The sequence below is a fragment of the Aulonocara stuartgranti genome (assembly GCF_965226115.1).
Source record: "Aulonocara stuartgranti genome assembly, chromosome: 9".
NCBI classification, from domain to species: domain Eukaryota; kingdom Metazoa; phylum Chordata; class Actinopteri; order Cichliformes; family Cichlidae; genus Aulonocara; species Aulonocara stuartgranti.
Genome location: NC_138960.1, coordinates 24,883,347 through 25,027,525, shown reverse-complemented (window position 1 = coordinate 25,027,525; position 144,179 = coordinate 24,883,347). Strand labels below are relative to the sequence as shown.

The 144,179-nt window shown below is 40.1% G+C and overlaps 7 protein-coding genes and 1 long non-coding RNA gene across 13 annotated transcripts in view; 7 read left to right on the top strand and 1 right to left on the bottom strand.

The window, feature by feature from the left end:
• Positions 1-1,630, top strand: part of fam162a (family with sequence similarity 162 member A) — a 3,520-nt gene extending 1,890 nt beyond the window's left edge. Inside the window, exons 4-5 of the mRNA XM_082545506.1 lie at positions 430-538; positions 969-1,630. Coding sequence (XP_082401632.1) covers positions 430-538; positions 969-1,085 — 226 coding nt within the window. The 3' untranslated portion in view covers positions 1,086-1,630. The remainder of the gene's footprint in view (positions 1-429; positions 539-968) is intronic.
• Positions 1,631-3,662: 2,032 nt separating this feature from the next.
• kpna1 (karyopherin alpha 1 (importin alpha 5)) lies at positions 3,663-10,689 on the bottom strand. The gene is made up of 14 exons (XM_082546471.1): positions 10,588-10,689; positions 9,834-9,967; positions 9,572-9,685; positions 8,848-8,947; positions 8,470-8,564; positions 8,156-8,287; positions 7,929-8,017; positions 7,729-7,828; positions 7,400-7,563; positions 6,945-7,023; positions 6,726-6,851; positions 6,482-6,609; positions 5,880-6,055; positions 3,663-5,743 (listed from the first exon to the last, which is right to left on the bottom strand). The coding sequence occupies exons 2-14, from the start codon at positions 9,957-9,959 to the stop codon at positions 5,556-5,558; spliced, it is 1,617 nt and encodes a 538-aa protein (XP_082402597.1). The 5' UTR covers positions 9,960-9,967; positions 10,588-10,689; the 3' UTR covers positions 3,663-5,555.
• A 1,237-nt stretch (positions 10,690-11,926) lies between these two features.
• On the top strand, positions 11,927-12,960 carry LOC309713692 (nanos homolog 2-like; the record flags this gene model as incomplete). Its single annotated transcript, XM_082545496.1, has 1 exon — positions 11,927-12,960. One exon carries the CDS (start codon positions 11,927-11,929, stop codon positions 12,530-12,532), a length of 606 nt encoding a protein of 201 aa, XP_082401622.1. The 3' UTR covers positions 12,533-12,960.
• A 2,768-nt stretch (positions 12,961-15,728) lies between these two features.
• Positions 15,729-17,402, top strand: LOC309714603 (uncharacterized protein; the record flags this gene model as incomplete). The annotated part of the gene is made up of 6 exons (XM_082547150.1): positions 15,729-16,017; positions 16,131-16,247; positions 16,337-16,481; positions 16,562-16,675; positions 17,012-17,156; positions 17,250-17,402. The coding sequence occupies exons 2-6, from the start codon at positions 16,148-16,150 to the stop codon at positions 17,400-17,402; spliced, it is 657 nt and encodes a 218-aa protein (XP_082403276.1). The 5' UTR covers positions 15,729-16,017; positions 16,131-16,147.
• A 1,943-nt stretch (positions 17,403-19,345) lies between these two features.
• Positions 19,346-20,089, top strand: LOC309714856. Its single transcript, XR_014279057.1, has 3 exons — positions 19,346-19,370; positions 19,691-19,805; positions 20,046-20,089. It is a non-coding gene; the product is annotated as an uncharacterized lncRNA (long non-coding RNA).
• A 4,331-nt stretch (positions 20,090-24,420) lies between these two features.
• Positions 24,421-36,196, top strand: LOC309714947 (uncharacterized protein). 5 transcript variants are annotated; one of them, XM_082547689.1, is made up of 16 exons: positions 24,421-24,937; positions 25,862-25,905; positions 26,147-26,166; positions 26,372-26,467; positions 26,673-26,721; positions 26,920-27,130; positions 27,237-27,323; positions 27,708-27,851; positions 28,857-29,554; positions 29,774-30,298; positions 30,946-31,510; positions 31,615-31,685; positions 32,764-32,904; positions 34,659-34,819; positions 34,925-35,015; positions 35,158-36,196. In XM_082547689.1, exons 2-16 carry the CDS (start codon positions 25,899-25,901, stop codon positions 35,238-35,240), a joined length of 2,949 nt encoding a protein of 982 aa, XP_082403815.1. In that variant the 5' UTR covers positions 24,421-24,937; positions 25,862-25,898; the 3' UTR covers positions 35,241-36,196. The 5 variants fall into 5 exon arrangements, with proteins under 5 accessions (XP_082403815.1, XP_082403814.1, XP_082403812.1 ...); XM_082547688.1 differs by having other exon boundaries at positions 24,422-24,937; positions 25,865-25,905; positions 26,325-26,467; positions 35,158-36,195; XM_082547686.1 differs by having other exon boundaries at positions 24,422-24,937; positions 25,865-25,905; positions 26,147-26,211; positions 26,325-26,467; positions 35,158-36,193.
• Positions 36,197-75,880: 39,684 nt separating this feature from the next.
• On the top strand, positions 75,881-128,504 carry vipr1b (vasoactive intestinal peptide receptor 1b). Of its 2 annotated transcripts, XM_082546076.1 has the most exons (14): positions 75,881-76,148; positions 86,241-86,331; positions 88,668-88,778; positions 92,132-92,182; positions 108,795-108,895; positions 111,192-111,289; positions 113,369-113,501; positions 116,460-116,613; positions 116,745-116,805; positions 116,953-117,025; positions 120,689-120,780; positions 121,409-121,538; positions 123,399-123,440; positions 125,304-128,504. In XM_082546076.1, exons 1-14 carry the CDS (start codon positions 76,098-76,100, stop codon positions 125,493-125,495), a joined length of 1,380 nt encoding a protein of 459 aa, XP_082402202.1. In that variant the 5' UTR covers positions 75,881-76,097; the 3' UTR covers positions 125,496-128,504. The 2 variants fall into 2 exon arrangements, with proteins under 2 accessions (XP_082402202.1, XP_082402203.1); XM_082546077.1 differs by lacking the exon at positions 92,132-92,182 and having other exon boundaries at positions 75,882-76,148.
• On the top strand, positions 96,755-102,429 carry LOC309714024 (uncharacterized protein). Its single transcript, XM_082546078.1, has 2 exons — positions 96,755-97,548; positions 98,116-102,429. The coding sequence occupies exon 2, from the start codon at positions 101,852-101,854 to the stop codon at positions 102,260-102,262; it is 411 nt and encodes a 136-aa protein (XP_082402204.1). The 5' UTR covers positions 96,755-97,548; positions 98,116-101,851; the 3' UTR covers positions 102,263-102,429.
• Positions 128,505-144,179: the final 15,675 nt, after the last annotated feature.

Sequence of the window (144,179 nt, the reverse complement as noted above, 5' to 3'; positions counted from 1 at the left end):
GGCTAATTAACAGGATGAGCAGCGGCACAGCGTGTAGCTGGTCCTCAGACAGCTGCAGTTCAAACAAGCCTTCTATTGGTGACTGGAGAGGATTATCTTGGCATCGGGGTGGAGATCACATCTGATCTGCTGCTGCGATGTAAAAACCTGCATGGCAAGCTTATAAACAGAAGCCCTCCTATGTCATGTACTCAAAAGCCCCAGTATCCAAAACAAAGCAAAATGTGTGAAGGACCCAAGAGACTATCTGCTGACAGTCACCAATGCTGCTATAACTGGAACAAAAGGCCCCGTAAATATCATGCTGCTGCGCTGATCTTCAATAACAATAACAAGATTAAATGCTGAAGTCTTATGTTTCAAGCCTTCTTTTGAGCCAAGAAAACATTTCCTAATGAGTGTTCATGTGTACATGTGCTTCTTCTACAGGTTTGAGATGATTGATGCTGCCAGAAACAAAATCCGAGTAAAGGCTGCCTACGTGATGATGGCTGCCACGATAGGAGCCTGTATGATTATGGTGTTTCTGGGCAAAAGGGTAAGAATAATGAATGAGTCTTGCATGAAACTTTTTTTTTTTTTTTCTCTTTTCAACGCCAGTAACTGTCAACAAGGACAGACATGTCATCACTGCTATCCAGTAATGTAAAAGAGCAGGTTTAAACCTGCCTGTTCACATAAACTCATCTACGTCATGTTATGAATAAACAGAGCAATGACTTGCAATTAAAAGTTTGGTCACAAAATGTCCCAAAGTTCCCAATGTGACATTTCAACCTATGTTTAAAAAAAAAAAAAAAAAAAAAAAAAAAGGATATCGAAGCGGAAAATGTATCACAATTAAGTCCCCTGCAAGAATTTTAATAATTAGTGAGTAATTCAATTCTCACTGCTTTGATTCATGCATTGCCTCTGCATTTTCATTCACATTTAAATAATGCCACATGTATTCTCCTGTTTTTCTGCAGGCTCTTGCCAGGAATGAGACCCTGACGGCACTAAACATTGAGAAGAAAGCCAGATGGAGAGAAGAACACCAGAAACTACGCGAAAGTGCCATTGCCCTGTCTGACAAGGCTCAGTGATGGAAGATGACTCATTCAGACACGCTCATTCTCGAAACCAAGTCAATAGCATCCCACTTTCTGTGTATACCACAACTTCTCCAGTCCCAACCTTTGGAGGTGTAGTGCAACCAAAAAAAAATCAGCAGTAAATTCTGAGTAGTGCCTTTGCAACAAGGAAATTGGCCTTAACAATAGTTTTGCAATAATTGAGTACCTGATGCAAAATGTATCTACTTAGTGAATGTATATAAATAACAGGGTTACAAAGTGGCACTTGATTAATGGCACAAGCCATTATTTTGGTAGTGGCATTTCATTGTCTCAGACCAGTGGAGGGTTTATTGCAGGAATGTGCAATTATGCCTTGTAAAAACATTGTCTTTCCCCTTTTTGTGGAACATTAAGTAGCTGATTGGATGTGACTTGTTCACCTGTGCAGTGGGCTGTCTGTCCTGATACCCCTCTAACTGGGCTTCTTATTTCACGGCCACTATGATGTGCTATCTGTGTTTGTATGTGGTGAGCACCAAAACTAGTTCAATAAAGCAGTGCTTCTATAAAAATGTGCAGTGTAATTTAATGACCCCTGGTTTGGGCACATGTGGGCACCTTCCAAGGCTTTTGGAAGGCTTATTTCAGGAAATATTCACCATTTGTGACCAATACCGCTTTTAATTTTCTTTTTCTTTTCTTTTTTTTTCTTTTTTTTTTTTTTTTTTGCAGCTATCTTTACTAAAGTTTTGGAGGGTAATTTGGATACTATGGTATATTTTCCCTGCAATATCGTCACGAACTATACTGCTCAAAACTTAAAGGACCACTTTTTAATCAGCGTATCGCTTGGTGAGAAAGATTTGATTGATCTCTCCTGGCTTACCTCTCATTATATCGGCTGGGTGGTAAAAGGTCTTATCTATCATCATGGGTGAAATGATACAGAGTCCTATAATATAGTTTAGCTGTATGTGCTTTTGCCAATAGTAAATCTTTGATTAACAAAAGTTGGAGCAATGAAATTATTCTACCACCTGCCTTTATCTTTTACTGCTGTGTGTGTGTGTGCGTGCTGTGGTGGTTCTTACACATGCAGGGTATGTAAACGTGGCACACGGCTAGGATGACTAAGCACTGAGTGAGGTTAAGTGTTTTGTTTTTGTTGTTTTGGTTTTTTTTTGATAATTTTTGACTGTTTCTCTGCTTATTTTCCTGTGTTAGATCATAAATTCAACAGGATTTTGGCCTCTGCTTCTCTCCCATTGGGTTACATATCTACACAGAAGAGAAGTGCGTCAGTGGCCAAGGTGTGGTCATTCTCTCCAATCTCGGTCAAAGATTAGAACTAGATCAACATTAGCTCAGAATAGGTCATTAAGATAGGTCGTGCTTGGCTTTGCTTCTGCTAAATTGCTTTAATAAAATATCCTACATTCAAAAACCCTAAATTGTGGACATTCCCTTTTTAATAATTGTGAGTAAAGGTAAAAACCCGAGTTTTAATGTTCATTGTCAGTACTGTTAGCATGAGGTGATACCTGGACCTTAGAGGGGCTGCACAGGTAGTCCAACTCCAGGATGCTGTCAGCGCCTACACTGGTACCGTGGATCCTGGTTTCACCCTGGTGCATAACAACACCTGGATTCATGAGGCGAGAGCATACAGGCAGTTCCTAGTGGATGAACGTTCAACCTTAAGAGTATTTAAAACAGATTTACAACCAAAAACTACTGTCACTCAGCACAAATTAGGAAATGTCTGTGATGCACCCATCCAGTGTAAAGTCCTTAAACAACTTTGTACTCCACTTGCATCCAAACGTAATCCTTCCTGGCTCTGAAAACACATGGAAGCAGCCAAAATATTAATAAAAGTAAAGCTTTACAAAATAGCTGCTTTCCGAAGCTGCATCCTTTAGGGGTTACCACAGCAGATCATCTGCCTACATCTCACCCCATCGATTAGCATCCTTTTTGGTCCTCCTTCATTACAACCATAAATCTTTCTATGGTCTTCCTCTTTTGCCTGTCAGCTCCATATCCATTCACCATCCCTGCTCTGCACATGTCCAAACCATCTCAGCCTTGCCTCCAAAACCCTTGACCCTTCTGATGTACTAATTTTTAATTTTGTCTATTCTGGTCCTAGCATCCTCAGCTCAACCACCTCCAGCTCAGTCTTCTGTCTATTGTCAGTACTACCATTTTCAAACCATACACAAGAGCAGGGTCTACTATTATCTTGTAGATCTTCTTTTTTACTCTCATCAAACGCTCATCTCCACCCACTCAACCCCGCCTGCACTGTCTTCTGTTTTGAATGGTTGAATCCACCTTCACTACCTTTCCACCCATCGCCCTCTCACAGCCACAGATGCATGGATTCTGTGTGGCTCCTACTGACTTTAACCGTGCAATCAGAGTGATGTCACGGTGGCTTCAGCTATCTTTTAGCAGTTATGATTCTAACATGCTTTGATATAATGACACGGAAAATAATTAGTTGCTACCTTAAACTGAAGGAAGCAAGTTAATAAAAATCTAATGAAAAAAAAAACAAAAAGACTCAGTGACTATAATGAAACCGATTAAACGTTGTAGTTCATGAAACGACTTTTATGCAAATGGCATAACAGGGGACAGATGCACAAACCCAGTACAACAAACAATAATGAACACGTAGAGCTGGTCATCTTTTGCTAAGATTTTGACAAAAATAAGCAATGTAAAGAGGACTTGGTAAACAAACATTCAGTTTTGCTAACTAAGGTGATCACCGGGGTTTTCAAGTTTTAATCTGGATTTTTCTTGAAATTATGTGGAAGGATTTCTGTAGAATAAGGATTATGGCACCATCAGCTACATGGCAGATGCTAAACCCCAAATTAAAAAAAACAAAATAAAACACTTTATTGAAAATAAGACCAACTGTGGGCCTAATAGCTGGCATACTGTATGTTTCTGATTTGGCATGATCAAATTAAAAAAAATACTACCTGAACACGTATTTGAACGTTATGTTTTACACAGCTAACAGCTAAACGGCCAATTTTCAAAATGCTGTCTGATTGGTAGAGGTTGCTTTGTTAGAATAAAAGTTCTTCTAGCTTTGCTGAGGCACCATGATCCTCGAAAGTGTGTGCTAACATTTTCAGTCCACAAACTGCTCGAGTCTCTCTGGTTAAGGGCAAAACAGTGTAAATCCTTGTCATACCAGGAGGGTGGGGGGGACAATGATAAAGACCACCTCTTTGCACCTCGCATTTTTAGGAGGGAAGAGCCGTGTCATTAACCAATTACATAGCTAATGTATAAACGGTGGTCTATTGTCAATGAGCAGGCATCAGTCCTGAACTAAAGTGCTGCAAAAGAAATGAAATTATGGTAATTAAAAAAAAAAAAATCCCCACTGGTCTGCTGCTGGACAGAAACCAGGGTTAAATAGTCTTTTTTGTCTTGTCCAAGTCTGTCCAGTTGTCTCAGTGCGTGGGAAGACTCAGATTCCCATGATTCCATGGGGTTAATTCACGTCACACCAGAAGGCAGCAGGCAGTCTAAACTCTTCGGGATGGAGCCTGTGCAGGTGGAATAGTCCCATTACTGGAAAGAGGAATGCGTGATATGAGATCCAGGTGGGAATGCAAGCAGCCTGATTTGTCACCGAGGAGCTCCAACCTTCAGCAATTTCTAAAATTGTCCATCTGCGATCGGAGAGCAACCTTCACTCTTGAGTCGTGCCTTTCGTAGTGGTCAGATCAGTCTTTATTTTGGAACTAGCCATGTGGCCCAGTGTGGGCATTTCAGTCCAGTGACCACAGTCGAGTGTGCGGTCAACGTCTCATGGTCAGTCCAGTGTTTAGGTTCATTATTCTCAATGTGGATTGGGGGGGGGGGGGGGGGGGGGGGTTGGTTGTATGTGTGTGTGTGTGTGTATATATATATAAAGAAATTGAAATCATGTCCATGTTTGTCTGTCTCGAGACTCATTAATGCTTCAATCAGACAAGCAGTGCAGCCCAAATACTACCACTGACTCAAGAGCTAGCAAAAGCCAATCCTACAGGACCACAAAGAGGTTCTTTTATTGGGGATAAGCTGAGGAAGAATTCTCCCCCCCCCCCCAAAAAAAAAGCAATAATGTGGGGATGGAGTTATAGGAAAAGTTTATAGCTGGAAATGTTGGGGCTTAACCACACAGGAGAGGTCCAGGTGCTGAGGGAAAAAATTAATTCAGCAAAAGACAGAATGAGTGAAACCTTGAACTGGCTGACAAGACTGCAGAATTCACCCGTGCTGGATGCATGAACAGAGTGTGCCCCTTTAATGGTATGCTTTTAATAATCATGATGATGATTAAACCTCTCAGACAATGAGAAGGGGAACGGGAGGGGGAGGCCGAGGTATGTCACCCTGGATCATGGCTGTAGGGATAGAGTGAGACGGGAGCAAAGGTGAGGATGAACGTGGAGCTCTGGGAAAAGGGAGGAATTAGCATTATAGCTGGAAGCCCTCCATCGGGGCCTCGCACTGCTGGAAGAGGAACTGCTGCTGCTGCAGGTCGACGGCTGGAGCCAAAGATGGATCCTCATCTTCAGTGTTGAAGTAGCGCTCAATCAGGTCAAAGGCTTTCTGGTAGATTTCCTGGTTCTCATGGCTCTGCAGGAACTCCAGTTTGTCCAGACCTGTAAAGATAAAAGGTGGAGAGTAGTGCTAAAATAGAGGAGGCACACTCCAGAAAATAAAAGATTAGCCAGTGACCAGGGTTGCTGACTAGTACCGTTACTTTCCTATTTCCTTCGTCCGGATTTAATTACTTACCATAGGCTTCCTCAATGAGTGCACAGTAGGGGTTGATGCCTCCTCCCCTCTTGGCCTCCAATTCTCCCAGTCGCAGGATGTTCTCCAGGCCATTTAGAGCCACCTGAACTATTTTGGAGTCCATGAGTGTGAGCAAGTCACACAGAGGTTTTATACACCCAAGTTCCACTAAGTGCCTGCAGATGGAAGCACACACACAGAGTAGACATTAATAGTCATCGAAGAAAAATACCTTTTTAAGACGCAACATATTAATCAGTGAACAACACAGTGCACTGAAAGAAATGCAGACATGCAAGGCTACAAGCTGAATGGCAACTTCCCTAATCCCTCTCCAAGTCACTGTCTTGAAAAATGATTCAAATAAACCTGTTTGAAGTCACATTTGCTACATATAATATTTAGATTTTATGCACTTTAAAGTATGAAAACAAAATAATAGTTTCGAGTCTTGAATGATACAACAATGAAAAACAGAAGTAGGTTTGTTTATAATAGAAGAGTCTGTATAATTTAAAATCAGTGGCATCAGTTGACTTCTTCACTCAAGACAAGTGTGACTATTATGGGTACACTGGCTGTATACTGTGCACAGTTTGTACCTGATTTGCTCTGCAGAACCCCCTGAGGTGGCATTGGTAATGGCCCACGCTGCCTCCTTCCTTGTGCGAAACTCTGCTACTTGCAGGATATTGATGAGCGGAGGCAGCAGACCTGCATCTATCACCATCTACAAGAAGTGGGAAACAATTTGTTAGCAGCTCCAATAGTTAGCTTTTCAATCTCAGGGAACAAAAAAAAGGAAGCTTTTTTTTCTAGCTTAGTCTGTAAGAATGCGCAGCACACCTGTATTTGTGCTCTGTTCCCTGCGGTGATGTTGGAGATTGTCCAACACGCTTCCTTCTTGATAGACTCCTTGGGACTGCTCAGAAGCTGAAGTAGAGACTGCAGTGCTGAACAGTTCAGAATCACCTAGAAAAATACCAAATGTTCACAGAGTCACAAAGAGCCATTGCCTTCTGCATAAACTTTTATCACATCTGTCTGTTGTGATGCAGCTACCACCTGTGTCTGTAAATCATCTCCAGTGACTATGTTTCCAACAGCCCGCAGTGCAGGAGAGACCACCTTATAATCCACGTGTCTGGAACAAAAAGCAAAGTCTTAGTGTGAGATGATACAGTTTTTTCATCAAGTTTTAGAAATGTTAACCCTCCAGTTTTAGGATGGTAGCAATAATGTTAAACCACTATTTGTTGTTACTAGGTGACAAATTAAAAGGGAAAAAAAATGCAGTCTTACTAAGGTCAACATGTGCTGTCAGACCCGCTTAAATGCACCTTTGCACCCTTCCTCTACAACATAACCTAATTCTTCCAGATGTTTCAGTCCTGTTAATTTATAGCACCCATGTGTTACTTGTCACTTTATAGGTATTTAACTAGAGTCCCAAGTGTTTCGCATACACTTTGTAGAACGCCTCTGAAAATATCTGTGTGTGTGTTTGTTTTGGCTCTCACATCAGCAGTTCGACGAGCCTGCGACAGACTCCCGAGTCAATAACAGCCTGAATTTTGTCATTTGGGCCATCTGATAGGTAGGAGAGCGCCCAGCATGCGTCAGCTAGGATGTCCGTATCGTTTACAAACAGCAGCCAAGACAGCACGCTGAGACACGGAGACACCTGCAAGAAACAAAGGGACACATTCAGCAGGTGTAACTGTTATCCAGTTTAGCATATTAGTATCTTCATATAGCCTGTGACCTTGAAATCTGAGATACGATGTGCCTTTAAGCAGTCTAAGAGGTGTGCAGTTACCATAGTGATGTGTTTATCTTGGCAAATTACCTTAGTGAAATCTGGAGGTGGGTTCTTTCCTCTGCACAGGTTTGAGAGCGCCCACACTGCGTTCCTCATCATTGTTAGACGATTCTGTTTGGCCAATAACCTGCAAGAGGAAAATTTGACGATCGCAATCAAAGTTGCTCTTTGTTTCCCCGTAGAGGAAACTTCAAAAGCAGAGAATGTAAGACTGAAGGGATACTTACTGCACCAGTGAGGGCAGTATGTTGCAGTCTATGACAAAGTCTCTGCATTCTGTGCTGTCTCCTGCTATGTTTCCCAAGGCCCACACCGCCTGAGGGGTGAAGGAATTATTCAAGTCAAACAATAAAAACAACATGAAAAACTACAATTTTAATCAGTTTAAATTTGACCTCAACAAGCTGCCAGAGGTCAGTAGACACCAGGAAAGGTAAAAATGAAGCCTCCTCACCTGTTCCTGTACGTCCTCAAAATCCGAGCTGAGCATCTCTATGAATATAGGCACAGCTCCTGCCTGGATGACCACCCGTGTCTGGTGAGACGTACCTGAAGCAATGTTGGTCAATACCCACGCAGCCTCAAACTACAATCATATTCAAAATATATGAAGAAAGTTAGTGCACTGAACTCACAACACATGCAACTTTTTAGATACGATGGTGAAACAGGAAGAGAGCACATTACAAACAAACATGAGGGGGGAAAAAAAACAAAAATCTACAAGCTTCAAATATAATCTAAAATTAGTTTTCTAGGAAAACGTACCTGCAATGTGCAGTTTTCTCTTCTTTTCAGGAACTCAACAAAGCGCTCCACCACCCCTTGAGTGGCAATGACTTCATCAATAGGTGGGTTGGGTTCTGCGTGTGAGGGAGGGTGAGGTGACGTAGAAACAATTAATACAGGCACACTTAACAGCATTACACCCCATGTAACATTCACTCCAGCCACACTGATATTGTGTAGTTCTGAATTTTAGGCAGTAGTTAACTGTGAGACAGAGTGGCAGATTATGCAGCTCAAAACAATGCTTTTGTCCTTGCACTGGGCCTCAACCAGTCATTATCCTTCCCTTGTAAGACATACTGAAACAAATGCAAAGACAGGAGTGGCTGTAATGGGCAAAGTTAGAGTCCTGCTTACCTTTAGAAAGTAGTTTCCTAAAGCGCTGAGTACCTATTAGCTGCTGCTCAGGAGAGCTGGAGAAAATCATTTGAATCATGTCTTCAGAGATCACCCCACCCTGTGTGCACAACAATGGGGATTTTTTTAAAAACACATGAATTGCTGTCACAGCCGACTTGATGTGTGCAGTGAGTGATGACATCTCATACACCTGGATATCAGGAATCTTTTTGGTACAATGAATTTTGTCAGTTGACAAGAGGGAAGCGTATCTACACTTTTGAATGTTTCACTTTTATTTTTGCCACTTGGAGCAGGGAGTCTGCTCAGTGGTGCTGAGAAAGCTGTAACTCACTCCTCTTAAACATGCTTAGAAACAGTGCTCTTACTGATTAGAACTAAATGCATCACATAGGAATTTATGCAAATTACAGTTTGTGTGATAAAATGTAACTTTGCACACATCATTGTGGTCTGGTGAGGCGACAAACACACTGCACGGTGTGTGAAAGATTCAACATGCTATTTGTGTGGCTCACTACGTGTCAATGTCACTGCATGCATCAAAACTTGTGCAGTTTAGAACATGATACAGAAAAGCTCCTCTACAGCCTCCAGCCTGAGTTTTACAGAAGAATGACCCAAATATTAATTTAAACATAAAGCCAAGATTTTTAGATGCCATCTGATTACCAGAAATGAGTGTATGTGTGACAGAGCAGACATATGAATGCCTTCTCACCATGAGTGGGTCCATGTTGTTGGCCTGGGACTCCAGATAGCCGCTATCAGCCATCCCATCCTCATCCAGGATGCCATCATCCTCCACAGTGGCAACATTTCTTCTCTTAAAAAGCTGCAACAGAAGGACAAATATGCATTTCCCTTCCAAAACTAAATTGCTACAAACAAAGCATGGCCTCAAGTTTACTCCAAACACTGTCAGCATGTAATTTCAGGATCATTACGACGGTTTTAGTTGTACAGTATAACACATTGCTTACTTGCTCATCCTTCTTCTGTTTACGGAGCTGCAGGCCTTCCTCTTCCCTCCTCCTTCTCATCTCATCTGTGTTGAGAGACTTATTCTTGTAGCTTTTGAGGCGTGCATTGTCCTTACCCTGACTCATTGTGCAGCCTGAGAAGAGTAGGAAGTCTATTATTTGGATATGCTTTGGAGCAAATCTTTCAAAGTTCCCAACTGAGAAACAAACCCTCTGTTTTTTTCTTTTTTATTAAAACACCTCCAACTGTACTGCAAAGACTAGCAAGACAGACACCAACTAACGTAGCCAACGCTGGCATAGCTACCGGTGTGTATCATTCCTCTCAAAAAAGATTGTTCAACAAACAGGGTCATGTAAGGATAGCAGCTAGCCTATTAGCTTCCCGTGGCTTGATGCTGCGTGGAAAGAAAGCATCATTTTACCATCTACTGATCGGGGTCCAGTATTTCCGTTGTCAACTCACAACTCGGACAAGCACAAGGAAAACCTAAAAGCACAAGTCCCCCGGGAGGGTACACTTGATCAGCTGGCTAATGTCAACGCCGCTCTTAGCCTCCTCTACTATCGAAAGCTAGCTGGCAGCCAGCGGCTAACTGCTGTAGCTAACGTTAGCTTAGTACCAAAATCCAACATTAACGTTAGCGCAAACGACAGACCACCGTCTCAGACAGTAAGAATTCATTTAACTTTTCATTATGAATCGCTGCCACACGTACACAGCTAAAAATGTAAACGTTTTTCGTTATCTAACCTGTCAGATTGGGCTCCGTAATCCCCTTATTCGCTAGGCCACCGTTTGAACAGCCGTCGCCGGTATGCTAGTGCGCACGCGTCCAACTAAACGCAAATGACCCACAACTCCCCCGCACGTATCTAAGCTCCGCCCCCTCCTACGCCTCTTTTTCCCCCTTCTTTTTGCTTTGTCAATAAACAGAAATGTGACTTTTGCTTCATAAACAGTTTGACAAACAAGCGGTGCCTGCAGGGTTTATATTCATGGTATAACCGGCATACACACAGCCTCACTTCGTGTGTGATTGTGCAGGAAATACAACTGTGCGCTCAGCTTCGAAAAAGGACCGCATCTATCCATTTATCCTCATACCTCACCTCTATGTATGCGCTCTCTATAAGCGCAGGTGCGGCTCTTGGATGTGACACATCTCTAATGTAGTCTAGACGCTCCGGCGCCAGGGGTCATCGGGGGGACACACACACAAACAACAAGTAACACAACATGGACCATCATCATCCTCAGACACACACGCACACACATACACGGCCCATTGTCAGACACAAGCACATTAGAAGTACGAATAATAATAAAACTGTAAACAAGTGACAAAATAAGAAAAGACAAAGAAAAAAAAACGCAAACACATGCAAAACTAAGGGAAAGAATTGAGATTTGAACTTAACAGATTAAATCACATAATTCACTTTGAATTTAGTCTATCTATCTATCTATCTATCTATCTATCTATTAAACACTGTGTGTGTGTGTGTGTGTGTGTGTGTGTGTGTGTGTGTGTGTGTGTGTGTGTGTGTGTGAGAGAGAGAGAGAGAGAGAGAGAGAGAGATCGAGAGGGGATGAGAGGATAAAGGCCAACGCACTACGATAGAAAAAAAATGCATGAACTCTGCGTGACCCAACTATACCAAGACAGTTCACCTATTACGAGCCTTTAAAGTAAGCTTATTGCTAAATAGTCTTGATATTTAATCAACAGGTAAGGTAACCCCTGATTCTGTTCACATGGACGGAGTTTTTTCAGTGCTACATAGTCTCCACATCCCGGCTCTTATTATTTATTTTGCTGCGTTATTTTGCAAAATTATCTAATCTAAACATAAACTACATAAATGAGTGCGATGCAATATTTTGCTCTTGGTGTTTTCAGTCCTTTATGTCCATCTTATGTGTCATTTTTTTCTGTTATCAATCAACCAACCGATCATTCGATTAAAGGCCTGTCAACGGGCTTCGTAAAGGTTCTTATAAGGTCACCAGAAAGCTACATAAAAGACTGCACCTGCACCAAAGTTCTTTTTTTCTCTCTCTCTGCCTCCAAAAAACGTCGCCAGGCTGCATGCAATCTATAGGCTCCAAACATTGTTGCATTTTAAAACCATCTTCAGTGAGCTATAAATATGAGGCGCTCCAAACACACCCTCAGTTTTACTTCTGCCAAAAAATGACCACAATGCCGAGACGACTGGAGGTCCAGAGCTCGATCCTCACTGGTGGGGGCAGCTTTAACATGTGGCACGACTACATGAATCTGAGCCAAGTGTTCGAGAAACTGTGCAGCAACCGTGAGGTTGATAACCGAGACACCGAGCGTCCAAAGAAGGGACAAGCGCCCCCCTGGAGTAAGGTCCACACTTCCACTCGGGGGAAGAAATCCTCCAAAAACTCATCGCAGTTCAGTCCGACCAGCAGCGCGTCGGACACCAGCAGCAGCGCGTCATCCTCGGACTACTGCCGCTTCTGCAAGCAAAACGGGGAGACTCCGAGGGTGTACCGATCTCACAAGCTCAAATCAGACGACGGGAAAGTTTTCTGCCCCATCCTCCGGAACTACACTTGCCCGATCTGCGAAGCCACCGGTGACAGCGCTCACACACGCAGGTACTGCCCGCAGATGAAGTGGGAGGCGGCTGGGAGGATGCAGACAGGAGTCAAGTTCTGGTAGCTGCTGAAAACTGAAGCTGCGAGAAACTGTACATATTTACCGAACTGTTTGGGGTATGTGTTCGTGTTGGCAGAGACCGTTTCAGTTCCAAAGACTGTTTCAAGTTTGACTGTCAAACACTCCGCTGCAGTCTGCAGCAAGGAGCCCTCATCCATCACATCTGCGCTCGCCAGTACGCGCAGGCTCAACGGGAGAAATCTGCGCCAGCTTTGAGGGTGTCCCAAGTTCTGCCAGCAACTGAAAACTGAAGCTGCGAGAAACTGTACATATTTACCGAACTGTTTGGGGTATGTGTTCGTGTTGGCAGAGACCGTTTCAGTTCCAAAGACTGTTTCAAGTTTGACTGTCAAACACTCCGCTGCAGTCTGCAGCAAGGAGCCCTCATCCATCACATCTGTGGAGCCCCGAGCCGGGGTGAGCGCTCTCAAGTTTTGGAATAAAATTTAACTCTTTAAAGTCCTCGAGTGTTTATTGTTGTTGTTATTGTTGTTGTTGTTTAATATGATACAATTTCGGGGGTACTTCATAGGTCACAAGTGAAACTCTAAAGTGGCTAACCTTTCTGCGGAATTAAAAAGATTTCTAAAAATGTGCCCATAGTGTCAGTGCGCGAGTCTTTTAGTTAAAATGCAAATGCTATATTATCCCTCATGTCAAACAGATTATTCGACAAAAACATCAGTATTTTGTCTTTTTTTTGGTATTATAGAAAATTTTAACTCACATGTTACAGATGTACCTGAACTCACCAGAGAACTTGCGTCATAAAAAATAATTAAATTAAATTAAAAGTAACACTTCAAGGCAAAAGTGAAACGATTATGTGAAGTGAGAAATTGAATTAAGGTTCAATAGTTTTAGTTTCAAAATAGAGGAGCTGGGGAAATACAGTATACAAGGTCAAAACAGAGTTTGTACAATTCTAATGAGCGTCAAAGTTATAATTTAGTATGACCACCTTCATTCTTGAGTTTTCTTTGAAGAATAGGCGGTCATTCTTCTAGGGTTTTGCTGTTATGTGTGGACACAACACTGGTTCAGCACTTGTGTTTCGTACTTTCAAAACATGCGTAAATGATTCATAGGTCAGAGTTAAGTGGCTTAATAAAAAACAAAAGAGTCCTTTGAAAATGTTCAGGTACAAGAACTGGACTGAAAATGAATGAAAGAGCAGCAAATGTCCAAAGAAAAACTTACCTTTAGAAAGTAGTTTCCTAAAGCGCTGAGTACCTATTAGCTGCTGCTCAGGAGAGCTGGAGAAAATCATTTGAATCATGTCTTCAGAGATCACCCCACCCTGTGTGCACAACAATGGGGATTTTTTAAAAACATATGAATTGCTGTCACAGCCGACTTGATGTGTGCAGTGAGTGATGACATCTCATACGCCTGGATATCAGGAATCTTTTTGGTACAATGAATTTTGTCAGTTGACAAGAGGGAAGCGTATCTACACTTTTGAATGTTTCACTTTTATTTTTGCCACTTGGAGCAGGGAGTCTGCTCAGTGGTGCTGAGAAAGCTGTAGCTCACTCCTCTTAAACATGCTTAGAGACAGTGCTCTTACTGATTAGAACTAAATGCCTCACATAGGAATTTATGCAAATTACAGTTTGTGTGATAAAATGTAACTTTGCACACATCATTGTGGTCTGGTGAGGCGACAAACACACTGCACGGTGTGTGAAAGATTCAACATGCTATTTGTGTGGCTCACTACGTGTCAATGTCACTGCATGCATCAAAACTTGTGCTGTTTAGAACATGATACAGAAAAGCTCCTCTACAGCCTCCAGCCTGAGTTTTACAGAAGAATGACCCAAATATTCATTCAGACATAAAACCAAGATTTTTAGATGCCATCTGATTACCAGAAATGAGTGTATGTGTGACAGAGCAGACATATGAATATATATTAAGTTGATAAAATACAACAAAATCTGGCTCCTTGGAAGCGAAATATTAAGAAATGAGTCACTCAAGATGCTTGCACAGTGTTGTATATCAAGACAATTTAATTTCCTAATACAAGTTCTTAAAAATGTACATTTAAATACTTTTGCATACATTTAAAAATGCATTATAAAGCCTACATTTCTAAATATAAGCTTATCTGAATACAAATCCAGCACATAAATCTGAACATTATCGCAGGTTTTGAATCGATAACATGCAAACAAGCTTTTTTGTAAAAACTGTAAAACCCCCTGTTACGACCCGGCTCAAAAGCCGCAACATAAAAAAAGGAGATGAATAACAGAGTGTGGGTGAGAAGAGGTTTCATCCTAAAATGGAAAACCAGGTTGGCTAAAATGGCTGGTGCCACCAAGGCAAAGACTAGTGCACTGCCGGAAAGCTTGCCTCAGGTATGCTTTTATCCACACCTGACTAGGTGTGGCCAATTAGCACCAGCTGAAAACACTGAGACGATTAGAAGCTGCAGAGGGACGTAACACCCCCACAACAAACTGCCTTTAAATACGACATTACATACTTATTGAAATGTTAACATCATCAGAATCAGAATACTTTATTGATCCCTAACGGAAATTATTTCCTGTGTCGTTCAGTGGTGCTTTTTAGTAAGCTCAGTCTCAGTCTCGTCTGTTTTTTTCCCCTTAAGAATCCTCCAAAAAACAATGTTGGATATTCATTTCCAGATGGAAATGTATGAAAAAAGTGCAGTTAACCTACTTCCACTATCTTTAAATGCTCCACAGATGTATAAAAATATGTCCTAAAGACCAGAACTTTATATATTACAGATATCTTTTGTTGGATCACGTGATTCAAATAAGAAACAAAACAGCTGAAAGAAACGAAAATTGACCAAACAGGTGATCATAAACTTTTAACTCAGTGCAGCATTTTACATGTGTTTCTAGTAAAGTCTTGCTCTGATGTGGAGTGTGTGTGGCCTTCTGTGTATGTGCGTGATCATACATGACCTTCTGTTTTCATGTGCACTCCAGCTCTATATAATCCTAGCTGATTTATTTAGCCTGTCATTAGCAAACATATCATTGGCTCTTCTCATTTACCCGTAGAAGTTTTAGAATTGGGATACATAGATCTCCAGCTGGCAGCTACCCAACATTTCATAACTGTGAGGGTTAAGTTGCTTAAAGCTGATATAATCCTTTGGCTCTTCATTCCCTGGTCTCACCTGCTGCTGATACGAGTCTGCGATAAAAACTTGTTACTAAACACGACTGCTGGGGCAAAGTCCAGCTCTTATGTATGTTTAAAGTTATGGAAGATGGTTATAAAGCTGAGTGAGTTCGGCAACAGGATTGTTTTACCCCTTTTTTGTTCAGTTAATCAGCCGAAAACAGAGGACACGTGGAGGATGTCAAACGTGTACACGTGCTACAGGGCTATAAAAGCTCCACTGTTACAAAACCAGCTTCGTTTTATGTAAAAAAGAAAAGCCCACCCCACACAGCAGTCTTCCAGTGCTTTCAGTCAAGAAAAGACATTAAACGGTACGTCATGGCTTCTTCTGATTAGTGACATGTAATACTGATGGCAACTTGTTAATATGAAATTTAGAAACTTGTTATAATTTGTCTTCAATTATAATTCTTCTGTTTTATAGAAACTGGCTTACTAAAAATGGCAAAACACCACATCACTCTTGCCATTGCCATAGTGCTGGCAGTGATTTTCTACATCGTCACCATTGTGTTGTCTGCTCTGGCAGCGTTAGGAAAACGTAAGTCTGGCTTTTAATACTTTTAGAATTACGTTGTAACCTTTGAGCACTCTGTCTCTCTCTCTGATTTCTGTGTTTCTGCGCCACAGATCCATTTTTATCCACCACCGCAAACATTTCAGATGAGTTTGTGACCCAGATCACACCTTCAGGGTGGACTTTTACCATCTGGTCCATCATTTACATCTTTATGGGTTCAGGGGTGCTCTATGTCTTTGCAGGCATCTTTAGGAAGTAAGTTTTTTATTCTTGAGACAAATTTTTTCTTCTCCTATATGATGTTTGTTGAAGTCTACATTTACCTCTTTCTGCAGGAATGCCTATGGTTATGTCTACTGCAGCCCTGCAGTTTTGCCACACGGATTTTTTGTAACTTTTTGCTTAAATCTGGGCGTCAATATTGGATGGTTGCTCCTGTGGGACAGAAAGTGAGTGTGATGAGAGTTTTAAATGATATCATTAAAAAGCCATAGTATTGATTAATGTTTTTCCTTGCTGCATTAGAAAAGGGGGCGTATAAATGAGGGCTGGATATAGTGCTGATTAGTTAGGTTAGTCCACCTAAGCTGAGTAACCAAATGAAGCTGTGTTGAATCACATTGTCAGGCCCTCTTGGCCTAAATATGCAGATAAGATTGACCTGAAATCATGCAATAAATGGGAAAAATAAGTATGTCCATGCAAGAAGCATGTAAACACAGCTTCTAACATGCAGGTTAATTGTTTTCATTGTGGTCAAATTCTGTTTTTCATCCCTGCTCAAGGTACACACCTGCTGCGCTGGCTTTCCTCATCCTAATCGCTTTGACTAACTACGCTGTAATATACTTCTCCTGCCACGGTCTGCATAACTATGGAGCTTGGCTCAACAAATACCACAGAACAGACCTGTTGCTCCATCATCTGCTGGTTAGTATGGCACCTGATGTTTGCGTTTCTTTTTTTTTCATGTACATGGTTATAATCTCAGCATCTCTGTCTTTTGCTTTGTCTTCATTGCAGATTCAGAACGGCATTGCCATCTATGCAACGTGGACAACTATTGCCTCCCTGCTTAACCTGACCATTGTGCTGACGTATGATGCAAGCATGTCCCACGCTGACGGCGCCACTCTTGCTCTTTCTGTTTTGTCCATTGTGCTGATAGCGTGGTAAGTTGACAAACAGAGGAAACAACAAGGGCGACTTCTTTAGAAAAAATGGATCAATAAAAGGTGCCGTCTCTCTCACAGGTTCATCCTGGAAAACTCCATTCTTGAAAAATATGTGAGATTCATCTTCAGCATTTACCCCACTGTGATTTGGGCGCTGGCAGGGGTGTTCACCAAAAACTACAACACCGCAGCTCCTACCCGCAACAACATCTTTATCGGTGAGGATAAACCATCAACCGGTCTCAATGACACTATAGCACTGACTATAAATGATAACTTCATATGTGGATGCACACTGATGCCACGCTCTGATATTTTCTTTCCACTATAGCTGCCCTGCTGGGTGTAGCCTGTGCCCTGTGTGCCACTCGGATATGTTTGGTCATTTGGAGGCAAATGAAAAAGCCGCTTTACGAAGACGTAAACCCTGACAAAATGTCTCCGATGGAGATTTTAGAGAAGCAGAAAAAGATATTTAAGTGAGAGAGCGAGGAAAAGATTTGCAGTATGATTTCTGTATGATACCAGGGCTGTATTGTAAATGACTCCAGCCTCAGCTGAATATCATCAAGCCTCATAAAGTGATATATAAAGCTGAAGGTTCACACCTGTCAAAAAGTATAAACTGCAATAAAGTGTGTATTTCTGATTTCACCACATAAACATGAAAAATGTAGTTATGCTTTCATTTACTTTTCTTTCATAAGCTGTAAAAATAAACGTTAACACTGACTTTAATGGTGTCTTTTTTGAGTTATTTAACAGACAGCACATCTGTTCAATAAGAGAGAAGACAAAGCAATTCAGATTCATTAATAATGACAAGGATGGATGATAAGATTTAAAAAATGTCATTTTAACACATATGGTTATGTTTAATAAACACACACACACACACGCACACACACACACACACACACACACAATGGAGCTCTCGAGCTGATTGTTGATCAGCCTCATAAAAAAATCATCTTTATTGCATAAACTAAGAGCACACTGCACTTGTAAGTAAATGCATTACTATTTAGAGCGCTGTGGGAATAAAACCATTTAAGCGAATAAAAACGTGAACGGAGTCAACAAATGCACAAAGGTAACAAATCTCAGTTGTGTTCAAAGTTTACGATTATGTGTGTTTTCTGCTCCAGTCTGAGTCCGCTGGTTTTGTCACGTCAGTCTTAAGTCTTCAGAGCCAGCCTCTGTTGGTTGTACACCTTAATAATCTTTTAATGTATATTTTTAAACAAATTCCACTAAACAGCACAAGTTGCTGGTGGCAGACTGCATCTATATCTAGTTGCTGGGTGGATTTGTGTGGCTGCCTCCAAGATCTGTTGTTGTCTACTTACACAGATATGTGGATTATGCTCTTTACTTAGATTTAAAAAGCTGTACAATTTCATCAAATCTATCTTTTTATCTTGGCTTTGCTCTTTTTTTTGTTTTTGCAGATCAATAAAAAGCTTTGATTAAAAAAAACCACAGACCTCCACCCACTGATTTCCTTATGCAAGCAATTACCTGTATATTCCACAAACCCTGTTTTCAAGAGTGTGTTCATCATCAGATATGACCTTATACATAACCAGGGATTACTATCATGCCACGCCACCCGATGAAGGACCTTCAAACTCCGAGTTATACAGTATAAAAGTAATTTTTGTAATGAAGGAGGGCTGAGACAAATAGGAAGTAATAACATAATAAAATCATGCTGTAAACTGTAATTCATTAAACACATACTTGTATATAAGTGCTTTCAAAATTATTTAATATATGAGTAGATATATTTATCAGCGTTTTATGATTGATTGTTTCAGAAATGTAAAGAGGATAAGAGATGCACGTGATGTCTTGAAGAGTCATAAACCTTCTTGCACAACTAGTCGCTCTATATAAAAGTTGGTCCCGTGTCCTCTGCATTTACTCTTGATCTTCACACGGCTTACACAACATGGAGCAAAGCCAGGTAAGTCTTATTAATCTCATCATGTGGACGCTGTTTTAGTAGACCGGACTAAACATGTATGTCGTGTGGATAATGCACACAGGAATTAAAAAAATTAATTTAAAAATTACTATCTGGCCCTCTCTTAAGAAGAGTCAATTTTCTTGGTGTAGTTTTGTTTTTTATGGTGGCAAACTTTGATAAAAGTTGTAAAAAGAGCTTCTGATAAATGTCTAAAGATATATTAAGTGGCTTCTGTGTTAACTGTGTGAAAGTGATCGATTGCCACTTCTTCCTGTTCCTGCTTTTGTTTTATAAAATGTTTTTTCTTCCCATCTTAGAATAAGAGGACCGTGATGGGAAAACACAACCCAGGACGTATCGCTGCAGTACTCATGTCTTTAGCTGCCTTTGTAGTGAGCTTGGTGTTTAATGGGCTGGCTGTAGTTGGAGTTAGTAAGTTGAAACTTTGTTAGCCGTTTGTCAGTTGTGTTCAGCATCTTTGATATTCGTGTAGAGGATGGTAAATGGCCTGTATTTGTATAGCGCTTTACTAGTCCCTAAGGACCCCAAAGCACTTTACACATCCAGTCATCCACCCATTCACACACACATTCACACACTGGATGTGAAGGATGTGAAAACACACCGCGAACAGTCAACTTTCCCTAAAATCGAACCTTTTTCTCCACAAAGGTCCTTTTCACACCACCCAAGCCAATGTCTCAGCTTTGTTTGACACCCAGCTTACGCCTTCAGGATGGACATTTTTCATCTGGACCCTCATCTACATCTGGCTGATCTTCATGATCATCTACATTGTTGCGGGTCTTTTCAGAAAGTTGTGTCCACTTCTTTTTATTTTCTTCTTTAAAACTACAGTGTTATTTTTAAAGCACAGATATAAGATATAATCCAGGTCTCTTCAGTCTATTTTTAAAACCCACTGAAAAACTGTTCCCACAGATTTGTTGATCAACTTTTTATCTTCTAGGAATGGATATGGATATGTTTACTGCACTCCTGCAGTACTGCCTTATGGATTCTTTATTAGCTGGTGTCTCAACATGGGCGTCAATATTGGTTGGCTGCTGGTTTGGGACAGAGAGTAAGAGTCTTTGAGTGTCGTGTGTGAGTTAAGCCTGCAGTGATGCATGGCTGTGAAAGATGTAAATGAAAGCTGTTCAACAGATTCATTAAATGTGTTTTTCTGCTGTATCTATCCTTAAAAAAGACTGATGATTCCTGCACTGGTGTTTCTCATCCTCATCATCTGCACTAACTACTCCATGATATGCTTCATCTGCCATGGGATTCACGTTTATGGAGCTTGGCTCAACAAATACCACAAAGCAGACCTGTGGCTCCTCCGGGTGTTGGTAAGTGTGCATTATTAACTGTAAGCTAAGCTTTTAATCTTGCATGTAGATCAAGTTACATTAGCCTGTTGTGGTCAGACATTATTAATATAATGTTTGCTTGGACTCCATGAAAAAATCTGTTTGCAGGTCCAGAATGGTGTCATGATATACACGACTTGGACAACTGTTGCAACCCTCCTCAACCTGACCATTGTACTGGCTTATGAAACAGACATGTCCCAAGACGATGCTGCCACACTCTCATACTCTCTTTTGACTATTTTGTTGCTTGGATGGTGAGTGTGCTTCTTAAAAACCCCAAAAAACCCAAACGAGAGCATTGAGAGAGCTCAGTTCCCTCCAATTCCCTTTGAAGGGCAACGGCTACACTAAAACTCAGATGCTTTATGCATCAGTATGGAAAGCTAATGTAGTATATTAATCTTTTTGTAATATTTGTCAAATAATGTTTGTTTAAAACAATAATGTTTGAAAGAGTTCAAATAAAGACCGCGCTTATTTCCCCCAATGATTAGTATATTTAAAATTTGGAGATGATCCAATGAAAGCTAAAACTTATGGCCTTTGACCTTGTATGATCTTTATCCATATGACTGGAGTAGAATTGGCTGAACTCTTAGGCTTCTAACATATTAATATATGTTAGAATCTAACATATTAAAATTGAGATGCTAAAGCGACGCGTTTTGTGTTTCATAGGTTTGTTTTAGAGAATCTTGTCCTCGACAAGCATGTGCGGTACGTCTGCATTACCTACCCCGTTGTGATCTGGGCGCTGTCTGGAAACCTTGACAAAAACTATGATGCTGAATCACCCAGTCGCAATGGCGTCTTCATTGGTAAGACTTCACATAAATCCCTGCATCCACACTAAACTTTTTAGATAAATACACCCACAAAATGAGCTCTGTGTCACCGTGTGTCACGTGCAAAAGCTGTACTGATTTGATTTTCTTCTCTCAGCTGTGCTGCTGGCTGCAGCCTGTGTGCTGTTTGTGATTCGGGTTAGTTTGGTGGTCTGGAGACACATCAAACAGCCACTCTATGAAGGTGTCGATCCTGAAGCCATGGAACCGATGGAGATCGCTAAGAAGCAGAAAAAGATATTTCGCTGAGCAGCATAAGACTATTATGTATAACAAATGACTGAATATATATTTATGTTTGTTTTGTATTAGTGCAAACTTACACTCCAAAGCCAAATGTAGTTTTCTTAATATTGACATATTTATTGTGAAATAGACCATACATGATCACAGCTGTTTGTTCAGTGTTAACACCATATAAATGTTGCTACTCCAAAATCAAGGTTTTATAAAATATTATTTCTGATTTAAGATATGAGCTAAAAATTCGTTTATTTTTATTTTAAGCATCCTTTTTTTTTTACATTTAAAAAATACAAGGCTTGTAACGTTAGAGAACATACTTTTACTATATCACTATATCATTTACATTTCTATCAGTGTAAAGAAATGTAAATACACACAAAATCCCTGAGATATGTTAATAAAAGAAAAGAAGGAAAATATCAGCTGTAGATCTCAGTTTTTCTACATGATAAATAAATGTTCCTGAAAGCAAATGAAAAAAATCTGTCAGCATGACTCTTTTGGGCTTAAATTGTAAAAATAAATGTGTAAAATTTGCAAAAAGGTTCTGGCTGCAGATTGCCCAGACTGCCCTGCAATTATAAAACATAAAAAAGTTTTTGTTACTTAACAAAAACTGTGGACCCATTGTAAAAAAACAAACTTCTATAGCAGAAAGTGAAAAAACTGTTATCTTTATGCCGTGTAATTGTTTATCTATTATTTAAATACCTTAGTGTATGGCCATGGGAGAGGCCTTTATCAGTAGGAAATGCTGTAAAATTTATGAAAATACAGTTAAAAGTCCAGACTTTACACCCTCTTTTATCTTTTCCAAAGCCATTCAGTGGGCTGCATTTGAAATTTGGCCCACGGGCCTTATGTTTGACACCCCTGATTTAGAGCATATACTCTATACAGTGCATACTTTACAGCACTTAATTATTTTTAACTTCTTTATATCCCATGCAGATCATATATGGGTGTGTTATGTTACTGCTCTAGGGATGAGTTCTGTGCAGGCTGTGGTTTCATAGCAAATGACATACACCATAGAGCTTATATGCAACACATTAATATGCATGAAGGAGAAACATTTTCATATGTTTTAATCAGTTATATGTCATATTTAAAAAGTAAAAATAAACTTTAAGTTTCATATATCAGTGTGCACTTGTTTTCAGTGAAATGTTACACATTTGAACATGACGATCATTTCCATTTTCTCAAGATAGCGTCCAAATTTTTGCCGTTACTTAACATTTATCTGTATATATGAAAACGAAGATATTTACCCAGTTTACCAAAAGAAAAGACGTTTGTAGGAGTAAACGGCAACAGCTGGTAATTGTAACAACCATTTAACTCTTTCATGCATGAATTATGACAACCTCAGTATTTTTATTCATCTTTAGGCATGAAAAAAAGATTTTTTTTAACTTCTTTCTCAGTTAGAGAAATTTCAATTTTAATTAAATAAGAAATGGTTTGTGCACTTACACTGCCTGAAAAGTGGGTGGCAGGGTATGGAGTGGCACATGAGTGTCCAACGTAGTAGTTTATGTGCAAGTACACCATCAACACTGACACAAATACAAGAAAACAGCCTTTGAATAGCTGTCCACTGTAGTAACCACTATGCTTGAAAGGGTTAAAGGCCTCATTCAAAGCTGTGTAGCTTGTTAATTAACAAATCACAAAATAATACAACGTATTTCACCAGATAAATACATTGAGGAAACAGCTATTATAAACAGCAGCTAACAGCCATATTTTTTTTTGCCATTAATGCACAGCTTTTGGCTGTTTGACTGCGGCTGATCCATTAAGCCTAGAAATTAAGTCAGTTAAGTCATGTTCATGGTTCTGTTGTGAAATAGTGAGACAGCTACACCCTTTTGCACAACCTCTACAATGACCTACAATGACCAACCTAACAAATAACAAAGTTTTAAATTTTAGACTACTATGTCAATATGTGTATTTCACCTCTGTAATATGCTATTTATAATTAAGTAATAATAATGGATACTTTATTGATCCCCATGGGGAAATTACTTGTTTTTTCTCTGCATTTGACCCATTCACTCAGTGAAGCAGTGGGCAGCCCACTAAGCAGGTGCCCGGGGAGCAGTGTGTAGGGACGGTACCTTGCTCAGGGGTACCTCAGGGTAGCCGTTAAGTGGATTCGAACCGCCGACCTTCCGATCATGGGGCGACCACTTTACCTACTGAGCTATCCCTGCCCCCCAAAATATAAGTATTTGTATATATTAAGATAAGATAGCTCTTTATTGTCATTGCACAGTCATACTTACCATATGAAATTGGAAAGCTATTTATTAGAGCTATTTCCTATATTTTGTAAACTTAGTAATAAATTGTAATATTGTAATAGTATTTAGTTCAGTCTTTTACTGTTATTTTCTTGGAGCAACTGTAACCACATAATTTCCTTAGGAAAGTACTGTATTCTGATTTTGATTTTGTTATCCAGTATATGGTGCAGGATGCTGGTTCCGACTTTAAACTGTAGAGGGCAGTAAGCAAAGCGCCAACTTTAATCTGCCGGAAACTAATATGTAGAAGAAGGAAAGAGTGAACACTGATTCCCTGTGCGTTGTTCTTCAGGCAGCAAGTCCGCTGCCAGCCAAAACTTTGTTAAAAATCAGTAGGCCCTACCAATTAGACAGTTATGTTCAAGTCATTACTTAATTAACACACTCACAGCGATGTTATAGAAGACATGGACTGTGAATTACAGCGTGCCAATTTCGCGACACTCCCGCCTTTGAGTCAGTACTCGGGGCATAATGTCGCTTTAGTTTTCTAGAGTGCGCGGGTGAAGTACAAACTGTAAACAGCGCCATTGTTGTGCTAACGGAGGATATTGGCTAGAAGAAAACGTTATATTTGGTCTTTGTATGGCTAAATAGTTATTTTTTACATGATTTTTTAAGGTGTTCACGTGAGGGCTAACAAACTAGAGAGTAAACGAACACGAAATGATTATTACCTGTTAACTCGGGTCTCGCGGTCGGAAACAGTCGGCTAACCATACTGTTGAAAGAACGACAGCCAGCTAACACAAATGGAGATGGAGTACCCAGTCCTAGTAAGTTCTATTCGTGCTTTTGCACAAACTTATTACAAACATTACCCTAGCCCAGGACATTTTCCCGGTGACAAGTTTTTAAACTTCCGAGTCTGGCTGCAGACTACCGTCTTTATTTACACACACCGATCGCCTTTTGTATCCATTTGAACATGACTTGTCATTTAACTCGTCCTCTAAACTTAATATTAGGACTGCATTCTTTAATCTCTGCAGCACCTGTGTGCATGCAAGGTGGAGTGGATGGAGACAAATGTTAGGGGTGATTTGTGACAGAAGGATAGCAACAACAGTGAAAAAATGTTGATGGTAGTAATACCTGCTATGATGCATGGCTTGGAGAAGGTGGCACTAAAAACAAAACAAAACAAAAAAAAAACAGGAGGCAGGCCTAGATGCTAAGATTTTCACTGGAGAGACCAAAATGCACAGGATTAGAAATGAGTACATGTGAGGGACAGCTCAGGTTAAGTGTTTTGGAAACTGAGTTAGAGAGGCAAGGCTGGGATGGTTTGGAAATGTGCAGAACCTCAAAAATGGGTTAACTGAAAAGATCAATCCTTTCTCATTTAAACCAGGGTCAAACAAATGTGGGATTGCCAGTTACCAAGCATTTGCTCTGTTTGTTTAAGTTCTCTTTAATATTGTAGGATTTATTTTTACCATCTGGACAGAGACTCTTATGAGATACTTGTTGTTATTGTAATTGGGAAGTCACAGTATATATAAACAAAACTGAAGTGAACTTGACTACATCCATGAATGTTATGATTCTTGTAAAGTTTTAGAGAGTTGATCATTTAGCCTTACATCTGTTGTCTCTTTAGACCCTTTGTATCTATTAGAACAGGGGCTGTGTTTGCTAAGTCAACATAGTTATTCATTTAATCCTGGAGTGGTTTCTAAGCTGGTTTCTCTTCACAGAAGAGACCCAAGAGGAAGCTCTGTTACATTACTGACAATGAAAGGTAAGTTTAAACACGTTTCTAAAATGTAGCTGTTTTATTTTAGTTAAACGTTTGTGTGTTTGTGTGTGTGTGTGTGTGTGTGTGTGTGTGTGTGTGGTGTGTGTGTTTTAATATCTATGAGCTTCATAAATTCATTTTCTGGATTTATTCATGCTATTGCAGATTTATTTGTATTTGATATCACAGAACCGAAATTACAAAAGTTTGGAATTACCCTTTAATTCTTACCTTTGTTTTTCAGCCCAGCTAAGCACTGGGAAGGTACGTTGACACTGCAAGATATTGATAAGATCTTTGATGACATGGGTGAGTGATATTCATCCGATTGGTGTAATTCTTTGTTATAAATTAGGTATTTCCATTTTATTAACCTCTTCTCGACTGTTGTTTTTTTTTTTTGTTGTTGTTGTTTTTTCCAGATTCAGCCTCACATGCAAATCTACAGCCCCCCTCTCCTCTGCTCCAGACTTCTGATTCAGAAATACACCAGAATAAGAGTGAGGACTCGGTCCCCCCAGAGCGACAGCTGATAAAAAAACCTCCAGGACACCAATTAGTAATGGTACAGTCAGTTGATACTTCTGCTTATATTGCATGCATGTCCTAAGCTCTAGTGTTAAACATCTGTTGCAGTCCAGCTATTAAAACAAACACACTTTCTAATGAATTCTTGTTTACTGGCTCAGCCGTGAGTCCTTTTTTGAACAAGACAATATTTTTGGTAATTTGTGTTCATTATTTTAATTCACAATTTTGAATTTCTTCAGGGAGATGATGGAGATGTCTTGCATCCTGCAAGTACTGAACTGGATATCGGTAAGACACTCAAATTTGTGTTCATAATGAAAATATATGCCTTGTGTGTGTGTTTTTTTTTGTTGTTGTTTGTTTCTTTGTTTGTTTGTGTTTTTTTTTTTTTTTTTAATTAAGATAAGATAAGGTAAGATGACCTTTATTAGTCCCACAGGTGGGAAATAAATGAATTGTTTAGGACTGGGCTTTTTCTTGTTGCAGATTTGGACATCCCCTTTAAAGGACATCACCCAGTAAAGACTTCCAGTCCAGCAGAACAAAGTTTGGCTGCTGAAGAAGAAAAGCAGGACGATGAAAAAGCACAAGTTGTGTCCCCAATTCTTTTTATGTGTGAATATGAAGGAATAGAAGAGGTGAAGAAAGACTCTCTACGCACCCAGAATCCCCAGTGTAATGGACAAGTCACAGAGGAGTACGGAAATTCATACTTAGTTCCTAGCAGGAAATGTTGCCTCTACAATTTTTCATGTTTTTATTTTTTTATTTTCCACAAATCTTTCACTAATCCTGTTCTCTAGGAACGGCGAGTCTGGATTGGAGTCTCCCCCAAGCAAGATTGATTTAACAAAGATATCTGGCCACAAGAAGGAGATTGAATTACAAGGGTAAGGTTGCTTTTCATTTAAATACCTCGTTGGGTGTTTTTTCAGGAGGAAGAGACTTTGATGCTATAAATGTGACCATATGAGACCATTAATTGTACAAGATATTTTAGTTTTTTGCCATCTGCCATTTGCCCTTTTCTACTTAAAAAAAATTCCCCAATTAAACGAACATACACAGCAATACTGCACAACAGTAATCAAAGATGAACAATATTTATAGGCTACGGGATTATATAGCACATCAAACATACTGTATTGGTGATACGCTTCATTTTGATCAGTGGAGGCAGGAACAACGATTCAAAAAGATAGGGAAGTGTTTCTGGTCGCTCTTGAAAACGTTTTGATTATTTCAGTCACATTTTATGTCTTCTTTGTTTACAGGAGTCAAGAAAGCACACAGCCAGCTGTTCAAACAGTGAGCCGGAAGCCTGAAGTCGCAGCTCCTGTGGCATCCACACGAGCGGGAAAAGATATGACAGCTTTTCTGCAGAAACTGAAACATGCAGCACAGTCAAAACCTTTCAGGTGAGTTGAGATCAGAGGACACCTTTATAACTTGTCTACGTAAACATGTCTGCATGACATACAGTGCTGGGAACGTTGCTTTTAAAATGTATTCCACTACAGATTACATGCCCCAAAATGTATTTTGTAACGTTTTCCGTTATGTCTCTCAATGACAGTAACGTATTCTGAATACTTTGGAATACTTAATATATTATCATGCTTTTTGCAACTACATGAATGTACTATTGCTGTGGGATTTGTTACTTTTACTGAAGGTTATTCATCATACTAATACCAACTAGATTTTTAAATCTTAATATAAATAAGTAACAGTAGGTGGACATTAGGTAAGGCTGCACTTTTTGCAGTGATCTCGTATTAAAACTGTTTCACGCGTATAGAAAACAGGTCTGCGGCTCCAAACCATAGTAAAGGGACCTCTGGTTAATACGTCGGGTTCTGTGTCGGGCTCGTAACTGAAAACTAGCTTTACTTTGTTGTCTGGGTCAACTTTGCTAGCGAGAGACAGAGAGAGGCATTGAAAGCCTGCTCCAACGGAACTTATTGTTTCAGAGGAAAACACGAACACGGTGTACAGTCGAGTCTTAATAGCTTACTCACAGCTGGGCTCGTCAGGCACTCTTTGGCTGCAGTGGTTATTATTATATTTACATGCTTCCAGCTCCCGTTTCTGCTCGGTGACACAGAGCCTCTTAATGCGTGTTTTGTTTGGGTTTCCACTGGCGTGGAATTACCAAAAATAGAGAGGGCATAGCCTAACATATGAAACAGGAAAAGACTGCCATGTAATCCATTTATTTCAACAAAGTAACTGTATTCTGAATACCACCTTTTTAAACAGTAACTGTAACGGAATACAGTTACTCATATTTTGTATTTTAAATATGTAACATTGTTAAATGTATTCCATTACTCCCCAACACTGATCACATAATACCACGTGGCCTCAGTCACATTCTTTCCTAAAAAAATTAATTATATGTATTTATCTTTTTTTTTAAGTTCTGGGAAGAAACAAGTCAAAGTACCCACTCCTCCCCCTGAACCAGAGGATGATTTTATGATCCTAGAAGATGATACACCTCTGTGGTTTTCCATCCCAAGTAAAAGTGCTGCCAGTAAGAAACAAAGTCACAGCAGAATTCCCAGCACAGACAAAGACAGCTCAGATAAGAGGACAAAGGATAGATCACTGGAGATGCCAGAGCCACAGCAGGAAAAAGAAAAGTCAAAAAGTAAATTGGAAGATCAGCCTGTTGATCAGAAAATTAAGAAGAAAACGAAGAAAGAGAAGAACAGTGAGGAGACTGGGCCTAGAAATGAGGAAAATAAGCTTCCTGCTCCTCAAGATGCTCCTGCGGGTGACTTATTGGTTCAAGAAGAGCCAGTAAAAAAGAAGAAGCAGCTCAAGAAAACTTTGTCAAAGGAGAGTGATGAAGCAGAAGATCAGCCTGAAGACACAACGAGTCGCAAAACAGAAAAAGCGAAACCCTCTAAGAAAACAGAAAGGAAAGCAAGTAAGTCTGCTGAAACAAAGAAACAAAAGTCTTCAAAAGATGGTAAAGAAAATACCAAGACACAGAAGGCTGACTCGTTAAAGGCGAGCAGGAAAGAGCTGCAGGGAGAACCTACTGTTAAGGATGTTGATGAGCAGACCAGTGACAAGCACAGAGATACTGAAGACATAGTTTCTACTGTTGGTGAGTCCTTTGTACTTCCTAAAAACTCTTCTATAATTGGTTGTTGAATATTTGTGCTAGCTATTGTCATCTTATGTGATCTTAACCTTTGAAGTTTGATTAAAGTTTTGATCTTTATCATCAAAACATGTAAATTTTTGGAATTGCAACAATTTTTTCCTTCATTCACTTAAAATTACTTTGCTTACTTTATATATGTTTTTCCTTTGATCCCTTTAGACAAAGAAGCTATGAATTGTGAAACAGACGGACAGGTGAAACAAAACAACCAGTCAGTTGTTTCTAAAGGGACTTCATCTGAAGACTGTCAGGTTCTCGGGAAAAGGAAAAGGAAATCAACAGGAGAGTGGTGGTTGAGTTGCCCTCAGAGCACAGAGGAAGCGGACAGCAGCCAGCAGGCCACGCAAAAGAAGTCCAAACAGAAACCTAAAGACTCCAGCGAAGCAGTTCCTTCACCTGCAAAAGCAAAGAAAGACAAAGCCTCAAAGAAAAGAAATCAGAAACGGCTTAAAGTGTTGCCCAGTCAGGAGACGAGTGAGTTTAAAAAAAGGAAAACAAAACAGAGCGAAAAAGGAAATAAACAAGGAGAAAAGTTAGACAAGATGAAAGCAATTGATAAAGATTTAGTAACGGCTGAGCCGGAGCTTGCCGACGAGCCGGAGCAGCAGGAGGTCCCGGATCAAGAATTGGACCAGGAGTCTAGCCCTTTGGTCTTTACTCAGAGGGACCACAGCCTTAACTCAGGTAAGGTCAAGGTAAAAGTGCCAGTACTACAGAGGAGTTTCTGTGACTGATGTTTTATATATTGTGCTATTGGACTCTTAGTACTGATGCATGTGTAGATAAAGAGAATTTGGCCTTTTGTGTTGGATCGACTTTTAACAGATGTCTTGACAGGTAGTAAAATAGGTAAATCTTGTTGGCTATGAGTTAATACTGTGATAGTGTTAACAAGTCATTAAAATTTGGCTTAGATCCACCAAGCTCTTCAAGGTCAACTCAATGATTTATTTGTCTAGAATTGGCAAAATAAGGAGACACGATAAACTTGGGATCAGAAACTTTTCTTTTTATTGCTTAAAACTTAACACAAATGTAACTTACTAAACAGTGAAATGAATGCTACACATAAAGAAAAAAAAATTGTGTCCGGTATATTAAAATGAGGTTCACCAGGGCAAATGAAAAAAGGCTGTACTTTGCACTTGCTTTTATTGTACTCATAAAGCACAAACAAAATAAAAGTGCGATATATAAAACTGTTAACTTAAAAGTAAAACTAAAGTATTCTCTTAAATGTTTGCGCTCTCAGAGTGCTCCTTGTTTGCCTCCTAGTTGGTGTGAAATATTAAGTAGCAAAGAATGGAAAGGAAATGTGCTTTTTGTTACAGGAAATAAGATATTTCAGAAAGTATATCAGCACGATTCTACTGGAAAACTGTCAGCCACACCAAAAGCGCCCGTGTCGCAAAGTCGACCTAAGGAGCGGCTCACGGAAGCAGATTCAGCCAAACGGAGAAGGAGAGCCCCGGGCGATTGGTGGCTTGTCAACAACGTAGCTGAAGATTTGGAGAACGTGTCCTCAAAGCCTCAGCAGCTTCATCCCAAGAGGCCCGAACCTAAAAAAGAAAGGAAGAAACAGTCTAAACAGAGCAAATCTCCCAGACTCGGTGTTCCCAAAAATGGCAACACGGCAGTCTCATTAAAACCTCTAGGAGGAGCTCCAGTGCCTCCTTTGACAGCAAAGTCACCGATCACTCCTAAGACTGTCAAACGCTCTCTGGCAACATTTAGAGACATTTTTGCTTCAGTCATAGAGTCTTCGACTGTGGACAGACGTCAGACTAACAGATGTAATGTCAGATCACGTCCGTCTGAGGAAATCTGTGTAGCAGGCAGTAACACTCATGCAGCTGACAACAGCCCAGACAACCAGGAGACCACACGAGACAGCAGGTATCAGCTACATGACATGCAAGGAAAAGCCTGAATTACTCTTAACCTCTGTCTTTATTATATTTTCAGTATATTTCTGACTGTCGTTCATCTTTTATCGGCAGGTCACAAGTCCACAGGAGTGGACCGTCCTCCATGATTGAGCTGGAAGACTATGAAGACGCTGACAGCATAAGTGGGTTTTAAATTACATTAAAACATTTTCCAACAGTTTCATCTTTCAAAGAACATTTTACACAATTCTCTGAAAAGAAAGCTTCACTATAACATTTAATAAAGTGTAAAGAAAAGTATAAAGTGTCAAACACTGGCTGCTTCACTCGTAGTAAAAATGAGACGGGATGAGCTGAAGTCATTAAAATGCTTTTACTTTACATGAGAAAGAAATCTAATCAACAAGGATTTAATGTTATTGGCTTGTTTTGAAATCAAAACCCCTTTAAGTATTTTGCTAATTTAAAAAAAGGCAGTTTATTGTTTTTTATAAGTCTCAAGGCCCTGAAATTCTTTCCATTTTGGGTCAGACTTCAAGCTGGTGACATGCCCAGAACCATTAAGCTCTGTGATCATCTGATATTTCATTCATAATCTCTCCTAGCCTCTCAGTGTTTCTGATACTGCAGGCATCTGCAGACAGTCAGATAAACCACTATAAAGTGCAGTGTTTGTGGACGGTCCTTTTCTACAAATATTATAGTATCAGTAATTGAAGCGGGAACTTGGGGCACTGGCACGTTTTAAAACCTGGATGAATAAGTAAATAACTGAGAGCAGAATTGTTTTTCACAATGATTTTCAATGTCAGACCAACTAGGAAAAAAACTGTCAGTCCCACAAACTACCAAACAGATAAAGAGACTCAGAAATGGTTTTGAAAGGATTCAGAATCATTAGAGGAGGAATTTAAAAGTGCTGAAGCTTTTCCTTTGTTGTTAAATAGTAGTATAACCGGCTGAAGCCTAATCTAGTGTTTGTTGTGGATGAATCAGTGTGTGTCACTGTGAGTTCAGTCTTGAATTAATGAAATGAATCCGTCACATTTGACATTTTCGTCTGTCAGGCTGGCAATACGAGCATTCATACTGCAATATTTACAGCCCTAAAATGGTCGTCCTTGTTAACCTCAGTTGGCTTGAATATAAATGATAAATATCTGAAAGTGTGATCAATGTTTGGGTGCGTGCCCGAATGGTTTAAAAAAAACCTTATTTTTTCATTATAAATATCTGCGTTTTATTTTTATTATGTTCCAGTTTTGCCGTCATCCAGGAGCACAGTTCTGCTCTCTGCTTCAGATCTTTGTGCCCCTCCCCTCAAGCCGCTGATCTTACAGCGGAAGGATATGGCCAACCTGGCTGAGTGGTTTAGGAGCCTCTGGTTGGCTACACCAGAAGGTAAGAAAATTCTAAGAAAGAAAAGAGAAAAAATAAGAAAAAATAATTTCCAAATGTTGTTTTTGCACTGACTTCACAGATACAGGTGTTTAAATGTCTGTTGTCTTTTACACTGTTAAATAAAATAAACTGTTTGGTCATAAATGTGGTTTGTGCTGTTTGTAAAGCAGATTGGCTACAGTGTCTGCAGTCCATTCAGGTTGCACAGGTAGTCCAACTCCTCCAGGACAGCGTATCACAAGACGGTTTGCTAGGTTTCCCAGCACAGTCTCAAGACTGTGGAGAAGATGCCGTGACAGGGGTCATTAACCGAGGACTCCTGAACAAGCACGTAGAAGGGGATCAACAGAGCAGGAGCAGCATCTGCTCCTTTGTTTTAGGAAGAACATGAGGAGCGCTGCCAGAGGTCTACAAAATGGCCTTGAGTGGGCGATTCATGTGCATGTTTCTGACCAAGCTGTCAGCAGCAGACTGCATGAGCATGCCATGAGGGCCTAACTTCCTTTAGTGGGACTCCTGCTCACAGCTCAACACTGCGCAGCTCAATTGGCATTCGCCAGAGGACGCCAGAACAGGCAGAACCGCCACTGGCCTCTCTTTTCACAGATGAGCACATGAGCACAGGGCCACACTGAGTACATGTGACAGATGTGAAAGAGTCTCAAGACAACCGTTTGTAGCAAATGTTATGCTGCCTTCAAAATCACCCTGCATGACTGGTTTGACCGTGGGTCAGCGATGGTATGGGGAGATATATCACTGGCAAATGCCAGTTGAGCTGCACGGTGCAGAGCTATGAGCAAAGGTCCCACTAAAGGACCCTCAGCTATGCTCATGGAGTCTTTTTCTGACAGTTTGGTCATTTTGTGGGGACATTTGCAGCCATCCGTCTCCCTGCACAAAGGAGTCAATATCCGTTCTGCTGCAGGGCTGATGACCTTCTATGGCCCTATTCGGCTCTTCTCCTGTAACGGCCCATCTGTTATCTCGTCCACGCTCTTTAGACTCTGCTGGGAGACACGACAAGCCTTCTTGTAACGACACATATGAATGTGCCATCCTGGAGGAGCTGAACTACAGTACTTGTGCAAACAGAATGGGCTAGAGCAGGGGTGGGCAATCTCAGTCCACGAGGGCCGGTGTCCCTGCAGGTTTTAGATCTCACCTTGGGTCAACACACCTGAATCACATGATTAGTTCGTTACCAGGCCTCTGGAGAACTTCAGGACATGTTGAGGAGCTAATTTAGCCATTTAAATCAGCTGTATTGGTTCGAGAACACATCTAAGACCTGCAGGGACACCAGCCCTCGTGGACTGAGATTGCCCACCCCTGGGCTAGAGGCATCATCTCATGTTACCAGCAGGAACAAAAACACAAGCAAAAAGCCAAACTGAGAACAATCAGTCAGCAGGGATAAGGAGAAAGCAGTGGTCCATGGCAAACACCTGTTAAAACCATGTTGTGGCCGCTCCAGTGCACCTGTTGTCACTTTCACTTGCACCAAAACAGCTGAAAAGGATTCACAGTAGTTTATCCTTCCTAACTGGACAGATCGATCATCACGTCTTTTATTAATTTTCTCTTTATTGTCAGTTAGGATCAAAATAAAATACTTAAAATGCCTGCATCAAAAAACTCAAAGCATTTATGTGTCTAATTTGGTTTGCTTTCTTTTTAATGTAGACAAGACATTTTAAATAAATAAAGTTATGTCATCTAATGATCCTTATGTCTTCTTTGTATTACTGTAGGCGATCCTGGTGTCACTCCAGACCAGTTTGACTGGTACTTCTATCAAGACAGAGCTATGGGCCTCCAAGAGGACGTGAGCACCAACTCCTTCTGTAGTGGAAAGCTGCTGCTGGGATCCCTCATGAAGAAGCCTCTCTGGGTGGACCACAGTGCTACAACAGTGAGTACTACTTTATTCTGTTTCTTGCATATAATTATGCAGTAACTAGGCCTCTTATACAACAGTCCTAAAGTATTTCCATTATTTATTTCTGTCTTTTTAAAGGTTTTTAACTTACTAACCAGCTCAGTGGGTGTGACCATCGATGGCTGTGAGTCATGCTTCAGTCCTGGAAAATCTTTTGTGGTGGAGTCTGGTAAGAATATTTACATTTACTGTAAGATCTCATCATAAAAACGTTTGCAAATACATAATAGATCTTTAACATGGTTTAGTGATAAAGGCACATATTTTTGATGCTTTTTTTGTTTCTTACAGTTACTGTTCTCTTCTTACAGGACATGCATACGCCATCAAGAATCTGACTGCGCAGCCTGCGGTTCTGTACTTCACCAGAATGTTAGTTGAAACTGTAAACTGATGCATTGTGAAAATGTAAATAGAAAATTGGCTGTAATTTTTTTTTCCTAAGACTTACTTCAGTTTATGATTCTAGGAAATAAAACTGAAAGAAAATGTTGGTAAAAATGTAAAATATTTGAATAAAGTTTGCTTTTAAATACCGTATTTGCCATTTCCAAAGCCTGCGTTAAACTGCGTCTTTATCAGAGCGTGACTATCGAGAAATTCGGATATAATTTTAGTTCAAGATGTTTGGAGGTGGTTTTGTTTCCCCCTCTGAAGAAAAAGGTGTGTTTGTTAGCTGTCTGGCATTCACAGTTCTCAAGATATGTTGTTCAAATTTTGTGTTACGGTAGATGCCAATAACAGTTTGACCTGATTTCATTTTTGTGAAAATTGGGTCAAGGTCACAATAAATGTGAAAATCAGTAAAACTTTATATGATTCTCTTCAAACTTCTAAACAATATACCAGGCCTTGGAGGACGAGAGTACAAAGGCTGGCTAAGCATTTAACCTTGACCTTCATTTCTGGAGCCATATCTGGCTGTAATCTAAGTAGAAGAGGCCATTTATTTTTAATAATGTTGAAATTATGTTTTAGTTTCAGTCTCCAGCACTTGGATATATGCAGTGAAAGGTGGAGGTAGACATGTAAGCATCATTAAAACCTTTCTTGTCACATTCTCAGATTTTCACTGAAACACAGCATTCAGTGAAATCCTGACTTGTGAATGCACTCAGAGTTACGGGTCCACAGGTGTGCACAGACGGTTTGTCATTAGAGAAACTGCCCTTCAGAAGTCATGTCATGTTAGAGGCATTGCCAGAAATGTTTGCCTCTTCCTCTGTTCTGAGTTTCTTTTCACGTCAAGTTTGAAAGAATTGTGATCTTTCAAAAAGATAAAGAGATGAGAAATACCACACGTAAACACATTATACGTGCTACCAGTGATCTTTCACATCCTTAAAGACTACCTTTGAATATTACTATATTTAAAAGATGCAGTATTGTATCTTTTTGCAGAAAAAATTAAAATTACTTAGCACTGTGTGTGACTCATCTGACATGCGACACGAGCTTGGACTCCACTGGAAGCGTTTCTCTTCTCCCCACACTACTCCCCTCACCTGAACGCACCTTTCTGTCTTTCCTTTGGCAAGAATCCACAGAATAATGGATTATAGAAGTTTTGGTACACTCAAGGCTTTTGCTGTGAAATGCAATATAAAGGATGTGTAAGAAATAAAAAAGATTTAAACCAGCTGAAATTTCTGACCAAGTAACGATCACGTAACGCACGGAAGAAATAAAAAGCACATCACTGAGAGCAGTGCAGTAAAGTCATACCAAAAGTAACTGATGATAAACGGGCGTTTGTCATATGTTTGTTTTAAAGCAAAGCTCACACATCTGCTGGCAGGCACTAAGTCACACCCACAGCTCTGCTCTGTCATTAAATATTTACCGAACTACCTCAGGAGCCAAAATCATGTTTCCGTAAGTGAATATGGTATTTTCTCCCCCACTATACTGTTGAATAGTTCATGAGACAATGATACCAACATGTTTCTTAAACAAGAACTTTGGGGTTAAGCCTTGAAGCTTCTCCTTCATAATGTATCACACACAAGTGGCTTTGGAAATCTTTCGCTGTGCAGCGAAGCGACTTCCATTAAGACGTCTGTTTCTGCAGGCTACAAAACGTCCATCACTGGTGCAGGCATGCTGATAGTCGCTAATTAACTGATCACCACCCATGACTTGAATGTAAAATAAAGGAGAAATGAATCTTCTCCACGGTGAGGATCCAACCACCTGCCGGTTTGATAATTCATCACTTCTGAACGTCTGGTTTTTGCATAGTGCACCCACGGACTGACTCTCCTCGGGGCAGGAACTCTCACTCAGGATGTGTGTGGACCTCCAGAGTATTCACGGGAATAGCCTCCCAAGGTCTTTAATTATAAACTACTGTAATATGCCGCCTGTAACGCAACATCTGTGCAAGGAAGTGAGCGAAATACATCGAGCCTGATCTGGTGTTGTGAAGGAAAAGCAGGGCGCAGAGAATAACGTCAAAGTGAATTTTTGCTCACTAACCGTCTCCTCGTGTTTCTCACGTTTTAAAAAAGAGAATGCAGGTGAGGTTGGTGGAAATGCAAAGGATGCAAGGATCAGAGATAGTAAAGGTGGATGCCTTTAAATGGCTGGGTTCAACCATCCAAAGCAACGGACAGTTCATGAGAGAGGTGAAGAGGAGAGTGCGGGCAGGGTGGAGTGGGTGGAGACGACTGTCAGGGGCGATTTGTGACAGAAGGATAGCGGCAAGAGTGAAAAGGGAGGTTTACAAGATGATGGCAAGACCAGCTATGATGTATGGTTTGGAGACACTGGCACTGACAAAAAGACACGAGGCTGAATTGGAATCGAAGATGTTAAGATTTTTGATGCAAGTGACCAAAATTGTAGAATTAGAAATGAGAGAGGCAAGGCTGAGGTGGTTTGGATATGTGCAGAGGAGGGATAGTGGATATATTGGACAAAGGATGTTGAAGCTAAAGCTGCCCAGCAGCAGGAAAAGACCACAGCGGAGGTTTATGGATGCTGCAGGGAGAGCTGTTGTTACAGTTGACAGGGATAGGGTGAGATGGAGGCAGATCACCCGAAAGAGAAGCGGAAGACAATGTGAGAGGATGCAGTGTTTGATTTGAACTTTTAATCCTAATTTGAGCCTAAACGCTCAAATCACATGGATCCCTTAGGAACTTGTGGCTTGAGCTCTAACATAGACACTCAGAAATGATTAGGCCTCGGTCTTGCCGATTTTTCAAACGCACAGATTCATGTGCTAAATTTCCTTTAGAAGTCTAACGATATTTCAGTCACCAAAATTAAGAACAAAGCTGCAAGCCAGTTTGAAAAACCCTCGGCTAATGAGTGACAGAGTGAAAGAAGTGTGCTGTCTTAGTTTGCGCTAAAGTGCAAATGTGGACTCCCATTCTCAGATAAGTTGGTTTAAGTGGTGAGACTGAATAATGTATCCAGAGTCTGCCTAACACAGAGCTTAACCTCAGCCTCTGCCAACGAAATGCACTCTCTTACTCACAGTTCTACTCCTTAATGCATCTGACATAAGTGTATCTAAAACCGCATAATGACTCATTTAACAGCCACAGATACGGCGCTTAGTTCGCCGGTCTAATACCTCGTGGGGATCAGCATGTATTTTATTAAAGTTTCACCTAAGATGTCAACATGAGAAAATGAAAAGAAGTATTTTATGTTTTGCACCCAGGGCTTGCAATGTAATCAGATGCAAATAAATATATATTTAAAAGCTGATTTCAATCAAACTCCATGTGATTCAGCTCAAAGTGCAAAGCAGAGGTGTGTGGCTTCAGGCGTGCTCGGGAGAGATGAATGACCTTTTGTGTTTATCTCTTTCTGCCGAGAAACGTTTGATGCAGGAAGTTGTTGCTCAGATGTTTGATTTCTTTCGCAAAAACAGGTCCTTTGTGAGTAAAGTGCTTATTAGCAGACAACTTCTGGAGAGCCAGTGTTTACATTTCTGAGATAGTTTAAGCAGAGTTTAAGCTACGATGAGTCGGGATAGCAATCACAGCTTTCTAATCTTGAATTAAAGCAACTGGGATAAACCATGGACAGCATTTATAATGAGAAACCTGGCTGCCAGTGAGTATATTTAACAGTCTGAGCCTACAGACATCACACAGGGCTTGCATTCACTGAGCCTGCCATGAATTCATTTGTCCAAACAAAGCCTATTCAAGTTTTCAGTCATTAATCTTAGTCTCAGTTCTTGGACCCGACTTCAGGCACTGATCATTTTCCTTGCCTTTGTTCGAACTGGCTCCAAGTAACTGTTTGGGGCACTTGCTAATGGGCGCGTGAGTGTATGATAAACCAATTTGCAACAAAGCTGTTGTGTTGTTTCATGAATCACCCTTTATTAATCAGTGAGCGCTTTCATGTTCAGGCAAATAACAGGAAATCGTTTTTTTAATGCTCATTTGAAATTTTAACACAAAGACTCGTTGAGAGGGAAAATAAAGCCTTTTAATTAATCCTTAAACACATGTTTGTGTTCCTGATGTGTACCCTGAGTCGAACAGCTGAAAGAGCCAGTCTCCTACCCCTGTCTCCCATGTCACTGAACTCCAGTGTGTTGTTTTACATCCTGTTTACACCCCTGCTAACAGAGGATACTGACACTTTTGGCACAAACAGAATTTGAATATCTCTCATTGAAAAATTATCCACAGGAGTTGCACTGAGGAGTACGCCCCTGCAAACAGACGCAGTGTTTTAGTTATTAGAGAAGTAAATCATATGCACATCCATTATGCAGTGCGGGTGTACACAGAAGACATGCAGAGATGTCCAAACAGTTTAGTTTTATCACAGGATCGATATCCTGAAATAAAACCACTTCATTTTGACTTATTGATGTTCTCGGATTAAGAAATAGGGATTAGCAGACTTTCGTAAAACTCTAAACACTCACTGGCCACTTTTTACAGCTGTTCAGCTGTTTGTTCAGAAAATTATCCAATGAATCACCTGCTGAAGTTCAAACCGAGCATCAGAATGGGGAAGAAAGTTGATTTAAGTCGCTTTGAAATTGGCGTGGTTGTTGGTTCCAGGCGGGCTGGTTTGAGTATTTCAGAAACTGCTGATCTTCCCACACAACAATCTCTAGTGTTTACAAAGAACAGCCTGAAAACACGAAAATGTCCAGTGAGCACCAGGTCTCTGGATAAAAATGATCCTACAGGTCAGAGGAGAATAGTCAGACTGCTTTGAGCTGATAGCAAAGCAACATTAGCTCAAATGACCACTCATTACAACCAGTATATGCAGAAGAGCATCCCTGAATGCACCACAAATTGAATCCTGAAACAGATGAACTACAGCGGCAGAAGACCACACCAGGTGCCACTCCTGTCAGCTAAGTCAGGAAACTGAAGCTAGAGTTCACAGCCTCACCAACACTGGACAACGGAAGACTAGAAAATGTTGCCTCATTTGATCTGCCTCAATTTCTGCTGCAACATTCGCATGGTAGGGTCATTCGGCATAAACAACAAGCAAGGATTCATCCAGGCTGCTGGCGTTGCAGTGGTGTGATAGTTTCTTGTCACACTTGTCGGGTTCCTCTGTACCAACTGAGCATCATTTAATCACCATAGCTTACCTGAGTATTGTTGCTGACCACAGTGTTTCCATCTTCTGATGGCTTCTTCCAGCAGGATAACGCACCACGTCACAAAGCTCATGTAATCTCAGACTGTTTTATTTATCATGACTGTTTCCAACCTGGTACTAATAAAGTTGACCTAGCAAAGTGGCCGGTGAGTGTAAATTTTGATTAAAATTGTAATTTTAAAACGTTTGTCTTGCCCCTGCTACAGTCCTGTATGAGAGGGACAAATATAGTCGCTCAGGTTGGCGGACTTGGCTTTATAGACTGCGCACACTTTACTGGGCAAACAGACTGGAGTAAAAACTAACAGTGAAATAATTATCTTCAGCTGTGTAGGAGTCACTCTCAGCAGCAGCAGGAAGACATATTATTTGATTTCAATAACAACAACAACAAAGAAAAAGAAAAAGGGAGACTGGATTGAGTTTATTAATCCAAGCCTGTGTTAGGAAAAGAATACATTCTGAACACACACAAAAACCTTTTCAGTAAAACTCAAAGAGGTGGTTTGAACAGTCAGCCTTGTTCGTTTAGTCTAACTATGTTGTAAATAGTTTGCAGTGGAGCATTCATCAAAATGAACATTGATTAAGTAGATTTAATAAATCTGGTGATGCACTGCACCAGTGTTTTATTCAAGCTAATATAATATATAATAAAGCACTGATAAAGAATATTTTACGTGCCATGTGTTGTCAAAAGTCAGTAATCAAAAATTAGACGTAAATAAGAAAAGGTTTCCTCTGACGTCACTTCTTGTGACATTAACCTTTTCTACAAATATCATTATGATGCAATAATATGGAAGCAGTCTGAAAAATGTAAACATTTCACCCTGATGACCTGATTCACCTGCGGTTACAGAAAGAGGGGGCTCTCAGACCATGATGGACCAGCGTTTCTCTTTATAAAGAAGTACAGTAGAGAGATGTGTTCAGGGTTACTGTCTTGATGAGGGAGCCGAAGCAGCCTTTGAATCTAAAATTCCCAATTATCTTTTGTCAGCAGGTTTGGCTGCTTCAGCCAAGTATGTTCGCTTGTCAGCGTAATACATATATTGAGAGCTTCTTGTTTTTTCTTTTTTTTAAAGAAGAAATCAAGGGGCACAGTCATTATCTTCCCTGTGTTAAATGATAAAAGGTCATTTTAGTGGAAAATGGTTTTCCATCTGTGTGCTGTAATGACACACATACGCTTCAAGAATCCTCCCTGAACAGCTCGTTCAGGCCTCTCTAACCTTGGATTCAATCTGTTCCCGCTGAACTCTTCTACAGCTGCAGATGGATGCTGAGAGAAGCACCTTCAGCCAGGTACACTAGCTGTAACTGGCCAGATATAATTTAAAAGAGAACAAGACGAAAAGCAGACCTGCAAATTCCAGTGTTAGTGTTTAAAAAATGGCCACGTGTGTTTTGAGTATCAGATATATTCGGTTACTAAGCCCATTTAATTACATTTGTGAAAAACAAATAAATATACAGTCCAGTGAAAATTATTCAGCAGCTTGCAAGTTGAGGTAATCATCTTTTGTTTGCTTTCTCGGTGTCGCACATGGTTGTGGAGGATTTGTTTGGCCCACTCTTCTTTTAGGCGTTGCTTCAGTTCATTGAGGTTTGCGAGAATTGATTTATGCACAGCTCTTTAAGCCCCGTCACAGTATTTCAGTCAGGTTGAGGTCTGGACTGACTGGGCCATTGCAGCATGTCGATTCTTTCATTTTTGAGTCACTCCGTTGTAGATTTGCTGCTGTGCTTGGGATCATTGTCTTTAGGTGTCAGAGAGATGGACTCTAAAACAGAGTTCATGCTCGGCTCAATGACTGGAAGGCCGTCATGTCAAAACAAACCCCTCCACCACAATACTTGACCTTTGGTATGACGTGTTTGTGGTGATAAGCTGTGTTTGGTTTTCACCAAATATGGTGTTGAGCATCTCATCTGTCCAAAGGACATTGTTTCAGAAGTATCATGGTTTGTTCCTGGCAACAATCCTCCGTTCTTTTCTAATTGCACTCTAATGAACTTTAACATTTAACACACTAATGAGGCCTGTCGAGTCTCAGATGTAGTTCTTATGTCCTTTCCCTGCACAATCTAACCTTCGGCTAAACAGTTTACCCAAGTATCCTTGATCCCATTTCTTCGCTGTGAGAAACTTTTGGGATGGTTTGGAGGATGCTTTGGGTCATTAATTATCATTATCTGATCGGTTTTCTAGCATTTGGCTGAATTAGCTAAAAATTCAGCCAAATGAATTTTCTGCACCAGTCCGTCGTGGTGAAGAGGGAGCTGAGTGTAAAAGCGAAGCTCTCAATTTACCGGTTGATCTACGCCCCTACCCTCACCTATGGCCACGAGCTGTGGGTAGTGGCCGAAAGAACGAGATCGCGGATACAAGCGGCAGAAATGAGCTTCCTCCGAAGGGTGGCTGGCCTCTCCCTTAGAGATAGGGTGAGAAGTTCGGCCATCCGGGAGGGGCTCAGAGTAGAGCCGCTGCTCCTCCACATCGAAAGGAGCCAGCTGAGGTGGTTCGGGCATCTGACAAGGATGCCTCCTGGGTGAGGTGTTCCGGGCATGTCCCACCGGGAGGAGGCCCCGGGGCAGACCCAGGACACGCTGGAGAGATTATATCTCTCGGCTGACCTGGGAACTCCTTGGTGTTCCCCCGGATAAGCTGGAGGAGGTGGCTGGGTAGAGGGAGACTCAAAGATTGAAACAATTAAAAGAAACCTGTTTAATTAAGACTTCAATAATAAATCACATTTTATGGAAAATTGATTTAAAACAGATAAACACTGGAATAAAATTTGTGTGTCAAAATAAACTGCTTAATCAGTATGAATCACAACCCATCTGAGACATCTTTATTAAATTTCAATCAGTCCAATGTCGTCCCATCATCTTCATCAAATGTAATCCACACGGGCCTTTTACTTTCCCTGCGTCGTCTCAGATGGTTGAAAATCAGTTGCTGATTCCCATCAGAAGTGGCAGTTTACATTTTCCATTTTTCCACTTTACAACCTTGCAGTCAGATTCATAGCAGCTGAAATCCACAAACAAGCTTTTTCCGTCTGCACCTTTCGAGGCGTATCAAATGAAAGATTCTCTCAAAAAAGTGTCCCGGCTTTAGAAAAGCAGAGCGAGAGCTTTAGTCACAGATACAGGCACGAACGACTCACGGATTAATCAGTGTTTTTCTGCTACAGCTCTTCTCAACTGAAAGCTGCTGAGAAATAGATTTCAGGGAAAGTCTCTTTTATTTTTATATGATTACTTCTGCATTATTTTTAAAATATAGTTTATTGTTTTAACTGTTACGGTAATTGTTTTGCAATTACTATAACTAAATTGTTTCTAATGTTTTTTTTATTCAGGTGTGACATGCATCCAGGATTCACACAAGTCTTAGCACATCAGCTGCCTTATTTCAATTACAATAAACTTAAACCCTTTGAATGTTTAATAGTTATTTACAGCGTATCAGAGCTGTGAATTTTTGTGAGGCTGCGGTTTGTGGTGTTGTGATTAAGCTGTGTGGTATTTGTATTACGGACTGTATTACGGAGACTTTTTACAATACAGGTCACACCACATACATTAGCCACAAACGCCCCAAACACCCACCCAACCTTTCAGTTCTGAATTTAGCTTAGAATATGTACTTAAAATGTTCAGAGCATTAAAAAAAACACAGCGAGGCGAGAGATAACAGCTCATTTGTGTTTAGTTACAAAACAGAACAAAAAGACCATAAAAAAGGAGGATTTGGCGCATGATAGATTCAACATTTATTTGATAATGAATGCTGTGGAAACCCTTTTAAACTCTCCAGACTCACAATACAGCTTTCACATACTATACCCACCTGTCAATTTGTTGCTCAAACATGATGTCGGCTCATTAATCGCTTTTCCATTGCATTGAAAATCAGAAAGCTCTGATAAAGGGTATTTTAATAATTGTATCCTTGTTATGGCTTGGCCGTTCCATCTCCTTCCTCTGAGTCTCTTGTCTCTGCTGGGTGTGCCAGGCACCCCTCTCCAGGAAACTCCACCTGGAGACCTGGCATCAACACTCTACTTCCATTTTCTCATTACCTGCTGTGGATTTAAGAACCTTAGCAGCAACAATCGGGCTCTCTTTTCTTGTGTTTTACTTCCTGTGTACTAACCTTGCACTCTCATCCCCCTCCCTAGTTTGCTCCTGCAGGACCCCGGCTGTTTGACCCCCTGCTACATGAAGCTGCTGAAGTTTTGGATTGAGACTCTTCTGAAAAGAGGCTCTTACTTAAAAGTAACCACCTGTCCTGGAGTAGTTTTATCGCTCCCCTCCAAAGAAAATAGACTCTTGCCTTGAGTACCTGCCTATTTGCCCACTCTCCATGGCCCTCGCAGTAATACTTACCCATCAGGCCTTGCCCTCCTGCTTACCTGCTCATTCATTATTATACACCTATGTATGTGTTGGTATTAGAAGAGAAATACTGATTACTAATACACAATAAGAGCAAAATCTGCTTCCTTCCTGTTTGTTTGTCACAAGTTTACCAAGAGGCAGTTTATAAGATTGTCAGTGTCTGCTTTGCTCCGAGATGTGTGTCTATATCCAGGAAGTATTTGATAAAAGGAGGTGCTTGGGGTTTGGGTTTTTAAAAAAAACCAAAAAAAAAAAACCCCTCTTAACAGTCCTGACTTTAAACAGCTTCCCAAATGTTTTGATATCATTAGCACCTCAATTTTGTTATGTCCTCTCTGGGGCTTTAGCCAAGGAGGTGTTTATCTGAGTGGATTTGTCACATAGATTGAACACAACCTGGCCATGTCTTAGTGCGAGCAATGATTGAGTTAGTTTCCAGAACCAGAACAGATTTAAAAAGCCGATAGGAGGTAGCGATTCTAATTTCACATGTTTAGATTCATATCCATCATGCAGCACCAGCAGAGAGCTTTGTAACTCACTCCAAATTTAGTCTGCAGCATAAGAACATAAAGGAGAAGTCATCCAGCAGCAAGAAAACAATGGCTTAGTGTGCACACTGTTAAGATTCAAGAATTGAGAAAGGGTACAAGAGGTGATCGAAAAATAACCACACTGGTCCGGCCGGGTGAAGTCAAACGAAGATTTTAATTCACACGTGGGAAGATCACTGAAAACAGCAATTGATCTTCAACTTACTAAAGCACAAACAATTATTTTATAACATCAGGGTTTGTTTACTGACGCCCCTTCATGCGTCACAGATACATTTTATACATACGTCAAATCAACACCACAATGACCTTTTACACAGAACATCATCGTCTATTTTCATGGCTGGCACTTCCTGTGTACCTTTCAGTTCTTATCCTATTCCTCTTTCTTGCCGAGACACCAAGAAACGGTTCCTCTTTTACCAAGACAATTTTGCAGTTACAGCCAAACATCCTCTAAATAAATCTAATTTAAAGTGTGTGTGTCACGACCTCACTCAGCCTCGATGTCACCTCTCGCACTTCTGACCTTTTACCAGACCAGAGGCTCACTGAGACTATGTGTATGTCTTCTACTAAATAAATGTTTTAACCAAGAACCTCTACTAAAACCTTAATATAAAATGACCTGATATAAGTGTTTTGTAAGCATGTATTGCAATTCCTTCTATGTTCTAGTTTTCCCTCAGCATGTATCACCTGAACAGTCACGTCAGTGAGGCTTACGACCTTTAAAGAACCTGAACATCAACTCAAATAAGCACAGATATGCAATATGTATAAAATAGTTATAACTGCACCTGAAATACAAAGTTAACATCATCATAAACATCTTAAGGCCATCTTAAAGCTATCTGTTACATTGTTAAAGCAATGATCATACTGCAGATTATATTATGCTGGTAAAATACTTTTTGTTCATCCCCACAACACTTAATTGTAACAGTGGCATGACTGGCCTAAGAGCAATGGTCCTTTCTCAAAGTAGTTATCAGGTCTAGATTGTTTTTCGGTCTTTGAAAATAAATAAAATTTTTAGTCTGGAGAAAATGAATGTTGGGCAAATGTAAGCTGTAATATGTATAATTAAAATAAAGGATTACATTCACAACTTTTTCCATTAACTTGCGAATTTAAATAAAAATGATCTAAATCAGCCTGCCACTTACATTGTAATCAACCAACATAAAGCATGCAATTCTTCTGAATTTAGGTTGTAATTTTCAGTATCTGTAATTTTCATCATTGGTTTCAACTACTTCACATTTAGAATAGCGCAGTAACATTTTGCAGTTTTAAATGAAAGCACAAGCTGATTATACTGTTTTGTTTTGTTTTGTTTTTTTAATTAACGTGCAACTTTGGAAAAGTACTGAATGCATTTACTTTAAAAATCCACTTGTTAGCATCTTCTTCTGCTGTATCTATATATCATGTTTACATGGAAGGGTGATTATTCAATTTCTGATGGTTATTATTGCATTATTTAAATGTTATGACTTTATGAAAACTTTATTGATCACGTCTGCGGTCAGTATCTTGCTGTTTTTCACAGATCTCAAGTGAAAAGCGTAATATGCTGATAGCACAAGAAAGCATGCTGGACATTCAGACATCATACACCGTGGTCATAAAAGGATGGACATCATTAGCAACAATACTCAGGTAGGTAGGATACCAAGAAAATATCTGCCACACAGTAATGATTGATACCAGGATGGGTGGATCCATGCTTTCATGCTGTCAGAATGATCAGAACTCTGATCCTAACATCTGAATGGAGTAGCAGAAATCGAGACTCATTAGACCAGGTAACATTTTCCCAATCTTCCATTATTCAGTTTTGGTGAGTCTGTGTGAATTAGCTGACAGGGGTGACACTCAGCAGCCCCGTCTGCTGCTTCTACATGACGTGGTTGTAATGAGTGGTTATTTGAGTCACTGTTGCTGTCCTATCAACTCAAAGATGACCTCTGACATCAACAACATATTTTCAACCAGAGAGCTGACACTCACTGGATATTTTATTTTTTTTATTTTTGGCCGACTATCTCTGTAAACTTAGAGATAGTTATGTGGGAAAAATCCCAGAACATCAGTTTCTGATATACTCAGATCAGCCTGTTTGCTACCAACAACAATTCCGAAAGTCACTTAAATAACCTTTCTTCTCCATTCTCCTGTTCAGTTTGAACTTCAGCACATTGTGTTGAATATATGCGTGAATGCAGTTAGTTGCTGCCACGTGATTGGCTGATTAGATATTTGTAGATATATGTGAACACGTGTGCCTAACAAAGCGGCTGATGAGAGCAGAATCACAAACTGATATTCTCTGAAAATGTCAGAAAAAACGCATCTGAGAGTTGCGTTGCTTCTGTCATCCCAAAGCTCTGCTTAAAACCTTCCTACACTCAAGAACAGAATAAACTTCTATCAAGTTAGAAAAAACTTGGTAGATGCACCAATACAGGCTCTGACCCATCACTGCAAAACTGGATCCATACAAACACACTTCCTTCTTCTATTTCTGTGGGATGGCTTCCTCTAACCCTAACATCCACCTCTGTCACACCAACCATTCACCACATCCACATCTGTGGATATTTAACCATGTTTGTCCAGTATATCCATCACCCCTCCCCTGCATGCACGTGCCCAAACTATCTCAGCCTTGCCTCTAACTTTGCCTGTAAACAGCACAACCTGAGTTTTTAGCAATAAAGATGTCCTCTTGGGAATCTTGGGAAGAAAGGAGCCCGATTAAGCAGATTTCAAGCAGATCAAGATTGAGAAATCACAGTAAGGGATTCAGCAGGGTTTTATACACAATCTCCTCAAGCTATTAATAATGCTCTCCTAACCTCACAACTATCCACTCTTTCCTAGAAAACTCAAAGTTAGAGATAACGAGAATATTCTTTATTCCTAAAAAGATTCCCATTCCAACAGTAGGATCCAGTCCTTTATATAGCCTGTCTCTGATGCATATTAGGGGGAAAAAATCAGCTACTGGGGATCTTAAAGTGGGATTACATCATATTGATGTTCAGATTAACTAGTAATGAGAAATGAGGAGTCATTATTACATCATTACACGCTCTACTTATTGGACAGGCAACACTCATCATCTCGGTTCAACCTTCACTTTCACCTTTACAGTTTTGCGACTGTTGCTCAAAGATGTTGTTTTCGGCTTCTTGCTTTTTACTTCATCACATTAGGAACAGTGAGAAGGGCTTTGCATGTAACATGTCAAACTAAATCTAAAACTTTCATTCAGTTTATTTTCAGCTCCAGTGCTCCCAGTCGTTGCTCTCGTGTAGCCTCCAATCACTTAAAAACTGAAACTTTCATTGCACAGAGTTTTAGTGCGTGATCATGAGAGCAGTGTGGGTGACCCCCCTCCCCACGTGACTCCTTCCTGCGTCCCACTGTTCATTGTGAAGTGAGAGAGGCTTGAAATGTCACTGAGCTCACGGTTGGGGGGAAGCGGACGGATAAAGGATCCTGCCAGAGAATAGATCCCAGCAGGGCGACACACATGTGGCTATAAATTCAAAACTGCAATCTTTCATGCTGCAGAGCTCAACATTTTCCAAATATCCTGTTGTACGCTGCCAATAGAAATTTCTGTGTGAGAAACATGACACGTCAGTCATATCAACGGCACATAAAAGGACAAAAGCCGTAATTGAAAAGAGAAACAGATGTTTTGCTGCAAAATTCATCCACAGGGGGGAAAAAATGAATAAAAAGCTTTTTGTATTCATCTCCTATTTATAATAAAGATCCAAGGTTAGACTCAGTTCAGGTTTTTACAATCAGGTTCATAAGCTGAACGTCACAAACTTTTTCGCTTTAAATGATGCGGTTTGGATTATTTTTTATTTTTGTTATTATGGACAAATCTGAGGAAAAGAAAAACACACAAACAAACAATAATAATAATGATGATCAGCTGTGTACAGCTCACAAACACATGAGTGAGCCACACTCTCACATCTGCTCTACTATTCTTTGAGTACCTTTAACAGAAGGACTGTATTTTATTTTATTTTTTTATCATATAGTGTGAGATGTAACATCTGGCTACTGTTAAGCCACTCTAATAATTTTTAAGAAAACTGACACAATTGCATTCCCCATTTCCCATGAGAAATCTATATATAGTGTATTCATTTATCCTTATCTTCATCTTCTTCATGTAGTGATTTCCAACATGCCCCCGAAAATGATTTTTGCAGTCTGTGATAAAGGCTGTCGGCTTGTGTGCAATATGGATTTTAGCTCGGTGGACAGGAGCAGAAGAGAAAGATTTTCCGCCTCATAGCTGCAGTTCTCACTGGATGCACCGTGACTTCTGGCTCTGCTGCATTTAGTAGTCTGTTAATGGTGCTGCCACATAAGAGTTTTTAAAACGACGAAAATCAGATTGAAACTTTCTTTTTTTGTTGGATATTCATGAGAAGAACATAATTTCTTTTTTTCTGATTTATACCATTGAGATGTAGATTCTACAGTTTCAGATAATTGGGCAGGAATATAGTGTGAGATGTAACATCTGGCTACTGTTAAGCCACTCTAATAATTCATCTCGTCATTCTGCATTTAGTGCCAATAATCAGCACTATTATAAAGTGAATTCATTATAAAGAGAGCTGAATGCGAGACGTTGGCATTTGCCTTGATCGTTATCGGGCTCAAGAGGTGGAGGTGGAGGAAGGTTGTGATTCCTGCAGTCCGCATGCCGAAGTATGTCGAGTTACCCTCAGTGTATCTGAGTGTGAGTGTAAGGTACTTTTATGAATGAGTGCTTAGTTAGATCATAAAAGCACTAGTCCCATGTATTTAACATAATCTGTGATAATGCTTAATGGTAGAGACAGATTGTTTGCTATAACAATCATCTTTTTCTACATTTATCTACGCTCACTGGTCAGTTAATTAAGTACACCTTTTAAATCCTTGTTTACAGAGAAAAGGTCAAAAAAGAGACGCTCTCTGGACAAAAATGTGTTATTTATGTCAATGGTCATTGCTTTAAGCTGGTATAAATGAAACGGTTACTAAAATAACTGCTTTTAAAAAGAGCATCTCTGAATGCACAGCTTGTGCCCCGCGCTTCACTCGGACTTTCTGACCACGTCATGATCCACCTAATCCCCGCGTACAGACAGAGGCTGAAGCTCTCCAAACCTGTCGTGAGGACTAAAAAACTGTGGAGCAACGAGGCTGTGGAGGAGCTTCGCACGTGTTTGGAGTCTACAGACTGGGACACAATGAAGGCTGCTTCTAACAGCTTGGACGAGTTTACGGACACTGTCACCTCCTATATCCACTTCTGTGAGGACAGCATTGTGCCATCACGCACCAGGGTGAGTTATAACAATGACAAACCCTGGTTTACTCCTAAACTCAAAAAGCTGTGGCTGGAAAAGAGTAAGGCGTTCAGAAGCGGAGACAGGGACTGCTACAGAGAGGCCAAGTACAGGTTCACTAAGGAAGTGGACATTGCCAAACATCAGCACTCTGAGAAGATGCAGCAGCAGATCTCAGAGAATGACTCGGCCTCTGTGTGGAAAGGTTTTAGGAATATAACAAACTACAAGCCTAAAACCCCCCACTCCACTGATGACTTGCTCTTAGCCAACACCCTTAACAACTTCTACTGCCGTTTTGACGAGCCATCAGGCAGCCTTCACACCTCCAACGACCCCAACAATAGAGGCACTTTGGACACTCATTCCCCCACCTCTCCCCCCTCCATAGAGCCATCACCACCTTCAAACTGTTCACCTGCAACACCCGCCCCCTCACCCCACACAAAAGAGGATTTCACACCACCTCCTCCGACCACAACTCTTCATATTCATGAAGCAGATGTGAGGAAGCAGTTTAGGAGTCTGAATGCTCGGAAAGCTCCCGGCCCAGACGGTGTGTCTCCTGCCACCCTCAGACACTGTGCAAACGAGCTGGCCCCAGTGTTTTCTGGCATCTTCAACTCCTCACTGCAGGCATGTCATGTGTCTGCCTGCTTCAAGTCCTCTACCATAATCCCTGTCCCCAAGAAACCTAGGATCACTGGACTAAATGACTACAGACCCGTGGCTCTGACATCTGTGGTCATGAAGTCATTTGAGCGCCTAGTTCTCTCCCATCTCAGGACCCTCACGGCCCCCCTCCTGGACCCCCTGCAGTTTGCATATAGAGCCAACAGGTCTGTAGACGACGCCATCAACATGGCCCTACACTTCATCCTGCAGCATCTGGACTCCCCAGGAACCTACACCAGGATCCTGTTTGTGGACTTCAGCTCTGCCTTCAACACCATCCTTCCAGACCATCTCCGAGGCAAGCTTTCCCAGATGAATGTGCCTGACCCCATCTGCCGGTGGATCACTGACTTCCTGACGGACAGGAAGCAGCACGTGAGGCTGGGAAAGAATGTCTCGGACTCCCGGACCATCAGCACCGGCTCCCCTCAGGGCTGTGTTCTTTCTCCTCTGCTCTTCTCCCTGTACACCAACTGCTGCACCTCCACCCACCAGTCTGTCAAGCTAATCAAGTTCGCAGACGACACCACCGTCATTGGGCTCATCTCGGACGGGGACAAGTCTGCCTACAGGAGGGAGGTTGAACGTCTGGTGTCTTGGTGCAGCCACAACAACCTGGTGCTGAATGCCCAGAAGACAGTGGAGATTATTGTGGACTTCAGGAAGCACACAGCCCCACTCCCCCCCATCATCCTGACTGACACCCCCATCACCTCTGTGGACTCATTCCGCTTCCTGGGTACCACCATCACCCAGGACCTGAAGTGGGAGCCCACCATCACCTCCGTCATCAAGAAAGCCCAGCAGAGGATGTACTTCCTGAGGCAGCTGAAGAAATTCAACCTGCCAACACGGACGATGATGCAGTTCTACACTGCAATCATCGAGTCCATCCTCACCTCCTCCATCACCGTGTGGTACGCTGGAGCCACTATCAGGGACAAACAGAGACTGCAGCGTGTTGTGCGCTCTGCTGAGAAGGTGATTGGCTGCAGACTCCCATCTCTGCAGGACCTGTACACCTCCAGGACACTGCGGCGTGCAGCCCGGATCTCAGCTGACCCTTCTCACCCTGGACACAGTCTGTTTGACCTGCTCCCCTCAGGCAGGAGGCTCCGGTCCATTCGCACCAGAACCTCTCGCCATAAGAACAGTTTCTTCCCCTCTGCTGTTGGACACATGAACAATTACCACATGATTGTCCCCGCCACTAACACATGACCCTACGCTGTGTCACTGCATCATTTCATGTTTGGCACTGATCACCACCTGCACTCATGTATATATCTTTCTACGTAGCACTCATAATTCTTATTCTCATGTATATATCTCATGCACATATCTTTCTTTCTACATAGCACTTTAATTCTTATTGTCTGCACTGAAGCACCGCAGCAATTTCCTAATGTTGTAAACCTCAACATCTGGCAATAAACCCATTCTGATTCTGATTCTGATTCTGATTGTGAAACCATGAAGCAGATGCACTACAGCAGCAGAAGAGCACCCTGGGTGGTATTCAGTGTGAATTGGGAAAAGACACTGGGGCTGCAATTTGCAAGGGCTGACAAAAAGAAGCAAGAGAAGAAGAAGAGAACGCTTTAACAACATGGCAGCATTGATCTATTGAGGCTTCACACTGGTTGTGGTGTAATGTAATACTGGACTGCTCAGAAGGACTCGTGCATACGCACTCAAGCATTAAATATGTGTTATTAAATAAAAGTTTCAAAATCCTCATCACATGTGCTAATTGCTAATTGTGCTAAATGTTTTGTTTTTTTAAACGAATGAATACATCTGATCTCAAGTTGAAATTTATAGTTTCATGAGGGAATGAGGAGCTTGGTGCCACAGATCAGACAGAGAGAGATTAACTAAGAGTCTTCTTTGTTGAAAATTTTTTAATCATATATTCACATTTTCTTTGTGATTTCTGTATTTTTTTCAGCCCATCCCATTTGTACCTCTGGACAGGATGTTCAGTCGAAAACCGATGACACGAGCAGTCACGGCTAAGTTTATTTCTGGCCACAATCAAAGTTGGCCAGCTGGCTCCCTGCAGAGGGATGTTGTGTCAGGAGACTCGTCACAGGCTGTGCAAAGGAGGACTCCCCCCTCTGTCTGTTGCACTTATACAGCTACCAATTAGAGTAAAAGCTCTGTGGATCTTCCCTTTCTTCACCTTGTGAATGTGACATTTGGAGCCAGATATAATGGTGTTGAAAAGCAGCCAGTAACCTCTGAAATCCATCTGTGGTCTGACGGAGTAAATTAATCTCCAGCAGACGTTGAGTCAGCCTTCTCAGTTACCTTCTGCTTAGTGATTTAACAGCTCGAGACATCAACAATAAATTAAGGATGTGTAAGTGTTTCAAAGAAAGAAAGGAAAAGAAAAAAAGCACCGGCCGCTGCTTGACGATCGAGAAATTTTTAAGAAAACTGACACAATTGCATTCCCCATTTCCCATGAGAAATCTATATATAGTGTATTCATTTATCCTTATCTTCATCTTCTTCATGTAGTGATTTCCAACATGCCCCCGAAAATGATTTTTGCAGTCTGTGATAAAGGCTGTCGGCTTGTGTGCAATATGGATTTTAGCTCGGTGGACAGAAGCAGAAGAGAAAGATTTTCCGCCTCATAGCTGCAGTTCTCACTGGATGCGCCGTGACTTCTGGCTCTGCTGCATTTAGTAGTCTGTTAATGGTGCTGCCACATAAGAGTTTTTAAAACGACGAAAATCAGATTGAAACTTTCTTTTTTTGTTGGATATTCATGAGAAGAACATAATTTCTTTTTTTCTGATTTATACCATTGAGATGTAGATTCTACAGTTTCAGATAATTGGGCAGGAAATTGCACCAGTTGTGTGACGTTGCTCAAAATGAAACTTCAGTGATTGCATGATACTTTTCCAGCCACCTTTTTACCACTTTAGAGGTTTACTCATTTTCCCTCAGTGCAATTGTCTGACCCTCCCTGTTCGGTGGGCCTTTAATGACTCATGTGCAGTGTGAGTGTGTCAGCATAAAGGCTAATTGACACTCTTAGCAGTAATTCTATGGGAGGTTTCCTCTCGTGGGACCCTCCAAGATGAGTAATATAAGAGCTTGTGTTTGCATTACTTCAGTCTGCTGTGAAGCATGGCCAGACGTAAATGCACATACTTGTGGTTCTTAGTTTGTTGGAAATCACTGGTGTAATGGATGCTGTCAGTGGATGCTCTTTAAAAAATATCAGCTGGAATAAGACAATGCAGAGCAATATATTTGGATTTTACAAACATTTCTGGTTGCCAGTCTTTGTGCAGGACTTGTGCAGGACTTAATGGTTTTTGATCTCTCACCTCTGTGGTTGATATTAACTGACTTTCCTTTTATTTGAGAGCATTTACAGAGCATCTTGAAGGCAACAACACTCCACAACAATACAGTTCAGTGTGGGCTAGACTTTCCGCCGCTTGAGAATTTAAATGTAATATTCTCTCTCATTTGTTCTGTTTTCAATCAGCTCTCATGGGAAATATCTGGCTATTTAGCTGCTAAGCGCTCTACTTTAGGGACACGTAGAGAGGACAGGTATTAAATGGGCACCGCTTCCAGAGCAAAGTATTGATAAGTACCTAGACAAGCAGCGCCAAATTTAGCTGACGTTTTCAAACTGCCAGTAAGTAGCTGCATGAAAAATATGCAACACAAGCAAACTCAGGAACTTTACAAAAAACAAAAAATCCATCATGCATAATGACTGAAGCTGTGACACATCTCGGCCTCTTCAGTGCAGCTTCCTGCCTCGGATGCAAGTCAACATCACACTCAGTTATTTAACTGAGATTGATTTGTTTAAGACACACTTTTAAGACTGTTTTTGTTTGTTTGTTTGTTTTAAGAACTGCTTTAAATGTGCTGAAGTAGTGCTTAAATACAGAGGTGGAAAAACGTGGTTCCTCTTTTGGCCACTTGAGGCTGGTAATAAAAAGGGAGTCAATCCCTATAGACTCCTATCTTATGTATTTAAATTTAAAATATTCACAGATGAGGTTTGGGGCTCGATGGATAGTTTACTCCTTCATAGTTCTGAAGGGTGTGAATTGTTGGGCGATCGTAGCTCAAGAGTTGGCAGTTCGTCTTGTAATCGGAAGGTTGCCGGTTTAAGCCCCGGTTTGGACAGTCTCGGTCGTTGTGTCCTTGGGCAAGACACTTCACCTACTGGTGATGGCCAGAGAGGCCGATGGCGCGATATGGCAGCCTCGCTTCTGTCAGTCTGCCCCAGGGCAGCTGTGGCTACAACTGTAGCTTGCCTCCACCAGTGTGTGAATGTGAGAGTGAATGAATAGTGGAATTGTAAAGCGCTTTGAGGGTCTTGAAAAGCGCTATATAAGATGCAATCCATTATTATTATTATAATTCAGGGGAGTGGCCTCTTGATTGACATCGTCCTGTGACCAGCTAGGGCCAGGTAGTGCCTGCTACCCTTAATCCAGTATTTCAAGTGATCAAAGTGGCCTTTTAGAGCGTTTTTAATGTTATAGTGTTAATAATATTATGGCTGGCTCTGTGGTACAGATCATCATAGATTTTCAGTTAGCGAAGTTGGTGTTAGATTTACAAAATACTAATCAGTTAGCATACATGTCTGTACTTTGTACTCCTAGGGATTTGCATTTGTATTTGAAACAAAAATATGAATACATACCACACAATGCACCACACAAATACACTGTGGACAGCTTTTTAGGTTCACCTTTCTAGTATTGGGTTGGACCCTCTTTTGTCCTCAGATCTGCTTTAATTCTTCATGGCACAGATTCAATAAGTTGCTGGAAACATTTTTCAGAGATTTTGTTCAATTTTGGCATGATAGCATGACACAGTTGCTGCAGATACATGATGTGAATCTCCTGTCCACCACACACCAAAGATGCTTTATTTAATTGAGCTCACCATTACACCAGCAGCAGTCTGAACTGGTGGTGAACAGAAGACTGTAAAAACGTTTTTGTTTTTTGTTTAAAACACATAAATCTTCATAGCAAAAGATGAAATGAGGTGGACATCAAGTTTAATTAAGCCGTGTTAAAGATCAGATTTTCTAGAATTAACAAACTGGGGGAAGATGGACTGGTACTGATATAGCACATTTCTTCTCTATTTGAGCACTCAAAGGACTTTCTTACTACAAGCCTCATTCACACACAAAAAAAAATTTCTATGCACTTTTAACCAAACATTCATGCACACACTTTGACACATGCATCAGTGGCCACTCAGGGTTCAGTGTCGCCCAATAATGCTTCAACGTGCAGATTAGCAAGAGCCAGGAATCGAATCACTGACCTTTCTATTGACCTCTTGAACAAAGACTCTAACCCTTGAGTTTAGAGTCAAAGGTTGAAACTTAATGAGCTTAAACTTGTTGACAAAAAAATACTACCTCTTATTATCCATCTTTTACACACTCAAACAGACTGTATGGAGGAACTGAACAGTCAAAAAAACCCCAAACTAACGGTATTCACATTTGGCAGGTCCTTGCAGGTCCCCCAAGTTAGTTAATTAAAGAGCATAGCGGGAGATGTTCTGACAACCAGAGATAACCACACTTCCTTATTGCTCAGTGTTATTAATATTTTTTATCATACCACATTATCCCAGAGGCACATTGCTTGCCACCTGAAGTTGAGATGAACAAACACCATGGGGTATTTCTCAGCAGTAGTCATGGTATTTGCTTATTTTAAATCAAAATATAGAGAGCAGTATCAGTAATGATAAAAGTCTTACCATACCCATCTGTAGTGTTAATTGGCTAGTTGCCCCTCTAGCTGTTGGTAAACGATGAGCTACAGCAATTAAGTCTCAACATTTATACGATGTGTCCTTGTTGTGCACTTTTGCAAAGTCACATTACTCCTGCCTCTGCTCCTGACAACAGCCATTACTCAGACAATACTTCAGTAGAGGGACGCTTGGCAGAGAAATGTAATTATGTAAGTATGTTACTTAAAGCATTTGACCTTACCTCTACTGCTCTCATATTTTTGCTGAAAACAATGACGAATGAAACTGGGCATTTACCCCTCATCCACTCCCACAGAGGCATTAATCCCCCTTCAGATGGTAGATTATCGTGGGCATTTCCTTTCTTTTTGAACCCTTAAATTCTCACTGAATGCAAATCGCCATATAAATCTTGTAAAGAGGCCAATATACTATAGAGTACAGTGTTCCAACAACACCCACCTATAAATTCAGCAAGTGCAAATGTGTTTGTGCAACTACAATTAACTTGACAGGAAGCTGCAGCAGAGAAAAAGGGCCTTGAGATGGCTTACAGTGACGCATGAGGACTGGAAGGTTGTTGTGCCAATCCAGCAGCCAGGTCTACTCTTTTGCACATGCACAATGGGAAATGTCCACAATGTATTTGAATCCCTCATATTCTTAAGTAACCCCAACTTTGCTGGTCACTTATTGTCTAAGCAGGAGCTTCTGAAAAAATGTTAAGGCAGTTTGCTTCACAGTCTTAATGGAGTGGAGCAAAAGTGTGCATACATACTGTGTTATAAATTCTGCTGGCAGTGATAAAGGATTTCACAGGGATCTAGCATCAAAAGGTGCTCAAAGTTAATATTCTGTCCCTCTCTGTAAGCTCTGCTATGTAACGAGTTGATTTTGTACACTAACTAAATGGACAAGAAGAGAAATACATCTACATAATCTGACAGATCCCAGATTTCATGTCTGGTGTTGTAAAAGGCCTGCATTTGTATAGCTCTTTACTTAGTCCCTAATGACCCCAAAGCGCTTTACACTACATTCAGTCATCCACACACTGGTGATGGCAAGCTACATTGTAGCCACAGCTGCCCTGGGGCGCACTGACAGAGGCGAGGCTGCATGATACTGGCGCAACCGGGCCCCCTGACCACCACCAGTAGGCAACAGGTGAAGTGCCTTGCCCAAGGACACAACGACCGAGACTGTCGGAGCCAGGGCTCGAACCAGCAACCTTCCGATTACAAGATGAACTGCCAACTCTTGAACCACCCAATATGGAAAAGAAATAGTAAAAAATTATAAAAGACTTGCATAAGATGTGGCCTACTTCATATAGTGAATCATATAAGGCTCATATGATTTACTCATGAAAGTGGCCACTTTCTCATTACTTTCATATATTGTTTTAGTAAGTATCCAAAACATACAAGTTTCATTTAAATAATTTTTCAAGGGATCTTATATCTGTTTTCACTCTTGTATGCTTTTCAAACCAGTCTCGCACAAGACAGATACAAACTTTATAAGATTTATATATATCTTTTCCATATGGGACATCGCCCCACAAATATACGTTGGTGTTCTGCTTGGCTGTCAGTAAAGCAGCACCTCTGAATTAACTGAGCTCACAGAGGGTTTTGTTGTATTAAAATTCAGCTGAAATTGTCCTACCCTGGCATTTTTAGCCACGTTTAACACGTAATGATATGAAATTCAACATAATGAATGAGTATGACGCATGCAGGAGAAAGAAAATGAATGACCTAAAAGTAGCACACTAATTGTCCTAACGTGTGACAGAAGGACAACATTACTGTAGGGCTGTTTTCTGAGTTTTTTCAGGGCAATATTCAGCTGTGTCGTAATCAGGCTAATCAAATGGGTTGGAAGATGAACGAGCACTCTGCAGCTGCACTACACTATATGATGTCCTTCCATTAGTGAGGATATTGGTGGAGAGGCAGTGGATATCCTAATTCTTAGCTTTCTGCACAAACCTGCTCTCAAACTGTCTGGAAAGCACATAAATGTCAAAAAGTCGGTAAATTGAGCCAAGTGCTCTAATCATGTAATTGATTTTCTTTAAAAAAAAAAAACATTGATTTTCTCTTTTCAAATAAGGGCAGAGAGTGCAGTTTTTGGGTCTTCTTTTGTTCCTTTTTGGTTATTCTAGAGGAGTTCAGAGGTGAGTTTGTTCACTGGATCATTCAAATCCTTGAATCCAGTCTCTGTATGTAAGTTAACACTCTGTCAAGGAATCACCGAGTCATTAACACAATAAATGACCAACATATGTGAGATGAAAGCTTGACCAGTGCCAAGCATGAATGAGCTAAAAACAGCGATCCAGTTTCCCCCCCAAAAATTGAGTCTGCAGTTAAAGACTGAATTGGTGCAGTGAAGGTCGTGCACTGCATATGATGCACAGTAAACACCAAATACTGTAGCTCGCTGGCATGGACCATGGAGATGACCACAGTGCAGCTTCTGAAACACCTGCACTGCAGTTACAGAAATGTGAAGTGTTATGAGCGGATGATTATGGATTCAGACAAAAAAAATAAATGTAACATTTTAAAGAACAACACAAAATGTCATCGATGTCGGCGACAAATTTGAAACACCATATTGACTTGAGTCCTGGGAATATCTGATGAGAGAGCTTAACAAGAAATCGTTAATCATTAATATGAAGCAAAGGCCACAAAGTTCCAATAGAGATGAATTATATGCTTTCTTGCTTCATGACTCACTGAGTGATGAAACGCATACTTGTACTGCTTTTTCCTCCCCTTTAAAAGCAATCTGTCTGTGATTGTAATGTATTAATAATTGATTCATTTAGTCTGGGCAGTGGCAATGGCTGGGGACTGCATAGATTGTAGGAAGTATGTCGATCCATTTTCTTCCACTTAACTGAAGTTTGGGCACATCGACAGCAGGATAAGCCGGGTATTCCAGACATCTTTCTCCATTGCAGAGCTTTCCAGTTCCTCCTGGGGGATCCTGAGTTATTCGCTGGCTAGAGGGGATATCTAATCTCTCCAGTGGGTTCTGGGTGCATCCTAATTAGATGCACCAACCACCTCACCCGACTCCTTTTTAACAGGAATGAAAAGCAGTTCTTCTCAGAGTTCCCTCCAGGAGAAATGAACATGAACTCATTTATTCTCAGACTGTGAACTGTAACATTTTCCTCGTCAGACGAGGGAGGTTTACGTGCTCCAAACTCTATATTTTGGGAGTTTGAAGCAACACAAAACAAAAAATCAACACATGGGTCACACAGCTGTACTTCACATTTTCTCAATAGTTGTAAATCTTTTTCTAAACAATCAAGTGCCTGTGAACACCAAGCAAACACAGGCCAAGTTTATTTTTTGTTTCAGAGTATGATTGTGTGGTTGTTTGTGTCCTGGACTTTACATCCCTGCAGTCAAAACTGTTTCTCTGAACAGACAGCCTGCAATGCCCCCTGCTTCTAGCAGTGACATAATTACCTCAGACAAGTCTCAAAAGCAAGCTGTGAAATCTCTATTCATAACAAAAAACATTGGACTTCATATTTAGGGAATATCATGAGGTATGATGTAACATGTCATGCTATTCATGCTGCTCTCATGCAATCTCAGATACACAGCACTGGAGGTAGTATCTAACAGTAGATAGGCAGCAAGGCAGCAGCAAACTGAGTCACAAACATGTCCTGTGGTGCAAATTTAAGCTAACCACACACAAAAATAGAGGTTCTACTTCTGACCACCATACAGTACCTTCTGTTAGGACACCGGACTGTTATGATATCATCATTTCACGAAGAAAAACATGAGTCCGATTTGCTTCTGGAGGCTGTGCACGACCGATGAAAGGCCTATTGAGAGAAAGAGGAAAACACTTCTTTGGATATATTAGAATTCATTGCTTTTCATCACGTCTTGAAGCAAAATGTGATGCTGTATTGCTGCAGCAGGTAATTGGGTGAATCAAAGGCTGATTCTGTAGGTTATTAAAATGTAGGGGATCATCACAATAGAACAAAAGATGGGTAGGTGGATGAATTCGAAGATCCCATCTTTATCCCGCTGGGACCATAAAGACGTGCACCAAATTACATTGCAATCCATCACAGGTTCATTATATTGCCACCTCGTGATAACACTGAAGGTGATTGCCAGTCATGCATAGGAAGGGCAAGATTTGGCTTCTTTGCCCTGCTAGTGATGCAATAGGAAAATTCAGGATATTAAAGTCATAAGGATGAGACCATGAAATAAGTGGCCTGACTGAGACATCGAGAGAAACACTTTATCCAGCCTGGTGGTGGATCTTGTGGCGGTATGTATTCCAGGCAGCATGCTGAGCACACCCAATTAAGAGAGGAAAAGCTTGGGGGGGGGAACAACTTTGTGATTCTTCTGGAGTGGAGGAGGACGTGTTTTTCCATACACCCAACACAGCCGAACCAGAACACGACCAGAAAAGTTGGTGTGTAAAATATCACCACTGGATGTCAGTATCCCAGAAGGTTGATCCTTTTCATCTACATGTTGTGCAGAAAGTGGGAGGAATGTTATGTCACTCACTTTGCAAATTGTAACGCCCATCAATCAACAATGCTGTCATTTCGTTGTTTACCTCATGTGTCAACATCTGTTCACTCTGGAGGAGGCTAAAACTTTGTGACTTTGTGTGAGCTTCAACATGTTCTCCGACTTTCCTTTGGCCTCTCACTCCTACATTCATATGACTCCTGAGCAGGCTGAGTGGTTGCTGTTGTTTACCATTGTGAGACAACATTGTTTTTGCCTGAATCTCACTTGCTTTGTCTTGTTTGCCAGTTTTATTAAGTATGTTTAATTAGACGCTTTGTAGAGGTCAGATTCCTCTGATTCTGTGGCTCAATAAGAAGCTTATCATTTTTATTTTTAATTTCATGATTGATTCAGCTTTTAATTTCCAGGCAGTGTTGGGATCATTGTTTACAACTTGAAATCCATGATCCTTATCTGCTTCCTTTTCATTTTGTAAAATATTAATTGGTTCAAGTCTGTTAATTATTAGACTCCAAATAGAAGCCCCCCCCCCCATCATGTTTGTTTGGAGTCATTTTGCAAAGGGCTACAGTAAACTTGTTATGATGCTCCTTGTGTGGTATGAGAGGCCAATAAAAGTAAAAAAAAATACAGAATAGGTTCTGAGGTTTACTGCACTTTGTAGCCAGTTGTATTCAACAGCATATATGAAAATGTTACAGTAGCCATCATGGCTGTCCAAACCCTAGCCAATATGAAAATGTTACTTTAATTGGGAAAAACAAACAAACAAAAAAAAAACTTAAATTTAAGCAACCTGTTATTCAGCAGCCACACTAAAGTGCTTCAGTGGCCAAACAGGTACAAAAAGTACACAGGATATCAGATGAACGTTGATTTTTCTCTCTTCCAAAAAACAAAATAAAAAAAATCTTCCTGCCCTTCCATCTCTCCAAGTTTTCATTTCTGAAGTATTAAAAAAAAAAAAAGAAACTCGTGGGATTTTTTTCTTTCTGAAAAACACATAACAGTTCTTTAGTGCCAGTCTACAGAGAAACTGTGTGTTTGCTGATATTTGTTGAGCTTTTCCAAATACCTCCCACTGCTCTCCTCTTCTCTAGCACTAGCAAGACACTTAAATTGCAACCCCAACTTTATTGGCATCTGCACCATTAATCCAGGACAGGGATGAGAAGGAAAAACAACCAAAAACACCACCTGGCTGCAGCACATGAAAAGTTAGCTTGATGGAAAGCTACCAGATTTAATTACTGATCAAATAAAGGTGCTGCAGTGAACTGTCCAAGCCTGCTTAAGCCATTTTCATACTTTATAAGAGGCCAATTCTTTCAATTATACCGTGGAGGCAGCGTCAAGAGAACTGGAAGGAAGAAGAACAACACAACACACCTGGGGAATTGGACACGATGAAATATAACTCTAATGAAATATATACGTACCTCCAGTTAGTGGAGGTACATATTCGGTTTAGTTTAAACTCCAAAACCCCACAAAATACATTATTTTATTATAATCTGCCTACCTAAAAGGAAAAGCTAAAAATCAAGCAATAATTAAAATAGATTAATAACTAAAAAATAAAAAATAAACCAAACAACACAGGATGCAATACTATTTAAAATAAAGATGCTTGTGTGGTTAATACATTGAATATACAATTATGCTAAAATACAATAAGAAGGCTTAAACAAGACAGCAGCAGGGTAGTAATATAAACAGGGGGAAAAAACACTGAAGGCTTAATGGTGTGAAACTTACCATCATCATTGGACAGCCAAACAATCACCAACAGAACTAACAACCATCAGGATCAGACTGTAACAGAAAGACAGTCATTAAATGTGCTCTAACAGTTAGTATGAACGCACTAAATCCCCTTTCCACACAACTGCAACTAGAATGACAACAACAAATGTCAAGAGAAATACACTGAATGATGGGCTGCAGGTGCCCCTCATAATCAAGCCCTGATTGGAGAGCTGGAGGAGGAATCAGAGTTAATGCTGCATTTAAAATCACTACTCAGATGAGGAAAAAGTGTCACTAGGAATTCCCCACTACGTATACAGTGTGTCTGGAGGTTATAACCATTTTACTCTCTTGAAGCAATACATTTGGGATAAAAATAAGAACGCAGTGTAAGTTTATAGCTTACCGCTGATGTAATTTCCTCTCTGGGAGCTGTGATTGAGGAGCAGCTCTCTGACACACATGATCACACCTCTTCTCTGCCACAGCTTTGTAACACACAGGCAGTGTCCAGACAGAAGACAATACTCTGTGCTTTGTGCAGTCACATTGCTCCCACTATCTAAGCACCATTTCAAACACCTTCATCCAAGTGGCAGTCACTATCCCACAACCTGCATCTTGTACTGATTACCGCTCAATTGCATACTCGCTTTCTATTGGCTCAACTGTCAACAGCTTTCTCTGCAGCATCAGCACACTGTTTATTATAACAGTGTCATAATTGCCAAGTGCATAATTGTGTGCTCTCAGAGTGCAAGCTACAGGTGAGATGCACTTTAATGGTTGTCCTTGGAAGAAATGCTGCAGTCATGCCCATTGAGGATCAGATTAGACTCTCACTGCTGATTGTTTGTGAGGTGATTGTACGACTGTGCCGGTCATGCAAAATAAAAGAAGGACGCTCTGACGAGAGTGGAAGCATTCAGATTATTCAGTATTCAAATAGTTTTATAGTTTTTAGAGTTCATTGTAGAGCAGGGCGATATGGCCAAAAATATTTATCACAATATATATTTGAAAATTTGCGATAACGATATAACTGACGATATAATGGATGCGAGACAAAATACAACTCCACAACATTACTAGCGCAAAAAGACAACCTTCCATTTATTTTCACTTAAACAAGAAGCTGGTTTTTATGTACATTAAAGCTTTATAAAAATGCAACAGTGCAAATGCAAATTCCTTGCTGAAAGTTTAACCAAAAGGCATTTCCAGTAGAAATGGGCTGACATATCCTGAGCATAACCATGTATAATATCCACTGAAGTTAAAAAGAGGTGCTTTGCAACATTAAACTGCAGTGTGCAGTACGTATGTTTCGGACCATAAGGTGCACGGGATTATAAGGCACATTAAGCGAAACAAAGCAGTCAGATAAATCAAACTTTATTAAACTCATTCTTCTTGCTTCCTCCACTTCTGTACCATTGATTCATTAATGTTGAATTCTCTGGCAGCTGCTCTATTCCCATGTTGTTGCAGTATATTAATGACTAACCTCGTATTGTGGATGGATTATCTCAGTTGTTCTCCTGACTGAAGTTTGGTCCGTTTACAGCATCCTGCCATGCGATTGCATTTGTCTCTAACCATGAAGAACCTTCACGTTAACTTTTATAAGTGGAAAAGTGTTAGTGTTGGTCCTCCAGCTTCACTGTTTATGTTATGCTAACATAGCTGTGTCGCTAGCGATCACGTAGCACATCATTATATACCAGCTAGCCCAAATTCAGTAACCCTACAAACGTCACTGCTGTTTAGTTTCCTGTCTTCATTTATGTTGGAAGTGATAGCAGAGCTGTACGTTTGAATTTTTTCAGAAATCTCTCAGTCAGAACATGCAATATCATGCTTAGGTAACTAGCGAAACTAGCGAGCTAACTTCCGCTAGCTTCCTGCTAACTTCTAACTCCGTTAAATGTAATAACTTTTGTTTTCATGGATGCCTGGAAGTTAAACTTTATAGTTACACCTGGTAAAGCAGCAATGCTGATCGTTTTATTAAAGATGAAAGAATTTAGACAGGTTTTAACTCTCAGTGATGCTGCAGTGTTGTTTGACCTGAAGCATACAGAGTTTAGGACCCAGATTACTCCCAGATTTAAGAGCATCTTAGTCCGACAAATATGACAATAACAACGGCTGCTTGCATGTTCTGCAAAAAAATGTTCTTTGTTGTGTATCTGACGGACAAACACCAAACCAGTTCCACACCACTGAAGTTGCACCATTTTTACAAACCAATTCTGGTTCATCTGTTTCACTCAACAATCGGCCATGTGCGTATGAAAACAAAGGCACTGCGCATGCGCGTTTTACTCCCATTCTATCGCGATATTTCATTTTCCTATCGTTGCCTAACATTATACCGGTATTACCGTGAACGGTATAATATGGCCCAGCCCTAGTTCATTGTCTTGTGCAGGTTTGTGTGGAAGCATGTAGTTGTATAGAAAATATAAAAGATAAAAATCCAAGTATATCCAGCAAAAATAATAAGCTTCCAAGGTTAAGACAGTAAAGCAACCGACTTCACATAATCTTGGAATATACAAGTTGCAGAAAGCTTCTTTAGCAGGCATTGATGTAGCCGGCCTGGTTGCGCTTGCTGACGTGAATGTGCGGCTGCAGAGGATTAAAGACGACGGCTGAGTGGCACTGCAGGTGGCAGGCTGTTCTTGCCGACCTCACCAGAGAGAGAAAATCAAGTTGGCTGTCAGTATGATTGCTGTCACTGCGATGTACCTCCATTATGATGCACCATGTGTATCACGTTTTCACCTTTCACTTCTGCCAGCAGCAGCATTTAGCACACCTCTGTTCTACATTTTTGAGGCATGAGAAGCCTTTAAACAACAAGAGCTCTTAAACCGTCTGACCATGGGGAACACTGGTAACTGAAGTCTGGCACAAATAGCCATAAATAGGCTTCCGTTACTGACATGAAAAACCTTCTGCTCTAACCAAAAGGCTAGTTCAAGTGAAAGGAAATCTATCTTTGAACCTTTTAAAGTTAATCAAATTAAGCAATTGATTAATTTATGTCACATTACAGAAAGTACAGTTTTATCACTGATCTGTTCAATATACAGTCGTGAGACTGTATGAATGCAGTCCTGTGAAAAACTAACTACACCCATTAGAATTAAGAGGGTAAGTAGCAGCCAGGTGCTGTTAACAAATGCACTTGATTAATTGATAATCTGCAAGTGTGAGCACCTCTATACTAAAACAGACATTTTGGCAGTTTGTGGGTCTAAAGCATTCAGGTGTGTTAAGACAATACCAAAGGGGAAAGATATAAACAATGATATTATAAAAAAAAAATCAATTGTGGCTGCCCATTAATCTGGGACGGGTTATAAGGCCATTTTCATACAATCTGAAGTCCATCATTCTACAGTGTAAAAGACAGCTGCCAATGCTCCCTGGAGTCGACACACAAGTTAATTAAATCCGAGGTGAGACTGTGAAATGCTCAGAAAAACTGCAAAAATCTAAGAGCTGCATATCTGTACAGGCCTGAGTTAGCATGTTAAATGTTAATGCTCATAAGAGTACAATTAGAAAAACACTGAATAAGTATGGTTTCCTCAGTTTTTTTTTTTTTACTGAAAAAAGGTCATAGCAACATAGTTTAGGTTTGCAAAGTCTGAATCTGAACAAATCAAAGACTTGTGGAACAACGACAAAGAAGCCAAAGTGGAGATATCTGCCCATAATCTATAGCACCACAGTTGGTAACAACCCACCATGCTGTGGTACTGTCAAGCATGGTGAGGGAGGGGTGATGATTTGGGCTTGTTTTGCAACTTTGTACTCGTCTGAGTATCAAAGTATTCCAGAGTCAACTGTGAGGACGTCTGTGCAACAGCCAAAGGTTGGCACAAGCTGGGGGATGCAGCATGACGAGGAGTCCAAACACAGCAGCAGATCTGCAACAGGATCACTGCAAAGGAAAAACATCAAGGTGTTGCGGTGGCTGCACCTCAACCCGACTCAATGCTGTAATTAGACCCTAAGAGAGCTGTGCATAAACAAATGGTCAGATGCCTCAATGAGATGAAACAATATTCATTGTAAAGAGGACTGAGCAGAAATGCCTCCCCAATGAGAGACTGATAAGCTCATACCAAAAGGATTTTCTTTGAATTATTGCTGCCAAAGGTGATCCTACAAACTTGAATCATGGAGTGTACTTAGTTTTTCACACACTGCTTCCACACTGTGGCTCAGTTTTTGTAAAATAAATAATGACACTGTGTCACATCACATGTGTTTTTGTTCTTCTGACATGTTGCTTATGTAATTTTAAAACCTGATGATTTTTTTTTATTATGTTCTGATAGGTAAAACCAAAGAATTAACAGAAGATGTATTTGCTTTTACCATAACTGTATAAAACCTGATAGATATAACAATTGGCCTGAAACTGTGAGCAACACTTTCCTGATGCTTGAATTGATAGCCTGTGAGCTCCACATGAATCTTTTTCCTCAATATTTTCCTTGCCTACAGGAAGCTTTTAGCTTCTCAGGAAGAGACAACGCCTGCAGTCTCTATCGGACGTCAGTCAGATGAAAAGGGATGTGACTGCAATATTTACAATTTATCACAATGCAGAGACAGCACATAATGGAACAAAAAAACCTCAATGAAAGATTCCTGAGATATAGCTCCTATCTCAAGCATGTTATTGAGAATATTTCTGATTTCCTCCCACTTTGTTTTATATCATTGAAACTCATTTGAACCCATTATACTTCAGACTCAGAATTAATTGCTGTGCACTTGATTTGAATAAACAAGGACATACTTATTATTTTTCCCGTGTCCACAATTAACAAAGAGATGTTCCAAATTGTAAAATGTCTTTGTGTTTAACAAAAAAAAAACAACCCCCCAAAAACACAGGTATACAAACTATCTTCCAATTTCCTCTTGTTCTATTCACTCATAACAGGCTCAGCTGGCTGAGTCCTGCATGCTGTGTGCTTGAATCACAGCCTGACAATGACACTCACAGACACTAGTGGTCTCACCTTCACCTTGGGTTAAGGCTCTTTTTTAGAAAATGCAGGCAGGAAAGAAATGCTTGGTGCTTTGATGAACAGCAGCTGCAGCAATGGAAGAATGAATAGGAAAAATGCTGTGTGGGATTATAATGATGGTGCTTGAATTTACCGTGTTTATTGTTTCCCATGCAAACAAATGAAATGTGGACCGACTTGGGGGCAAAACTGTACATGCATTTATTAGCGTGACTGACTTGCTAAACACTCTGCATTAATATTTAAAAACAAGCTCACTGAGCATTAATTAAAACTGAAAGAGATTATCATAAAAGCATTCTAGATATATCCCATTTATTAAGTTTTACAGTTTTAGAGAGAGAACCCCCAAAATTTGATGATTTCCGGTGATTGAGTGCTTGGCAACTGTGGGGAGAGAGAACTCCTTTTTTTTTTTTTTTTTTTCTAAATGACATCAGAAACAGCAGTATGCGACATTACGTGATGGCAGAGCTTCAGTTCATCCTTTGTCATTTTTTTTTTTTTTTTTTTTTTTTTAATAAATAGGACAGGGGGAATGAATGAGAGAGAGAGGGGGAGAGAAAGAAAGAAAACCAAAGGGGAGAAGAGACGGTGAGAAGGGGGGGGAAGAGAGAGAAAAAAAAAAAAACTCCTGGGTCACCTGTATGGAGAAAAAAAAAAAAACAAACAAACAGAGGAGACAGCAAACAACAAAGAGCAACATAATAATAGAGAAAACAAAGCACCATCACAATAAACTAGCTAGTCATAGATATCAGTATTTACTAAGTAATAAACGATATTGTGCAGCATGCAAGATAGACAGCGCACAGTGTGCTTTGAGGCAGCAGCCAAGAAAGCTTTAGTCCGCGTCTGTGAATACCCATGTGTGCATACCTGTGTGGATCAGCATGCTTGCATTCCAAAGGTTTCTCCATGTAATGATCTGCTAGGGAGTGTGGGGGGGCCACAGCCCCGTCCTCCAGGGTGTGAAGCGGGTATGGAGGAGATCAAAACTCCAGACATCCAGAGGCCCCCAGAACACAAGAGACCATGGAAGACCAACAGAGGGGCAGCCGCGCCACTGTCCCAGTAAGAGCTGAGGAGAGTCCCAGATGAGGGCTCGCCCAGCAGCCGCGGAGCAGAAGTCAGGGGGAGTTGCAGTGACGCGCCCGTGAGCTCCGCCGGCCCCCAGCTGCGCCTGAGTGACCGAGCCCTTTTTAACAGGAAGTCTATGTAGGTCACAGGTGTCGAACTCCAGGCCTCGAGGGCCAGTGTCCTGCAGGTTTTAGATGTGTTCTTAAAGGCTAAATTACCTCCTCAACATGTCTTGAAGTTCTCTAGAGGCCTGGTAATGAACTAATCATTTGATTTAGGTGTGCTGACCCAGGGTGAGATCTAAAACCTGCAGGACACCGGCCCTTGAGGCCTGGAGTTCAACACCCCTGGCGTAGGTCCTCAATCATCCACATCATTGTGGTCTTAATCATTTTATTTGAAAGAAACCGTTTCACCTCTCATCCAAGAGCCTTTTTCAGGTCAAAAACTGATGGATTAAAGATTTAACCCCTAGTGAGACTATCACCTTGGAGGTGGTGCCACGAGTCATTGGCCCCACCTTGTTACCATGTCAGTCAACCACAATTCATAAGACAGATGTGAGTGGGGGTTGAATTGACTGGAAGGGTTCTCCAGATTGAGTTGTAGGGGGCTGATAGTTGGTGTCGTATGTTGTAAAAGAGGGCACCACCTTTGTTTTCACTCCTCACTCAAACCATTTTGGTCAAAAAATGTGAACATTCACACTCATAAAATCGTCTTTTCTTCATTAATTGCGGATGCACAGCTTAGTCCTGTTCACTTGTGTCTTACATTTGTGGTGCATGCACTTGGCCTCTCCTATGTTCTGTATGTCCAAACTCTACTCACTGCATTGCGCAGCTTACACAACACTGTCCATCTAGTGTTCAGGTGTTTTTGTCCTCTGGGATGAACTGGGATGGAGTTTCTCTGACAAACCCGCTAAATAAAAAGTATTACTCTACCTGTTGTTCTGTTTCCTCTGGTTAATGTCTCAGATTTTTGTCATGCTTAATAAAGACCCAGTTGGGATAATAGCATGCTTTGAGCACTCTCTTAATGATTGTGCTAATTTTCTTTCCGTTCTGCCTTGCAGGGAACGTTTTCTGCCAAATGGCATAAGGTCCTGATAACCTCAAGTCTGTGTTCAAGTTAGTGGTGGGAGTCAAAGAGCAGGTGCTGGCCTGTATTTGGGTTTCTGGCAAACTTCAAAGTCCAGGCTATCATCCTCCCCAAAGTACACAGCACAGTCCAGGAGTGATAACCTGTTTTCTTTGGTATCCTCCCTGGTGAGCACATTAACTCAGTGAACAGAAACAAGTTCTGCAGGGAGGATACCGAAGAATCATGATTAGGGAACAAGAAGTCCGCTAAGCTACTGAAACTCAGGATTTAGGTGAGGACAAAGGCAAAAGCTTTGACACTGAGCTCACAGCTTTGACAAAACCCAACCACACTCACTCTGACTTATTCTGTGTTAAATGTGACTCAGTACAATATCTGCCACAAACTTTAATAAACCTCTTTCTGAGATTCTGCAGTATGAATAGTAAATTCCTATAAATGCGAAAGGCCAGCTGCAAAATTAACTGGATAGTAAATATCGGCTGTAGGCACAAGAGGGAATTGTCTGGAACCAACTATTAGTAAATCTGGGACTTTGAATAATAACATAAAACCCATTTTATGTCGCATTCATTTTGTTTAACTTAAAATCACATTAAGTCTGAGTAACCCTTGGATGCAGGGTAAAGCACCACCTACCTATAAAGCATTTCCCTTGTTAGCTTTGTAGCTGACAGATAGTAATGGGTATTATCGGCTCTGGTAACCCTCTTGTATACTTCCTACCCCTGCTGTATACCAGTCGGCTGTAGCCTTCGCTCCCACTGACAGCTCCGTTAAAATCTCCTCTCACAATCAGTTCAACACACCCTGTTATTTTATCCGTCACTGCAACATTTTATTGACAATTCACAGATGTAGTTGCCACATCGCCGTGAATCTCTTCGCATATGCATGGCCCATCAGGCATAGAAAAACTAGAGAAGCTGCTAAAATCACAGGTAATGTAACTTACTTAAACCTGCAAATTGAACCCAACAGAATTCACCTTACTTCTTACTGAAAATGTGCTGAAGCATTTGAGATGATTAAAGGAAATGTCAAAATTAGAGTCTATCTACCTAATCCTTAATATTTTCGGAGGCTTCAAGGAGCAATTTATCCTACTTGAGCTATAATTTGGAGAATTTATTTTTTGCCATCCTTTGCCTGTTCATTGTGAAACCATCCCTACACATGGAGGTGGCCTAAGATGAATTCGGTAGCCTGAAAGACTCTTGACTTTACCCACAGAGAAGTCTGTTAATTTTCCATGGTCTGGTGGTCTAATATATCACTCTCTGGATCTAAAGGTCAGATGTGATTCAAATCCAACCAAATAAGAGAAACTATATTTTAACCTAATGACTTAAAAAATTGTCTCTTTCAGCACAAAGGCTGCTCTTTGTTACCCATTTGAAGGGAACGCAAAGAGGTTTGTGCAGTCATATATACTTTGTAACAGCATCAGCTCTTTTCAGTAACTCAAAAAATAAGTTTTATAAAACCATGCCTACTGTATATAAGAAAAAGATTTATCCACCTGACAGGGATCACAGCTTTTCAGTACAGTAGCAGCAAAATGTAAGCCCTGATTCATAAACATTTGCCTGACAGTGGTGCTAAAAATGTTTTAACTCGATGAAAACTGCATTTATATTTTATCTTTGCATACGATCCTACGTTTATTTGCATATTCATTAGTGGTTATATGGCAAATATACTGCAGTGTGCTTTAAAACTACCAAGGCAGCATGCTTAAATGAAACACAAACCAGGGAGTGATGCCATAAGATAGAAATAACCTGTGATGTCACACAAAGCAAGGATTAAGTAAAACAAGAACGCTCTATGTGTTGGTATGTGTTCTGTTGTGTTACGATGGCCTGAGCCAACCACACTATCTATCAATATTCATGGGAGAGCTCAGGCAGAGAAGTCCTTACTGTGCTGTGAGGTCTAGTCAGCTGTGAGTGGAGCCACCGTGACACAGACGGCATGTGGGTACCGCTGTGACTTAAGAAGATGGAGGGGTCGCCCGATGCTGCAGCCAGGATGGATGATGAGTGTATTTGTGTGACTGCAGGGGGACGAGACAATTTTAGAGGCTCTGCGAGAACTTATAGGCAATTTTGTGTCTCTCACTTGGTGCGGCATGTTATTTTTAATCACATTGTGCTCATCTTTGTGAATTAGCAATTACAAAGGGATTGCCCACTTCAATTTGGGTAATGGACTTTTTGTCATTGAAGGAAGTAGCTGTTCAGTGCATCCCTCTTTATAGATTTCTTACCCTTGTGTCAGATCAGGCTTTTACCCCAACATTAGGGTAACGAGCTGCTGGCCACCTGCACTAGAAGCGTCTCCTCCTTCCTGCCGCCACAACCACAGAGTGCATCTTCAACCTCATAACTTTTGTTTTCAGAAAACTTTCAGAAACCTTTATCTTATTATCATGCCTTCAAGGATTATTGTATTCATTTATACTGTTGTAAGAGTGGATATACAGTAATGGTTTCCAAACAAAGATGCCTTCAGGCAGCTTTTTTTTTGTATTTGCAGGTACATTAAATTACTGTGAGTGATTATTCAAGTTACCTTTGTGCTATTTTATGTGTCAGATGTCAGTAATTTTTTGCAGGAGTTTGATTCAGTCTTGCCTAAGTTCAGAGATATAAGTGCGATCCCCACGCAGGGAACAGGGAAGCTGGGTTCCCTGTTCCTAGCTCCCAGCTAAAATGTCCAGGCTTAGTGGCTTAAAGTTACATGGTCACTTTATTTGGTAGGCTGATGTTAACACAGGCTGCTAGACATTTGCTAGGTCTAACATCACCTAATTCAAGCATTTCATCTCTGTTTTTGGAGCGTTTTCAGTGCAATTACCCAGCAAACGATACGTCTTCTTGTAGTTAATTGTTAACAGAGTACATTCAAGAAGTCTGCACTGATTTTTGTGTGAGTGAAATTCCATCCATCCATTTTTTTTCATCTAAATCAGGAGGGCGGACTGGAGCCTGTCTCAACTATCATTGGCAGTTACTTGCAGGGTACACCCTGGACAGGTCCAATCCATCACAGAGCTATCACATTAAGTGTGCCCTAAGCATCCTTCGAAGGACGTGGCCTATCACGAGGAGCCGAAGTGAGCGGTTAAATGGGATGGTCTAGCCTACGATGCACCGCTTCTGTTGCCTAGCAGCTACAGACCTTATCATTGCTCAACTTAGATATAGGAGAAAATCTTCATTTTGCCTCATTTGTTTTTACTTTTACTAGAGGAAATTAAGATGTCTGTGATCTGTCTGAGGCTGAGAGACTATAGTCACATAAAAACAAGACTGTTAGCCAAATGTAAAACGTTAGCTTGTAAACAACAGCTAGCTAATGTCATTTATGCGACTGGTGTCATTACAATATAATTTGAATAATATAAAGGGGCCTACATTGACAATGTTATATATATTTTTAATCAAAAATGACAAGTGGTGCAGTTTAACTCAGATGACTCATACTGAGCTTCAGTAAAAGTTTAAGATACATTTCCATTTCATATCATTGAATATCATCACTGCTCTATCTCAGCGATAAAAAATATTGTTAATATAGCGCAACCTACATTTGTCTGAAAGCTTTACTTATTTATATCTTCTGTCTTTCCCCAGGCTGTCGGACTACTTTACTACGCCCCCTTACTTCGATCACTACTCGATTAATGTGTTACAATAAGGCACTTACCTATACAGGCTATAATAGCTTTGCACACTGGACTGAATATAAGCATTTTGCACATCATGATCCACCTACATATTGCATTTGCTCCCTTCTTGCTCATAACATTTACATATTTTTCAAATTCTGATTTGTATCCTAATAATATCTGTAGGCAGTTGGTATATATTCCTATTGTGTGCACTTATACTAATATTTATATGGCTATGTATGTATTGCATATACTATTCTATATTTTATTTCTGTGTCACTATTTTATTACACTGTGACACCGAAACAAATTCCTCCTGGTTTACATTTAAGCGCAGTATCCCGTAATTTTAGCAAAAGTTATAAAAAGAATTAACAAGATGTGACCATTTTATGTTTCTCATAAAGTGAAGGACAAATTGATGCTCTTAATATTTCTTTACTGAGTTATAAAATAATTTCATAACTACCATGACAGGGACAGAAAACCATTCACACCAACAGACAGTTAATAGACAAGTAAGCACATGTTATTTCTATATTTAAAAGCTAAATGCTAATTACCTTAAAAATCAAACTCACAAACTTACCCAACATGCATAGCGGTTCCAGCCCAGGACCTTATTGCTGTAAATCAACAGTGCTAGCTACACAAAGTGAAAGTCTAGCAATATTTTATTTAAAAGTTAGCAGAGTTAGCAGGTGTTGTCTGAATGCTACAGCAATACAGATGGATGGGCTCTGATAACCAAGCTAGCTTTTCTTAGCTTATAACTCAACACTTCACTGCTCCTGTCCAAACATCCAGCTGCAAAAGATGAAAGTGCTTAAACCAGGCGTCAGAACCTCTAATCTACAAACCAATGGATGTCTTCGCAGTGACTTTCTCTGTGTCGTACTGTATACAAGCATCCATCCATCCATGCTTCCTTGCAGTTAGTTTCACAGCCCCCTCTTGATATACATTTGATGGTAGTGAAATGCAAAGTAGTGACGCACTCGAAGAAGAAAACACTAAGCACGAAAACAATACGCACGACAAATATTTAGTGAGTCAGCTTGGTAAATATTTCATGTTTCTGGGAGAAACATATAAAATTGTATGTCATGTTTATTTCGGATTGTAATATTCTCAGTCTCTCCATAATCAATGTTTTGACTCTTTGAATAATGCAATCATCTATGGTTCTAACACATGCAACACAATACTTCAGAAAATCTGCAGGAAAACACCAACCCACACTTGCAGGGTTTATTCCGCAGTGTGTGTTGCCACTAGCCCCGCTGTGGAGAATCGGCGTGTTTGTCTACAAAAGCATGCATTGTGTTCACAATTAACCAGCCTGACAGACTTGTCAGCAGTCTTCAGGGACGTGACAGGCGGCGTGGAGTTGTGAATGGGAGAGGGGGCGGGTACAGGGAAGCAGACGCAGCTCTCCTGCCGGAGGAGCGCACACAGAAAAGCGCAATCCGATGGAGCGTAGGCGGTTTACCTCACACACCTAAACACGCGTAAACATACGCACTCACTTCTCCTCAAACACCTAAACCAGTCTCCAAAGGAGGTTGTTTTTTTTACCCAAAGAGAATAAAAAAAATCTAAGGACAGGATGGATTCTGCACAGCTGCTCCTTCTGGTGTTGTGCGGATACCTGCCAAAAGTAAGTCTCTGTCTCTCTTCATACTGAAACCATTAATTTATACTTTTACTACAGGCATATTAGATTAAATCCGCTGTTGGACTCTTAAAAAACATTTTCGAGTGTGTTTAATGTAATAAAACAAAAACCCTTTTACTTCTATTTTACTTTTCCTGCTCTATGATATTTCCTGTTCATCTCCTCGTAAGACATCTGGCTTTAGAAAGATAAACTAGGCTGCTTTCACCCAGCAATATATGTGTGGTTGGGTAATTTCAGTAGCTGGCAACGTGAACAGTTGGCTTTTAAAAAAAAAACAAAAAAAAAAACCGTGAGTGTAGTAAAATAAAAAGTCCTCTAAATTCTTAAAGATCGCACATGATAGTGGTTCAGATCAGAAACCTTTGTGTGTGAAATCCACCAGCCTGGCTGCTTTTTACTTTGTTCCTCCGCCTGTTTGATTTATTGTATACAAGTGGACACCTCATACAGGGCTCCCCACTATTTTCATCCATTCTCCCAGGTGGATGAGTGGAGTAATTTACCTAGGCTCTATTTTTACTACTCTAGTAAATAGTTGTAGTCTCTCTAGGTTTATATAATTACATAGAAAGCCTTTGAGCATTGCCACCTGGCAATAAGTCACCTTTTAGTGGCACTCAGTGTTTCTGCAGGGAGTTTTTCTAAGCCTGCACTGTGAGTGATGGATGCATAGGCTTTCCCGCATCTCCTTAAAATTACACTCACTGTAGACGTAAGCAGGAGTGAGGCATGAGTCTCTGCTGGTCTGCTCGGTTGTACCTTTCGGTCCTTTTGTGAGCAACAAACCGAAGCGCCGTCAGGTTTTGCCTCATTTTTCAGAAATGTTATGTCAATTTCACTTCAGTTTTATTTTTTTTACTACACAATAGCACCGGTTCACAACAGTCAATATTTGAGAATATTTGGAATGTGAAGAGGGCTCTCACTGCATTTCAGTAACTGAGGGCAGAGGTTTGCTCGTTATTCATCTAATCTCTGTCAGGAACCTGTAGTTTCAGCGAACTGAAGAGGCTTTTTGTTACAATTTTCAGACATGTGGGAGAGAAAAGAAATAGACAAATATCTACTAATAGTTATAATTTTGTGCTGATCTGAGTCATCTGTCCCTGAAGCACGGCTTCCTCAATGCTTTCCACAGAAGCTCTTATCAGGCAGACTACACTGTGAACATCTACTGTATTTGCCTGTGTGAGAATTTCTCCCCGCTCACCTCTCATGACTCTTTGATATCAGGCTCCGCCTGACGTTTTAGCTTAGCCAGATGTGTGATTAGTTGACATACTTTATTGGCTCATATGCCGTATATTTGTCTCTTTTTTTCCCCCTAAGTCCTTAGATGGCTGCTTTATAATAACACACCGTGACATGTTTCATCAATATGAATATGTCCAATAAGGAGTTGTGGTGCTGAGTGAAGTGAAGAAAGTGGTTAAAAAGGGTATGTTAGTGGCTGGATGTTGCTGTTATTGATTTAACCGAATGCAGATGGGAGAAGGAGAAGAGCAGGGACAGGGATGAGAGGTGGTGGTGGGAGGTGAGGATGGGGGCAATAATGATTTCTCTTCCTTGTCTCTCTCTGAATATGAAACCAGTCGAGAAAAACCTTAAGGAACTTTTCTTCCAAATAATCACAGAAACCCATTTACGCTGTGGGGTGGTGTGGGAGGTGCAGCACAAACGTATTTTATTTCTTCAAACAGTTTCCGTTCCGATGCGTGAAAATGACTTTTCTGTTTTGGTTCAAGTGTGTAAAAAAAAAGCAAATATATTCTCTGCCTTAATATCCTTATGTGTCTGTACCAGTGGCTGAATGTAACTAAGTACATTTACTCAGGTGCTGTTTTGAATTTTATGATAATTTAAATCTCTACTCCATCTCAGAGACAAATATTAATATTATGTATTTGTCCATAAGCTTTAGTGGCATATTAAAACTATCATATTCCTCCTCTCACGTCGAGGCAAACCGCAAATCGCCAAATTTGGAGATTTTAAAATTAAATCAGGCTGAAGGATATAGTGTTCCTTTGTTGGCTGACAATTCTTTTTAAATATTAGCAGGTTATAAATGTAAAATAAAGCTAGAAAATGCAGAAAACAGGACTTTGAGATGCATAGTTCTCACAGGGCTCTGATCCTACAAACACACGGTGCAGATTAAACCGTCCGACAGTTTATGAAGTTCAAAATAGCTCAACCTTAAATTTCTGCAGCAGTAAAATTCAGCAAACGCATTAATGAATCAGTTATATTACCCCTAAAACATCATGGAAGATAGTAAAACACTTTTACTCGTGGAGTATTTCAACAGTAGTATCATATTGCTTCTTAAAGTAAGCAAGTGAAGGCACTGAATACTTCTTCCACCACGGGCTCTTAAAGTTTAGAGATGTTTCCACTCTCTCTGCAGTCACACAGTAAGTCAGCATTTCCAAACTTTGACTGCGTAAAAATAGAAATGAAAATATCTGTAGCATTATAGGATTACTTTCAAAGGATAAGCATAAAGAATGCTTCAGAAATAACGGTGTGCAAACAAAAACAGTTGTCTAAGGAAGCAGAAGGCCACAAGAATGCAGTTCAAAGCAGGCCTATATTTCTAAACGTGCATGTAATATGATCTTTTTTAAATACTAGCACGTGCAGATATTACGGTATTGTTTGGTCTCTTCATGCTGTTGGCAAACTGTAATACTTAATCACATTGAAAAAACAGGGGTTGTAAATCTTATTTATATAAATAAGTAAAAGATAAATATGAGGCCTATTGTATAAAAATTAATCCCTGCAACACTCAAAGCCTGCTCTATTATATAAATCTGGCTGTAGTCTACTATTGTGTTGTCCATTATGTAGCCTCTTATGGCAACACAGTGGCATCATAATATGTCATGTCATAGTTTTGTGCATATAAATTAGATGTTGCTGTGCTGGATGTAAAATAAAACAATGATTTTTCGGGATGTTATAGGTGCACGAACATTAAAAGTTATTCATTTGAGCCCATTGGTAGGTGGTTGCTAGGCAACAGGATTACATCATATATGTAATATTGATAAGAACCTTCTGTGGCCGGAGAGGTACCTGTGTGTCAAGTTTGGTTGTTCAGCTCCTGATTGTGTTGGAGGAGTTTGTGGACCAACAAACAAACAAACAGACAAACAGACGTTTGGCCCATTAGGATGTACATGGAGAAAACTGCGCTGTGAAAGACTGATGTGAAATATTCCAAAATTTTAGCTTTATTTATCAAAGATTGTATTTCACAAATACCGCACAATTGATGAAAGCTCACTCTGAACTGATCATAGAGCAACAAGTTGTGTTAAAGCAGAGCTGCTTTGGGTTATTGGTTACAGATATGTGGCAGCAGCTACTCCGTCAGCTAATTTTGGCACTTGTACTGGCAACTGGAAACGGCACTGCATAATTGGAACCACATAAATCCACAGCCTGATGTTTGATCATTCAGAAACAACATGATAATCACTCAAGCTCTTTGAAGACCATGCATAAGCACATTGTTCTCAGTAACTGAGAGCAATTCAAAATACTGCTCAAGTCGTGTCAGACGTGTCCTGTGCTTTTGTTTGTTTGGCTTGCACGGTGTTCAAGCCTTCGTTTTTTGTCAGATTTTTAACAACAGGCAACCATTATGTAGATGCTGCTCGTTTTTGTTTTGTTCAGTGAAGTGTAGAATTGGGAAAAACATATTAGTCCACAATGTCAGACACGAGTTTCACCTTTCATTCTTCTGTCAGCTCTTCCTCCTTTTTAGAATTTGATTGTTATCTCAAACAATGCCAGACTGGGAGCCACTTTGAATAACAACAATCACTAAATACTTCCTTGCACTGCTCACGATGAGGTCTACGCAACCAAAACTTTAAATCCTGCAGGTATTTATTCAACGTTTTCCACCCTGAGACAACGTGCATACGTGTTCTGTGTGTATATGTGCTTGTAGCTAAGTCTTTGATGAGGTCCACTTATCATCTGTACAATTTTGCGTAGTTTGGCGCTGACATTTTGATTCATTCCTCAATACAGTCATCTCCATAGGTGGCTGTCTAAGTGCTTGGTATTAGTAGGTTTCCAGTATCTCAAGCGGCAAGCACTTAGTTTTTGTCACCTCCTTTTTGAGCCCAGTTATAGATCACTGTCGCATCTCCTCCCCTCCTGTATCACTCCAGCTGTATGAATCCCTTGCTGTGAACTCTGATGACTGTTTTATCATTGGTCTACCTCTTTGTGTGCTCTGGCTCTATTCACAATATACAGGATTATGTGAACTAATAAACTACCTCCATGCAATAGAAAAAGCTTGATCCCAGCAGCCTACAGTAGAAAGCCATGCTCACATTCCACTGCTATGTCTGTTTTCTTCCCTGATGAGGGACTTTGTTTCAGTTTTTCTTCTGTTTATGCAGCATTAGTGGCTTTTGGGAAACGTCACATTCAAAATGAGTTACATTTTGCAAAAGCTGCAAGACACGAAGCAACTTTAATTATCATTGACATTTTTAAAATTGTTGGCTGTTACCCAGATCTTTTTATTATTATTATTATTGTTTTTAGAAAATGCAATTTATTCAAATAAACATAAAAAAAAGAATTTAAATGCAGATTTGTCATTGTAAAGATAATGAGAGTGTTAATGAGATTCAGGATGGCCCTGTTATACTGTGGGGAGTCAGCATGCATAATCACTAGAGTTGAAAACACAAACAGATAAAGTTTAATTATTTAAACTTATTGAGTCTCTTGCTTTAAGTCCTTTGGTTAAACCCTGCCAGTAGGGGGCAGCAGAACAAACGTGAAATACAAAATATAAGTACATTAATCTCTATAAGCAAATATTTGCATGTTAATAGAGTCTGTATGAAAGGGACACAATTTATTGTCCTGTTTTTTACATTTTATTTCGTAGTCTGATTTCTATTGACCAATCACAGTTGACAGACATCGACCCGAAGTCCTGAAACAGTGGCCATACAAAAGACACCAGACGCCAAGTAATCAGAAAACACCTGACAGTAGATTACAAGTCAAAGAAATTTAGATTTTCACACATAGTTAATTACTCGGAGGGATTTTTCTAAGACATTAGGACATAAAACTGCTTTTTGCTCTCTATTTTTGGTCCCCACGATGAAGTACCTGATAGGACAGCTGGGACTCCGGAGGTAGAGCTGGTCACTTTCTATACAGAAGGTTGGTGGCTTGATCTTCAGGTCCTCCAAAATTTCAAAGTGCCCTTGGGCAAGACACTGAATTTCACTTGACTCTTGATGGATCCATTAGACAGTGTGAGATCCATGTGACTGAAGTGCTTAAAGGCATAGAATACAGTGCTGTATGAATGGGTGAATGAATCTTTTGGTAAAAACATCTTCTGCAGACTCAGAGTAGAAAGTGTTGAAAACACGCAGTTCTTTGAATCTTTGGGCTGAAGGAAGGACAATACTCGGTGTATCAATGCTCAATCAACAATCATTTATTTCCATACAATTCAACAGTTAGAGCATTACAACGTCCGGACGGGAGAGATGCTACCAGAGGGTCAGGCACATGTCTCAAAATGGTGACGGGTTGCTCAGCTTTTTATAGTCTCTAGTGGCCCCCAGCTAGTCGTAAAAGCCAAAACATCACATTTTTTCTCTGTTACAGCGCCTAAGTTATGACCTCGGCAGTTGTTTCTCTGCTTTCTGTAAGGTGGGGGTGTGGAATGTGGTCTGTCTATCTCCCCTGTCTTTAGACACAGAGTCTCCTGCTTACAACCTTCTCTTCATGATTCAACAATTAAGCATGTCAAGAAAACAGTGTAACCCATTCCCAGCAGATCAAGGATACAGAGTGATGCACATTTATCTAATGAACTAATATGTGAATAAGTTCTGTTAACTCAAAAGTATAATGAGAACTAAACTACATACAGATCACACACTCTATTTTAAAGGGTATAATATGATCTACAACAATATCATAATTCAACTATTTTGATTACATCTATAAGGTAACATATAATAACAGAATAATATCACAAAAGGCACTCTATAAGTACCAGACAATTTACTATTTGTTTGGCTGCTAAATTCTGCAGTAGGTTAGCTGCTTAACACACTAAATAACCAATCACAAGGCAGCAACTCAAACCATTTAGGCTTGTAGGGATGCTCAGAATGACCTGCTGAGGTTCAAGCTGAGTATCAGAATGTGCAAGAAAGGTGATTTAAGTCACTTTGGCATGGTTGTTGGTGTCGGTCTGAGTATTGCAGAAACTGCTGATCTACTCGAATTCTCTCACACAACCATCTCTAGGGTTTACAGAGATCTGTACAACTATCAAACATCAAACACCCAGTTCTATGGGTGAAAATGCCAAGTTGAGGAGAATTTGAGCTGATAGGAAGGCAACAGTAACTTAAATTATCACATGTTAAAACTAAGGTATGCAGAAGAGCATATCTGAATGCACAACATGGTAAACCTTGAAGCAGATGGGCTCTGGGAACAGAAGACCACACCAAGGTCTACTCCTGTCAGCTACAAACTCAAAACAGTGGCTCAAACGGTTAGTTCGTGGTGCTAAAATTGCTCAAATCTGCAGCAACTGCATGACACTATCATGTCACTGTGAACCTAATCTCTGATGTTTCTGTCACATATTCAGTCAGCCATGAAGTAGCCCAACACAATACAAGTAAGGTATAACTAAAGTGGCCAGTGAGTGAATATTTGACGCTGGGTAATCAGACTGCTGTGGGGTTGTCCAACATTTGGCGACTACAGATGCAAATCAGCTTTAATCTGCATCTGCCAAAGTAAATATAATGTTTTTATCAGTACATTTAGTGCATTGGTGAACCCTATTACAGTGATATCATTACTACACCATTTTGCACACATTTAATAACACTATACTGATAGCAAACAAATATTCTCAATGGTGTAATGATTTTTTTTAAAGGAGCTTTTAGTGACTAATGTAACCGTCACTGTACTTGACATTATAATTGCAGTGGAGATGTTAAATCACTCGTGCACATAATAAAACTTTCTGTCACGGACTGGAGGAACTTGTAGTCTGCAATGTAAACTCACTATGAGGATAGCATTTTCCACTCAGAGAGGTTTCTGGACCCAGATCATCTCTAAAGTGCTTCATTTTTACATTGTCTTACAATCAACATCATTCTAATGAAAAACAGGGTTACTGAAAGGTCTGCCCAACATGAGAGTTAGCAGTTTTCTTTCTTTTCAAGCAGTGCTGCTACCATTTCCTGAGGATATGTTGGACTTTCTGCTGTAATCAGTCACAGGCAAAGACTCTCATCCCAAAGCTGTGTGGATTATGAGAGTGTCAGGATGACCTTCAAGAGAGCAAGCGAGGCAATGAGTAACACTCAGGGAAGGCAGTGCAGTGTAGACAGGCAAATTACAGCGAGATTTTACATGGTTCGTACCGTGCACTGAACTTCATCATTAAAATTGTTTATTTTGCTAACTTTTTAAAGGAAAGCCATCTTATTATACTTTACAATGTTTGAATTATCAATATCCAAGAAGGAAGGACTCAGTCTGGAACCATAGCCCTGGCAGAACAAAAAGCAATCCCAAGTAATTTTTTAAATGTCATTCTTCTGATTGCCGACCGTTAAACAGTTTGATCTTGGGGAATGACTGGAAGGGTAACTGGTGTACAAACTACCATGTCAAACAAAATCAAACCCACTGTGGTGATTCCACAGCATATGGGAGCAACCAGAAGTAGCTTCTTCTGACAGCTTTTCTTGTGTTTGATCAATCATTGTTTGCAGGTCAGTCACTGGGGGCATCTTTTAATTATCTTTATGTTAGGTTAGCAAAGCTGTGACAACAAAGGTGGGTTCCTAGATTCACAGACATCCTCATCAGTTATATATAGTTTTCATCAAAGTGTCAAAGGTGGGGCCGAAGGGAGACCTTTGGAACAAAATGCAACAATGGGTGGAAGCTACACAGGGGATAAAGAGGTCTCGCTAGTCCTACCACTCTGTTAAAATTGTATATATTTACTGTTGAAAACAGATTATTTCTTATCCGGTTAAATCGCTGTTAGATCTTGTGCATCAGGGCACCTGCTATTAATTACTGCTCTCCTAATGTATGGAGGCAGGAGGTCTGTGCTCGTTACCATCATTGTAACTCAGCGAATGGTCAGCTGGTCAACATCTGGTAGAAACAACCCCCCACCCCCTTACTCATTGCTGGATCCCCCTGTGCCACCCGAATCTAAAAAAAAAAATCCTGTAAGTGCTCCTGTAAGCGTTATTTATGCATGAATAAAAACAGAGTTGTGAAGTAAAGCACTCCAGCCTTCCTGATCTCATTCAAGAATAATTTACTGCTCTTCATAATATTTTAATCTAAGTCTAATATAATGAGTGGGGAGTTGTTTTTGAACTAACTCTGTTGCTGCCAGAAGCATTGAGGCTGCACTAATTTGTTGTTCCCAAAGCTGGATCCCACTTGGATTCTACTATTTGAACTTTAACTAAAAGTAAAAGTAGGTGTCGCTTAAACGTTAAACTTGAATAGATTTTTACTACTAAAAAAGGCTGATGGGGTATTGTTGTTACCCTGTCGGGCAGCTGGACAACTCGATTTCATAGATATACCTGCTAAAAATCTCAGCCGAACTCGAATCTCAGTGACCTCGACCTCAAGGTCAAGGTGAGAGGTCAGGTTTTCTGAACATTTTGTGAATGCAATAACTGTAGGCGTGTCTACTAGGACACAGGGGTAGCACTGGGGGGCTCCCTGTTGATGTTATGGTCCTGAGTGCATGTGATACTGCTTGTTTTTGATACTGCTTACTGAGTAACCTCAGTTTTAAACAGGAATATAACACTGGCAACCAGTTAGGTCAAGTCTCTGGAAAGCCGTCAATTTTCACTAATCACGCGGGTTAGTGTTCTATTTTTAATCTAGTGTGACTGTGCTTTTGTGCTTCTGTTTTTGTTTTGTGTCTCCCACCTGCCTCTGTGTTCTGCTTGTAGGTCCTCTCATCACTGTTTTATGACAGCTGATAAAGCGGGACATTAATAGCATGTGTAAATGTCACCTCATTTGGTGTTTGACCTGTGGCAGTTAAGACGAATATTGGGCTCATATCAGCGTATGATAATGTAACACTGATATATCAGTGTTCGTGCTGCGAGAGGATCCCTTGTTTAACAGATGAACCTCTGACTATCCCATGCCTCATTAAACTACTAACATGAGACGTGTCCTTTTTCATTTGTGATGGTTTGAGGTGTTTCTCTCGCCCGGGGTGCGCATTGCATCGCTGACTGCTGTTTACAGCAGCGTAATATCATTTGGGAACTCAACCCTGCACTAAGTAGGACATTTCTGGATGATTGATGAGGATCATTTGATGTTTGACAGCTCAAAGGTGGCCGGGACTCATGAAGAACCACTTATAGAGAGGATGAGTCGAACAAGCGTAAATGCATCTTTGTGCTTTAGCCCTCCTCACTGTGACCTTTGCTGCTTTGAGCGTTGCCGCTTGGTTAGCAAGGTGCACACTGAAGCTCTTCACTAGGAGTTCATGAATACGCTCTGCTTCACGCCGACTTTTCTCTCCTCATCTCCAGTGACCTTCTCAAGCTCCTCACTGCTCGTCTTACACATTTTCATTGACCCACCGGCTCTCCACTAGCAGCCGTCATCCTGCATTTTTCAGCATGTGTTGACACAGATGAACAGTCACAGCAGATTACTCAGTGGCTCCCTTCTCCTCTCCCTAATTTATTTGCACAAGAAAATCTATTTCCCTGGAAAAAAGGCTCAGTTTGAGAACATTTCTTTCTACTTAGCGTATTATTAGTCATTAGTTCAGTCTAATAAAATATAGCATGAAAAGCTGGTGACGGTGACGAGAAAATGTTTACTAATATAACTGCAAACTCATATTTTCTGGTGTTCTTGTGTGCGCCTTGCTAAATAGAAGTTCTTTCTGTTGCAGGACAATAGAGGCATTTTTTCACTCCTGAAACTTAAATGTGCTTTCTGTTTCATCCGTAGGTGCTGTCAGTGCAGATGTGCGACGTGGTGAACGAGATCCAGCTGGAGAAAGAGCGCTGTGAAAATAGCACCTCTGGGAACGTCACTTCAGGTCATTATGGAAAACATATGTAGTCTCTCCAGCTCTTTAGGGTGTGCAAAAGGCTACTTAAAGAAAAAGGGAGGCATAGTTGGTAAATATATAGTAAGGTGAGGTCAGACAGTGTGTGAATGTATATTTCAGAAATACATTTCTTCAGGACATAACAGCCACATTCAGACACGAGAGGGAAAATAACTTTCAAAATAAAACAGGAAGAGACTGAAATAGAAACATGTAACACAATGACAGACAAACAGCAGGAGACACAAACAAGGAGGCACAGCAGTAAGCCACATGCATAACAGTAGTACACTTTTATCCTGTTAAAGTAGCTAAAACTACACCAATGCCTTTTAACTCAGACACCAATTTAGATTCAAAATGTAATGTATGCTTCTCTTTTTGGCCCACTGAGATATCTGCTTGGCCGTCCTTCCTGTGACTTTAGGAACGCAGTGAAATATTGATGTTAAACGTTGTTGGCACTATCTCCATTTCCTTTCATTTTAATAAAAAATCACTACACGTGCTGTACATACGGCATGCTGCGTTAAGGTAACAGTGGAAACAGCGTTCTTTATTGCTGTAATGGCCCTTATTTTTCTACTTTCTTATCTACTTCCTCAACCAGAACATAGTTGAAGTGGCAGTCAGGGGTCACATCCTGAGTAACTGAGTTAACATGAGTGTTTGTGGGGAACCATAAGCTTACAGACTATGGCGGTGCAACATAATACATCAAGGGATCCTTCAGCAGTTCCTTGGTTTTCTTATAATATTTTGGACATTAAAACATTTTGATCGAAAGTAGATTTTAGCTTGTAGCATTAATCAAGTATAAACATTTTATTAAAGGACAATATGGTGATTGCACAATATGTCATAATGAAGCTGTTTGTTTGCTTTGCATTGCTCACGTCATCATTTCCTGGGGTTAACTCGGGTGTTGTCAAGTAAGTCATGTATTTGAAAGGTGCAGCTGAATAACACTTTCAGACTGCTAGGTTTTCACTTTTGTTTTTCAAAATTATTATTTAGAAATATGTATTTTTTATTAGATTTTATTAGATTAATAAAAAAATAATAACTAATTATAAATAAAATAATAAAAATGAATTAAGAATTTAAAATACTTAAAATAAAAACAATTAAAAATATGTTCAAAATAATAATAGATCAAAGAAAAACAATGGTGTGCTTGGTTTCAACGTAACTTTATTCTTTCATGAGTTATTTACAAGTTTCTGACCACTTATAAAATGTGTTCAATGTGCTGCCCATTGTGTTGGATTGTCAATGCAACCCTCTTCTCTCACTCTTCACACACTGACAGCAACACCGCAGGAGAAATGCCAGCACAGGCATCCAGTATCCGTAGTTTCAGGTGCTGCACATCTCGTATCTTCACATCATAGACAATTGCCTTCAGATGACCCCAAAGATAAAAGTCTAAGGGGGTCACCATTGTTTTTCTTGTGACATTACCAATAAGTTTGGTGTGTCACATGGCCCTCTTCCTATTGAAAAAACAAAAGTTGTATCCAAGATGGCCGACTTCTAAATGGCCACCATGGTCACCACCCATCTTGAGGAGTTTGCTCCCTCACATATACTAATGTGCCACAAACAGGACTTTAATATCACCAACCATTCCCATTTTATTGCGGTGTATCCATATAAATGGCCCACCCTGTAGAGTCAGAATTTGATGTAAACAACATGAAAGCATGGGTCCATTTTACCACGTATCACCATCTCACAAAGCTCGAATCATCTTAAACTCAGTATCATTTCTTATATATGACAGTGAGTTCACTGGACTCAAACGGCATCCACAGTCACCAGATCTCAGCAAACCTGCAGCAACTGTGGATGAAAATCTCCATCTTTCCCCCCAAAATTGTTTCATCTGTAGAATAATTATTATTAAGGTAGGGGCCTAACTCCATATTAGTGTCTCTGATAAACTTTCCACTGAGACTCTCAGGCAGTCCATTATCTCAGATAAATGTCAAGCTGATTAAATATTGATTGTGACAAATCAATATGTTTAAAAATAAAAATTCATCTGTTGCTTGAAGACTGGAGGCATAGAAGATGAAACCACCATGAATGAGTTTTTCTTTAACCCATATTATGACATTTACAAAACTCTAAACCTGTAACTAAGTCCCTAAAGTGAAACTGAGTGATAACACGCAGCTGCTGCTTGCCATTAATTACTTATTCAATTTGGCTTTAGTGTTGGACATGATTTCATTTTGTCATCGTGGTGTTGGTGCTTGCACGTGTGTCTCTTACAATATGAGCGATGCCATGTTGATGTTATTATGTTCACCTGGCAGGGTGCCAAGGCATGTGGGACATCATCGCCTGCTGGCCTTCAGCTCGGGTCGGAGAGGTGGTTACAATAACCTGCCCGCCTTATTTCAGCTACTTCAGTGACCATCAGAAAGGTAAATCGATTACATTCAGTGCAAGTGCACAAAAGAAGGAATAACAGATGTTCTCTATGTGCTCTTCCGTAAAATAACAAGCTCAAGAAGAAGAAAACTAACCGTCATTTAAATGTATGTAATTTTCTTTATGAAGGAAATAACTGCTTTGTGGCCAAAAAGCCTAAAGATGCCATAGCAGGACTTCGCTCAGCAGTGCTGTCACGGGCTAACACATTTATTTATTCTTTTATAACTGTGAGTATTTTCATATTTAAAAGGTTATTTGCATACAGTTGAGCCTTTGGGTAGACACTGAAGATAAAATTTTCTCCTTGCATACAAATGGACTTTTAAAATATCAAGGACAGTCACTGGATGCCCAACAGAAAGCCTGCAGCAAACATCTCAGGGGAGATTGGATTGGATATTGATTCATGAGGCCCATAAAAAGCTTCATTTCATCATTTTTGACACGACAAATCCATAAAATATCAAAAGGTTTTGCATGTATCCATTTTATTAAAATGCAAAAAGAATTTAACCGTGTCAGCCTAAAATCAACCAAAGCACATGATTATCAACTTTAATGTTAAAACAGTCCTATTTATGTAATAGTGGAACGGGGAACACAGACAGGATAGTGGGGAGAGAGAGAGAGAGAACGGGAGGACATGCAGGTTGAATCAAAGCCAGGCCTCTAGACATGCGGCATACTGTCGTCTGCTCACCCACTGAGCTAAACTGATGCCCACTAGCACAGATTTTAAAAGTTGACTACTGTTAGTGAAGCTTACCGATTAGCTGTAGAGGTTTGGTGCTTGGAAGTGTTCAGCTGACTCAAGCTTCTGATAAGCGGAATAAAACCATAAATATCAAACATCTCAGGGGCAAGCCGATGCAAGCAATTACAAGGGTTTTAAAATGAATCCTAAGCTGTACAGGTAGCCAGTTTAACGATACCAAGGTAAGTTTAATAGGTTCATCTTTTCATTTACGAGTATCAGCATTTTGGACTAACTGCAATCGTCATAAACGTGCCTGGCACGCTCTGGCATATAAAGAACTGCAGTAATCGAGTGTGGCTGTGGTAAAATCACGGATCACATTCTGAAAGTTATTTAAAAAATAAAAGGTCTCATTTTGGCTTTCACTGAGAAAAGCTTAAAAAAATCTAATCTGCAAATCTCATTTCAGACTCTGTTCAAATTTGTCTTTTTCTACCACATTTTCCCTGATTCCTGATCACGTGCTGTGAGGGTTTTCTGAAGGAATCGATTTTGCAACTTATTAAGTTGTGCTTAATACCTCAAAGGAAGTCGTGGAGTGAAGTTTTACTGTACAGAATTTACCTGCATTCAGTTGGTTATGCAGATGTATAAATGCATAAATTCTTTTACATTTGATTGTAATTTACCACCAAGTCTATTTTATGCTGCTGGAACTGCAGGTAAAAGAGTAAAGATGAGAAAACTAAATTAAAGAATAATTAAATTTAACTTGGATGTGACCACAAATTACATTGCTTTCAACATCTCTCTCTCTCACGAGGATATGCACTCATGTATAAATATAAATATGTTGTCAGAACTATAAGGTAGCAGCTGTCAAAGAGTGACGGTTAAGAAATAAATGTCAAGCACACGAGGGTTAAAATAAATATATTACATCTCTAAATATATTACCTCTCTTGACTCATTTGCAGGATCTGTGTTGCCTTTTGCGATTATATTTTCACATCCCATTCTTTATCTGTCCCTATCACCGGTTTTTCTGATAGTGTCTTTGACAAAAATAGGCAGCCTTCAATTGGTCCATTTTGTGCAGAAGGAGAGCCAAATGACACCTTTTATGTGAGCGTGCACACAGCCTGAAGCAGAGAGAGCTGATAAGCACTGTCATAATACCCGTCATGTCTGATTGAGGTTTTAAGCTGATGTGTTGTCAACCTAATGCACAGAAAGCCTATAGCTATGCTGAGCTTGCTGCACAGTGAACTGCACTGTTAAACAACTACGTCATCGTGCTGTGTGGAAGGACATTGTTCTGATTGAAGTGTCTCCACATAATACTAGTGTTCTGTGTTGAACCTGCAATGTGTATGTATGGTGCATATAGAATTTGAAAAAGCGCTTGATGTTAACGTTAAAACTTCACTGAGGTTACTGTAGATGTAATGAATGGACAAAGCCGAGGACTAGATGTAAAGTCTGGACAGACTCGATCACAGTCTGGAAGAAAACTGCTCAGACCCCTGCTTAACCTTTATTCTGGATGACGTACAGACACAAAGTGTTATGTGACAGCTGTGTGCAGACTCCGGAGACAGAAAGTAACTCAAAACAGCTTTAATGCTGAACTCAAAAGGGTAACAAAAACTAAGAATACAAAATACACCTACACAGACTAAACACACAGCAAGATAAAGGCAGATCGCAACAATGACAAACTGAAACACAGGGCTTAAATACACAAAGGGAGCAATCAGGGAATGGACAACAGGAGGGAAACACAGTTGGGGCAAATCAGGACTAACGAGACAAAGAAGCGTAATCTGAACACACTGAGATAAGACAGAGACCTTCAAAGTAAAACAGGAAACACATAACACAGACTGAACAAAAGACACACACTCACATGCAGGCAGAGGGAACAGAGACGTGTGACCAGGGCAGACACAGACACTGACTGGACACGGGGATATAGCGGACAGGGGAGACAGCAACTAAGGATTTCACAGAGACAAACCATAAGACATGACTCTAACAAAAACCCAAAGACTAGAAATGATAAATAATATAATAAACTCAAAAACCCAGGCATCCTAACACAAAGGAGAGGAAGGGGCTGCTGCTGTTTCAATGAACTAAGACAAGAAAAATAAGCAATAAAACTTTTTTAATATCATCTACAAAGTCCAAAAAGGTTATATATAAATCACACTTTTGCAATTGAGCCAAGTTTCTTTCCACCCCAGCTCCCTTCTTACAGTAAATTAACACTTTTTACTTCACCAAGAATGTTTGATCTTGTCAATGGCTCTACATAAGAAAAAAAGCTGAACGGTCATTTATCTTTTTGCAATTACATATTGCCTGTCTTGGATTTTTTTTTTTTTTTTGTTAGCTTTACTTTCTTTTTAAACTCGTGTCCTTCAGATTTACTCTCAATGCCTTTACAGCCGAAGCTTCACATCTGTGACTAAACAAAGAAATCTCTTTCTTCTTTCAGTTGAGGAAAAGAGAAAGAAGATAGATATTGTCACAGATGGTCTGCTTGAATGGACAGACTATAGTGAATCACTTCAGCGTCTGTGCTGCATTGATGTCTTTGTTTTCGAAAGAGAAACGGATGTTTTGTTTTGTGTGTTTTAGGGGTTAAAGTAGGATTTGACAGACCGGAGAAAAGAATTACGTCAAGGCCGGGTAAGGCTGTGATCAGCTGACCTGTGCTGCTCCTCACTATTCACTACTATTTTACTATTTACTGCTCTTTGTGGATTTAACTAAATTCAAAAAGATACACTCTGAAAAAAATAAATGAAATTTTCACTCTCAATATACAAAAAGCAATAATTCAGAGTAAAATGAAACAGAAATGTATAAAAGCAAAGGTTTATTTATTTGAATACCTAATCTGTAAGGAAAATGTGCTTGGTATAAACTGAACGTGTACAAATCAACATTTTACACTGTAGTTGTGTAACAAAATTAGGTGGAAATTTACATGTAACTAAACTAAATAAAGTCATCAGTTTGAGCAGAAATCTTTTCTTTTCACTCCTTATACGTTGTTGTTTTATGAGCTGTATTCTAACTCATAGACCATATAAAGCTAGTATAAAACATAAACAATGGCATAAACACCTTAAAGCTGCAATGTGTAAAATCTCAATACTAGATATAAGTAGATTGCAGATTGCAGTCGAGTGAGTTTTGTTTTGTAAGCCTCCCAGTTCAAGTGCATAATCCTAGCTAAGTTCACAGCTAAGTTCACATGAACTAAGTTCAAAGCTGTCAGTCAACGTCTGTTTACTCTGCAAGAGGCTGAAAACTTTGTGAAAGAAGTCATATATGAGTCAGTGAAGCTCTCTTCTGTTCGATAACAGCAAAACTGAAGTGAGTTGTTGAGCTGAACTTTTACTGTCAGTAAGTGCTGCTGTTAGCTGCTGTTAGCCTATGTTAGCTGCTGTTAGCCTATGTTAGCTGCTGTTAGTTAACATTAGTGAAACTGTTTTTGAAGTGGATCTAACGTCGTTGTACTGTGGAGGACCCTATTTAAGATGTATAAAAACACAAGTTCTCTTTTCCTCCGCCTTTGAGATGCTACATATTGAGCCGGTCTTTAGCTACATACATAACTAGGTTAGGCAGAACTCAAGATAGCGGGGCAACATGGTGGCATCAAACTGGTACCTTATGCACTTTTAATGGCTTGATTAATTCAGTTCAATCCAGTTTTATATATATATAATACCAAATCACAACAGCAGTTGTCTCAAGGCAATTAATTAGAAGTTCATTTCAATGTGGCAGTTTGTTGGAAGACATAATTACACAGTGTTAATGTCCGCTACCTTGATGTACCCTAGTAACAATACCCTAGATGCAGCCAGTCTAACATAGTGCATTGCTGTAAACTTTGATGCAGTACTCCAAACTAACCCACCTTTGAATAACACTGATTCAGTTGGTTTCCCAAGATATTTCACAAAAATGTAATCCAGCAATACATCACGTAGATCCAATATCTGAGTTAAAAACTCTAAAATGATTAAGGATATTACTTGCAAATATCCTTAAATTTCCAGTTCATAACTTGCAGGGAAGTCCTTACCTTTGAAAATAATCTCTCATCTTCCTCTGTTTTCCTGTCTTTCTTACATCTTTCTCCATCTATCAATGCCGCACATTAACATTTTTCTTTCTTCTCCCTGTGAAATATAGCAGCTGTAATTTAGCTCATTTTGTAACAAGTAGCACACAAACAATTTGTGTGTTTGCTGGTATTTGTTGTGCTGTTTGAAAAGTTGCATTTGACATTTTCTGCCACTTAAAAAAAAACGTTATTCCGTTTATGCACGCTTCTCTTCAGTACCACTAGCTGTCCGCTAAAGTACCACCAGAAAATGGTGAAAGCAGCGACAACATTATTTTCTCATCACTGAGCAAACGTCTCCATGCTGTCACTGGATGTAACACCAGGCACATGAAAAATCAACTCGTTTAATAGTAATATGCATTAATCTGCCTACTGGATTTAATCACTCATCAATGGAAGTGCCAGTCCACTTTAACCCCTGGTTATATGCATGCTATTGCTAGATAATTGATAAACAGAAATCAGTATTTCACGTTAACAAACGTTGGATGGATGGACTGCCTCTGACGGTTTTCATTTTTGCTACACCAAGTACATTTATGCTTTCCAGATGTTATTTCGAATAACAAAATACAAAAAATGTTTTTAATTAAAGTACCAGGAGTATATAAAATATTGTTGACAATGTTTTTATTTGTTTCCTATTTTTAAAAAAAAGGCATCTTGTATACTTTTTATTTGTATGTACTGCCAGGACTTGTGGGTAAATGTAGAGCAGTGACTTGGTAGTCAACATATGTGCAGTATTATAAACTATCATCTCTAATTAACCTTTTCAACCAATGCATTTGTTGGCTAAAGTTATCATCAAGGGTCTGGATGTGACCCTGGTTGAGCTTTACAAGCTCAGGTGTTGTACTAATTCACTAAATATTTTCTGGGGTGCCTGTAAGCTAGAAAGAATGGGCATTACAACAGGTTGGTAATACGTTTGAAGTTTAAACTAAGAGAATTGCCTGTTAAATTGTATACCTTTATGATATTAGTAAAATGACTCATTTTAATTACCATATGACTTGTGAGGAATGAACAAATGATCTTTGAGTTTCTGGGGGCCTTAGGTGCTGAGGTTGTAGTGGTGTGTCGTTACAGTATATCTACTATGCTGTAAATGTTACTGTAATACACAAAATCTGTGTGTGTGTGTGTGTGTGTGTGTGTGTGTGTGTGTGTGTGTGTGTGTGTGTGTGTGTGAACTCATACATTGTCAGTAGTATATCAGATATAATGATGTTTTCATGTTACCTAGCAAACACCTAGCAATGAATTAAAATGACCCAATTGACCTAACTGCACGATAGTCTCAAGGCTCATTTCTTTATCATTTGTTTCCAATGGGTCAGACTTTCTTGTAATTTTATAAAGTGGTTTAAAGTGGTTTCAAAGTTTTTCTTTGGCTGATTTTTCACTCATTTTCAGTCCAGTCCAGCTTTCCTGACAGACATGAGATTGTATTTCTGCATCATCAAAGCAATTCCCAAAGAGGTATTAACGAAGGAAAATGAAGGAACTAACACACTGACAAAAGGTGAAGAGGAGGAAAAAGATGAGACTTTTAACAACACAAGAAAGGAAATCAGTTAAATCCCAAAAAAGGAAATATTCAATAAGAAACCAGAACCATGGCACAGTACTCCTTATCCTGCTGATGCTCATATTGGTTCTCTTTTATTACTAAATAATGGTTTTAATATTATTATATGAAAAAATATAAAAGGATGTAGTTTCCCAACCATCAACAGTAATGACTACAGCAGTTATGAAGTCATGAAATTAACTCAGTATTTCATGGGAGTGTAAAATAAACTGTCAGTGAACAGGAAGTAATATTTCATGAAAATGGAGAGAGAAGTTTAAAAAAGGAGGAGAGTCGTCCTCCTTTCCCTGCTCCTGGCGAGTTGGGTGTCAGTCACTCAGACGTCATATAGTCTTCAAAAGCATGCTGTGATTAACAGGTAATGCAATAAATTAATCTTGCTGTGATTGTTTTGATTCGTTTTGCAGTAATGAGTGAAATCAAGCAAAGCATTATCTCTCACTTGAGTTTAAACCATTCATTTGTCTCACGTGCTGTGAGAGTCTTCGAATGTAGAGGGAACGTGATGATTAATCAGGTGTTAGCACCAGCTTAAAGAGTAGTTATTAAGGTGATAGATGTGGATGCATGGTGCATGTAAATAAAATGATTTCTCTTGGTTTTTGTGGGTTAGGCAGAATGTGGTGGTTACACTTCATACTTAGGTGATGAGGAAAATACGATTGAACGACACTGATCATCTTCCCAAAAGATGATTAACTTGAAACTTTACTGAAGTCTTCAGTGAAAATTTTCCGTGACTCCCACCTTTCTCAGATCAACATAGATTGTAAATATTAGGCGATATTATGTTGCGCAGCCTACTGACAGGGATCGGGGACCTGCTACTGTGAATTTGCTTGCGTTAATCTTGTGCTGTTGAAGGTTAGTGTCAGCGTGTTGGACTGATGCGTTTGACTGTGACCCTGGGCTGTATTGAGACGGATCGTTAAACTCTAGTTTGTCAATTCAAGCATTATTACTGGCATTCAAGCTGTTTAGGTTGTGAAAAACCTGCAGCAGGTGACTGCATTTTTCTGTTTTCATTGCATTTGCATGTACAGTAAACAAGCTAGAAACATGAATAGAAAAGTTGGGCAGCACTTTATAATAATCTGTGTGTTAGATATAGGTATCATTATTAGGTATAAGACTAGTAAGGTAATAGCAAGCACTTCATCATTTAGATATCATTACTCCTCCTTATCATGCCATTTATAAATACAGATATGCTTATCCATCTGTTACTATTATACCATATACAGCTGTCAATGTTGCTACATCACTGCTTGTAATAATCATAGTCCTAATAACATATCTGTATTTATAAATGGCCTACTAAGGAGGAGTAATGCTGTATAAATGATATATAATACCTTACTAATACCTTAATCTTGCTCAATAGTGTGCTATTATTATAAAGTTCTGCAAAAAATTGACTTGTGAGTAGGGCTGGGCCATATTATATTGTTAGGCAACGATAGGAAAATGAAATATCGCGATAGAATGGGAGTAAAACGCGCATGCGCACTGCCTTTGTTTTCATACACACATGGCCGATTGTTGAGTAAAACAGATGAACCAGAATTGGTTTGTAAAAATGGTGCAACTTCCGTGATGTGGAACTGGTTTGGTGTTTGTCCGTCAGATACACAACAAAGCACATTTTTTTGCAGAACATGCAAGCGGCCGTTGTTATTGTCATATTTGTCGGACTAAGATGCTCTTAAATCTGGGAGTAATCTGGGTCCTAAACTCCGTATGCTTCAGGTCAAACAACACTGCAGCATCACTTAGAGTTAAAAACTGTCTAAATTCTTTCATCTTTAATAAAACGATCAGCATTGCTGCTTTACCAGGTGTAACTATAAAGTTTAACTTCCAGGCATCCATGAAAACAAAAGTTATTACATTTAACGGAGTTAGAAGTTAGCAGGAAGCTAGCGGAAGTTAGCTCGCTAGTTTCGCTAGTTACCTAAGCATGATATTGCATGTTCTGACTGAGAGATTTCTGAAAAAAAATCACACGTACAGCTCTGCTATCACTTCCAACATAAATGAAGACAGGAAACTAAACAGCAGTGACGTTTGTAGGGTTACTGAAGTTGGGCTAGCTGGTATATAATGATGTGCTACGTGATCGCTAGCGACACAGCTATGTTAGCATAACATAAACAGTGAAGCTGGAGGACCAACACTAACACTTTTCCACTTATAAAAGTTAACGTGAAGGTTCTTCATGGTTAGAGACAAATGCAATCGCATGGCAGGATGCTGTAAACGGACCAAACTTCAGTCAGGAGAACAACTGAGATAATCCATCCACAATACCAGGTTAGTCATTAATATACTGCAACAACATGGGAATAGAGCAGCTGCCAGAGAATTCAACATTAATGAATCAATGGTACAGAAGTGGAGGAAGCAAGAAGAATGAGTTTAATAAAGTTTGATTTATCTGACTGCTTTGTTTCGCTTAATGTGCCTTATAATCCCGTGCACCTTATGGTCCGAAACATACGTACTGCACACTGCAGTTTAATGTTGCAAAGCACCTCTTTTTAACTTCAGTGGATATTATACATGGTTATGCTCAGGATATGTCAGCCCATTTCTACTGGAAATGCCTTTTGGTTAAACTTTCAGCAAGGAATTTGCATTTGCACTGTTACATTTTTATAAAGCTTTAATGTACATAAAAACCAGCTTCTTGTTTAAGTGAAAATAAATGGAAGGTTGTCTTTTTGCGCTAGTAATGTTGTGGAGTTGTATTTTGTCTCGCATCAATTATATCGTCGGTTATATCGTTATCGCAAATTTTCAAATATATATCGTGATAAATATTTTTGGCCATATCGCCCTGCTCTACTTGTGAGTGCTAATAAATGTTTACCCCAACAGGAAACAGGAAGCTACACGATGGCTCTACAGCCTAACGGTGACGTTTCATCACCTGGGATGTCTAGCAGAGTCCCTGCACCACGTTTGTATCTACATCTTAAATAGATATGCAACTTTTATCACTCAGAAAGAAACACAATGTGCAGCTTGAACACAGTCAGTTTCATGTGCTCGCGCATGCATTTGGCACAAAACATGAAGAAGGATCTTAGAGTAGTTTCGGTAAATGAAAAGAGTTTATTTAATTTATTTATTTTAATCAACTTTATTGTAGCACTAAAGGTGTAATATAATACTGTTTTGTCAAGCTGCGGGGACACACTGGTTCACTATAAAGATAGTTTTTGCTATAATCTCGTAACACATGGATTCATATTCCCAATTGCTTCTGATTACATTTAACTGTGCCCTTAAAATCTTTAGACCCATTTTTACCATCTCATATTCAGACGTGTTCCTCCTCTGTGTAACCTCTCTGGCTTCAGTTATTGGACATGCAGCTTTTAATAGTTTGAGAAGTATATTAATTCACTGACATTCTTTACAGTTCTTTTTTATCTGCCTGTGTTGAAATGTTTGGATATTAAATTAAGCATGGCAGGTGAACAGTGAAGCACGGGATCAAATAACATTTCCTGACACAAACCTCTCAGTCGTTTCCATTCCTCGCTGAGAGCCATTTTTAAATTGGTGCTGATAGATAGCCATTACTTCTTTGCAACACCTGCAGGCTTTCTCCCTGCTCCTGGCTCTGTGACCCAGCAAGTTAATGTTACCCTGACTGATATGTGCTAATATCCAATCACTGTCAGCTCCACTGGAGCAAAATATGGCTGATGGGGCTTTTACTGTTACAAATCCATTTACACTAACTGATGTTCCTCACAGACAGACAGACAGAGAGATAGACAGATAGATTTGATTTAACCATTAACATAACATAGAGTCATAAAATGGTATGTATAAGGATGTAGCTTCTGGGTTTGAGGCCTTAAACCTACATCATCTGGTTATAAAATAATTGGTTAATTATTAGAGACAAAAAGGATGTAAAGCAGACTTTAAACAGTTTTTTAAAATTTTGTTTTTAGGATATAAATAGCGTGACAAAATAGCTCAGGGAAGACTGTAAACATCTCAAAATGTCACCGTTGTTCTTTGAGGGCTGCTTCTGTCTTATTAAGATGTTTTTAAACTCGCCTGTGGTTTGGCTTTAGGTTAAAACCTGGCCTGTTGTTCTGATTATTTGTATAATGTACACCTGTTTTATCTACACAAATGAATCAAAATATGGTAACAAATTATTAAAAACACGGGAATTATTTTATCTTCTCCACTTTTCTTGTCAGATTTTGCACTCTGTGTAGTAAAATGTGACCTCGAAATATCTTTATGTTTCATCTACACCCACTCCTGAGCGTCACAGCTAAGCAAAGAGAGACTTGAGCTTTGTGCAGTGGTTAAAAAATGTAATTTAAAACCTCTAAAGGTGAGTAATTAAAAGGTTAAAATTCCTTTATTTAACCTGTAGCAAAAGCAAAATGGAAAAACACCAGCTTCTGTTTGTCAGGGATTTAGAGACGCTTGTTTTTTTTGACTTAGCCCAACAGCTGATTTGTCTTTTCCAGTTTTAAGGCTAAGCTAAGTTGACAGGCTTTGTATTTAGCACCTAACTATTGGAAAGTGAATCAGCATCTTAAAAAAAATTTATCACTCCTTTAAATTGTGTTGAACTTGTGTGTTATTTATTTCTGGAAAACACTTCACTCCACAAACTGTGCCTTTTCTTACTTTTCTTACTCTTAAACTTTTTCACAAAGTTTCCAAACTTAGCACCTCTCTGTATATTTTCCCGGCTTGTATCCAAAAAGCAGATGTGGCTTTTTCAACGCTGCATATTTTTTGGGTGTGATGAAAGCCAATCCATCACCTTTTAAAAAGCCAGTCAAAATTCCCCTGAGCTTTTTCTGCAAGCTGATCTCTTCTTTTTTTTCCCCCCTCTGGAAGTGAAGATGCACTCATACCTGCATTAGCCCCTCAGAGAGTCAAACAGCAAATTAGAGTCCTGGGGAAATTTAACACTTCATAGATGGTAGATGGATTTTCAGCACTACATGTACAGATGCCTACGTGAAAGAGGGTGAATTCAAAGCTAAAAATCTTGGATTGGTTTAAATGGACCTGTGAGTTTAAAATCACCACAGGCAGTATTGCATGTTGGCCAAATGTTGGCAAAAGAACAACCAGTAAAAAAATTCAGTTTATTCATTTTTTACCTTAATATATATGTATTCTTTTTGTTTTGTTTTTTTTAATTTAAATAGTGTTTTCCTTAAATATGTAATATATTAGCTAGGGGTGGGCGATATATCGATAGAAACGATATAAATTTGGCCAACGATAGAGATTTTGACTATATCGCTAAAAAAACAAAAAAAAAACAAAAACAAAACTATATCGCTCTATCGCGATAGCGCATGTTGATGATGTTATCAAGCTGCGCCTGTTTTGGTCGAAAGCATTGCGGCGGCTAAAACCATTATCATCTGCAAATTATGGCGGGCGACAGTCATAGCAAAGAGATGAAGCACTTTTGAAATATGGGGAAAGCCAAAAACTGCGCTTCCTCCACTTCCGTAACATTGATTCATTAATGTTGAATTCTCTGGCAGCTGCTCTATTCCCATGTTGTTGCAGTATATTAATGACTAACCTTGTATTGTGGATGAATAATCTCAGTTGTTCTCCTGACTGAAGTTTGGTCCGTTTACAGCATCCTGCTATGCGATTGCATTTGTCCCTGACCACCAGAATCCCTCACGTTAACTTTTATCAAGTGGAAAAAAGTTGGCGTTCATCCTCCAGCTTCACTGTGCTAATGTTATGCTAACATAGCTGTGTCGCAAGCAATCACGTAGCACAACATTATATACCAGGTAGTCCAACTTCAGTAACCCTACAAACGCCACTGCTGTTTAGTTTTTGGTCTTCATTTATGTTGGTAGTGGTAGCAGAGCTGTACGTTTTAATTAGTTTCAAAAATCTCTTAGTCAGAACATGGTATGAAATGTTTAGGTGTAAACTAGCGAGCTAACTTCCTGTTAACTTCTAACTCCGTTAAATTTAATAACTTCTGTTTTCACGGATGCATGGATGTTAAACTTAATTGTTACACCTGGTAAAGCAGCATCGCTGATGATTTAATTAAAGATGAAAGAATTTAGACCGTTTTTAACTCTTAGTGTTCGTTTGACTTTGGTACCTGAAGCGGACGGAGTTTTGGACCCAGATTACTCCGCGAAGCTCCTCACTACAGCAGCCGTGATGCTCTGACAATCCATCAAGCAGTGCGGCTTACCAAAGTAGTACTAAAACATTTTTTAACAGATTTCTGCACGCCTAAATCGGTTCAAGGTCAGTAAGCACAACCAGAATTCATACATAAGGCGCACTCTCGATTTTTGAGAAAATGAAAGGATTTTAAGTGTGCTTTATAGTGTGGAAAATACATTATACAGAAGAAAAGAATATATCGTGATATATATCGTTACCGCACATGCTTCAAATTATATCGCGATATGAATTTTAGGCCATATCGCCCAGCCCTAACATTAGCATCAGTAATAATGTATATATATATATATATATATATATATATATATATATATATATATATATATATTTGTGCCGAGTATGTGCCGAGTATAATCTGGAAGTCCCGAGGTCAAAATGGGAGATGCCCCCAAGGGTGGTGGAGAATGACCGAGCTAAGATCCTGTGGGACTTCCAGATACAGACGGACAAAATGGTGGTGGCTAACCAACCGGACATAGTGGTGGTAGACAAACAGAAGAAGACGGCCGTAGTGATCGATGTAGCGGTTCCTAATGACAGCAATATCAGGAAGAAGGAACACGAGAAGCTGGAGAAATACCAAGGGCTCAGAGAAGAGCTCGAGAGGATGTGGAGGGTGAAGGTAACGGTGGTCCCCGTGGTAATCGGAGCACTAGGTGCGGTGACTCCCAAGCTAGGCGAGTGGCTCCAGCAGATCCCGGGAATAACATCGGAGATCTCTGTCCAGAAGAGCGCAGTCCTGGGAACAGCTAAGATACTGCGCAGGACCCTCAAGCTCCCAGGCCTCTGGTAGAGGACCCGAGCTTGAAGGATAAACCGCCCGCAGGGGCGTGCTGGGTGTTTGTAGTTTAGTACTTCTGAAAAATCTCACCCACACAGCAAATTCAAAAGTGTTAAATGTTTTGGTGTTAATAGTCTTCTTGCAAAAGTAGAGTTAATTTTACTCTAAGCAGAGTCACATTCTTTTACAGACTCCGCCCCCAGCACGGCTCCAATCAAAGCTGAAGTGAAGCCGTTTCAGAACATTTTGCTCTACATATTTGAGTTGTTTGCCATGCTTGGTAAGTCATTTTTTCCAAAGATTGTTTCAATTATTATTATTAGCTTTTACTTCTGTGGCTTTTTGGAGTTGAGACAAAGCTGTGTGAAAGGCATTAGCCATGTTGCTCGCTGATAGCATAATATTCTGTTTTAGCTAGCTGAAAGGTATCGTTTGCGGGCAAATACCACAGCCTTGAAAAAAAGCTTGCATGTGAATTTTCAGTCAAACTTTTGGTCAAATACACCTAAAACAATGTCTAGAATGTGAAATGTTGGTATAATGGTGCTACTTGAAGCCTGAAAACGATCGCCCATAAAAACAAACAAACAAACGAGCAAAAAGCAGTAGCAGATGTCCTGACTGGGTTCTACGTTAGCATAGATCCCTCCAGAGTTTTGTGCACACGGTTTAGGTAAAAATGAAAAAGGTTGCGGTTTTACATTTAGTTCAGTATACCTGTTGCCTGTGTCCTTGTCTTTTGGGAAAATACTTTACACAAGTAATGGCTCAAAGAGGATTCCTTTTTTTTTTTTACTGTGCTGCAATTGTTTACTGGATTATTTGTGCCATTAATTAGTGTCAACTAATTTTTATTCAATCTCCACACAGGATATGCTTGTGAAGATGGAATATGGGGGAGAGCAGAAGTGCGCTGAAGTTCCACAAAGGGATGAATGAAGGACATGCATATTGTATTGAAGAAATAAGTGATGAGAATGCTGTTATTTGCGTTTACCATGTCAGACCTTTTGATAAACAAAATTCTAATGAAAGTGAGAACATGTACACTGTTACATCTTTCAGATAATGTTTTGAAATTGTGGTGCACAGTTCAGAATAAATGTTTTTCAAAAACCATTGCGTCTTTTTAGTAAATGTTTATTTCCAAAAGAAATGTCTAGAAGTTCAGAACAGTAAAATTCCCGCTTTTTAGAATGAATTAGAAGATAACTCTTACGTAGTTAAACTAAAATACTCTTTGAGAGTTAATATATAAACTCTTAACACCAAGTGTTAAATTATCAACTCCAGACAGATTTGGTGTTTAACACTAAATCAGAGTTAACGTACCAACTCTCCAAAAAGAGTTAAATTAACACTCTCTGGTGTGGACCCATATAGACACTTTAATAGTGTTGAAATCAAATCCGACAGTGTTAATTTGGACATGCTGGATTTGCTGTGCACCAGTTAATGGGGTAAACTTTACTTTAAAATCAGTTTTTCGTACTATACAATGTGTTGTGACAAATATAGTTTTCTTAATGGAAATCTTTGTTTCGTCCCTCAATTTTCTGTTATTCACTTGAATTCGCTCTTTTTGCTTGCCCACCGTCTTATCTGTCTCTCAGATTAAAACCACGATTGACTTTTAGCTACAGCCACTCTTTTGTGATTGCTTCACCTGTAATAAGAGGCATAAGTAAAGAGAAATGGCTTTTACCCGAATCCAACTCATCTCTTTCTCATTTTGTGTTAAAAAGCTGTCTTTTCTATTCTTTAATCTTCGGTCGGTGCATTAAGGAGCCATGTTTATCAAAAAGCCCACACTGACAAACGCAGCCGCTGTCCATATTTAGTAACAGACTTTTGTGTTTCAGTAAAATTTCTGGGAGCTTATTAAACCCAAAGCGTACTCCTCTTATCAGCCTTAAAACACAAGGATTCAGCATTACACTTATGTCATGTGTTACATTTAGAGATCTGGGTCTCTGCTGTTTTTGTTCCCACCACTCACCAACACACACTGGATTAAAGTGAGAATATTACCTATTAGTTTCTCATTCAAATAACATCATAAAACTGTAACTAAACTATTTTTTTTATTATTTTGATTTCATCAGTCTCTTATATTAGCAAGCCTCCCTGAGTTTTTGCAGTGAATTTTGCAGGATTTCCTTTTGGGATTTCAGGATTTCAGTCATCATTTTGGGAATAAATATCTTTCGAAGTGAAATCCATTGCAGTGCTAACACAGACAGGTCGACTTCAATTCACACTGTCATTCATATCTATGGCCGAGTCACCACCTAACCTAACAGGCATTTCTTTGGACAGTTGGAGGAAACTCATCTCACCTCTAGTACATTTTTGATACCACAACATCAAAAGTAGGAGGGTTACCCAAAAAAGACAATATTCTGCTGACAGTTTTTAAACGTTTCTTTCCCAAATCAGCTTTTCTGTATTGGAGTTCACTAATAAAAATTATCTAGCTTCAAGTAGAACAGATTGAAACTGCTCCCACCAGAAAAAGTGGGGTTTTTTTTGTTGTTGTGGATTTAAACCCACCTCCTTCCTTCCAAAAAGCAAGTTTTTTTTCCAGTTCATGTTTTTTTGCTAAATTGTGTTGTGTTCTTTTGTGGCAGCGATACCAGGGACACAAACTAAAGGCAACCATGGAAAAATTACGTTACCTTTGCTGTCATGGTGGGGGGATTTCCCTGAGCGCTTGTGATAAAAAAGCTTGTTTACTGACATGCCTGGTGGAGAAATCACAAGCTTTGCTTGTTGTGAGCTTCTTGTGCTCTCACAGCTTTACACCTGAGCTGCAGCTGACATTTGAGTGGCAGCGTTAGCGCTTTGTCAGAAAAGCTGTGGAATTTATTTAAAGTCCGAAGTTCTGAGTTAGGTAAAAAGTATATATGTAACAGGCAGGGAGGTCGGTGGCTGCAGTCATTGAATATATGAATATCTGGAAACCTATTACAAAGACAAACAGCTAGAGAGAAAAAATGTGTACATGAAATAGAAAGCTTGATGGTATTACCCGCTGATAACAACGACAAAGAGTGAATGCAAATAGGCAAATAAAGAGAGAGGGAAATAGTTTGAGGTAAAGTCCTCTCGAGGGATACAAAGACCGCAACTGCATGTCTGGAATAAATCTCTTTAATCTTCAAACTCTAAGCGTATTGTAAATATTATTTACAATAGTCACATATTACATACGGTAAATATTATAGATGTTGCGCATGTCAGCATCTGGATGTGCTGCGTCATGCTGGGCATCATGATTAGCTAGCGTGACTTTAACCAAAAAAGACAACCAGGACTGAGCCGCATCATTTTCCATCTAAATATCAATCTGACGTCAAAAGCAACACCAAATGCCAAAATGCATCAATTAGTGCTGAGAAGCAGTCCGAAATATCCCAGCACTTAAATTTGTAACAATCTACTGGCTCGTCAAAAATTCGATTAGAGAAAATTGCGAGCTACTAGACTGTGGCTATTAGAGATCAAATGAGTAGGAGATTTCTTTGTGTCCCAGCGCTTATTGAGTTTGCAGTTTGGCAAAGACAAATACCCAATAAAGAAAAATCAATATCAAAGAGACGAAAATAATCTAATAAATCTTTGCCCTTACTTGAGTCATAATTGATTCGAGGGCATCTGTAGCCTTTGTGTGAGCTTTATTAAATACGCTCATGTAAATGTACTCTTTTTTTTTTTATGGAAATGACAGAGGACAAAAAGGAAATTAAACAAATTAGCATCAGAAATGATGATAAATTCGATATTATCCTTCATACTTGAGGGACGAGTGAGATAAGTTCATTCATAAATGGCATTTGAAGATGCTCCTCATAGAGACATGACCATTGTGGTGACTATGCTCCAGCTCTCAGAGGGCTCTCCGTTTCTCTGCAAATGGCTCAACCATGTGACCAGACAGCAGATCTCCACTTATGCAGCCTGACAGCATCCTGACAAAACATTAGTCCTGCATGAGAATTCACAGATTAAGCTGTTAGTCAGCGTAATGGGACTCTCAGAGTCCGCCGGTATCGCCTCTTATTATTATTGTGAATTGTGTCCATGCAATGAAAAAACAAACAGCAATCATGGGTGACTTTACTGGTGTGTTTCTGCTGAAACTGTTAACATGCTAAATAAAGTGAAGAGTCCTTTGAAATCAATTTTCTAGCTTTTGTTTCTGTACTTGAAGGTGGTTGAATTAAAATTTTGCTTTTTCTCCCCCTCTTTTCTTTTAGAGTGGGATTTGTTTGGATTATTGTCAATTTCTTTTACCATATTTAGCACTTTTTGTTAAACCATATTCGAAAACATCTCTTATCAAGTAGTGGGTGCTGACAGACAGCCTATTTTCCAACTCTTTTGGGACATTGGTATATAGATTTCTTTCTGTAATCTAAGCGATCCATATAAACACAACATTTGTTCAACGGCTCTATGCTTCAAAGTTTTATTTGTGAAATGGTCTCGAGTATAGGTCAGGTCACGCTGCTTCTTGGCGATTTTCTGCTTTGCCGTTCAGCAATACCCTGGAGTAAATCTTGTGGAAAGACCGAATCCCTTCCACCCAGACTATAAATGAACATGAGTCCATGTGCCTATACGATTACTTCAAGTCAGCTTTAGTCAGTGTATTCATTCAGGATTCTCTGGAGGATTTAGCTCGTGCCGTTCGCTTCAAAAATTGTCTGAAAAGTTGTGTGGTGACAGATGAGGAATGTGGAAGATGTTGATTTAATGAGCCTGATGTTGTGTGTGTGTGTGTTTACTTACGCATCCATGAAGGTGTGTTTGGCAAATTGGGAAATTGATTTATGGTAAAATAAGACTCGAGCATCTGAGCATGATGCGTAAATGCAGTCACAGAAGAGGTATTCAGTCACATGACCGCTCTTATGCTGTAGAAACAACCTCCTGCTGCACATTCTTTCATTAGCAGCTCACTGCCTGATATCATTTGGTTATAAGCGGCTTTGTTTATATGCACAGAGCAGCTTGTCTGTCGGTCACATTAAAATTAAGGTCTTTTAGTGGTTAAGCTGTTTACATGAACAGTTGATGCCCCATGAATGAATAAACCATGAACAAATTTCACAAATAAACCAAATGACAGAGTTTCTGCTGCAGAGTGAGAGAAATAGTAACTAAACATCCTTAAAATAACGTGGCTCAATATTTTTTGTGACCATCTAAAGAAGTCTCTATAGGAAATCCACAAAAAAGAAGAAAAAATAAACTCAATCAGAAATATTAGAAGTGAAAGTTCAGTTCCATACAAATCAATAGAAATCAGGTTATGGAAAGCAGATAATATCGGTCACAGATTTGTGTGATTCTCTTTTATTGCATACTTCATTTCAAAGTCAGGAGGTTTAAAAAACAAAAGAAAAGCTATAATGAAAAAAAAAGAAATAGAAAAGAACAGAAAACTCAAAATATCACCCTGTGACAGACTGCGACCTGGCCAGTGTGTACCCTGCTTTTCGCTCTATGGTAGCTGGGATTTCTCAAGAAATTGTGTTTTTTCTAGGAGTGATTTATACCAGTTTTGAAAGAAAGTCTCACACCATCCAGTCAACGCTCTCTGTCAATATATTATGGAATTATGTTGTAATTAAATTAATCTGGTGAGGTGCAAAATGTTGAGACGTGCAGTATGAATCACTCAGAAGGTTCCAGCAGAATCATTCATTTATTGTTTTTTGCCTACGTATATCATCTTACAATAGAGCCAACCTGATATATCAGCATGGTCAATATCGGGCAATATATCAGTACCAGCATTTACAACAGAATTAAAAACATCAAGAAGAAATAGAAACATCCTTCAACCATATTATGAGTCCTGAGTGCTGTTTCATAGTTTACCCACCAGAGGGCACTCTGCAACCTTACTGTCACCAACACCAACAACCAGCTGATTTTAGCTGACAGATGGTACACAAGTAATATATACAATTTGTAACAATTTTTTGCAAAAAGATTATTATTATTATTAAAATGTAATCTGATATTATTATAACTCATAATTAACAAATCAGGAAAATCTGAAAGAAAACATAACCCTCAATCTATATATAATATCTATAGTAGACCTATCATGATTAACATTTTTAATTATTTTTATTCATATTATCATCAGATGTTAAACAATAGGCTGTTAGAGTAAATTTTAAGCAGTATGTTGTGGGCATGGTAGTATTATCTGGTGCATGCATTCTTGCCTGGATCATTATGTGGGGTTAGATGAATGGCAAGATACGGATCAGTCAATATCTGTAACAGCAGAGTGCCTTTCTGCAGGCTCAGGTAAAGTACAAGTCAATAGCGGCTCACATTAGCAGGAAAGACTTTTTGTGGCACTTTGCAGAGTTTGGTTTTTTTGCCGTTGTTTGCTGTTTGCAGTGACCTGTTGGGTCACTGACAATGTCACAACGTGTCCAATTTGAACCTAATGGGTGGCAGGCAGAGGAAATGTAACGCTTGGGTGGCTGTGACCTCTTTGGTTCTTCTCCGTCTCCAGGTAACCTTTCGAAAACCTGCACAGAAGATGGCTGGACCGAGATGCATCCTATTGACATTGCTGTGAGCTGTGGATACAATCTCAACAGCACTAGCGATGATGTGAGTAGACTGACACAGTCTCATAGTGAATGACCAGAGCTGCACAGCGGGAAATGGTGTCCAGAGCCAGCGGTCAGGAAGAATTGAATGAGAAGCTCTTTTCTTTGCTCTGTGGGTGGGTGTTATTGGCTGTATTGGGGAAATTACTGTATTGATTGGTTGCCACTGTGTACCTCATATACGCTTTTGTTCACTCCTATGTATTGAGTTGTCTCAAGTGACTGAGTCTACAGAATATATAGAATGAAGCTGTCAAAGAATACTGTTTATATTTTCATGTACAGGCTTTTTATTATTGTTGGACTAAATGTCAATATAATATAGAAATGTACAGAAATGTCAGGAAACAGCAAGATGAGGAAATTAATGAACAGCTGTTTGTTAGACTGCATTTTAAGAAATTTTCTTATAAAGCAAAAGTTAGCAGGAACACAGCAACATGCCCAACTAACTTAACAGCTTAATGCAGTATGTTCCTTAGTATACCGGTAGCTTGTCAATATACAGAGGAAGGTGCATTAAATTCACTGATTCATAACTGTGAAGTGCTGAGTTAGAACCCGAGATACTTTGACTAGTTCAATATAAAGTGTGGAAGTAGATAACCTGCTAGTCTTTACAACGCTAAAGATAGCATTACTTAGCATTACTGCATTGCTAAAGCGTACTTATTTCTACATACTGTATTTACATAGTCGCTAACTTAAAATTGTAATCTGATGCATGCAGGTTACGCAGTTCTGCAAAAAAAGTTTTCCAGCTGCATGGGATAATTTTGGGTAAATTTGATGTTTTTTAGGTACTGAATCTAAAAATGATCTCCATTTCCCTCACAGTTTTTCTTTTTTACAAAACAGGAGGAGTTTACATTTTAAAAAAAAAAAGCACAACAGCAATGAAAAAATAAATATTTTATTACAATTAACTATGCATAATTTTTCGGAGATTCCTTACCTTTTGCTATGAACAAAATAAACCTGTTGGGACATGATCATCTGAGCTCCTCACACTGCCAAACCCACCGTACACTCCCCCTCCTACTGACCCCCTCAATCCCTCGCATTTTCTATTTGTATTTCTCTTGAGTCTCGCTCTTAGAAACATTCAATTCATGTGAGAAATCATTAGTGGATACGATTTTTTGACTCAAGTATAGGATACCAGATTTCAGTTTAAAAGGGGAAATGAAACTAAAAACATGAGTTTTGCAAGAAAACCTGATGTGATGGAATTTTTAAAACATTTTTCCCGGTTTCAGTAAAAATCCTAAGCAGTTTTTTGGTTGCAGACCTGTGCTATTTAAGAGGAATACATGTTTGTGTACAGATTCAACAAAGAGTAACAATGTGTTCTGATAAATGTATATTTTAACTGTAAAGATAACCAGAGTAGCTGTACCCTGTGCTAGTCATACATTGGGAGAAAGATGGGATTAGAAAGTAAATCTATGGTTATAAGGTAATTTGGTTTGATGCTGTAACAAAAACATTCGTATTGTAATTAAAATACGAATGTCTTTGAAACACACTTGACATAATTGACACAGACAGGTCAGTAATAACTCCCGCCTCCGTTATCAGCCATTATGAGTCATTAGAAGTTATTCAGAATCCTTCCAGGAGTAGGACCAGAATAAATAAATCAAATGCTGCTCTTATTTAGTTCAGTTTTACTGCAGCCAGAGCTAATCTTGTCCGTGTTGACGAAGGTGGAGCAGAGTGAAGAGTGGATGTGCACTGCAGGGTGGTAAAAGCTTTCTTGGTGGGCACTTTGCTCTCTGAGTCAAAGAGGCGGCCTCATTAGTATGCCACATAGGAAGTCAGGAGGGACCTGGCCCGGTGAAGTACTCTAAAAGGAATTTGATGTCCATCTTACTGCAAACATGATATGTGTGAGTGTGCCAGAGGATGCAGGAGATCTTAATTTAATTTCCATCAAGCGCACAACATACAGTGGCATGGCAGTAACATAGCGAAGCTTCTCTGAAAGGATCCAGAAATTCAGGATGCTGTTACAGTATATCGCATGACTGGACTGATCCAGTATTTGGTAAGAGAGAGACACAAATCCGTGGTTCAAGAGCTCTTCAGTTACAACACTTAAAAATGACAGGAGTGGAGCCTAAATGCTTAACAACAATAATAAAAGACATCTCTAAGCCAAAAATTGAAACAAATCAATGTTTTGAATGGTTAAATCAACTAACACAAGTGATGTCACTGTTTGAGTGTGTAAACACGCACCGGCTGTTTCCTTTTCTTTGATTTGTTCTCTGTTTTTATGTTTCTTTGTGCAGGGAAAGTTTTTTTGGCAAGTGAAGATCGGCTACACCATCGGCCACAGCGTCTCGCTCGTCTCGCTTTCTACCGCTATTGTGATCCTCTGCATCTTCAGGTATGTAGATGCACAATAGCTCAGCTGTTTTATATTAAGTACTTATGTGCTATTTAATTGCACTCACTGTGAATTTCATTCCATCTGGATTAACTTATTTTTATGTGGTCAGCTGTTTAGAAAAACGATGACCGGAACAAAAAGTGAGACTTTTGTGAAGAACATCAGTACGTGCTATTATCTACAAAGCACACTGACAGTGGCATTATCCCTGCCGGCTGATGTGACATGAACATTGTGACAAATTGCACATTTCTGTGTCACGCGTCAAACACTTTTCACTGGAATTTGATCGTCTCTGATCACTGCAGCATCACACCCGAGTATAATAGCAGGCTTAAACCAAGATGAAAGATACAAATAGCTTCCAAATGAAATAAACTGTCACTCAAACTCTGCTATCTTTTGATGGCGCATGCAGCACTTTGAAGGTTAGACGTTTGAAGTATTGCGGGATAAAAAAAGGACCGGCATTATCGCTTGATAAGCCAGGGAACGATTGTAACCTCCTCAAGTGCAATTACAGTTCTGAGGAAGAATAAGAAGCCAGCTTTAAATTGCAACATCTTCACCCTAAAAGATAATGAATGGACATTTCAAGAGTGACTCGCATAATACCGCACATTACTTTTTTTGGAAAAACTGCTGTATGCAATTTGTCTGCCTGAGTAAGACGCAAAGTGAACTTTTCTCGCTGAATGCTGCAAAGAAATAACTTTTGTGTACAAAGACTGTATGTGTAAATGGGTGGGCCACATTCGAGCACTTCTTCTTCCTGTGTGCTACACCCCCTCCAAACACTGTAAAAACTCTATACTCTATATACTGTGCAGCTGCAAAAATTCACACCTAAGTGCATGAGCTGTGAAATGATGTGTGCTGATTTTCATTTCTTACATGGAAGCTGCTTTCTCTCAGTGTACTGCCATCCATTTCTCTTCATGGCCGCAGTGGTGGAGTAACATTTATTCTGAATTTTATTTTTGGTCACATTTTTCTTTTTGAGTCTTTTGCCGATCATGTCACCGGAAAGTGCCTTATTGAATTAGTTGCTGATAAGAGGCGCTTTTCATGCTTTCTGCAAAGACAAGCAATAGGTGTCAAAGTGTGTCCACCTGAGAGTTTTGCTCACCGTCACGCACCCAAAGTCACAAGGCCGGCCATGGTCAGGGAGATAAAAGGTGTGAAGGTGTGAAATCAAAACAACCCACAGATTTGAGCCAGAAAGAGCGTTATGACCGTCGGGTATTATGAGCAGTATTAGTGCTATATGGTTCACTACACGCATTTCTAAAAGGCAACATATGGAGGAACCCCAACACATTAAAAGTAGATTGGATGAACAGTTGTTGAGCTCATACAGACATTAAAAGTCAGGTTTACAGTTTCTAGAGTCAGATGTGAGACCATCTGTCTGACACTAAAGGCTGACCGAAACTGAATAAAGAAGAACTAGAAGAAAGTAGAAGTAGAAGAAAAATAGGGATTTAAATGAAATAGCAGTTGCTGTTTGATGTGAGTATAAAATCTGGATAACATTGGTATCATGGCAATTTACTCTCCTGGGAATGAGGTACGGTTAAATGAAACTGTTATGATGTCCAAGGGAACATTAACTGACTGGGCACGTGCTGTACTCCAGGCGAATATTTACCTGCCCAGACAACAACCATTTCTGACTTAAAAAAGTGATCGAAGCTATTAGGAACCTGTTTTCCCCAATTACCTCTAAAGTATTGATAATGTAGTCAGCAGAAGAAGTGTTAAAAGAACTGATGTTTTAGGACTACTTGTTTCTACTACTGTAACTTCTTGGAAATCCACCTCTCCTGCCTATTTTCAAAGGTGTGTGAAGAACCATAAAAACCATTTGTGCTCTAAAACTGATCCACCCACACAGTGAAAGGGAACTAAGAAACTTAATTATGATTTAACTGTCTGTGAATTGCTGTCATTTTAAGCTATTAACTCTGAGGACATTGTGTAATTAGCATGCAGGGCCTCTTTATTGAATTCTCCGCGTGTCTTGTCGCTTTGTCTTGATCTGTTTTCTTGTATCTCTCATTCTGTGTGTCCTAGGAAACTCCACTGCACAAGGAACTACATCCACATGCATCTATTTGTTTCATTTATCCTGAAGGCCATCGCTGTCTTCATCAAAGATGTGGTTCTCTACGAGGTCGGGGAGGTGGACAACTGCTCCTCGGGCTCTGTGAGTTAATGCTGCTTGTTAATGACTGCTCTCCTAGAACTTCAGATAACTCAGCAAGACTTCAATACAGTCAGTATTACAGTACATTCAGTACAGTATTAGTACAGTATTGTAGCATCACTGATCATTATTGATAATTACTGACATTTTAAGTTCTCATATCATAGCTGATAAATAACTTAAAAGTTTTGAAAACGGCTTGTGTCAATTTTCAGTTTCAATCTCACAACAAAAGCCACATATTAGCCAAGTATGTTAATATTAAAATAGTAATAAAAACATGGACTTACAGCCCACAGTCTTTGATTGTTGTCCTTTGGCTTTCAACCATCACCCCTTCACAATGAGCCACAGTCCAAAGCCCCGTCAGGTGTGTGGCCAATAAACATGAGGTTCATGTTACAGAATTTAGCCACACAATGAGCAGAGGCTCACTCTATTTGTTAGTGAGCTTTGTGGTCGGCTGCACTACGTTAATGGACTCGCTGGGTTGACGGGAGCCAGCTGCTATCATGGCACATTTGAAAGAGACATTATAGAGACGGGTCTGGTGCTGCGGTGCTCATCGTGACCCCAACATTAGTTCCATTACAGCTGTTAGCATTGCTTCTGCTGTGTTTATCTGTATGTGTGCAGGTGTTCTGCATGCTCCATTCATTATCTCTTCTCATACAGCTGGATGTTTGCCATAGTTAAACACCCGATTAATTCAAAGCATATTTAAAAAATGCATTTTTTTAAGGTACGAGCATGGATCCGTGTCTGAGCTTCCTGTTATTCCCTGTTTTTCCAGTGGCATAATATCTCACAATTTATCCTCCTTTAGCGACTAACGGCAGGCTTTTTAAAACTCAGCTCCAGCAATCAATTTGTACTGATTTGCACATATTAAACTAAGCAGCAAGGCTTAGGCAGCCCATCTGGGTCTGTTTTCTTCCCCCTCAACATGCCAAGTGGGAATCAATTTATATGGGTTACAAAATTCCTGTCAGCCCAGTAACAGCTGCTTCAATGAGCTGTCCCAAACTTTAACTCCATGCACAAGGACTAAAACAGAACAAGACATTTCTGGATTATGTGAATATTTTCAATACAGCGCATGTTTTTGGAGAAGCTAGAAGCAAGACATTTCATACATAAAGACTTCTGTCTACTCAGACGGGTTGCTCGTTTTGTCTATATTCTGCCTGTGTAGAACATAGACTGCATACAAAAGATTGCCAAGGCCACTGAAAACAGAAAAAAAGAAATCACTCACCCATACTGGAGACTTTTTAGACAGGCTGCAACATATTTTTGGTATTAAAAGTGCTGCAAACAAAGTCAAGAGACCCAGTTCTTGGATTTAAATTAACTGAGTTGATGACTAGCAGAGAGCCACCAGCACAATGTCAGCCTCGAATGCTAGTTTCTTTAAGTCTCCTAGTCATTAAAAATCCTCACGTTCAAGCCAGATTCAGATATTATCAGATAGCCATAGATTATCATGTTTATTTAGCTTTCAAAACCTATTTCCCATCGAAAAAAAAATTTTTTAAATTCAACATCTAAACAATATCTCCATCTAAAATGTACTACAGTAGAAAGTGGCTATAACAGAAAGCATGTCGTGATTGCATTTTGCATTTTAGATTTTTAAGAGGTAGGTTCTGTCCAACTACACATCATTATTTGTTTGTTCTTCTTTCAACTCTATTGTCGTGACAAAGACCTGACAGCTTTTTCTGATTTTCTTTTCTTTATTGTGACTTTATTGTCTTCTTTACTGTCCACTTTTCTCTACCCATAATGCCCTTCAGCCCAGCCCTTCCTATTGTGTTGCTGTACTCCAGCTGCTAAAGTGCTCAATGTATTCACTCTTACAGAGTCTTTTTAAAGGAGCACAGTTTATTGATTTTTCTTATCCGTGTGATGTCTTCTGCGTAGGATCTCCGCGTTGCTCACTCTAAAGCTGCTTGTACAGGCTTGTAGATCTGACCAGCAGAGTGAATTTAGAAACACTGCAGACAAAATCAGCCTTTTTATACATGTCATTGTGTAACAATGTCAATAGCAGCCTGCCTCCCCAGCATTCAGCATCGGCAAGCTCAATTTTGAATGAACTCATCCACCCTCACGCAAACGTTGTTCAGCCAACCAGAAGAGAGCTTATTGTGTTTTCCTGTGCTATGGAAATCTTGTGAATGCAGACTCAGATGTCTTACGCAGAAACATTTTATTCAGCTATCATAATATCAAGCAGAATGAGCACGCCCAAACAGGCTGTGAAGGTGTATTGTTTCCCAGCGAAGAAGCTTATTCCCTATCAGGGCATCTACTACTACTACTCATAAATCTACTAATTCAGCACACTTGCCACTTCAGTCACACTCAGCTTCGGCTAATCTCAGAAGCTATGGGTCATTTTGTTCTTTGGGAAAACATTCTTTAAATCCAATCTTTCGTAAATGCTTCATGAGTGCTTCAGTGTTAATCCTGCTCACTTCCTGCATTATATTTCGGAACATTTCTGCACTTTGGCAGCTTTTCTTTCACTGAATGAGGCAGAGAGCTTATAAAGTGCAGGCTGAATAGGACACAGATTTGCACTACCTTTAAAGCCATTATTTACAAAAGTTTCATAAGTAGTAACTCGCTTTTTTAGTGCAATATGTCCATGGAATTTATTGATAATAAAAGAAGCATTTGAGTGAATCTCTGCTTCCAAGTTATTAATAAGGGCACAAGAAAAACTAATTGTCATTCTACTGCAGTCATAGGATTCATATTGATATAAAAGAACACAGATATATACCTGCTTTCACCAACAGGAAACAAACAACTCCAATTTATTCTTTCATTTTCTAAATGCAGTTTTTGGCCACAACTGGGAATAAATTTCACCGTATCATCTTCAACATAAGGTTGTCCCTGTTAACTAGATCATTGTATGATTCATGCTTTTGTGTCCATTGCCAGGTTGGCTGCAAAGCAGTGATTGTGTTTTTCCAGTACTGTATAATGGCCAGTTTCTTCTGGCTGCTGGTGGAAGGCCTTTATCTGCATGCATTGTTGGCCGTTTCCTTCTTCTCCGAGAGGAAGTACTTCTGGGCTTATATTCTGATCGGCTGGGGTGAGAAAGTCTTGTTTCTTGTTCTATTAGCGAGACCTTATAGAGTGTCAGCAGTACATGAACTACATGTCGAGAACCTTACAGCTGGAATCCACAGTAACATTTGGTTGTATACTTTTTTTTGCCCCCAGGCGGTCCAGCAATTTTCATCACAGCTTGGAGCATCGCTAAAGCCAACTATAATGATGTGGGGTGAGAGACTAGGGAACTGCTAGACCAGAATCGAGCAGAAAATACTCTTTTGTGTTGTTTTGTTTTTGTTTTGTTTTTTTTTTTTGGGGGGGGGGTTGCTTTGTTTTGCTACATCTTATACATTAAAACTCTTTCACGTCTTACCAGGTGCTGGGATATAATAGAAAACACCGATGTGTTCTGGTGGATCATTAAAACTCCTATTTTGGCATCAATTCTGGTAAGTTCATGAGCTTTAAAAACATTTTCATGGTTTATATCAGCACTAGCCAGCTTGAGCTAGCTCTTTCAAAGTAAATGGCACTAAGAGTGGAAAAGTTGTCTTCATTCGTCTATTCTGAGTGACACAAAGACTGAAAAAAGCACTAGAAAACAACAAAAACCTATCTCTAGTTAAGCTGCACGCAATCCAAGATATATACAGATGTACTGGTAAAAGTATTCTCTTGCTATCCAAATCATTGAATTCAGATGTTCCAATCACTTCCATGGCCACAAGTGTATAAAAGATCTAGTCATGCAGACTGCTTGTACAAACATTTAGGAAAGAATGGGATGCTCTCAGGAGCTTTGTGAATTCCAGCGTGGTACTGTAATAGGATGCCACCTGTGCAACAAGTCCAGTTGTGAAATCCCCTCATTACTAAATATTCCACAGTCAACTGTTAGTGGTACTATAACAAAGCCATGAAGTGGTAGGCCACGTACAAATCACAGAGCGGTGAACTGTGCACCTCAGTTCACAGAACTCGCCAACTACAGATATCCAAACTTCATGTGACCTTCCGATTATCTCAGGAACAGTGCATAAAGAGCTTGATGGAATGGGTTTCCATGACAGAGCTGCTGCATCCAAGCCTTACATCACACAATGCAAAACAGTGTTGTATGCAGTAGTGTAAAGCACGCTGCCACTAAACTCTAGAGCAGTGGAGATGTGTTCTCTGGAGTGACAAATCAGGCTTCTCTGTTTGGGCAATCTGATAGATGAATATGGGTTTGGCAGTTGACAGGATAACGGTACTTGTCCTATACACTGTGCCAAGTGTAAAATTTGATGGAGGGGGGATTATGGTGTGGGATGTTTAATCAGGAGCTGGATCTGCCCCTTAGTTCCAATGAAAGGAACTCTTAATGTTTCAGCATACCAAGACATTTTGGACAATTTACAGCTCCCAACTTTGTGGGAACAGTATAGCAGTATGCCACTTCCTGTTCCAACATGACTGTGCACCAGTGCCCAAAGTAAGCTCCATAAAGACACGGATGAGAGAGTTTGGTGTGGAAGATCTTGACTGGCCTGCATAGAGTCCTGATAACAACCTAGCAGAACACTTTTGTGATGAATTAGACTGGAGACTACAAGCCAGGCCTTCTCGTCCAACATCAGTGTCTGACCTCACAGATGCACTTGTGGAAGAATGGTCAAAAATTCCCATCAACACATAAAGCCTTCCAAGAAGAGTGGAAGCTGTAATAGCTGAAAAGGGTGGGATGACATCATATTAAACCCAATGAATTAAGAATGGGATGTCACTTAAGTTCATGTCCTTGTGAAGGCAGACAAGCGAATATATTTGGCAGTATAGTGTAGAAACAAGTTATAGTATTATGCGACAAAAGGACTCCAGAAGGAAATAGTGTCCAGTCAAACCAATAATTTAATCCACCATACTCAGTAAAACCACAGATATGGACTTTTACACTGTGGTTCTGTGCTCGTATTCAAGTCTTTGATGAAATTCAGACAGAAATAAGCTGTTAAAAGCAGCTGCTTGCCTCATTTTTAAGTCACAGTTTCAAAGTCAAGATAACAGGCTGCTGGAAAAAAGTTTAATACGGTATTTAGCATGCAAATTTGAAAGCAGAAAGGTAATTTAAAAAATGAGTTTTTCTCCAGTGCACGGATCAAAACCCCAAAAGATAAAAATGCTAAAGTGTGACAGCTCAGATGCAGATTGAACCGCATCTCTAGTAAGAAAAACAGACTCTAATCTCTGCGTGAGTGAGACTATTTCAGAGGAGTGCAAAGCGTTCAGCGGATCCCATTGAAATACTTCTTCCTTCCTTCTCTTAAATGTACTAATGTGCACCCTCATTGATGTTTTATTTTGCAGGTCTGTAATTTCCTAACCATTTTTTTGTTCAAATAAAAGTTTACAACAGTGCACAAGAGAGGTGAAGAAGAGAGTGCAGGCAGGGTGAAAAGACTTGTGTCAAGGGTGATTTGTGACAGAAGGATAGCAGCAACAGTGAAAGGGAAGCAGAGAGTGGGGAACAAGATGGTAGTGAGACCTGCTATGATGTATGGTTTGGAGATGTGGCAATGACAAAAAGACAGGAGGCTGAGCTGGAGGTGGCAGATCTTGAGATTTTTATTAGGAGTGACCAGGAGGGACAGGATTGGAAATGAGTACATCAGAGAGACAGCTTAGGTCTGGACATGTACAGAGGAGGGATAGTGGATATACTGGACAAAGGATGTTGAATATGGAGCTGCCAGGCAGGAGGGAAATAGTAAGACCATAAAGAGTGTTGAGTGAAATAGAGACCGATGATCTGTGGCGATGAGCAGTTGCAGTTGCAGTAAAAAAAAATGCTTAGAGACATATGCAATAGAGAAACGTTGCCAAGCTCATGTGTCCATTTGAACACAATAAAATTAAAGCTGCATGTTAGTGAACACTGGTAGCTTCACACAGTGTTAGTTAGCATTTACACAACCCAACACATGCTAGTACTCAGGTTTTTCTTTTTGCTAATACAAACTTTGTGCTTGAATTTCATTTAAATGGTTTAACTTTACTACTTGAACACTTGTTTTGGTCTATAGTATGCTAATACTCAAAAGTGGCCCACTTTTTAGAAGCCTGCCTATAGCTTTACTCGAGCATTAAGCTAATTTAACGATACCAGAAGCATTATAAAAGTTGAAAAGAAGAACAGACTCTGGCTAACAGCATGCAAAAACCAGGCCAAAGTCCAAAAATGTACATTTTTCACTTTTAAATTAAGAAAACAGATTTATTTTCTATGATTTTTTAACTTGAAGGTCGTCTAATCTTTAAGTTGTTGTTGTTTAGTAATGATGTTGTCGCCATGGTTATAAGATTTCTAGTAACTGGCATAACATATGTGTGTTGTCACATTACCTATTTGGTCACTCGTGAAGTGACCTGAAGTGAACTTAGCATCTTATCAGCTTTCTTAATGGAAGTAATCGCTATAGTAACAAACACTGGAAATATTGTCCGGTTGCTCCTGATTACGTCATTTCTTGGCCATTTTTGTGCAGCTGGGGTCCACAGCCTACGTCTTTTTGTGTTCTGCGTCACATTTATAGAAAATCTAGCGGATGCTTTTTGAACCTTTTGCAAAGAACCAGCTGTTTTCTGTGTTTAAATATTTGTGGTTAGCTAAATCATGAGTGGTACTGATCTTCTCATGGAAGGCGGAAAAAAAAAGAAGCTTTTAATATAATTTCCAGCTATTAAAAGCTTGCTCTGGACAAAGTGTCATAGCAGACGCCTACTAGTGTCCAAATGGGTCTGTTTAGTTATTTGCTAGCAGTTGTTCCCAGAGGAGGGTCAGCTTCATTATTTAACATGAGTGTCAGCGGCCTTACTGTTAGTACACTCTGTTTTTCTGTACTTAGCCAGTGACTGATAGCTGGGAGTGCATCATGATGACTGATGTGTTGCAAGTTCACACTCACAGCCCAAATCATCAGTTTAGAAATGCTCATTTTCCCACAGGCCAGCGCCACAATCCAACGCTTCTGTTTATGAGTTGAATCTCACAAACATCTCCCCATATGCATTAGATGCAGTGTGAAATGCCTCAGTGCTTTTCTCACATGACTTTTGTAATGTATTCTCCACAGATGAACTTTATTCTTTTCATCTGCATCATTCGGATACTTCGCCAGAAGATAAACTGCCCCGATATTGGAAGAAACGACTCCAACCAGTACTCGTGAGTGTAATTAAATTTCTTTTTCATGCTGGAAGTTTGTTTTGTGTATCAGCTAATAAAGGATGAAATGTCACTGATACGAACGAGGGTGTTTGGAAAGAGCTCCGCCACTTCTGTCTCGGTGGACATTCTGTGAACATTAGCTGCTTTTGTAAGGATAAACAAAGATTCGTTTGAATAAACTTGCAGAGCAGCAGAGTAGCACGCACTCCTGAGTATTCTTCCTGTAACTATTGCTGCAAATGTAACTTTTTTTACGCTCAGAGCGATGCAGGGATAACTAGTCCTTTTGGATTTCAGAAAAGAAAATCTTAGCATGCACAGCACACTGTGGTTTTCCACCATCCAGCAGCTGCTTTACACAGAGATGTAGTGCTATATGTATTTAAGTGGTTTTTCATATGATGGAGAGCATCTCATAAGCCAGTCATAATGCATGAGCTATTTTCCAACTGACACTTTTCATGGTGTTTTTTCCCCCCCCCCTCCGTCTCTGGTCTGCTGAGCTGAAATTTAAAATGAAAAGTACTCCTGAGCTGCATTTCATTATTGGGGTATACAGAGACAGATTGGATGCTGGTTTGACTGGAGGGAGGGATTTGAATTTGTTTTTGCCTTATCATTTCAGGCGACTGGCAAAGTCAACGCTGCTTTTGATTCCGCTGTTTGGGATCAATTATATAGTGTTTGCATTTATCCCCGAGCAAGTGAAGACTGAGCTGCGGCTGGTTTTTGACTTGATTCTGGGATCATTTCAGGTATGAGATCAAATGTTTTTGAGGAAAAAGTGATTGTTAAAAAAATACCTGTAGATTCCTAAAATCCAGTGCCTTAAAATAAATGTAGTCTTCTAGAAGTGTGGTCACTTAAACTTTTAAAAAGTCCAAAAATAGTGATTTGGTATGCTTTCAGCCCTGAACTAGCGAGTGCTACTATTAAAGAAAACTGCATCAGGTCTCCAAGCACTTTGCTGGCTGGCTCAGTGGCACTGTCACTGTTTAAAGCTCTGATGTTATTTCAGTTCATCATTTAATGAGGAATGATGGAGAATGCAGCCAGACAGCACAGCTGCATTACAACAGCTTGGAAGATATGGAAACCTTTCCAACACAATCCTCTCCTTACTCCTTTTATTCCCCCTTCTTATTACAACTCGACTCCCATTTGTTTTGTCTGTGTAATACATTTATGACTGTCATGACTGCCACATGTTATTTTGTACAGCTTTTCCTCTGTTGCTTTGGCTTAATTAAGACAGTTAAAGCTGTAAGAAGGTATTTGGAAAACAAACACAAGTGTCTACAATCTTTATAACCAAGAGAGATTAAGTCTTCTTCATGAGTTAAATAGTTGTGCTCACCAACTACGTTGTTAGGTACTCGTTGCTAATACTGGACTGATCCCCCTTTTGCATTCGGAACTGACTTGATTCTCCGTGGCACAGAGTTCCTCAGAGATTTTGGGCAATATTGACATGACAGCATCAAACAGTTGCTGCAGATTTGTTGGCTGCACATCCATGATGTGAATCTCCAGTTCCACTACAACCCAAATTGAGATGGGGTGACTGTGGCGGCCATTTGGGTACAGTGAATTTGGCTAATAAAATATCCCCAAACACCATTACACCACCATCACCAGCAGTCTGGTCTCTCGATACAAGGTAATCCAGATTCATGCTTTCATTTTGGTAACACCAGCCTACCACGTTTTTCCAATCTTCTGTTGTCCAATTTCCCTGAGCCCGTGAGAATTGTTGCCTCCTTGTCTTAGCTGACACGAGTGGCACATAATGTGGTCTTGTGCTGTTGAAGCCCAGCTGTTACAAGGTTCAGTGTGTTGTACCTTTAAGCCCCTTTTCCATTAGTACCTACTACTAGTAGTCAGATCATCAAACCCATTTCCCATTAGGTCATAGTACCTGGTACAGGTACTTTCTTAGTACCTGCTTGCCCGGGTTTCCAAGCGATCCGAGCATGTGCTAAAATGTGACATTGTCAGACTGCATGCACATCACAAAGGAGTGTGGAATTTCTCGGGACTTGGATCAGCTAATGTCACATACTGTCCAGTTAGCTAACAGCTGAGGGCCATTAGTAGGAGTGTTGTAAAACACATTTACTGAGCTTTAGCGCACCAACGTGTCACCAGTTTGAAAACAAGGAAGAGCCCACTCAGATACACCGAGGAATCGGACTGGACATTGAAGAGAGAAAGGAGTAAGGAGGTGGGAGGGAAAGATGACGTAAAAAAAAAAGTGTAGTGAAAGTTTGTGGATTATACAGGGGTTTCTCGCTTCTTACACTGCAAGGGAGAGCATTAACCGTGAGGTGCATGAGAATAGGGAGAGCGAGGGAAGTCCAGTGAATCATACAAGTTAAAATCATGTCTTGTTGAATCTCTCAGATAATAATAACAGTTCCACAGAGTAGGTATTCAGATTTGCTAAAAACACGGGGAAACCATCCTTAGTGCTAAGATCTTAAAAAGGATGCCTCTGGAACTGAGAAAAACTGTAAAAATAACAAATAATTGATAAGACGAGATGATCAAAGAAGAAATTTAACCATTACATCCTCTGCTCCTGCTTTCTTATCAGTGTTTTTCTTTCCTTTTAGGGCTTTGTGGTCGCAGTCCTTTACTGCTTCCTGAACGGAGAGGTAGGTGATGTAAACACTGCTGATATAAACACACCACAGTACTTCCACACAGAGATAGCCTGCAGTCGTGCTCTCATTCTCAGAAAATGTAGTTTATCTGTAGTTTCTCCGTCGGTCCCTGTGCGCACCATTTACATTCACACACAGTCCTGACAGGTAGATGGAGCGGCGGGTATGAGTCACCGGCGCTTGTCGTTCCAGCTCCTCTCTTGGACCTCCCCACAGCATATTTTCTGCACTTTGCCTGCAGGGTGGGAGGGCTGTAAAAAGCACACAGTCTTTTTGGCAGGGAGCTATTCAGTGATGTCTGCACAGGCTCTCTGTGGGCAGATTATTTATGTTCTCAGTGCTGGGCCAGATTGAATCTGGGCTAGATGGCGAGGCTTCACACTATGCTGCCTGAATTTTAATCTCATGCAACTTCCAGGTGTCCTTTACTAAGTGTGGAAGATTTGTGCACTGCTGGTAAGATATGTTAGGTTTAGTTGTTGAATTCTCGGTGCTTAAGGAATGGCAGACATGTCGATAGCAAGAAAACAAATATTGACAAGGTAGAAGTGGAAGAAAATGACTGAAGAAAAAGCTATATTGATTTTCTTTTTGCCTAAATAATGCAAAACAGTTTTTAAAGTGTCATACTCTCGTAAAATTCATGCAAAAGAAAAAACTGCTGGACTCGATTGCGAGGCAGGACTGTCTTTAAAAAAGAAGATACGTGGGTCCAAATGAGGGGTTGAGGATTTTCTGGAGAAGCCGGTGGAGAGTGTGCAGCCAGGTTTACTTAACAAGGAGTTGGCCGAACAAAGAGACGCAAGCTGGTAGAGCACAAGGAAGGACCTAGACTCTAGGTCCTAGAGAAATAAATGTGAAGCCTAAGTGTTCTTATTGCTGCTGCCGATGAAAGCACATGATGGCGAGTGTGTGTGTGGATGACTGTGTGTGGGAGGGGCGGGTTGATTAGTCGATGAGTGTCAGGTGTGCCAGCCAGAGTCCAGTGGGAGCTGGAGCAGTGCCGCATAAACAGGGAAACATATGCACACGCACATACTCAGAGAGTGAAGGGAGACCTTGGAGATGCACGCACTATTTGGGGGAAAAAATGAATGTAGTCTAATCCAGTAATAGAAGTGTACAGTGTGCAGAATAACACAAACACCTGGCACAGCCCCTTAACCTGTAATACATGACACAAAAAAGCAACAAATTTCCAAAACCTGCAACTGACTGTAGATAATGTTCCAACATAAGCAAATATCTGCAAAAAAACAACAAAAAAGGCACATTTAAAAATATTCAATCCTCCAGCAGAAGGTTTGGTTCACTTTCCTCCCTCTGACATGGTCTAAATGAAAACTAATGTCAGTGTCGGGTACTGCTTTTAATGGCGCGCCACCTCAGCGCTGGCGGCGTTTAATTCTGTGGATTTTCTCTGGGTGCTTTTCATTTTTTCCCCTCCGTCCTTGAGCTTCGTCTGCTGCTGAAAATCACGCCAACCAATTTGTTTTTCTGTTTAATTAAAATGCAGGTCACCCGCTTTTAAGAGAGCTGCAGTTTTTATAGTCGATTATTCAAAATCTTCTAAATTGTCCAAATTTGTTGTATGAAATAAATTCAAGTAAAACACTTGGAGAATGACAGAGGTGTGTAGGGAGTAACAGCAGGGCCTGTCCACATGTACACAGGTATTTTGGAAAGCATTTGGCAGCATTTTGTCCTTTTGTTAACATATAAACTCTGTTTTTGGTCAGAGGTGTCAAAAACATTATCAGTGAATTCCCAGTAATGTTTTATGTTGGTAAAGAACATGTAGCTCTACTTACTGAATAAACATGTAATTGTCCCTTTTGCTCTAATCGGTTTCAGGTCCAAGGAGAGATCAAGAGGAAGTGGAGGAGGTGGCACCTGCAGAGATACATGGGCTCAGACACCAAATACCAGCACCCGTCTATTGGCAGCAGCAACAACTTCAACACCCAGATCACCATGTTGACACGGTGCAGCCCGAAAACTCGCCGGGCTTCATTATCCTGTCACGATGACTTGTCTAGCATCTGAGTCACAGTGACACAGACACACAAAATGCTGTACAAAATGCTCTCATGCCAAACATTAGGCAGAACATCGCAGCATATATAAGCTTTACCATAAGTACTCTTGGGTCATGTGTGTGGTGCAGAAGATGGAAAGTGATGAAAGGATTGGAAAAAGAGATATAAGGACACGATGTGACCATAATCAGCTTTGAAGCAGTTTGTAACTGTTCCAAAAAATACATTTAAATGAGAAGGTAAGTTGCACATTGCTTAACAAACAAAGCGTTTGCGGAGAGAGTCATTTTTGCGCAGGTCACCTGTACAGGTGAATTCAAGTCATATCACTACAGCTCTTATTTTTTAAATATCCTGTGTGCTTAGGTGAGTGGGCTGGTGTAACTCTGAGCCTTGTGCACTCCTGCAGCTCCAAATAGTCAAGTTTTGTGCTAAAGCTTTGGAAGAAATTGAGGTGATGTATTTTTCTAACAGCAGCATCACAGGCTAACAAAGGTACTATACCAGAACTGGACTGTGAGGGTGTGTTTGAGTGCTGAATGTAAATAGTGCTGGAAAATTTGCTTTAAAACATACTTTAGAGTATCCAAAATAAGCATAATACTACACTTCCCCCCCTTTGCTGTGTAGGAAGACAGAAAAAAAGACAGGCTTACAGAGCAGGAAACTTTATTTCCATAAATGCCAAACAGATTAGGCTTCAGACCAAGTGATGCTGATTCACAATGATGGGTTTGGAGCACAAATGCCCTTCTCTGCACTATCATGCTCATGAGAGACCGGTTGCCCTTTGCCTTCTTTTATCAACACAGCCTTCCCTCTTGGCGTGTGCGATTCTGAGCCTATGATTAGGTAGATATTTTTCATTATTTAGGGCACTGTGGCGGTTTTGTGTCGATCACTGACGAGTGCCTGGGTTTGGTGTGTTGAACCGACTTCTGCGGTCTAGTCTTTGCTGGCTGTTGGGCAGTACAGCAGCTCTGAAGAGGAGATGTCCATATGCAGCTCATTCCTTGAATGTTTACATTTACTTGGGAAGAGTTATAAAAAATGATGCACAGTCAAGTGTGCAGTGTAAATAAACTTGGAATGCTTGTGCCATACACATCACATTGTGGTTATAATAATAGTAATGAATCACTAAGTGTCGTTTTTTCAAATTAAAGCATGACAGGATTCAGAATCTTCTGAATCTCCATTATGCATAATATTTTTTGAATTCTTCAGGTTCAGACTTACTTCTCCATCGGAGGAGTCTGAACTTGACAAGTCAGCAGAGAATATTAGATCCTGTATGCAAAGCAAAGTGACAAGGATGACTGGCCCTGTCACAACGATGCTGTCTTTGTGCTTTTGACCTCGCGTAGGTTTGAAAGTAAGGCTTGTTCATACTAGAGGGAACAACGGGGGGATCCAGCTTTACACGGGAGGAAGGAAATCATCTCAACCCACCAGTGATTTAAAGGTTTAGATCATCATTAAGTTTAAGAATAATAAAAAAATTCTAATGTGGTAATATGTGTCAAGGAAATATTGAATATCAATATATCGCCTTCAGATTGCTGAAAGTAATAATTATACATTTAGAGAAAAGGAAAAAGATTGGAACCACTTTCATATTGTGGTCAGAAGTTTACATACACTCATCATGCAGGTGAATGACATGCTAATTTTGCAGCGACTTCTTTCTTGATCAGCACTTCACTGTGGACAGTGACACTTAATCCTTGGCGGTTCCTGCCTTGTTCCTGAACATCTAACCAATTTGCTCTCATCTAAGGGTGACATTTTCAGTCTTCTTCTAGACCAGGGGTGGGCAATCTCAGTCCATGAGGGCCGGTGTCTCTGCAGGTTTTAGATGTGTCCTCGAACCAACACAGCTGATTTAAATGGCTAAATTAGCTCCTCAACATGTCCTGAAGTTCTCCAGAGGCCTGGTAACAAACTAATCATGTGATTCAGGTGTGTTGACCCAAGGTGAGATCTAAAACCTGCAGGGACACCGGCCCTCGTGGACTGAGATTGCCCACCCCTGTTCTAGACCTTGGCAAAGTGGTAACAGAACTATTACTTATGTACAATTGTTTGAACGATTTTCCTGGAATCTGCAGTATCTGCAGTAGAAATGGCTCCAAGAGATCCAACTAGAACCTACCATGTGTAGTCAATCATGATCAGTAACAAGAAGAATAATGGGCCTTGACCTTGTCAAATTAAAAGACATCGTGAAACTTCAGCACTGTATTTATACTGTTGACCCTCTTGGGGTTTCCTACAATTGATGGTAAATTCAAAGTTGTGCACCCAATTCAGTTTTTAAATGTGTACTTTTAAAAATGGATGCTGTACAATCTTTCCATCCAACATTTCAAAAATTGCAATCACACTCATATCAAAAGAACCAGTAAGTTACTGTACACAGAAAACATTCATTACTTCATTAATTCTTGGTCTACTCACCTTCCAAGGGACAATTTCAAACAACCAGCCCAATTAAACTAGTAACACGTACGTTTGGACTTTTCATTCTAATGGGAAGTAATCATTGCAGGTTGGAATAGGTAGGTCAGTTCTCGACCATTATTCTCTACAAGTGCATTCATTAGTATTTCTGGGATGTTGTGGCATGTCCATGTTCTGATTATGCCACAGCAGTTCAGCGGGGTTAAGGTCAGGACTTTAGCAAAACATGAATTTATTGCTGATTTACTTTCTGTGCTTTGGGTCATGGTCTTGGTGCATTAATCATTCACTTTAAGCTTCATGTCATGTGCTCTGCTACCCAGACATGATCCAAATTTAAACTAATAATTTCCTCAATGATTGTTGGGAGTCAGATTTTGTTTCACACATCTAGAGGAGATTGTCTCTGTTTAGAATAATGTTTTCCTCCATATTGTCCTTCTATTAACCCCATTCTTGTTCAGTGTTCTTAGTGGACAAGGTCTTAACAAGTTACAGGTGTTTTGTTCTCTCTCTTTCACCTCCTTTAAGATTGAATAAAATGTTCAGGACACCCACAGAGAATATCAGCAGTTCTTTAGTTTGTAAAAAAATTGTCTTATTGTGCATTTCTGAACACCAAGGTTGTTTGAAATGCTTTAGTAGTGATTTTCTGCGTCAGGCATCTCTATAACGATTCTTGTCTTTGTGGTCTCCTGAAGATGTTTGCGATCAAAGCACGGATCACACCAGCCAACCTCTTTTGAGAAAAGTCAGGCTATTTTTCACTGCACTTATAGCCTCCTTGATTGAAACACCTGACTCCAGATAGAGTTTTGGTAGAGTTATTATCACAGTGTGTGTTTGTGTTCAATCAAGGACATACAAAGAGTTACATAAAGTACTGCTGATTTTGTATTATTACACCACTCAGAAAATTTAAGGGAACACTTGATCAACACAGTGTAACACAAAGACAGTTAAACTATTATGACACATTCTGTCCATTCAGGTTTCACAGGAAGTCCAGCTCCTCCAGGGTGGCACGTCCTAACAAACTGTCAGAGCTGGACTCTGTGAGGGTGGCTAACCTTAGTAATAATAATAATAATAAACTTTATTTATAGACGCGTTTAAAGACCCTCAAGGTCACCTTACATTAGTACAAAAAAATAAAAACATAAGGTAAATGAAAAATAAAAAACACGTATAAAAGTATAAAAGCAAGTATAAAAGCTAAACAAGGACAAAATAGACTAAGATGGAATCATGATGAAGGATATGCAATTTTGAATAGATGGGTTTTAAGACGGGATTTAAAAGTGGAGAGAGAGTTTGTCGTCCGGAGATCTGGTGGAAGTGTATTCCAAAGTCTCGCTGCAGAACAGCTAAAGGCTCTGAGTCCCATAGTCAACCTTACAACAGCATGTATGGATGTGCCACCCCAGGTGAGCTGGAATGGGGTGCAGGTGATAACTCTTGTAATGAGCAGGGGTATTTGGGAGGGTGGGGGTTGTCCCGTTCTTGTCTTTCACCTGTTGCACCTGTTGTAACTGTGCAAATTCACAGTGGTTTATATTTCCTAACTGGATAGATTAGTGTCCCTGAAGTTTAACTTTTTTATTTTTTATTTATTTTTTTTAACAGTGTAATTTAGTTAGACTGCGTTTTTAGTTCTGAGTTACATGATGACCAGATCACATAATGCATGAACCCTAGGAATTCCAAATAGTTCACAAACATTACTGACTCTAGCTTACTGACTTTTTAGTGTGCACACATGAGTCAATTTAAGTCGCAGGATTAAGGCAAATAGACACATTTGCCAAAAAGCACCAAATCACAACAACAGTCACCTCAAGTTGCCTGATATTGCAACTTATAGACCATGCAGAGAAATCCCCAACAATCAAGCGACTGCCTACGAGTGACCATTTGGCGACAGTGGGAAGAAAAAAACCCTTTTAACAGGAAGAAACCTCCGACAGAACCACACTTGGGGAGGGCCAGCTAGGACAAAAGGCACATTGCGGAAGAGAATCAGAGATTAAAATGTCATTTTTCACGTTGCTTATAAGTGTGTGCTTAAATACTCCTACATTTTTTGCGTCTGTCTTTTGTCGTCAGTAACTTTAGTGTAATTTTGTGAATTTTCCAGTATACCTCTTAAAATGGTGAATGTAAATAGATGTGTACAAAGTGGGAAAGCAATTATATTAGACAGTGTTTCTCAAATTCAGTCACATATGTCTCTTGGGTTGATTGTTTTGGTTACCAAACATTAAAAAGGGATAATATATATATATAAGAGTGCACTTAGAGTAACTATGTGCAATGTAAATCTGATTTTTTGTTAACTGGATAATGTGTTGTGCATATCTGGGTTTAAGATCATTTGTTTGGTTTGCTGTTGTGCGGTTTGTGTAAGACTGGTGTAAAGCATTACATTGTAAATCTGCAGTTGTACAATTTGGTCACATCTGTGTACACATAAAGCCATGCTTTCCTTTTAAAAACGGCTCAATGTGCTAGTTAATTTTGCCATTTTAATGTGTAACTTTAAAGGTGTTATATTAGCAAAAAACTTACTTTACCAAAAAACCTTTCTCCTCATGTATTGTATGAAATAAATTATTCAGAAACACACGAGAAAGTGGAAGTCTAGTATCCCTTTGTAAAGTTCCTCTGTGCTTCAGTATTGTTTTAAATTCCTATACCTTTAACGTAAAATGAGCTTTTTTTGTGAAAGATATCCTATACCATGCTTTTGTTACCAAAGTAAGGCTTATTTTCACAAGGGCTTTTGGCTACTCAACAAAGGCTCGGCTTTAACCTCCTAGGACCTGGCGTCCACATATGTGGACATCACATTTTGGGTTATTTAGACTAAAATACTCAATTTTGCTCTACATGGGCCTGATATCCACTTACGAGGACATTATACTGCTACTGTTCTATCAAAATTTTAAACCAATATCCTAATTTTTCTTAAAAACATAAATAATGTATAAAAAAAATTGGTCATTCTTTTTTTTAACATTCATCGGGCCCAATATGCCCAAATATCAAAGAGAAATTAGGCGGTTAAGTCACTTATTTCTTTATATAACTCTGAGGAAGACTCACTTAAAGCAAGTTTTTCATGCAAATATGCTAATGCCTGCAATAAGAACAAAAATCTGCCCTCCTTTCCTTGTATATTTAAATATTCACATTTTACACCCATTTCCTCTTTGACCAGCAATTCTGATCATGTTTAGCAAATAAAAATGTGTCTATTTCAGGACAAATTTCAGCTAATATGAGTGCGTAATATCATCACAAGGGAGTACATTCGATTCTTGTGGCAACAGCGTGTTTGTAGCAGACAACCCAATGGGTTGAAAACACTCCCTCTCTGCACCCCACACAAAAGTATTATCCCATTAAATGGCTGTAGTTTTTCCCTTCATTATGTGCCGTTACAGGTCACAGTGCCCTGAGAAGAACAAAATATCTTAAAACTTACACAATACACTTTTTTCCCCTCCCGGGGCTTCAGCTATTCAGTTACGCAAAGAAAGAATAATCAGATTTACATAAGTGGGCGACATATATTTATACATATATTTAGAGAGTATCTTCCACCAAGGGCGGGCCAGTGGTTTACAATGGAAGAACTCACTGAAATCTCACAAATCTTGAACAATCCTGACAATATAAACTTCTTGACATAAAATAATCATTTATGCCAATAAGATTTGTAAAGACTTGAAGAGTTCAGTTGTTTGACATCTGCGTCATCTTTCCACTGCCTTAAAGATGACAGTAATGGTCCCATGCGTTAGGAGCTAAGCAGAACAAACAGTTAATTATTGCTGGTGGGAAAATGGCTTTAAAATTCATTTTTAGCGTTTCATGTAGAAAATGTATTCATTATGTTTGTAAGATGTTGTTGCTCAATTTGGATACCCGGGTTAGTAGTACATTTCTGCACCTCACAAACATTTACACCTATTAAAGATGACAAAAACGTGAAAAATACAGGAATTTTGCAGAGGTTTGTCTTATGGATTTTGATTTTCTTAATCGAATTAAAACAGCTGATTGGCTACTGTGTCTGATTTTGTGTTTGTTACATTGTGTTGCAACATCAATGAAATAAAATGCTGCATTAAAAAAATCACTACAATTTGGCCCTCAGAGATATTTTTCTTTAAGTAAAAATATACATATATGAATGAAAGTAAAGATTCGTGCACCTCAAACTGATTTTCAGTATTTGATAGATATGACTGACCCTCAGAGTTTGCTTTTGTGTATAAAACTTCAGCTATTAAAGTTCATCCTTATGTTGTCCCTCATTTTAATTTCTACAATTCACTGACTTGAGTGTGGGGCACCTCGTGCGGAGTTCAGCAACATAAAGAAAAACAAATTCAACAAAGACAAGGCTCTGTGTGCCATAAAAGATTAACAACTACACTGCTTCATGCCCTGTTCCTCTGATCAGCTGCTTTTGGGTCTCATTTTTCATTAGCTCTGTCCATGAAGGCAAATTGAGCTTGCATATAATGTGATTACCAATGCACTGGAAAGGTAGCAAATGTAAATAAATGGATTAACCGGTTTGGAGGATTCTGCATGAAATTCAATGCAGAAAATAAAAAGAAGAACCTTGAGGCTTGTGTGTGATCATCTTTGTACGTTTATGTTTATGCTCTGCTGTTGAATATCGTGCAGTCAGATGAAATGTTTGGACTACTTTTGGTCTAGACTTCGAAATTTGTCAATGTAAGGTCACAGCTGTGAGATTTCATGAAGACAGCGTGGGATGCAGACAAGACAGAAGACGGATGAAGTTATTTTCAGATTCCCTGTGACTCTTAAAATGCGAGACAGGTGTCTTGCCTTTGAGCATCATTCAGTATTCATAGCACTGGTTAAATATTCATGTGACAAATAAGGAGAAGCTTGGAAAGGTGAACGACTGAGCAAACAAGTGAGCTCTGTGAGGCTGTTTTGATCACATCTGCTGATTAAAAGAGACATTGTCTGCCAAATCCAACCTGATCTGTGGCTGAGAGTCAGTAATAAATACTGAAGGTTTGCCTACTTTCCACAGGTAGTGCAAATCTAGGACTGAGTTATTGTACCCCGTGTATGGGATGGCTCCAGTAACTGACTGTAATTCACAAAAATATACCCACTAACTGATGACAAATGTTAGACTTTCTATGTCATATGAGGAGCAATAGCAGTGATTTGCATATAACAGAGAGTGTTACAATAAACTTTGATTTCTCACCTTGAACTTTATGACCATTTCACACATTAGCATGCCAACCATGACTTCCAACCAATGCATGGTGATTTTAAAGAACACAGTGGCCCTGAACTGACCCGGCTCAATGACCCCCAAAGATATTCTGCCACGTAAACTCCCCAGTAGTTTCCCTCAAGCAGCCACCTCCACACACTTGAGGCAGGACTGAGAAGACTGCCATGTGCACACACAGCAACAAAGCCACTGTGGACAAATCCATGAATTTGAATAGATTTATTTTTATTTACATGGTTGCGTGGAGTGTGGTCTGGGTCTCCGATGCAGAGGAGGGGTGGTGCAGTGGGTTCAGGGGCCAGTGCTGGGGAGGCTGGCTGGGGCTGATCTGGTAATCAGCCTCTCCCTATATCAGGAGGTCACTGATGAGAGAGAAATCACTGTAAATAAAATGTCACCAACCCTTCAATATTGTATACATGACAGGTCCTTTGGTCACAAACACGAAACTTTATTGTCATTTTTTTCAGGTAAATCGCCTAATAAATAACTGTATAGTATTACTTTTAAACAACTTTTTGACAGACATAAAAAAATAGTGTTTTCTTATTTTTATGACAGGTAGTCTAATAAATCAGTTACAGGTAAATTACTTATGTTGCATAACTGCCCTTACATCATAAATAAAGGCCATTAGGTCACTCTTTTGAAAACTCAATCAGTGCCACCGCCTGACCCCCTCACAACCAGCTGATTCACTATTTATTTATTTAATTAATGTAAAATAACTTTGGCATCTTTAAATAAACCATGAAAACTTACAGCACATATGGGTCAAAATTTTGCATTTTTTGAGTATCTTTGAGTCCTTGTCACTTTAGAAACACAGAAGATATCCACCTGAAATTCGTAAGGAGATGTTCAGTGCTAAAATATCTTATTTTTTTTCCAGCACTGTTGCACTAACATTATAATAATGGGATATATATTAGTTTAAAGCAGGGGTCTCGAACTCCAGGCCGGGCCGGTGTCCTGCAGATTTTAGATCTCACCCTGGGTCAACACACCTGATTCAAATGATTAGTTCATTAGCAGGCCTCTGGAGAACTTCAAGACATGTTGATGTTGGATGTGTTGGATCAAGGACACATCTAAAACCTGCAGGACACCGGCCCTCGAGGCCTGGAGTTCGAGACCCCTGGTTTAAAGTAAACCTCCACCAGTGTGATGTCAAAATGCTGATTTAATGCTAAAAGTGCATTTTGTGTAAACTTATATCATCATGTGGGATACTAAGTGGTCGGTCAAAACAAGTTGCAGCACATGAAGGGACTCTTTTCATCTACATTTTGAAACCAGGCTCTATAACATAGAGTAACAGAAACAAGCAGATCGATCACTGAGGTCAAAGTTCAGTTTGCAACCTCTGACACCTGTAATGTGAGGTATAGGATGTCATTTTTCCTTTTGATCTCTATGGCTGCCGAGCTGCTCTTTCATCTTGCTTTTAAAAAAATAAATGCTCAGCTATGATTAAATCACACCCCAGTTAATTAGAATGAAACACATGTGCTCATATTCAGTATACATACAGTGATTTATCACCACCAGCACATTTGCCTGGTTGGGCATGAATCATGCCTAACCAGGCAGGGTGTAAACAAGCTTGGGAAATTACACCACACATTTATACAATCACGGGAAGCTTGATCTCACGTATGAAATGAATGCACAATTCATCAATGGAAATTATTACTCACATAGCATTTAAAGTCTTGTCTGGGTCAAGTATTTGTATTGTTTGAAAGTTCTTGTGCCTTCATGTGGAATTTCTTTGCAGCTAAATCAATTTAATTAACTCTTAACGCACAACTGTATCCAAAAATAGGTTTTTCTTGCATTATCAGATTTAGATTTAAAAGCCCTGCAGCAATGTCGTGAATCCACCAAACGTCCAACTTCAAATTAAAAAAAAGAAACTAAAGAAAAAACTAAAACACCTGTTTAAAAAGCAGACTGTGTTTTGAAATAATGACCTTTCATCTGATTGCTTTTCTAATGTTCATTTGCAGCAGCTTTGTAGATAGCTCACACAGGAGCGGTTAGTGTGGGACTGATAGAAGAGCCAATTTCTGTCTATCTCTGTGTTCTTATAAAAGGACAGGAGGTGGATGAAAGCAAAAAGAGTAAAGTAATGGGATTATGGGGGGTATTTTTTTAAAAGGCTTTACATCAACACCAGAAAAGGGCAAATGAAACACACAGAGCTCAACGCGTGCTCTTTACATGCATGAAAAGATGTTTAGAAAAGTGCAGACTTTCAGCTTTAATTCAAACGCTGTAGCAAAAGTATTGTAATAACCGTTTAGGCTTTACAGCCGTTTTTATTCGCAGCCCCCCGTTTTCAGAGGCTCAAAACCATCAGTATGCTGAGAAAAATGTGAATAAAATGGAACGCAACCCAAGTTTTATTCACAGCAGAACATAGAAATCATATCAAATGTTTAAACTGAGAAAATGCTGCATTTTAAGAAAAATATTACTTCATTTTGAATTTGATGGCAATAACACATCTCAAGAAAGTTGGGACAAGACTAAGTTTACCACTATGAAATATGCAGGGCCTTCTGCTTGTTAGGATGCCTGGGTCGTTGACCCAGGGTTTTGAGTTTATTATATTATTTATCATTTCTATTCTTTGGTGTCTTCGTTAGAGTTATGTCTTATGGTTTATGTCGCTGTGTAATCCTTAGTTGCTATATCCCCGTGTCCAGTCAGTGTCTGTCTGCCCTGGTCTGTTCCCTCTGTTGCAGTGCCTGCATGTGAGTCTGTGTCTTTAGTTCAGTCTGTGTTATGTTTTCTGTTTTATTTTTAAGGTCCATGTCTGATGTTAATGTATCTGGTTTTGCTTCCCCTTGTCTCGTTAGGCCTGATTTGCCCCAGCTGTGTTTCCCTCCTGTTACCAATTCCCTGATTGCTCCCTCTGTGTATTTAAGCCCTGTGTTTCTCTGTGTCCGTGTTGCGATCTACCCTTATCTTGCTGTGTGTTCTGTCTGCGTAGGTGTATTTTGTAGGCTTAGTTTTGTTACCCTTTTGAGTTCAGCATTAAAGCTGTTTTGAGTTACTTTCTGTCTCCGGAGTCTGCACTTTGGGTCCTTCTCCTGCCTGTACACAGGCGTCACATAACACTGCTGGGTGGGAGCAATTGTTGCTCCAAAACTTGAGTATACCTTCAGCACTGATGGTGCCTTTCCAGATTTAGAAGCTGCCAGTTTGATGAAACGTACCCACACTATACATATCAGTCATGCAGGCTTTTGAATTGAGTGCTAATGACAAGTGATGGTCCTTCTCCTTACTACAAAGTGATTTCAATGACAGAATCATTCCTGCTCTTAATGCAGTGCTATCTCAGGGCCTCATAATAATGGGCTTCCAATATTATTTTCAACCTTGCGCACAGAGATTTCTCCAGATTTCTGAATCTTTCAAAGATGTTATGTGCTGTGGATAACGAGAGATTTTAAGTCTTCATAATTATTTTTTTTTATTATTCTGAAATAGTTCCACAATTTGTAGACACTTTCATTGTTGTTTTTTGTGTGTTGCTTTTGTTCTTTTTGCAGATTGCTGAACCTCTGTTCATCTTGAACTTCCTCTGATCATCAACTCCCCACGCTGCCACCTACAGAAGTTCTCTGACGACTCTGCCATAGTCGGCCTCATCACAGGTGAGGACGACTCAGAATACAGACAGTGGACTCTGGACTTTGTTGACTGGTGTCAGCAGAACCACCTGCTGATCAACGCCGGGAAAACCAAGGAGTTTGATTGACAAAATGGCGCCGGTGAGGTCGGCTGCCGTGCTGGATGCTCTGCCCTAACTTCTCCACTTTTTGCAGTACACGAACATTTCATCATGTTTAACTCCGGACCCAACCTGGCCAAAGGAGATCCTGAGAGAGAACAAAGGACGCGACCCTAAGCGACGGCCTCGAGGTAAAAGAGCCGACATCAGGAACAGGCTACGGGCTCGCGCACACCGCGCACCCATGCCCAGTATCCTGCTAGCCAATGTTCAATCCATCGAGAACAAGCTTGATGACCTCAGAGCCAGAATCAAGTTCCAGAGAGACATTCGGGACTGCAACCTCCTCTGCTTCACCGAGATTTGGCTGAACCCAGCGATACCAGACCACGCCGTGCAGCCGACGGGGTTCTTTTCGGTTTACCGCATGGACAGGACAATGGAGTCGGGGAAGAAAAGAGGTGGTGGAGTGTGTTTGATGGTGAACAACAGATGGTGCGACAGCACAAACATCTCCCTACTCACACGCTCTTGCTCGCCCAATCTGGAGCTTTTGATCGTTAAGTGTCGCCCTTTCTATCTCCCTCGGGAATTCACTGCGGTCATTGCCTGCACTGTTTACATTCCGCCTCACGCGGACTCGGACACTGCCTTATGTGAGCTACATGAGGCTCTCACACATCAACAAACACTTCACCGAGATGCCGCACTCATTGTTATGGGAGATTTTAACAGAGTGAATCTCAAACGGACATTTCACAACCTTCACCAGCACATCAACTGCCCCACCCGGGGCACGAGGACATTAGACCACTGCTAAACCCCGTTCAAGAACTGTTACAAGGCTCAACCCCTGCCGGCATTTGGAAAATCGGACCATTCCGCCATCTTCCTCATACCTGCTTACAAACAAAGGCTAAAGCAGCAACCACCAATCAGGAGGGAGGTCGCTCGCTGGACGGACCAATCGGTGGCCGCGCTGCAGGACGCACTGGATGACGCAGACTGGGACATGTTTCGGCGCAGCTCTGATGACATCAACATGTTTACGGAAGCGGTTGTGGGATTTATCGGGAAACTAGCGGACGACACAGCCGAAAGAACTATCATCCGAACGTTTCCCAACCAGAAGCCGTGGGTGGATAAAAACATCCGCGACGCTCTGAGATCACGCACCGCTGCCTACAATGAAGGGCTTGTCTCCGGTAATATGGACCTATACAAGGCTGCGTCCTACAACGTGCGCAGCGCGGTCCGAAAGGCAAAGCGGAGCTACGGGGAAAAACTAGAGTCACAGCTACGACAGTGCGACTCTAGGAGCCTGTGGAAAGGACTGCGGACTATAACGGACTATAAACGACCAGCTTCTTCAATGATGAATGCCGATGCTTCACTGGCTGATGAGCTGAACACGTTTTATGCTCGCTTCGACGCCGCAGCAATTAAAACAACAAACGGCTGCGCGCGCTTGGAGTGCACCAGTGAAGAAAATGCATTCGTCATCACAGAGCATGCCGTGAGGAACACCTTCAGGAGGGTGAACACCAGGAAGGCAGCAGGACCAGCTGCAATCCCTGGCCGGGTCCTTAGAGCCTGCGCTGATCAACTAGCACCGGTGTTCAACCTCTCCCTGGCCCAAGCTGTGGTTCCCACGTGCTTCAAACAGTCCATTATTGTCCCTGTTCCAAAGAAACAACAGCCCGCTTGCCACAATGACTACCGTCCAGTAGCACTGACTTCAATTGTGATGAAGTGTTTTGAAAGACTGATGAGAGATCACATCACTTCTTCACTTCCTCCCACCATCGACTCACTTCAGTTTGCTTACCGGACTAATCGTTCCACAGACGATGCCATATCTCACCTGCTCCACACATCCCTGAGTCACCTGGACACTGGCAGAGGGAATTATGTTAGGATGCTGTTCGTGGACTACAGTTCAGCATTCAACACAATAATTCCCTCTAAGCTTTTCACCAAGTTGACGGATCTAGGACTCAGCTCATCACTGTGTCAGTGGATCCTCAACTTCCTCACAGACAGACCCCAATCAGTGAGGGTAGGAAAACAAGTCTCCCCCTCCATCTCACTCAGCACTGGAGTGCCTCAGGGCTGTGTTTTAAGCCCCCTGCTGTACTCACTGTACACTTATGACTGTGTAGCCACATCCGACACCACCTCCATTGTCAAGTTTGCTGACGACACTGCTGTTGTGGGCCTGATCTCCGACAACATCGAGACGGCCTACCTGGAGGAGATTAGGAACCTGGAGACCTGGTGCCAGGAGAATAACCTCCTCCTAAACATCAGCAAGACTAAGGAGCTGATCGTGGACTTCACTACAAAGCAGGCGAGGAATTACAAACCCCTCATCATCAGTGGCACGCCAGTGGAGAGAGTGGACAGTTTCCGATACCTGGGTGTCCACATCACTCAGGACCTGTCATGGTCCTGTCACATCAACACCCTGGTTAAGAAAGCCCGTCAGCGTCTCTTCTTCCTCAGAAGACTTAGAGACTTCCATCTGCCACTGAAGGTGCTCAAGAACTTCTACTCCTGCACCATCGAGAGCGTCCTGACGTCAAACATCTGCACCTGGTTTGGGAACAGCACCAAGCAGGACAGACGAGATCTGCAAAGGGTGGTGCGCTCGGCAGAACGCATCATTCAATCAGAGCTCCCTGACCTGCTGTCCATCTACACCAAGCGGTGCAAGTCCAAAGCTAGGAAGATTATGATGGACCTCTCCCATCCCAACAATGGACTCTTCTCACTGTTGAGGTCTGGGAAGCGCTTCTGCTCCCTTAAGGCCAAAACAGAGAGAATGAGGAGGAGCTTCTTCCCCCAGGCTATTCGGGCCCTGAACCAGGTGTAGGACTGGACTCTCCCAAACACGTCACTATAAGACTGGACTCTCACACACGTCACCACACGCACCACCACACATTTCCTATAATCCTATAATTCCTATAATTTATAATCCTTATCTTTATATTCTCTTCTGCTATTTGCACATTCTTTACTGTAAATTCCTAAGTTAATTTGTAAATTTTTGTAGTAAATTGTAAATATTGTAAAACTTTTCTTCTGTCATTTAATGGTCGGGCATTGTACAGCTACAAGCATTTCACCCCCATGTCATACTGTGTATGGTTGTGTGTGTGTGACAAATAAAATTTGAATTTGAATTTGAGTTGGTGGTGGACTTCCGGAGACGCAGACCCACCACACTGACACCGGTGAACATCCAGGGAGTGGACATTGAGATAGTGGACTCTTATAGGTACCTGGGTGTTCACCTGAATAATAAACTGGACTGGAGCCACAACACTGATGATCTTTACAGGAAGGGTCAGAGCAGACTCTACCTGCTGAGGCGGCTGAGGTCATTTGGAGTACAGGGAGCGCTTTTAAAGACCTTCTATGACTCTGTGGTGGCATCTGTCATTTTTTTACAGTGTGGTATGTTGGAGCAGCAGTTTATCGACAGCTGAGAGGAAGAGGTTGGATAAACTCATCAGGAAGGCCAGCTCTGTTCTGGGATGCACCCTGCACCCAGTGCAGGTGGTGGGAGATAGAAGGACTCTGGCCAAAATAACATCTCTGATGGACAGAGTCTCCCACCCCATGTATGTAAATGTTGCTGAACTGCAGAGCTCCTTCAGTGACAGACTGCTGCATCCTCGATGCATGAAGGAGCGTTTCCGCAGGTCCTTCCTCCCTGCAGCTGTCAGACTGTACAACCAGAACTGCTCCCAACAAACATAGATGTTTACATCAATGCTGTAACTGCAATAAGTTAATTAACCAATTCGCACCACAACCTGGTTTGCCTCTTACCTGTAGTTATTTTTATTTAATTTATTAACTGTACAGTACTCTATAGTAACCATTGTCCTTAATGTAAATATGTAAGAAATTTTGTATGTTTCTGTTCTGTGTCCTGTGTACTGTTTGTTTGTATATGTGTCTTTTTGGCTGCTGTTACAACCAAATTTCCCCTTGTGGGACAATTAAAAGATTATTCTATTCTATCTTTACTTCTGAGAAACCCTCTGGCTGTTTCATTTTAGCACCACTTAGTTTTCCAGCCTTTTGTAGCCCCTGTCCCAAAAATTCACAAATTCATCAGGGAACAATTAATTGAACAAGCAAATTACGATTTCAATTCACTAAACTCTATCACCATTCTGATTGCTCCAGCAACAGATAACTTGACTTTGTGGTGAAACTGGTTCTCATCCGCTGTTTCTAAAAAGTCAAGAATGAACTTTGAGGCTCAGCTTTACAGAGAACATCTTAAAGTCCTTAAAAAAACTGAATATTTGTCAGCTTCATGAGTTATAATATCAATCCATGGCAGACATGGATCCTTAGTCAACTCTGTCTGATAGGCTTCAAATCCAAGTGGCATAAAAATAAACTTGTATGTCTATATTATTCTGTGTAGAAATGGCCAAGCTGGATCCCTGAGCAAGGAACATCAAAGACTCAGGGCTTCTGAATTGTTGAACGTATGATAAGCATGAGGAAAATGTGGTTTTGCCTTAAGGTTTGGAGTCCCAGACTTAGATTCACCACATCACAGCTGGAACATGATGAGAATGTAAAACCTTAGCCATTATTTTTTGCAACAGTAGACATCTAAAGAGTGCAGACTGCAAAACTGAAAAGGTGTCTGGATGAAAATAATAAGTGCTTCCTTACAGAGACTCCAAAATCTAAAGACATAGGGTTTGAATTCGACAGTGTATCATGGAGGATTTAGATGATTTTGTGTGTTGATATGCCCCTAAGCAACCAAGAAATCTGTTAATTTAAAAATCTGCACTGTAGTCACAAATACAATAAGGAAAATGTAAGCTTTAAAGGTGAAGTTCATTGCTGCCCACAGCTAATAAAATAAAGAGAGAAGGAGAAAAGTTCATCATATTTTTTTACACTTTTGATATTGAAGGCCTCCACAGGGAGACTGTAACACTCATGGCACCTGGAATGAAAGATGAATGATGCGTCTGAAATTAATGGGAAAGGCCAAAGTGTAGGCTGTCAGCTGAGCAGTGAACCTGAGACAAAGATTAAAAGGATAGAAATGGCTGCCAGGGTGACTCACCTTGATTAAATCTGAGAGTAATTTCATATAGTCCTACTTCAGAAGACCGGACCCTGCAATCGCATTAAACAGGACACTTCTGAATAACGTTTTTTTTTTGGTGAGTTTCTGCGGTCACAGTCATGTTAACCCTCTCGGACTGAAAAACTAAATTTAACCAAATCATGTCAATAATACACCTTTGAATGTATTTAAATGGACGTCATTATAAAAGTGTAAATCACAATCAGAACCTCTCTAAGTAATGTTTCCAATCCCACTGCTGATGTTAAGGTGGGTTTGGCCAGGTTTTAGGGGAAGTCAGATTTTACTTACTTATGTTTTACTTGTATGTTTAGAATTTATCAGTTTCAACTTATGATTCACCTATTTTCAGCAGTTTGATCAATACTTGGTACTCAAACCTTTTTTTTTATCTATACCTAAGAACACATACATTTTTTCAGCTTAAATAATTTAGTCAATAATTTATTTCAAATAATTATCTATAAGGGGAAAACAATTATCCATTATGTACCTTCTTCCTTTCTCTGCTTGCGATTTCTGACACTTAAGTACTCCCACAGTTCAAAGAAATGGAGTTAGTGGGGTTAGGTTAAATGATAATTCCAGATTGCCCATAGGTATGAATGGTGATCTGTCTCTCTGTGACAAACAGGTGACCCGTCCGCAGTAGCCTGCATTTCCCTCCATGACAGCTGGGATAGATTCCAGCCCCCTACGACTCTGAAATGGATACGAGGATAGATGAATGTATCTACTACTTTTGGGTTTTCTGTGTGAGCTATTTCATTGCTCTATCATTATTCTTCCTATTTTAAAATACACTCAACAAAAATATAAACGCAACACCTTTGTTACTGCTCCCATTCCCCATGGGATGGACGTAGAGACCTAAAATTCATTCCAGATACACAATATAACCATCCCTCCCAAACAGTGGTCACAAATCAGTCCAAATGTGTGGTAGTGGGCACATCTGCCATATTGAGATAATCCATCCCACCTCACAGGTGTGCCACATCAGGATGCTGATCTGACATCATGAGTAGTGCACAGGTGTACCTCAGACTGCCCACAACAAAAGGCCACCCTGGAATGTGCAGTTTTGTCTCACAGCAAAATGCCACAGATGCCACAAGCAATGAGGGAGCGTGCAATTGGCATGCTGACAGCAGGAATGTCAACCAGATCTGTCGCCCGTGCATTGAATGTTCATTTCTCAACCATAAGCCGTCTCCACAGGCGTTTCAGAGAATATGGCAGCACATCCAACCGGCCTCACAACCGCAGACCTCGTGTAACCACACCAGCCCAGGACCTCCACATCCAGCAGGTTCACCTCCAAGATCGTCTGAGACCAGCCACCCAGACAGCTGCTGGAACAATTGGTTTGCACAACCAAACAATTTCTGCACAAACTGTCAGAAACCGCCTCAGGGACGCTCGACTGCATGCCCGTCGTCCTCATCGGGGTCTTGACCTGACTCCAGCTCGTCGCCGTAACAGACTTGTGTGGGCAAATGCTCACATTCGATGGCGTCTGGCACGTTGGAGAGGTGTGCGCTTCACGGATGAATCATGGTTCACATTGTTCAGGGCAGATGGCAGCTGAGAATGTCCCAGTTCTTGCATGGCCAGCATACTCACCGGACATGTCACCCATTGAGCATGTTCGGGATGTGCTTGACCGGCGTATACGACAGCGTGTACCAGTTCCCACAAATATCCAACAACCTCGCACAGCCATTGAAGTGGAGTGGACCAACATTCCACAGGCCACAATTGACAATCTGATAGACTCCATGCGACGATGTGTTGCACTGCATGAGGCAAATGGTGGTCACACCAGATACTGACCGGTTCTGGGTCCCCAGACCCCCAATAGCGCAAAAAACTGCACATTCCAGGGTGGCCTTTTGTTGTGGGCAGTCTGAGGTACACCTGTGCACTACTCATGATGTCAGATCAGCATCCTGATGTGGCACACCTGTGAGGTGGGATGGATTATCTCAATATGGCAGATGTGCCCACTACCACACATTTGGACTGATTTGTGACCACTGTT

Bases quoted from the DNA above. Each gene is read 5' to 3' on its own strand.
- kpna1 (XM_082546471.1), bottom strand. From the start codon at position 9,959: ATGAGTCAGGGTAAGGACAATGCACGCCTCAAAAGCTACAAGAATAAG. The intron at 8,948-9,571 runs GTGAGAAGGCAT...TTGTGCACACAG, and splicing joins ACAACATGGACCCACTCATG to GGTGGGGTGATCTCTGAAGA. The intron at 7,564-7,728 runs GTAATTTGCCAA...TGTTTCTTGCAG, and splicing joins CACCTCCAGATTTCACTAAG to GTGTCTCCGTGTCTCAGCGT.
- LOC309714947 (XM_082547685.1), top strand. From the start codon at position 24,914: ATGGAGATGGAGTACCCAGTCCTA. The intron at 27,324-27,707 runs GTAAGGTTGCTT...CTTTGTTTACAG, and splicing joins AAGGAGATTGAATTACAAGG to GAGTCAAGAAAGCACACAGC. The intron at 30,299-30,945 runs GTAAGGTCAAGG...TTTTTGTTACAG, and splicing joins GGACCACAGCCTTAACTCAG to GAAATAAGATATTTCAGAAA.
- vipr1b (XM_082546076.1), top strand. From the start codon at position 76,098: ATGGATTCTGCACAGCTGCTCCTTCTGGTGTTGTGCGGATACCTGCCA. The intron at 88,779-92,131 runs GTAAATCGATTA...TGTGTGTTTTAG, and splicing joins CTTCAGTGACCATCAGAAAG to GGGTTAAAGTAGGATTTGAC. The intron at 113,502-116,459 runs GTGAGTTAATGC...GTCCATTGCCAG, and splicing joins ACAACTGCTCCTCGGGCTCT to GTTGGCTGCAAAGCAGTGAT.
- LOC309714024 (XM_082546078.1), top strand. From the start codon at position 101,852: ATGCCCCCAAGGGTGGTGGAGAATGACCGAGCTAAGATCCTGTGGGAC.